General features: G+C 28.3%; 2 protein-coding genes across 3 annotated transcripts; one reads left to right on the top strand and one right to left on the bottom strand.

Moving 5' to 3' along the window:
- The first annotated feature begins 431 nt into the window (after positions 1-431).
- On the top strand, positions 432-24,487 carry Cog3 (conserved oligomeric Golgi complex subunit 3). 2 transcript variants are annotated; one of them, XM_043051620.3, is made up of 20 exons: positions 432-750; positions 2,554-2,682; positions 5,030-5,091; positions 5,363-5,528; positions 6,105-6,179; positions 6,258-6,350; positions 7,646-7,893; positions 9,432-9,650; positions 10,346-10,451; positions 11,855-11,888; positions 11,984-12,144; positions 12,934-13,123; positions 13,221-13,306; positions 13,961-14,050; positions 14,150-14,270; positions 16,926-17,008; positions 17,648-17,782; positions 19,517-19,723; positions 20,916-21,014; positions 22,728-24,487. In XM_043051620.3, exons 1-20 carry the CDS (start codon positions 610-612, stop codon positions 22,761-22,763), a joined length of 2,481 nt encoding a protein of 826 aa, XP_042907554.2. In that variant the 5' UTR covers positions 432-609; the 3' UTR covers positions 22,764-24,487. The 2 variants fall into 2 exon arrangements, with proteins under 2 accessions (XP_042907554.2, XP_087023627.1); XM_087167501.1 differs by having other exon boundaries at positions 435-1,723.
- Positions 24,488-24,725: 238 nt separating this feature from the next.
- Positions 24,726-94,162, bottom strand: LOC107441188 (uncharacterized). The gene is made up of 41 exons (XM_043051616.3): positions 93,899-94,162; positions 68,745-68,801; positions 67,039-67,173; positions 66,710-66,754; positions 66,504-66,566; positions 66,305-66,385; positions 65,325-65,402; positions 65,180-65,242; positions 64,976-65,053; positions 64,750-64,851; positions 64,616-64,669; positions 63,486-63,548; positions 62,189-62,287; positions 60,455-60,508; positions 59,974-60,070; positions 58,997-59,119; positions 58,026-58,202; positions 56,498-56,707; positions 54,389-54,486; positions 53,070-53,270; positions 52,507-52,675; positions 50,114-50,224; positions 49,734-49,936; positions 49,452-49,605; positions 49,259-49,372; positions 48,932-49,102; positions 48,737-48,826; positions 48,149-48,310; positions 46,333-46,518; positions 43,879-44,012; positions 42,288-42,414; positions 41,464-41,643; positions 38,239-38,292; positions 37,713-37,898; positions 36,088-36,218; positions 34,592-34,736; positions 32,497-32,733; positions 31,300-31,512; positions 28,775-28,980; positions 26,558-26,644; positions 24,726-25,652 (listed from the first exon to the last, which is right to left on the bottom strand). The coding sequence occupies exons 1-41, from the start codon at positions 93,965-93,967 to the stop codon at positions 25,383-25,385; spliced, it is 5,277 nt and encodes a 1,758-aa protein (XP_042907550.2). The 5' UTR covers positions 93,968-94,162; the 3' UTR covers positions 24,726-25,382.
- Between the last annotated feature and the right edge of the window lie 8,320 nt (positions 94,163-102,482).

Raw genomic sequence — 102,482 nt, 5'->3', positions numbered from 1 at the left:
AATCCAAGTGGTCACCCACCCGCACACTGATCGCAGCCAGTGACGCTTAACTTCGGTTATCTGCTGGGAACCGTGTCTTAACGATGATTCCACTGAGGGACTTGTAGTAAAGTATAAAGATAAAATAAAAATCTTTCCCTCAAGGGCCATTCACACTGCATATGAGTTCGGAGATACGAGTTTGGAGAGTTTTCGCGAGTAAATATATTTCAGCAATCAGATTCTCGCTTGTATCTCCGAATTCGTGCACGCGAATTTTCAGTATGCAGCGGAATAGTTCTTTAAACCTGTAGACGAGTTTATCGTGTTTAAATATTTTTCCCCAATCAGGTTTTCATTCGCATGAGAAAAAATCGCGAGAGTAAGAATGGTTCCCAAAAGGTTTTAAAGAGAGATTAGAGGCCAACAAAGTTTTAAGCAACTCAACTCGCGATGTGAAAGAAAAACCCATAACAACTCAGCAGATGACATGTTTGTTTGTTTACCGGAGATTTTGAATTTTCCGCACTATCAAAATAATGATAATTCTAATATAATTAAATTTTTTCTTCTGTTAAATATGATCTGACTTCCATTCCATTTTGCTGTTTTATTCCAGATCTTTTAAATATGGATACGGAAGGTTTAGTTACTGAAAAACTTTTGTGTTGGGAAAATGAAGTGGATCCTTTGGCACCGCTTACAGAAAAACAATTAAAACTTATTCGAGCCATATCTGAAATTTCTAATGATAGAGGGAATTTAATTGAGGTAAACAAGGATTTGAAAAATTTTAACAAATTTGTTTTCTACTACTTCCATTTTGAGTACATAGGTTATAAGATACGTTCATAATTAATATCTTTAAAAGAATACTTTAAAGTTTATAAAACAAGGAAAAAAATAACAAATGCGATCTTTAAGTTTTTGTAGGTAAACTAACCAATTAAAGTTTTGTCTAAACCTAACTTTTATAATTAGATTTTAATAAACAATATTGATCATTATTATATTGTTACATATTATTCATAAGTAAATCATAATGTCTAAAGTTAAAGAAAAGTTAGGCAGTAAATGAAAAGAAATTAGATAAGAAATTACTGAGAATATTTTCTCAGTTATGATGATGTATGCTAATTTGTGCTAGAAACTACTGAAGTTACCACTAACATGTTTCTTTTATCATTATGGGTAATAAGGTGACGCTTTTTAGTTAAAACTGTCAGGATGAGCATGCTGATTTTTTTAGATGACATGTTTATAATATCCCCATATCCTTATTTTTCAAGATGGCTACAAACTCAATCAGACTTGTAGAATATGTGAGGTTAATTGTTTTACAAACTTTACACACTTTACTTATCTTAATATATATAAATTAGCCTGAAAGATTCCCTGATTTGAATCACATAGGAAATCTGTGGGATAAGTTTAAAAGGAAGATTTCCCTATTACGATCTGTGGCAGGATAATTGAGAAGTCTTGTAAACTTCCTAGCATCAGCTTGCAAGAAACTAAAGAAGAAAAAAAAAACATTACAGAGAGATCCAACTCAAAGGGCTAACTCATAGCTAACCCTAGGCAAACATCTACATGTTTTTTTTTTTAAATTCCAAGTTAAAATCCATTTAACACATTGGCTATTTTTAAAATTCTTTATAACGGTCGCTGAACAGTCGACCCAATTATGGGTTTACAACTACTAATGTTCAACTCGACCAATTGTCGATTATTCAGAAAGTTGGTAAGTTTTATTTGGTAATTGGAAAAATATTGCAATATATTTCTAAATAAGAATATTTTTTTGACAATGCCTCAGAATATTAAAATTTTGTACTTTTCAGTTATAAGGACTGATGTTTGAATAACAGCAGCTCAGAAAAGCAGTTGCTAACATATGGTTCTTATTTCCAATCAGCCCACGATTTTCTTGAGAGCGGCTTATTATTTTTGTTTTGAGAACTCATCTTTAATTAATTCTTGAATATAGAATTCTACTTAATAATTTTTTATATTTAACATACTTTTGTAAAACAAAACTGTAACTTTTAAATATTGCCCACTGTTTTGTAATTTTTATTTTACCTGATTGCCACTGATATCTGGCAATACTGCTAAAAAGCAATGAAATCAAATAATACTTATGTCTTGTAGATATTTTAGTAATTACTTTTAAAATTTTCTTATGGCAGTTACATTAAAAAGGAAAGTTGAGCATTTTTCTTTACAAAAAATTTATTGATGTTGGTAATTTTTTATGCATTTGAAACTAAATAAATAAGTAGTGATTACAAACGTTTTTGATTTATTTCACAGTCTAATATTTTGAGCATTGCTGAAAATTTTTTTCTTTTCATTACAGTTGTTTTGATTTGTTTTGTCTATTTCTAAATTTATATGTGTACTTCATTTGAAATTTTAAATGTTCTAGAAGTAATTATTATGTTTCACAAATAAGAAAAAAAAAAGTAAAGTTGAAAGCTGATTATATTTTTTGTAACATTTATAGCTAAATATATTTATTTTGCATTTTTGAAAATAATTAATAATCATATTTTTACAAACTATTTGCAGCATTCACCCAAAGATGAAATGGTATTGCTTCCTAAGATCACTTCTGTACATAATGAAGAAAAGTTAAACTTCATAAAGTTTTCCGCTGATGATGTTGTAAAGTACTCTAAAGTTGAAAATGCTCAACAGGTAATTTTTTTAAAATTATGTATAATTTCCTATTCAAAATTTTTGTCTCAAATTAACTTCTTACAAATATATTCTTCATAAATATGTATCTTAGTAATTACTGTTATGATATAATTTCTAAATTGTATTTAGAAAGATGAAAAATAAATTATTTCAATTAGAAAGTTCAGGCTAACCTCCTCAGAACTGAGTCGATCTTAAGATTTGTAATTAAGAGCTCTAGGGGGTCTGAAATTTTTTTTTTTCACCATTCAATCTGGGATATTTCTATATTAGTGTCTGTGCGAGTCAACTGGAGTCACCAAATTGCAGTTGCTCGGTTTTTGTATTTGCAATAAGTTTTTGAAAAAATGAGTGGTTTGCCCAGAAGCCTCTACAGATTATGCTCATCAATTTTTTTTCTTTGGTTGATGATTTTTTTAATTTTCCATTGCGTTTCGTTTTTAAAATGTGCTTAAAAGTGCTTATTTTTGATTTACATTTTTAAAATGCCCTGAAAGGTGCTTTTTTTTTATCTGGGGTTTTTACAAACCTATGAGTGCTTGATTTTCTATCGTTTAAAAAGAAATTTTTTGTGATTGTCGTTTTAAATTGCAAGAGCACGATTTTCGTAGTTTTCGCTGTAATATTTATCAGAAACTAGCTGTGTGAAGTTTTTGAAAACGATTTTAAATTTCATTCATTTTATGTTTATAAATTAAAAATTTTAAACGATTGAAAATTTTTTTTTTATTACTGCACAGATCCAAATTATGAAATTTTTTTTTTTTGGAGTGAAATACTTTTTGAGTGCTTAAAAAGTACTTAAAAGGTGCTTATTTTTTGTTGAAAAATCTGGCAATGCACCCTGTTTTAGTAACCATTTACACATAGGTATTGATACTAGAGGACCCCATACCGGGGAAGAAAATTCTCATTGCAAATTATCTTTCTCCTTCATTACTAATTTAAAGTGTAGAAAAAGTAAGTTGAACCTAGTGTAAGTCATGAAGTTTCAATTGTTGAAAAAAATACTTCAAAATATTAAAATGCAAACTACTTATTAGAAGAGAACTTCTCTATTGCGTAATCTTAATTTATCATCTCATAATTTATTTTCATTTGTATATTTTAGAATTCTCTTTTCAGTATTTGAAACTTCATCACTTACTCTAGGTTTGTCTGAACTCACTTTTTCTACACTTTAAATTTTAAATTAGTAATGAAGAGTAAAGAGAACTTCAAATACTGAATACTGTCTGAACTCAGGTTTGTCTGAACTCACTTTTGTCTGAACTCACTTTTTCTACACTTTAAATTTTAAATTAATAATGAAGAGTAAAGAGAACTTCAAATACTGAATACTGTCTGAACTCACTTTTGTCTGAACTCACTTTTTCTACACTTTAAATTTTAAATTAGTAATGAAGAGTAAAGAGAATTTGCGGCGAAAATTTTCTTCCACGGTATGACTTCCTCTTAAATCTTCTTACTCTGTCTTTGTTGAGTAGAAATAATGAATTAAAAATGTCTCTCATCACTTCAAAAAACTTAAGAAAGTTAACACTTCAAAGTTGAAAACTGAATATCTACTAAGCCTTTTTATCTTCTGATGTCTGTTGGAATTTTTCTTGCAAAGTCCATCTCAATAATTTAAGTAGCAAAACTTAATGCTAAATTTCCGGGGGTTCTTGTATACATTGTGTGTATTTCTTTTTTTTAAAAAGTAGCTGAGCATAATTGGTTTCCTCTTTGGGCAGCAAAGAACATCGTTAACTTCTGTTCTTACTTATGGATGCCAACTTTTGTGTATATTTTGATCCGAAAGTTTCAACTTTAACTGCTTGTTGATCCAAAAATAGGTATTACCAAAATAAATAAGACATGTTAACTAATAACTGTTCATAAAGTTTTATTGCAATTTTCTTCCTTCATTATATTTACTTTTTTAAAATTCAGCTAGGCATGATGATAAATATTATGTATGCTTTTAATATTTATTGTTCAAGTATTACTATTTGAAGAAATTTGAAATGTTGACTTAATTAATATTAAAAATTGTAATATTGAAATTAGAAACTTTTTTATTACTTGTTTACTAAACAGTTTTGAATATATAATCATGTTTGTGAAAATTACAACACCATGAAAGAATTATGCAAATTGAACTGAAATTACATGAAACGGAAAGTGAGATAAGACATGTAAATGATTAAAAATAAGAAGCTTGTATCACTGTTGTGCATCTTTATTGCACCAAAATGTGGAATAAATTTTTATTTCCAATATTACCTTCTTGGTGTTGTAATTTTCATAAACATTATTATATTATTACCTACCAATACATTAACTTATAATTTTTGTTTAGTTTCTGTCATGGTTTACTTCCGTTGAAGAGCAGTTAGTTGATGATGAAGATGTTTTATTTAAGTAAGTTTCAGCAAATTGCTTTGAATCTATTAAAAATTAAATATCATCTTAAATCATTGATTAGATGAGTCAGATATTAAATGTCTTATTTAATTAAGTTTCCTCAAATTGCTCTTAGTTTATCAAAGTGCCATATAAAATCATTTTATTATATGAATTAGAAATCCTACATACCTTAATCTAATTACTTACATAAACAAAATGTAAATTATGTTAATTGTTAAAGAAAGTGTGACTTTTTAAAAAATAATTAATGCTTAATTTGTTATAGATTTTATCTGGAGGAATTAACTTCTCATTGTGGGCAATATAACATGCTTTTTGATGAGTTATGTCAAGTTCTTGAGTCTTTAGAAAATCTGAGGGAAAAATATACTTTTGTGTCAAATAAGACGAATTCCTTGCATGAAGCTTGTGAACACCTTTTAACGCAACAGGTTTGCTAATTTTAATTTTTTGTATTAGGCATTTATGTCAATAATTTTATTTTTTTTATGATTTTTGGAATTAAAGGAAAAGTATATAGAGTAAAAATGTCACTGAAATAAAATCTTGTGCTCCAAAATATACTAACTGGCAATTTTTTTTTTTTTTAAACTTGTGCTGTTGATTTGAGTTTTAGGTTAATTTTATTGGTTAGGCTAATTCTTAAAATTAGATTGCAATTTTTCCTACTTTTTTAGTTAATACAGTTATGGGTGGTAATTGCAATAAAAATGGAAATGTAAACAAATAGCTGAAATTTAATCTTGTCAATTTCCAGTTAAAAGTTTTTAGTTGTTTGAACCATTGACTATGTTTTTATTAAAACAGATATATAAGCAAAGGAAAAAACTTAAAAATTCCAATGATTAAGATGTTTATTCCTTTATCAACTCGACTGAAATCTAAATGCTTACAAATTTAGGACTTTTGTAGATTACATCCCTATAATTTGAATTTTTGTTGATTTTTTTTTTTTTTTTAATATCTTAGATGTAAAGGTAAATATTTCAAAATTTTTTTTATTTCAGACAAAGTTGGTGAGCTCTGCTGAAACAATTTCTGAAAAATTAAGCTACTTTAATGAATTAGAATCACTGTCTCAGGTAATTTTCATAATACTTCAGTTATTTTTATTGCCTTACATCAGTGTAAATGTACTTATATATTATTTTATCTTTCAGAAAATCTCATCTCCAACTCTATCTGTTGTAAATGAATCATTCATGCCTTTATTGTCACGTCTGGATGAATGCATTGTTTATGTTGAAGAAAATGTAATTATAATATTTTTATGAATTATTACATTGTTTATAAATTATTTTTATGAATTATTTACATTTTTAATATTTTTATGAATTATAAATTAATTCTCCAGTTTCTTCATCAATTGTTATAATTATATCTATTTCATATGTTATATTTATTTTGCTGTTTGTCTTGTATTGATTATTTATTTTTATTTTGTTTAATTAATATTGTTACTTATTGTAATTGATCTTAACTTATTTAGAAATAATCTTAATTTTTAACAAGTAATGTTAGGTAATAAATATATGTAAAAAAATAAATCTGTGAGAAAAAAAATACTAAAATAATATTGAATATTTAAAAAAAAAATACATTTTAGCATTTTTAATTTAGCAATTAAAAATTAAAATAATTTAATAAAAGTGATATGCCAGTATAATGTTGTGCTGATCAAATTTTAGATCCCATATTCAAAGCTATGTCAGTTTTATTCATTATAATTTTTCATTAAATACTATGCCTATTAGTTAAAGATGTTTTCTATAATTTTCTTGAAGATTTAAAGATTACATTTACCCAAATTTCAGAATATATGTTTTCAAAAATTGTACTTGCATTATTTCTAAAAAATTGATTTGCAAAAATGCTCATTTAGTATTGCTCAAAAGATTTTTTTTTTTGTTGAAGCATCAATTATTTTGGATGTAGTAGCTCTAAATTTATCTATATATATATATATAATTTTTTTTTGGCCTTTGAAAATATATGTATAAAACTTTTTGGTCAAAACTCCTAGTACATATTACTCAAGTTATCAAAAATGTCGTAACTTTTATTCATTGCAAAATTTTTTTTATTACTTACAATCATCATAAGGTGAAAATGTTTAAATTTGGGCTTCATTTTGGAAAACAGTTTGAAATAAGATAAAATGTCATAATCTAACTAGAAATTTATTTGACTTTATAACTAATAGTCCCTTTAAAATTGTTAGAACTATTAATTTAAATATGATATCTAATGTAAAAAAATATTTTTGATTACAAAACTAATATTTGAAGATTTATTAAATTTTGTTAGTTTTGGTTAAATCCACTAACAACAGAAAGGCTCCTGTGTGTTTACAGGCAGTGTGCCCCCTGACGAAGTACTGTTCTACAAACACATTTATATATTTTATTTTTAATTATTAAGAATTTATATCTTATTTCTAGTTTGTATGATACTTTTTAACACTATGATTTCTATTTTTTTTTTGTTGAAAATTTACTTTTATTATTTATATATTTTTTTATTCTTTTCAACTTTTTACCTTTTTCAGATAAATTACAAAGAATCACCTGTGTATTTGGCCAGATTTAGGCACCTTCAAAGCCAAGCTTTGGGTATGATTCGTTCCTATGTAGTTGCAACATTACAACAAGCAACGCAACAAGTTTTGCCCCGCAGAGACAGCTTATCACCATCTGAAAATGCCTTTACACTCTATTATGGGAAATTTCGATCTCACGCGCCTAGAATCCAAGCTTTAATGAAACAAATTGAGGAAAGAGTTGAAAAAAATCCTGAGTATGTTGTATTCTTTTCTGTTATAAACACATTGATTCAGATTTAGATTTTCATGAGGATACAATGTATTTTTGTAATGCATGGTGCGTAGTGTTTTTGAAAAGTGCTTAAAGGTGCTTATTTTTGATTTTCGTTTATTAAAAGCCCTTAAAGGTGATTTTTTTCATAGGGTGTTTTTAAAAAGTGCTTACTTTTCCTTTTTCAAAAATGAGGTTTTTTTCTTCACCGCGTCGATTTTTGCTGTGTATTACGCAGAAGTGTGGTTTTCACTTTGTTTAATTCAATGTTTCCACAAATCATTCAACCACAATCCATTTCGGCAGACCGTCGACCCGCGACATAGGATAGCACCCCAATCATGTTACATGTTTGATGAAATGCTTCGGAGTCCGCATGTTTATCTACTGCGCTGGATTCGGTGAGATTCTTGCTCTCTCATGTGCAACTCTGCTGCATTTTGCAAGATATTCTCAATTTCAGACTTTATCTTCTGCCCTCTGATATCGAACCGAATAATCTCTTGATCATTTTATAATGGGTAATATAATCAGGAAAAGAGTTCTTTTTCAGAAACTAGTTATTTTATCATGATCATTTAAAGTCTTAGTATTTTGTTAATGTATATAGTGCTTAAAAAATACTTAAATGGTGCTTATTTTTTGTTGAAAGATTTGGCTACGCACCCTGTTATAGAATTCAAACCATTCAAGAAACCATTAAAAATTTCGGGTTTTTTGCCAGTTTAGTGCTTAAAATATGTTGACTTCATTTAATTTACCTCAACAGTTGTGCATAATGGATTATTTTATTATTTGTATTGTCATTACAAAAATTCAAATAAGTATTTTTTTTTAAAATAAAAATATAACTGAAACTTTTCTTGGATTGAAAATGCAAATTTTGAAACTTCTTTTGCATTTATTAAAAGTAAAGCATGTCTGCAATTGACCATTGTGTGCCTGGTGTCTGATGAAGATTACGACTCCACAATTTCGTGACCAATGGTGAGAATGTGGTCAGAATTGCACACAAGCTGTCTTTACTGCCCAGACAATTACCCACTGATCTGAAGCTGGCTGGGCTTTAAGTCGCCACTGGGGCCACTTACAATGACAGATCAGTACTTTAATCACTAAGCTATGACAGCTCTTGGTTCATATTGACGTGTCAGCGTGGCCGAGAGATTGGAGTCAGCGTCCTGGAAAGACAGGGATTCAGTGTTCGATCCTCAGAAGTCTAAGGAATATAAAACTCTAAAACAAGCTTTTATTTATTATTTATGTTTATTACAATTGATTCAAATGAGTAGAGAGGATTTATAAGTCATTTATCAGATTTTTTACCATAAATAGAAGATGCTATTAACTTCGTTATTTGCACATGTTTTCAATTTTTGAACTATTTTGTATGAATTTTAGAATTGATAAAATTGAAATAGTAGTGCTTAAAAATCAAACAAAATTTGATTTTATTTGTGCTTAAATTTTTACTAGTTGTTTTTTCTAGTGTTGTTCTAGTTCTTTTTTTTTCTAATTTAGTTATACTCAGCTTTTATATGACTGCCACCAGTGCTATTTTCAACAGAGAGAGCTACTCTTAGGCCCAAGTGTGTCTGCAGCTATCAATGACCTAGCTGAAAAACATCAGAAAGATCACTGTTCCCTAGTGAGGAGTGGCTGTGCATTTTTGTTACATATTTGTGAGGATGAACACCAATTATTTCATCAGTTTTTTTCACATAATACCCAATTTTTAGAGTAAGGGATATTTTTTTATGATATTGTATGCAAAAGGGAAATTTTTTTGTTAGCTGTGAATGTTCAGAGAGATTTCCTTTTTATCTTTATTTTTTATCTTTTTGTCTTTAATCCTTGAAAAACTATAATTTAGTGTTAAACCATTTTTTTTAAGAAATTGTTTTAAAAAATGTTTTGGGGATAAACATCATAAATTCAAGTAAGTTTTTTTTGTGCATTATGTCAGGGTTGATAAGTTGAATAAATAAGTTGGCCTTTCCTGAAAAAGTTATGACAGTCTAGTTTCTTTTAAACAAAAGGAAACCGGTTTTTATTTAAAAAATCCGGCCAAAGTGAAATTAATCATACCCTTTTCAGAAAAGACATTTAATGCTGTGACACATTTGATTATATCGTAGATAAATGGCATTAAGAAAAATAAGAAGTGTTTTACTACATTATTTTTTCAATACTGTTTTTGCATTTATTATTTCCTATCATAATTCATTTTTATTCATTTATTCTTGCTTAAACTCCTTCGCATAATTAGTAACAATTTTGATGCATAGTTGATTTATCATTGTTAGTAGTTTTAGTTTTAAGGAGCTATTTTCTGTTTTAATAGTATTCATAATTTAATAAAATTATGTAGTTTTTTTATTTTTTTAAAAAAATGCTATATTTATACTTTTATTGTTATTCAATATTTTTATCAGGCAATTTCTGGAAGGTTTGTGCATACGATTGTATGATGTGCTTCGGCCAATAATTATTCATATAAATCATTTAGAAACACTAGCTGAGCTTTGTGGAATTCTCAAAGTAAGTTTTACAGACACTACTTTTAAATAAATTCAAATTCTAACAGGTTATTATTTTCTGATTATTACCTAATCATAATTATTATTTTTCTTATCATCTTGACTCTATAATATAATAATATAAGATGATTGCTATTTTTCTTGATAAAATAAACTGTAAATTAAAAAAATAAAATAAAAATGCTTGAGTAAATATTATATAAAATATCATTTAAGCAATAGCATGAAGCAGTGCAATATAGGGGAACACAGTTCATATTGAAATAATCTTGATTCAGTCAAATCTCAACAACAACCGAAACTTGAAAAGATAGATAAATAAATTCAAAGTATTGAAATTCAGTTATTAAAAATTACATACTATTAACTTTAGAATGAAAAGAAAAGTTTTTTTCTTCATTATTTTCATGCCTTTTTAAAAAGTTATTAATCTTTTAAAAATTCACGGGAAAATATTATGATAAAAGATGTCCTTTATCTAAAAGATATTCCTTATTTATTTATATATTATGAAGAAAAGATATTCCATTGTTAGTTGCTTATGAAACAACTATTATAGTTAATACTGCTTCTGAATGGAATGTGTCCTTTGATATATTTGACTAACTTTCAACTTAAGGAAATATCTGTCCTTTCAAAATTTCTGTTTTCTGTAATTTTATCTGGAAAATCTTTCTCTTGTATTTGTAGAAAAATGTTCAAACTATCTAGGAAGAAGCAAAAAAGAGAAAAAAATTTAAAACCAGCAAATTTCTTTTTAGTTTAAGTGCATTAGAAATTTGGAGGGAAATCTTTTCTTCTTCAAGGTAACGAAAATTCTCCAAATCTAGGTTTGAGACAGTGAGGTTTTTCTTTGTTGTATTCTCTCATCATGGGAAATTGTTTTAATATTTCGTGTATAACTTTGCCTTAAAAGTTAATCAAAACATGAACCATACAAAGTATTTCTTTATATATTGTATGATTTTTTACAGTAAATCCAGTTCATGAATTTTTTTCTGAATATAAACTTAAAGTGATTTGAGATAGCGTTCAATTGCTAAAATCAATAGTATATGTGAAAATTTAGTTTACAGTTGAAAATTCAACACCATGTACTAATAGTCCACCAATAATAATACATAAAATAATGCTTTTTTTTTAAATATCTTTACGTCCTCTTTGTATGGCTGGTCTTGCACTTAATACATTGCAATTTTGAATATAATAAGAATATTTTACAATCCTTAGAAAAAATTTTTGACCAACATGTTTATTAGTAAACTTTAATTGCTTTCATGGGGCATTGCAAATACTTTGCAGGTAGTGATTGCTTTGTAGTTGTTTTGTAATGTTTTTTTAGTAGATAAAAAAATTTTTTGTGGTGTATTTTTTATTAACCCTTTATTTTTATTACTTTTACAGGTTGAAATGTTGGAAGAACACATACAGTATGGTGGTAAATGTTTAAATTTTAAATACTTTATCATTGTTTTACTACTACCTATTATTATTTACTTAAATTTCTACATTATAATAAATTTTTTATTTTAGCAAATGAACTTGAGGCAGTAAAGACAGCTGTTCATCAAATGTTAGAAGATGTGCAAGAAAGATTAGTATATAGGACGCACATATATATAAAAACAGATATCTTGAATTATAATCCGGGTCCGGGAGACCTTGCGTATCCTGATAAATTGGAAATGATGGAAGTATGCATTGCAATTCTTATTTTCTTTAGATTCAACTTAGTATCAAAATCCAATTATTTAAAAATAGACTTAATAGTACTCATTTTTTTGTATTTTTAAATATGTTTATGTGGAATATGTGTTATGTTTCAATCCTGTAATATATATGGTAACATAGTTAGTTATAAATATGTTTTAGTAAAATTTTAATTCATGTTATTGTTGCAAAATGATTTTTTTGAGTTTTCCATTTTTATTCATGTAAAAAGTCTTTTTTTTTGTGCAAAATCAGTGCCCCTATGAATTGCTTTCTTTAACTGCTTAATGATTGTATTATTTAAAAGTGTCTATTTTTGAATCAAGGAAATCATGCAAAACTAAGTGTATGTACAATATATGTATTCATTTTTAATTTTTGTGTTAATCTCAACTTCTTTTCAGTTTACTTTTTTTGAAGAAAATTTATTCATAGAGATTGTCTTTTAGCGTGCCTTTAATTATTTTTATAAACTGCAAATTTTTCTCTTATTTTGATTATGAGAGAGAATTAGTTTTTTAAATGTGCACTTAAAATAGTATAAGAGGGTCATTTAAGAATTATTGAGAATAAGATTCATTTGCATAATAATACACATTTTCATAAATTTTTACTGTATTAAGTCTTTTCAAAATTTTTGCCATTTTCTGAAGGAAAGCGCTCTGCTCTTTTTCATTCCTAGGGGGAACTCTGATTGAATATTTGTATACTGTAGGTTTACATCATTGCCTTCATTCTTAAACATTTCTTATGTATCTTTATAAATCTTTCAGAGTATAGCTGAAAGCTTATCTTTAGGAGGACTAAGTCGGGCTAGCTCCCGAGCTTCCTTAACGTCTCTGAATTCTATCAGCAATGCAGTTTTAACCGAAGCATCAAATTCATCTTCTGCTGATAAAGGAGAAGACACAAATTCAGTGAAGGATTTTGAACCATATGAGCCGCTCAAGAGAACAATAACTTGTAGGAAGAAATTTTTATTTCTTTAATTTTGTTGCTAAAATCTTTTGCTGTACTCATAATTTACACACTGATTTATCTAATTTTAAACTGCTTTTAGATTCTCCTGCTGATTTGCATGGTATGTGGTATCCGACTGTGAGGCGTACTTTAGTGTGTCTTTCAAAATTGTATAGGTGTTTAGATGTAAGTTTGTTTGGCTAAATTACAATTTGTATAGTGTTTAAATTAGTATAAATAAACTAGATAATTGAATGTATAATGCCACTGTGAGAAATAGTACAACTTTTAAATAATGTTTGTAAGGATGATTAATTTTTGTGAATTGATTAATCAAGGATATTAAAATCTGCAAACTAAAAAAATAAATTATTATATAACTCAGTTTCAAAGTGTTACGTTTTAGTTATTAAAAAATTATGTTTTATATGTTATAATTTCTTTAAACTTAATATTAGGTTTAAACTTAATGGATGCAATTAAAAAAATTTTGTTTTTAATAATTTGGCTTATGAATGTAAAAAATGATTTACTATTAATTAATTTTCTTCTTAAGTTTTATTTTGTATTTTTTTCAGTTTATTCATTTTAAAAAAAGTTTTTTTTTTTGGATAAAAAAGGAATTTAAGGGTTAAATTATAATTGCAGCCAGTTTTTATTCTTCCATTTTATGATTTGGTTTCAAAATCTCCATAAATTTCATTATTTTTTGTATTTTTTTAGAAAAAGGTATGTATTTTTGTTTTTGTATTAGGTTTAGGTTTGTATTTTTTTTTATTTTATTCATGTAATTGTTAATTTTGAATTTTTAACATAACTCAATTTTCTTTTATTTTTCAGAAAACTATATTTCAGGGTTTGTCTCAGGAAGTTTTAACAATGTGTATTCAATCATTGATTTCTGCCAGTGCGACTATCAGCAAAAATAAGGTAACACACTTTTAAATAAAAAATTTTTTGGCATTTTTATATTATAAATTAAAAATGAAAAATATTTCATTCACTTTTTTTTTTGTTAATCTTTTTCAGACATTGTTAGATGGGCAGCTTTTTGAAATCAAGCATCTCTTGATTTTAAGAGAGCAGATAGCACCTTTTCAGATTGATTTTGCTATAAAAGAAACGACATTGGATTTTAGTAATGTTAAGAGTAAATATCAATTATTCATTACATTCTGTAAAATTAAAATTTTAACACATTAAGTATTCACTTGATTACTTCATGGTTCAGAAAGAAAAATATTTCTATGAAAAAATTTTTTTATCTTCAAAATAATCATTAAAATATTTGTTAGCTTATAATTCATAGTTATAAATCGAACTTTCTAATGGTATCAGTAATGTCTTGATCCATTTAATTTTTTGTATCATTTATATACTTCCCTTACTTATAAATTTACAAATCTATAAACTCATTTATAAATGCTGCAGCAGTTTCCAAACTTTGTCTAATTTAAGTTGATTTTCAAAGCTTTAAGTGAGCGTTCACCCCAGAGAAATATTATTTAATACCATGTAACTCTCCCTGTGGACTTAGTAACTCTCTTTTTCTCTAATTATGGATTGGATCAACACTCTGGCATTGACCACTAACATAAATCAGCATGTTTATTTTGACGAACTGGATGACCATATATCCTCTTTTAGTCACCATCTTATTGCTGTTGAGTAAGCTGTTGTAATCCCTATTTTTTCAAGATGATAATGCAAGAGGTTATTGGGCTGTAAGAACATGTGACTGATTTTATGAGCATTCAAAAACCTGATTGTATATTGACTGGCATACAAAATCACCTGACTTGAACCCTGTAGAAAATTTATGGAATATGATAAAACAGAGGGGGGTGGGAGTGAAGCATCAAAAAAAAAAAAAGAAACATCTCCCAAATTTGGGGGATTTGAATGATCAAATTTTCAGTTATTGGTTTAAAGAGGATGAAACATCTGTAAGACCTTGTAGACTCACTTTCAAAATTTAATCAAATCCAGGAAATTATCAAGTTCAAATATGGAGTTACATGGTGTTAAATTGTTCTCTTCATGATTTGTCTTTGTATTGCTTTATTGTTTGGTGAGCTTATGTATATTAATAATTTTTAAGCTTTTGATCCTGGCTTGAATCTGGTTTTGTAATTTAAAATATCATTTGCACCAAGTAACTAATATAGTTAAGGTTATCTCTCTAAATCAATAAGATTATGTATATTAATAATTTTTAAGCTTTTGATCCTGGCTTGAATCTGGTTTTGTAATTTTAAATATCATTTGCACCAAGTAACTAATATAGTTAAGGTTATCTCTTTAAATCAATAAGATTATGTATATTAATAATTTTTAAGCTTTTGATCCTGGCTTGAATCTGGTTTTGTAATTTTAAATATCATTTGCACCAAGTAACTAATATAGTTAAGGTTATCTCTTTAAATCAGTAAGATTATGTATATTAATAATTTTTAAGCTTTTGATCCTGGCTTGAATCTGGTTTTGTAATTTAAAATATCATTTGCACCAAGTAACTAATATAGTTAAGGTTATCTCTTTAAATCAATAAGATTATGTATATTAATAATTTTTAAGCTTTTGATCCTGGCTTGAATCTGGTTTTGTAATTTTAAATATCATTTGCACCAAGTAACTAATATAGTTAAGGTTATCTCTTTAAATCAATAAGATTATGTATATTAATAATTTTTAAGCTTTTGATCCTGGCTTGAATCTGGTTTTGTAATTTTAAATATCATTTGCACCAAGTAACTAATATAGTTAAGGTTATCTCTTTAAATCAATAAGATTATGTATATTAATAATTTTTAAGCTTTTGATCCTGGCTTGAATCTGGTTTTGTAATTTTAAATATCATTTGCACCAAGTAACTAATATAGTTAAGGTTATCTCTTTAAATCAATAAGATTTCATGTTAGTAGGAACATGATTTGTTCATCAGATTAAAAGTTATGAAGGTGTTCTATTCTTTATTTTGCATACTAGATGTATCAGCAACTGTAATTCTGATTAATTTGATAATGGGATTCTGGAAATTTACACTAAGAGTAAATAAGGGAAAAAATTTTGTTTTATTTTCCTGAAAATATTGTTTTATTTGAGTATTTTTTATTCTTTTCATTTTAAATCAAACCATTGAATTAAAACTTAATAATAATTAAAGATAATATATTTTTATCTTAATTTCTATAATGATTTAGGATGAAGTTACTATTTCATGCTTACAATTGTTTTTCTATTCAATATTATTTATCAGAATTAAACTTTTTATTAAGTGTGAAAAAGAGATTTAATGTCTCAAATTTAATGTTGTCAAAGAAAGTAAGAAATAATGAAAATGTCCTAGGTGCTTAATTTCACTAAAAGAAATTGAAAAAGTTATTTATTTATAAAGTTGTTTGAAATTCATTAAAAGACTAAAAGTTATTGTGGAAGCACATATTTAGAAAAAAATTTGAAAGGTTAAAACTATCAATTGTATTCACCAAAATTTAATATAATGTTGCCAAGATAAATGATTAAGAGTTATTAAGAAATATAGTATAGATTAAGGAATAAAATAAATTAATTCTCATTTTATTAATTATTTAACTATTTCTTTCTGTAATATGAACTGTATATAATTCTCTAATTAATCGTACTGTATATAATTCTTTTATAATATAATTATATCTTACGATTTCATCTCAGATTTATATTTTTAGCATCCTTTCTGAAAAATCTGTTGCAGTCAATTTTAATTTTATTGTAATGATTTTTAAATATCATTCATTAAATATCATTTGAATTTTATTAATTTCAGTGGCTGCTTATAGTTTACTCCAGAATCGAACTCATTTATTGTCAATGAACTCAAGTAATGCCATTTTGGAATTCTTACTTCAGGTAAGAGGCATGGTATAATTTTTAATCTGTCAATTTCTTTAATTTTTTCATGTCATATTTTTCATGTCATTTTATTTACTTTTAGTAGTGAATTTTAGGCATTATTTATAATACCGATAATATATTTTAGCATAAAATATTATTTTCATTGATGTAAATAGAGTAATATTCAAAATTTTATGTGAAATATTATGTCGTTTCAGAGTATAATTCTCTGACACTGGGGGGATACTCTGTAGTATTATTCTTAATCGATAATGAATCGATTAAGTAAGATGATTATAAATTATTTATTATATGTTGGATGGCAACAGTCTGGATGTAAAATAGAACAGCTATGGTGAATAAATATTTGCTAACCTTCTGAATAAGTCTATCTTGTATTAAAGTGATAAAACAACACTTAATTAAGAATAATACTACAGAATTATTAGTAATATATTATAGATATTATTACTTTAGGTTTTTTTAAATTTGTTTTGGCATTGTAAAATTTTTTGATGAAATCTTTCTATTAACATCATGATGAATTGTCTTTTATATGAAAAGTAATGTTGACTGAAATAAAGTGATTTTTAACACTTAGTTTTTTATTGTTCACCAAAAACTTCTCGTTTTGCATTAAAATTCACATTTTAGGGTACACCACATGTTATAGAGCATCTTATTGATTCCAAAAAGGCTGTTGACAAACAATTGAAAGTTGTCTGTGAAGAATTCATTTCCCATACTGTTACATTTCTTATTGGATCTCTTCAGGAATTTCTTTCAAAGGTAAATATATGACGAAATGTTTCAGAAATTTTTTTTGAAAATTTTTCAATTCTCGTACTATTGTGATATTACTTTTAATTTAAAATAATAAATATTTTCTTTTGATTTTTAATAAGCATAAAAAAATGTTCTTTTTTATTCTTTTTCATACAAAATGAAATGAAATAGTTTGTTCTACAGAAAAGTGTGTAAATAACACAGAATTTTTTTTTATTAGCTTATCACCTGAATTTTCTTTTCTTTTTTTGATATTATTTATTATCTTTCTTTTGATTAGCTCATTTTCTTTGTATAGTTTCTAATTTCATCATAAATGGTACTTGAATAATTTAATATATGTTTTCTTTATTTTCGTTTTTAAATTGTTTAATTATGCTAAAACTCATAAATGGAAGCTTCATGATATTTTAATATTTTTATTAATACATTATTTAAAGATTCACATAAACTAAAGATTCATATTAATTAAATATTTTCATAAATTATTCATTAAAGATTAAACATATAGGATTCTAATTTTGTTCTTGTACCTTTGTATGAATCACTGAATAATATTTCCCAAGCATATCTCAAAATTATTATTTCTCTCTTGTTATTTTAAAATCTTTTTCAGTGTTTGTTTTTTTGTATTATATACCCAGGTACTATTCCTATCTACTATCTCACCTACTTTGGTACTTGTTTTGATTTGCCTTTTAAATGTGCTTTTTTATGATACATAGTGTTTTATTAAAGTGCCAAAGTGGTCATATGCTTTTTGAACTTGTTTCTTTGAGATTTTTACATTATTTTAATAACTTTTGATCACATCAAAATAAAATTTAAAGTATTCAATTTGTTTTAAGAATAAAGAGTGTTATGTTTCATCCATTGAATTTATAATGGGTTTCTTTTCTATATTCTGATTGGAATTTTTATTTTGTTTGGGATTGATTAAAAATCATTGCTAGTATCTTAAATATTAGATATGAGGGTTCTATTAATACATAATATTTGTACACTTTTAAGTTTTATAAATTGTAATGCTCTACCTAACTAGATGGCATTGCATAAAAAAATCAAAGTTTTCTGATAAAATATTACATGGTATAAATAAAATAAAATATAATCTGGATTTTCATTGAAAGTTACCTGATATATTTGTAAAAGTCAGATATTTTTTTTCTGAAATTGAGAGGGAACCCTGTTTAAATTTAGCTAAGTCAAAAACAAGCTAGTAATTAAAAGAAGTAATAAATTTATAGCTATGTTAAAGATGGAAAAAATGTTTTTAAAATTTTTTAATGGCTTGAAGTTTTCAAAATTATTGTAACCAAAACTATTGTAAACTATTATACTGCAGTTTTGCTACTGCCAAATATTGAATATTTCTGACATCCATGGTACAAGTACATTGAATGCTTACTGCTATACTTTAAACTATTTTAAAATCTAGCTATTGTAAAAATTTGAATGAGATGCTAAATTGCAATTATTTTAGACTGCAATTAAAAAATTATGTGGCACATCTTAAAATGGCTAAAAAATTATTTGTCTCTTTTTTTTCATTCTGTGTCTCAATAATGAACTCCTTTTGCCTTAACTGCAAACATTTATAAAAGATTGCAAATATAGATTGTGTGTTAATTATTTCAAGATATAACTTTAGCATTTATTAAGTAGTTAAAACAGCTTCATATTTTTCAATCTGTTGAAAAATGTCAAAATTTTAATGCAATATTATGGTTATTTTAGGCAAAAGTTGTTTCTGAACTCCAAGCTTCATCATCCAATCAAAATATTAGTCTTAGTCAGCAACCTTTTGCTAATGCTGATGCTCTATCTCAACTTATATCTGATAATATTCGGGGATTGAAATCTAAATTGCCTACTTTACACAGATGCATGTCTTTATATTTAGCTAATCCAGATACGGAATATATTTTATTACGTCCTGTAAAGGTAAGTTTTAAATAATACTAGTTATTTTAGAGAACATAACCATTTGTCATTGCGTAAATTTTTTCCAGCTTTTTTCTCCTTTTTTTTGTGCATTTTCTGTACTACTTGTTTGTTTTTTATTTCAGAAAAGTTTATAATACTTTTGTTTAGCATAAAATGGGAAAAACTTCCATTTATTTCGGAAAATAGTTTTTGGGTATAGGCAGGGGGTAATTAGCCAAGTTTTCTATTGTGTTCAAAATATCTTCTCATTATAATTTTTTTTAAATGGTTTTTAAATGTTTGAATCTAAGTACTATATTTTATAAATAATGTAATATTGAAACTAAAAGACATATTTGTGAGTTTTATGTAACTTTTTGAAATTAAAATATTTTAATAGTTTGGAAAAATTATTAAGTTTCACTAAATTCGTTTCACAGCATTCTGTTTCTATAATATTGCAGTAATAAACTTTTAGTCAAGCATCACACATAAGTCAAGCATCTCTGGCTGCGGTCAGTAAGCGGGTGGGTGACCACTTTGCTCAACCTACGTAGGGACCAAAGGTGCGCGGTATTGGTCTTCGTTAAACTGTTCTACCGTAAAGTATTGAACTTCGCCCGCAGGTCGTCGGGTTACCAAAGGGGAGGAGCCATCCCCTCTGCAGAGGATCAAAATTGTGATGGCATGTCTTTGGATCATCCTCGGTCACGTTTCCCAGACTGTCGCCAATAGCCCATTGTGTAGGACTAGTGCGACTTAAATAAAATACCAACTTATATACCTACCTATTAGTTTTTGTTATTAGATTATTTATCTGACATTGCCAATAAATATCTACCTTAACCTTATTAACTGCCTTAACCTTAATGTCGTTAACCTTAAATGTTAACCTTACTAAACTGCCTTAAACAGTATTAGAGCTGTCCTATATGGTAATAAATAAATCCATATATTTATAGAAATATGGGGCATATAAATGCAAAAAAAGGTTATATATATTACCTATATTGAACTGAAATATATATTTAAGACACTAGAATTGATTTTTAAATTGTTAACTGAGATGCTTGTAGTTTTTTTAAATTTATATTTGTAAGTATTAATGATAAAATTTTGTTTTATTCGAAAAATTTACTTTTCATGCATTTAAGTGTATTTCATTCAGGCTGATAAATGTTAAAATAATCTGAGTTTTGTTGTTGTTTAGATTCAAATTCAAAGCTGTTTCGAACAACTGTTGCAGTTAATCCGAGTTAACTATTCGGAAGAAGAACAAGTAATTATTGCTTGCCCTTCCTCTGAGCAAGTAAGTGTTTTATTGCACCATAAGACTTTAACAATTTAATTTTTAGGGGTTCTACTATTAAAAAAATTATCTCACTCTTAATTGATCTTTCTACTTATTTTAGATGTTTTTAATTAATTTTTAAAAACTCTGACACATGAGCTGAACTGTTTATATTCAAAACACTTTCATCTCTATATGGATTTTATACCACTTTTTACAGATGTAGCAAAACACAATAATTTGCTATTTGACGTTATTTCAGAAAATTTGACTATGTCTTAAATGTTGCTTCTGAAGGCTATGTTATTTTGCTCTTTATTTTATTTTAGACCAAGCTAATCTTAAGTGGATAATTTATATTATACCAATAATAAGATTATATTCACTACTTTTATAAAGTGTGACATTTGCTTGTTCCGTATAGCCATTTTTGGTTCTTGTGCCAATAAATTTCACCCAGCTAATTGTGTTATTCTCAAACTTTTGAACTCAATGAAACTTTTATTTTAAATTTATCATAAACTAAATGTGCAAATTTAAGTTTCGTAAAAATGTTTCAACTTGTAATTTTTTTTGTATATTGAAACTCATATGTTAAAAAATAGTTAATTTTACTTAACCACACAATTTATTTTATAAAATACGAGTTAAGGTCTTTACATTAGCTAGAATACTACATTTTCATCATTCATTTAAATTTATCTTAAACTAAATGTGCAAATTTAAATTTCCGTAAAATTTTTTCCACTTGCAATGTCCTTTTTTTTGTATATCGAAACTCATATTTTCAAAAATAGTTAATTTTACTTAACCGCACAATTTATTTTATAAAATTTATAAAATACGAGTTAAGGTCTTCACATTAGCTAGAATACTACATTTTCATTATTCACGAGTTAGATTTTTTTCTGCTTTGCAGAAACATAAGTAATAAAGTTCATATTATTTAAATATTTTTCTTTGCTTTTAAATTATTTGTTAACAGTTCTCTTGCTGTATCTGTATGTAATAAAAACAAAACCGTTTGTTTGTTTTCGTAATTTTTCTGAATTCTATTTGCCAATTTTTTTTATAAAAGTGAATTATCAAAGAAAATGACAAATTCTACTGAAAACTACCAATTTAAATAAAAGCTTTTCACATACATTTATAATAAATATCTCTAAAGCATCTTTTCCTTGTACTTCACATATTTTAAACATATTTAGCATGTAAAATTTTCCACCAAATAAAAAACAAACAAACATTGTTCTTTTATTTATTTTTAACGAACAATTTATGTTCTAAAAAACATTCAAATTATTTTAATGTAAAAAAAATGTGTTATGATTAATGTACTAAGTTACAAGTTTATATTTTATAAATTTTGCTGATTGCTCTTTATCTGATTTGCTCCTTGAGTTTAATTGCTTAAAATTTTTCTACCCAGCACAAAATCTCTTTTGAATAGCATGTGCAAAAATTAGCATTGCATGAAAGAAAGCAAGTATCTTGAACCATGAACCAAGTTTAGGGTTGAGATTTAAAGAGTTAATTTTAAGTTAAATAAATTTTAATGCAGATGAAATGATCTGAATGCATAGTATAAATACATACCTAATAGCCTAAATGTTTTGACTGAAGCTATAGAATTAATTTTGAATGCTTCTCTTTTTACATTATTTATTTACTTCATTTATTATTTTGTAGTATAAATAAGTTACTGAATTATTTAAATCTTTTTTTTTTCAGCTAACAATTTTGTTATCTCCCAGTATTACGAAATGAGAGATCAACAGAATTCATTTCACATCACCGTGTCCAATATTTATTTCCAAATTTAGTTCATTATTCAATTGCTACTTCCTGGAAAATAACACCTAGTCATTCTTTTCAATCAAGTATTCATCTTTGCTATAGAGCTTTCAAGTTAAGGACTTTTTGAAACTACAGAGTTATTGGATTCATCATTGTATTCTAGTGAGATTTTTTTTTTACCTGATTTGTTTTTGAAAAATATAATGAAACCAAAATTTCATAATAATTGATTCTTTTTATAAATTTCAATTCTTTTTAACATCTTATAGATCATTATAATTTATAAGAAATAGTTTTGCTATGATTATTATTGTAGCTGTGTGGATTTAATTATACTTTTTACATAAATTATTTCTAATTATATATCTTTATAAATAACTTACAATAATTTCATCATGTGTGCAATGTAATAAATCATTTTTGTTGTTTAAAGGCATTAGTTCCAATTTTGTGTTTTCACTAGTTAATGTAAACAAGTTGCATTTTTGAGTTACTCTATATTTTGCATAATTTATGTAAGAGAAAAGATAATGTTTAAACTCACATATATTATATTATTGCAGTTAAAAAAAGCATGCAGGTTTCAATGCGGTTGTGGACACTAATTTTCATTGCACAATAAAGTGAAGAAAAGAATGGTGATGAAAAGCAACACAATTATATGAAATAAATAACCAATAAGAAAATGAGGATCGAAACACATAAAATGCACCAGTAGTTCCATTTGTTGAACAATGGAACAACCAAAAAAATGGAAGGGGAAAAAAAGTATCCAAAAAAGGTTTCCATATATTTGAAAATAAAGCTTCACAGAAGAGCAATTTTTTAAAAATTTATTATTTTTGATAATATGCTATCGAGTTACATCAGATACCGATATTATACAGATACTTTATTATATTATGTTATTTTAATAATATAATATAATATTGGGTTATCTTTGAAATGAAAGTCTAGCATATTAGTTAACTGAGTAGATTTTACTTACTATCTGTCTATTCTGCAGAGCAGTTAATGACAAATTCACTTACATAAGTATATTAAACTTTAAAGTATAGGAAAAGTGAGTTCTTGTAAATGTAGAGTAAACCATGTAGTTTCCAATACTGAAATTGTGTTTTCAATTGTGATCAAACTTCATAAATTGAGGGAAGTGTTTATGGTTATTTATGAAAGGGATGCAAGCGGTTTGTTAGTTTTGTGTTGTTCTTTGTTGAAGCTTCTTTAATCTTTGAAATAAAGCACTGGGATGCTATTATATTTTGTGTTTGTTAGATGAGAATATTTATTTTTTAAAGTTTTTGAAACAGTTTTTACTGTTATAAAATTGTTTGTATTAAATTTTTATTTAGATAATTTTTTTTTACAAATTTACAGATTATTTTTTATTTAATGAGATTAAAACTTATCATATTTATTTTATTGTTGAAACCTTTTAGTTTTTTTAAAGTTAATTTTGACTCTATTATTCTATTTGCATCTAGAATTAATTTTCTTTCTTCTTAATTTTTCCTCTTTCAAGAAATATAATACTTTTGATTATGCATCAACATAAAATGTGTAAAAAACAACTACCTTCTGCGACTTGTATATGTGTAAAACATAAGAGCACAGACATAAATTTCAATGGTTTGTATACTTTAGAGAATCTTTTATATGTATATATTTTTGAATAAATATTCTTAAAAATATAATTTGTTCTATATTTCATACGAAATTTGCACTGTTTTGTCAATACTTATGGTACTTTTTTCTGTAAGAAATTACACTTTAAACTATTGTTTGAACACAAAAAATATTGTTTCAAATATATATATTTGAAACAATATACATATATATGTATTTGAAATATATATATATAAACAACTTTTTATTCCATTAAAGTTTTGTTGGCTGTAGTATGTGAATTGTAGAAAAATCAAAACATAAACATAACACAGTAATTACAACTTTAATATTTCTTTAAATGCGCCGCAAAGTTTCACACATTAAAATTAGAACATAGTAAATTGCGGAAGTCTTTGATCGTGGAAATCGATCATCGATATGAAAACTAAAAGTTACTCACTTTCTGCAGTGTAAAAACCAAAAACAACATTAAAAGCAACGATAAATGTATCGTTTTATTTGGCAGTGAATTTTATGGCAGTATAGCGCTATATTTTATGTATAATATCACTCTCTGCATTCTTTTTCCTAAGAAATAGCTATATTTTCTCTCTAGTGTTCCAAATAATATTTTCAAAATGAGTATCTTTTAAAATAAATCAACAACATTGAATTTGCACTTTAGATTTCGTGTTTCCAGTAATTGCACTTTATATTATTATAATATGCGTTGAAAAAGCGAAAATAAACGAAAAGATTAGTTGATGTTTTCATAAAAAAAATAAATAACAATGATCCTTACTGGGCTTCTTTTTCACTTGTTGCAATCCATATAGAATTGCTTAGCAATGTGATAAAAAAATTCTCATTTTCTTACAATGTCTTTGTAAAGAATTTGAGTAGTTTAATTGCAAAAGCTTTGAGAATGCTATTTCTGATATGACAAAAAAAAGTATTTTTTCCTATATTTTTTAAAAGTACTTATAAAGTACCATGGAAGGGTATTCGTCTACAGACTCTGCACCTTGAAATACTAGTCAATAAATCACCAGCCTTCAGTGTTTTAGGTTCAGGAATGTTAAATTGCCTGTGTTGATGAACAACTGCTAACCAGAAGCTGTAAGCAGTGGTGTAATAGTTGCATCTACCCAATCCTTGGCATTCAATGAAGGGATTAGGTCGGAATTCTTCCAAGCAAGATCCTGGAGAAGACAAGGGTTGTCCACTACCTTCTGCTCCTGAGTCGGTGTTCTATTAAATAAAATAATTTTTACTATTTGGTTATGAACTGTTGGTTTTTTTTATGGCGAGTTTCTTATTTGTTTTTAATTTATTAGTTTCCACTTTTTTTGTATCAATATTTTAACTACTTTCAAGAAGCCATAAAACATTCGAGTTAGGTGCAATTTTGAAGAACCTAGGTTCTGTTCAAGGTGGCGTCATGGAGCGAAACCAGTTTCAGATCAATTTTACTTCTCTGGGAAGTAAAGGCGGCTACACTCGATGCCATCATGCTGTTCTGTTGGTCTCAAAATTGTAGAGCCTAATATCTATGACCCTCTGACTGGCTGTCGCAGGAATGCCTTTAGCAATAATGCATAAAATTGCTATTTTGCCGGTAGATAAAAAAGTTGGTAGATTTCCTCATAAAATTAAATAATTAATTTTATATGTATTATAAATGAATTCGAAAACAAATCGAAAAATGAATCAGTGAATAATACACAAATCATTTGTAATAAAATTGAACGTTTAAAAATATGCCTTTTGATTTTTTTTTTCTAGTTCCATTGTTGTTTAATTTTTCATCCTATTCAATTTATTTTGATTTAAACGTTACATTTCTGTCAAACAAATACTGGATATGAATACCTATGTTGATTTCTAAAAGTGCACTTAATTAAACAATTGTAATCTGTTTCCTAGTCTTGTATAATTAAACGGTTTTGTTTTAGAAACAAATTTAGCAGTTTTCTTTTAGCAGTTAACGATTTCTGATTTTAATATTAAAAAATAAGAATTATTGGGGAATAAAAACTGTACAATATTTTTACAGATTGAAGCAAAAGTTAAGTAGGATATTTCTGTTTATGAAAAAAGTTTATAATCTCATTAACTATTTATGATTTTTTATCATAATTTAAACCTATGCTTACCATGAAAAAGCTGTAACCTTCCCAAAGTCCGTCCCATCCATATGGGCAATCTGGGATTTCAATACTTTGACTATGGACGGCTATTACCTGACAAAAAAATAAATATATTTCAAACCATATATTTTTTATTTTTTAAAATCATTTTTAAGTAACAGGTTTATTAATAAAAATTTAGTAAAAATTAGTAAGTTTAATATTAAGCTTTTCCTTCAATGTGCAATAGCTGCTTTTTATTTTAATTTACATGTGTTGGGCAATGTAAAATTAATTAAGGAATTGAAATGATAAAAAAAAGAAAAAGAACATGCTGCTGTTTATAAACATCATTGCAAAGATAGCAAAATTGTTCTATTTTGTCTATGGAGATGATTCTTAATGTATTCTTTAATTATTTTTAATAGTTTTTTATTACTTTTCAATAATTTTTTATTATTTTTAATAATTTTTTATTACTTTTGTATTACTAATTATTATACTTACCACCAATTTTTAAAGTACATGTTAACTTTTCTACCACTTTTGATTTAGGTTTCCATTTGTTAATAACTTCAGCTTTCTTGAAGTGCGTTCGAAAATAATTGGCAACCATTTTTTTGTATAAGAAAACTTATAAAAGTTATAAAATGCATAATTCCTCCTAAAGTTTGTAGCATTTATAATATTTATTTCATAAATAAAGAAAAATAAAAGCCTATAAGTTCCTAATAGGTCGTGGTAAATATACTTACCACAAGAAAAAAGAAATGGCATTAAAATTTAAATTAATTTTCTTTAAGCTAAATTATTTCTTTTCTTATATCAATTACTATTCTTATATGAATTTCAATTCCAAAAATTCTTTAATTTACCTTTTCTAGAAATAAATGGCCCACTAATGGGTTAATGTGTAATAATTTTAGCTGACTTTGTTATTAGTTTTACTTAACTATACGTAAAGCAATCTTTTAATCTTGACAGTTCCTTTCTATTGACAGTTTTGAAAAATTATTTATTAACTGTTAGTTTAAGTCACTTGTGAATCATGTTATAAATGAAAAACACAATTTGGAAAACTATTGTTATTTTTCTCTCCAGACAATTGCAAATATATTCTGTCTTTATTTGCTAAATGGTAAGAATGTAAATGCTTCTCTATAAAAATAAATTACGCTCGTACTATTTTTCATTAATGCATCTGAAATTTCTTCCCCTTAAGTTAAAAGTTTGAACAAAGAAAGTTGTGCTATGGTGGAAAAAAGTTTGAGGCCCTCTTGTTAATTTTTAAAATAGATTTTATTTAAATCAATTGAAACTATCGTTACATCAGAAATTGAACTATAAGACCTCGTGTCTTTAATATAAATTATGCTTTAATTCTACTTCTCAAGCATGGACTAAGAAAAATGCTTAAAAAAATTTGTGGAACATTAAAAATGTTTATGAAATGCTTTTTAATCAGTTTTAATGATATGTCATTTTGTTTGTTAAAACCGAGTAACTTCCAAAAGAAAACTTGGAGAAATTTTTTTCCCAATTTGTTTGTTTGTTTGCATTCTTAATCGAAGCTCTAAAAGCTTTCTTAAATTTTTAAATCAAGATATTGTTGACTGACAGCCTTTGCTGTGAACAGAAATTTATAGATTGAAGTTTTACCTTTATTAAAATTTAGTTAATAATTAAATTAAGATAATAACAAAAATTTAAAATTCGATGTTTGACTAGTAGTTTATTTTTTTTTAACGGGATGAAGTTGTTGGCGTGAACCTTAGTGAAGACTATATTAATAATACATTTTGAAACATGCTCATATCTTAACTAACTACACCTCTTTGAATACGTTTCGTGAATTTTGGTAGCAATTTGCATTCAAATCATACTCAGAAAAAGCAACAATTTAAAATTTTTTCTTTATTCGTCATTATTTTAAGTTTTTGAAGGCAGGAGCACATTTGTTAGTTTGTTCCCTAGGTTTTTCCAAGTTTTATAAAAGTGGCCTCAAACTTTTTTTTAAGTTTTTAATTCTTAGCATCATCAGATTTTGTTTGAATTTTATTAAAAAAAATTTAAATTCTTTTAAATGTATTCTTAAATAACTAACTAATCCAAAGCTCAAAATTTTGCAAAAATCGTTTTACGAAAGAGAAAAAAAATTGCGGTGATTTTAAACTTTTTTCAATTATAGTGGAAGTGTAAAATAGAACAATACTGTATTGAATAAATATTTTTTCTAAAACTTACTTGAGTGGAAGATTCACACACAGAGCATCTACTGACATATCTCTTTATGTTTCTACCTGTTATGGGTGCCATATCCATTGGCATACTTTCCGAAGTGCTTAACCAATAGCTGAAGTCACTGCGTGAAGCCATGTGGCATACATTGTTTATATTGCAGAACATGTATGGCATTGTACTGAACTTCCTCAAACAACTACCAGGGCTTCCTGTAAATTGCGATATCAGTATATTTATTCTCATGGTATTCAAAATGAAGCATAATCTCAGTTTTGATTTCAGTAGAAGAAAAAAATTTTCAGAAACAAAATGTTTTCTTTAAAGTTAGTAAATCTATGTAAGTCTGGGGAAATAAAATAGGAACGTAGCCTTTTATCTTATATATTTGTAATCTAACCGTGGGAGGTTTTCGTGGTTTTCTTTTGAATTCGAATTTTGTTCACGTCTCGCACCGATCACAGTGCTGATGTAGAAAATACCTTGTGTTAAACGGATCATGAGTTAGCCGTCGGGCTAATGTTGCGTGGTTTTTCTTTTCATGCAATGAAAATACGGGTTAGTTTCATTGAAAAGTCCTCCATGAAGACTTGTTTGTCCAAATGTTTGATCCAGGAGTTTCTTTGTCTTCTGGGGTTGCCTACGGAGGTGAACTTTGGTACTGTAAATTCAAAAATGGGTCGGCCGTAATAAAATAATTTATCAACATCTAACGGTTATAGTTGTGAGCTAATCCCTTTAACTGTTTCGTTTTCTCTGTAAATATTTGCCTCAAGTTTTGTTGTTATTCGAAGCCAGAAATAAGGTTCACCCGGCTCTGTTACGGAACAAGCTTTGCTTGGAGAGGAACAAGCCTGGGCTAAAGAGAATAGAAGGGCTGGTTCATTCCTTTGAAGTAGCTCTCGCTGCGCCAATCCTCCGATTTTCTATAGTGACGTCACTTTGGCGCAAAGCTCGCACTTTTACTTCAGGAACGGAGCGTTCGGCCTTACTAGCTCTAACTAATATTGGAGCATTTATTTTTGCGAGATATTCTAAGACATTTGTTATTTTCTATAATGACTTTCCTCAGTTTTTGCAGTGAATTTACAAGAATTTAAAACTATTATCGAAATGCCCGTTTGCGCGATTGCAACTTGAAAAAATTTTGATAGAAAAACAAAAGGAAAAAATATAATTTTCCGCGTGTTCCCTAAAGTAAATGAACAAGTAAAGAATGGATTCCGAAATGACACAGTAAATATAAAACAGCAATACGTTTATTCTGTCGTTAAGAACTTTTATAAAAATTCATCATCTAAATAGAAACCGCCTCGTTACTTCAAAAAGAAAGGCAGGTGTAAAAAATTGATAAAGTCAAAGAAAATTAAAATGTAAATAAAAAGTATAAATAAAATATATAGTATATAGTTGGAATTCTCCTAATTTCATAACATATTTTTTAATGTAGTTGTTCTAAATATTTATGATTTTTTAAAAAATTAAATTCTGTTATATTAAAATATCTATAAATTATATCATCGTAAATTTAAATATCTATAAGCAATTGTAAAATTTCTATTGTCATTATGAACCTAAATTATTATTTTGTTTTAGTCATTAGCGTTTAAGGTTGATGTTTCCTAATGATTAAGTATGAACAAATTGCTATTAACGGCATATTTTAAAATCAGAGATTCTAAATTTAACTCAACTTATTGTTATAAAAGAATATGAAGATAAAAAAAAAGTGTCGATATCTGCTTTCATTTTTCTTAATAATTAAAGTTAAAACTGAACTTTTTAAAATAAAGTATTTATAATGTCATTTTCGTCAACTAGTAAAACATTTTTATAAGTTTAAAATGGTATTTTTTTTAATATAATGGCCAAGAAAGTTTTTTTGAACTATGTTTATAAACGGAAATAATGTGTTAATTACGTAAAGTTTGAAAGCTAATAACCAGAAAAATTCTAACTTATTTTTACAAAGAGAAATATGCAAATTTATCATAATATCTTTGCTTGCGATCTCCGAGATCTGTGGACACAGTGACGTCATGAGGAGGGAAATCGTAGCTTCAGCTCTAAGAGCGGAGTGAACTAGCCCTTCTATTCTCCTTAGCCCTGGGAACAAGCACTCTTTAAAATCGGTATTTGTTTAGATTTTAAACAAAGTGGAGATAAATATTTATATTTTGGCTGTAAGCTCAGTTAACTGAGCTACGTTATAAAATAAAAGGTTGACTAGTTGTTCATTTTTTATCTGTTATAAAGGCAATAGTTTTTCATGGTTTTCTTAAAACTGGTTATGTTGGTGTGAACTGCTGTTTTGGCAGTTGGATAAGCAAAAGATCTTTCTTTAATTTAGAATGTTTTAAAAAAACGATGCACTGTGTGCAATCATCAATTGTATAAAAGAAAGATTTAATGCACATTTTTTAATTCATCGTTGTTTTAAATTTTGATTTTTCAATTGATGTTTTAGCAGTTGATGTTTTTATTTATTTATTTTTTGAAATGTATAAGTTATTTGAATTAAATGTATTTACCCAAATCTTGTCCGTGAGCTTTTTCGTTTCCTTGAATGTAAAGTAAGGAATATCCATCCCACATCACAGAAGTACCACCTGGGCAATCTGGTACTTGAGTTGTTTGACTATGTCGTGTGTAGAAGAATCCTCTAGATGGAGCTGGTGTGCCTGGGTATCCTGGTTCCCCTTGATTTCCTATTAAGCCTGTAGTACCGGGGAAACCACTAAAACCTGAGGATAATAAAATAAAATTAGAAAAAGGAAAATATTTGTCAACACAAGAGCTTGGTTACAAGAAGGGAAGCAATAAAGGCACTTTTTTGAAGTTTAAGCTAACTTAAAATAAGCACGAAATGAAAGAAAATTTGGAAAAATTTCCTATATTTAGAATCGACAATTTTGAAGAATTTTTATCGTTACCTTTTTTAGCCTAGAAAACTATTTAATATTTCTTTCAAAAACAGAGATCTCTGATTCTAAAATTGAGTATTTCATACGCTAATATTCTTCTTAAATCAAAACTGCGATAAATATTGATTGAATCCGAAATCATTTGTTATATTTCTTGAATTGAAATGATTGAAACAAACTTCACCAGTTCATTATTAAAAAAAACTGCTAGGCGAAAATTATGAACTCTTTTTAATCTTCTAATTTCAGCAAAAAGGAAAAAAAAAAATCCTTTTGCTCATTTACCAGGAAAAAAAAAAGTTGAAAATATATTGTATGCTGAGTGTTTCTCTTGATATATATATTTTACATATCCGGAATACTTTTCAAAAATAAAGTTAAAATATACTCACATTTAGGGGTTGCATGTTTCGTCGATCCCTTATGTGTGTATATTTTAATGCATAAGCAAGAAAAAAGCCGTAAGGCTAAAATCCGAGGAATTCTTAAGAATGAAGGTGGGATTGAAAGCGTCAAAACCTGTTTGATTACTTGATGAAATTAGGATGTGCTATTAAAAATCACCTTTCAATTTCTTCCTAACATTTAGGCAATCAAACAGGCTTTAATTTTTCAGTCCCGTTTATATCTCTATTAATTCGTTAGATTATGATTACGTTTTATTATTTTCTTCTTTAAATATCAATTAGTAACTTCTGATGCGTATGATTTTTTACCTTCCTTTATGGCAACAATTTTAAAAATATATAATAAAGGTGATCATTTTGGAACAACCTCTGTAGTAATTTTCTAGAATGTACTTACCATCAAGACCTCTGTCTCCAATTGTTCCTTTAAAACCCTGTGGTCCCGGATATCCATTTACTCCAGGATATCCAGGACTTCCTTTGGGTCCGGATAATCCATCTCTACCAGGATCACCCATCGCACCTCTTTCACCAGAAAGGCCTGGAAGACCAGCTAAACCATTATCTCCAGGGAATCCTGGGATAGGGAAAATTTCATTCTCTGGTACTGCATCTCCACGTGGACCCGGATTACCTTGAAAAGTCATTGTACGTTTATAGTTACTCATTTTGAGATGACGGTAAACTAATTTATCAATCACAATAAATTACAAATTATCCCTTTTCTTTAAAACCCATTAAATTTATTCATCTGATTTTTATTTTGTTTTGATGAGATTCTAGATAGTACCTCTCTATTTCAGAATTTTTTATGAGCTTAAGAGGTTTCAAATTTTTTTCTTTTATTTTGGGTTAAAAAGAAACTGACTCTACGTTTGAGTTTTAGCAACAGTCGGGTATTTTCTTCAAAGAGTAAAAAAATAGAGGTGTTCGCTTTAAAAAAAAAAAAAAAAAAAAAAAAAAAAAAAAAAAAAAAAAAAAAAAAAAGAAGGAAAAATTTAAAATGAAGAGAAAAATGACCGGAAAAAAACATCACGTGATAGTTAACATTCTAAGAATAGTTTAGTTTAGTCTAGCACAGGGTTTTCCAAGTGAGACTAGTGCTAACGGACGTGTCTATAATTTCAAGTCTAATAAATATTAATCCTTTAATAGCTGTCGCTATTCAAAAAAAAAAAAAATTTTTTTTCCCATGTAAAATTGACAGAGTTGTGGATTCAGTATTCTGTCCCAAGTGAAAAAGTTATGCGAGTTCTTGCTCAGTAGCAAGCTCATTAGCACACTCAACGAATTCGGCAAAACTCGATTAAGTAAGTCGCATTTCAAATCGTACGTGTAGAGCATACAATTCTTTAAATAATAAGTTAATTATAAAAATATATCCCTATAAATATAGAATACAAAAATATGCTATGCCGCGAAGAGTTATGAAAACTTTTCGAACAATGAACTGCATGCAATATGCTCACGAGTTTCTTTTGGAAAACAATTCATTTGGTTCAACATAGCAAAGTTAGCATGCACCGTTGGGAACTAGATCTATGCCTGCTGTTTTTACAACTTGAGTGAAAGGCAAATTTAAAAGAAAAAGAATGTCGGCATACAGCGATTACTGCTGTTGACTTTGCAAAAGATACACAAATTTTACATTCCTTCTAACGGTAGTACTTTTCATATGCCTTCCTAAGATTATCAAACGTATACAGACAGTGATTATTCTCATCGGTCCAATTAACAGCTTGTCGAAGGGCATGCGAACTTTTTTGAAATTTAAACTCTCACGGGGTAAACAACACGGAAAGGTACAGAAAGTAGTTTATATATTCCGTAGTGAGATGATGTAAGAAGCAACTGCCAAGGCAGTAGAGAGCATTCACTGTCGATGCTCTGTTTTTGCTTAGCTTATATTAAACAATGTTATTTTCGAAAATATTAATTTCAGACGAACAGTTTATTATTAGGGTTAATTATATAAAATAAATGGAACACTATTATAATGAGATAAATGAAGGATTTTTTTAAACGTAATTTTCAGCTACTACTTTCTTAATATTAGGTTGAAAACATTATTATTAATATTAGTTAATTAAATATTAGGTTATTAAGTTAAAAATACTTAGATTGAGCCATTATAATTTTCCAAAAATATTAGTTTCAGTTGAACTATTTGTTATTAGGGCTAAAATCAATCTAAGACTGTAATTGGTTATAATGGGATAAAATTTTTTTTTTCAGTAATAAGTTGTAAATAACATTATTATTAATATTAGTTTATTAAATATTAGTTTATTAAGTTCAGTTTTATTAAATTTCCGAAAAGATGAGCTATTTATTATTAGAGCTAATTGGACGAAAAAAAAATTGAAGACGATTATAATGGGATTATTAGAGTATTTTTTAAAAAATAATTTTCAGCTATTATTTTCTCAAATTGAAGCATTAAATCTTATAGAAAAATTAACCGATTAATTGCTTAATTTTTGAAAATTTACCAGGAAATCCTTTTGGTCCAGTTGGACCGATTGCTCCACGGAAGCCCACATCTCCTTGAATTCCTTTAGGGCCTGAAAATCCGGGGCGTCCGGGAAATCCTGTGTTGCCTTTTGCACCAGCTAATCCAGGAAAGCCATCTCTACCCTAACAAAATAAAATATTTACTCAACGTTTCATTTTACAGAAACAACACAGAGAGTTCTCAAATTATTTATCTTGATGTGTAGGGTAAACTAACCAGTGAAGGAACACTTAATCTTCGCTTGCCTTTTAAAAAATCATATTAATTTCAAAATTTGTAGAGGACTTACATAATATCGTTTTAAAGTTTTGGAGGTTCAAATAACAAGTAGTAAGAAGACCAACTGAAGAAACAGCTCTTACCAGTAAATGAACACCCAGTAAAGGAATACTTAATTTTGGTTATTTTTTATTGCTCTTTATGAATTTATAAGCCATACAAGTATTTAAAAACAAGCTTATTCTTGAAATTATAACATATAAATACTTGGAAAAAGTTAACTTTTTTTTGTAATCATGAATGGAAAATTAAAGTGTTAACATATTAACACATACTGTTCATTCACTGGGAAATCTATACCCAGTAAAGAAACATGTCTGTTCCCTCTCTGGTTCGATTTTGTTTTTCGTATTTTTAACATACTTTTGATGCGGAAAATCACTAAAGGTACAATAAAATTAAAGTTTATCTTTTATTTTCATTAACTTAGAAAAAAAACTTAGTAAAGGAACACTTGCTCCTTCACTGGTTTTTCATCGCTTGGTGATCCAGTGAATAAACACCCCCTTATCTCAGTACTTTATTATGCTATGATGCTTACAAAAAAATAAAACGTAAATTCAATAACAATATTTTGAATTCTCTTTTTCACAGTGAGAAAAATACAACTATTACATGCAATTAATTCCACTTCAAACACGTAAATACAAACACTCACCATATAATTTTTTCAAAGAAACAAGGTGTTGCAGAGATAATAACAAAGTCATAAATTTTTCCAGAGAAGTCTATTTGACCAGTTAATCCAAAACATTGCTAGATGACTTCCTATTGTTTGGCAGTAAGGTATTGTTACTAATCAATCTAAAGAAAAACTTTCAAATTCTTATTTTTAATCAATATATATGAAATGTTCCTTCACTGGATAGTCTTCCTTCACTGGTTGGTTTACCCTACCTATTTTCAGATACTTTTTCTTTTATTTTGCACATTTAAATATTCATAATATGGATAGTTTGTAAAATCTGCTTTGGAAATGTGGTCATAGTCTTATTTTGAGAAAAAAATTCAACTTAATCAATACAATGGATTTAAAATAAGTTTGACAATTTTGCGAACCTTCAAAGAAAGTTTTACAACAACGAATACAATAATAATAATTACCAGTTAGCTCTTATCTTCGAGAAAATAAGGCTAATTGAAGAAATTGTATCACTAGAAATAAAGATCAATCGTTTTAAAATATTCATTTACCTGTAAACCAGGTGGTCCCGAAGGTCCAGGTTGAGCTCTACCTGGTAAACCTCTATCTCCTTGCATACCAGGATTTCCAGGGTAACCAGGTTCTCCTCTATCTCCTCTGGCACCTTGCAATCCACCCAATCCTGCCAAGTTAAAGCAAATAAAAAACTGAATTTATATTCAATTACAGATATTATTTGAAAGCATTTAAAATTATGCTTGATTTTGAAATATAGATATTATTTTATAACATTTTAAATTATGTTATAGTTAATTTTAATCAAAAACTAGTATTTATTATTTTTTTTAAAGTGATTTGCCCCTTTTGATGATGGATTTTGTTTAACTTCTTAGATATGAGAATTTAAAATGATAAAACAGTTGCAAGTGTATGAAAGAAATAGATTCTATAAATTGATTGCATTTTGTAATAAAATAAAAAGAAGAATTTATTAGATAAGTTTGAACATAGTATTGAGGGGCGAATAAAATGAAGTAAATTAATTTTCAGAACAGGCCGATAAAAATCAGTCATTATTGAATAGAGGAGAATGCAGAATCAAGCTCTGAGAAATGTAACTATAAAGATTATTGTTTATATGCTAGTCAATATTTTTTGTTAATGATCCAAACAGTTTAGAATCCAATATTAGAAATGCAATGTTAAAATTTTTCGAATCGCAAAAATCATTTACCATTGCAAAATTGCAATCGTGATGAAAGTTGTGACAGAATGTATTTCTAAGCATTTTTTTTTCAAGTACAGCTGAATTAGTACAGTATTCTTAAGTACAGTATTTTTTTTTCAAGTACATTTTTTTTTGAAAATCCATGCAATCGTTCATTTTGTAACGATAAACATATTAACAAAATGTTCTTCCACAAAACTATAATTATTTTATATTTTATAAATAAATAATCCTTTTTAGAAAAACAAAACAAAACAATATTGGCTTTTAAGCATAATAAAAAACAGAGATGATCGAAAAGAAATCACGGGGGTTGGTGGTGGTGCCTCCTAGTAAATTAAATAGATACACAAACTTTTTTACAGTAGTATAAAGTTTTAATAAAGAAACGTTACAACAAAAAAATTATGTTGTGCATAAACTAAAATTGCCGTTAACTACAATTATAATCTGAAAGAATATTATTTAAATTATGTTCCATTGAAAAGTTATTTAATTGTTCTTAAATTTTGTTTCATTGAGTTCGAAATGTAACAACTATAAAGAAAAATCTTTAACTAGTTTTAATAAATTTATTTCATTAAATCATAAATAAACTATCAAAATATTTGATTTTTTAAGGCTTAATTAAAAATATAGCTGTTGGGCGTTTGGAGATTTAAAAAAAGTAGTAACCTTAAAAAAATTCTAAAGTTTAGGAAATTAGATATTATTTTCTTTCTTGGGGCCCTCCGATGTTATGCCTAACTCTTGGTTTTTGAGGTCTAACAGAGGTTAACATAGCAGAAACGGTTAGAGGTTCTATTATTAAATCATCAAACACTTTCGCGCCGACTGTCACAAATGCATGCCAGCATGAAAGTTGCCAATAGCCCATTGTGCAGCTCTAGTGCGACGTTAATATACCTACCAACCTACCTATTTAAAGAATATGATTTTATATTGTACCTGGAGGTCCTGGAAGTCCATCTAGGCCTTTTTCGCCTTTTCTTCCTGGAAATGAATAACCTGCTTCACCTTTGCGTCCAGGATTGCCCATTCTTCCCGGAGTTCCAGGTTCTCCTTTTCTTCCCGAGAATCCAGGTGTTCCTGGAAAACCTGGTATTCCACCATCGCCTTCTTCACCCTTTGAACCTAGAGAGAATGAAATATACTAATCTTAAAATCTTGAAATTAGCCATAAGAAAGCTACTTATATTTTTCTATTATATAGCCATTTAAAATATTTAATTAAATCTGGACTTTGTTTTTTTGGTTTTTTCTTTTTAGAGAAAAGGGTTTTCTTATTTTTCCGAACTTGACTCATGGTTACTTTTATTCCTTTATTCGAAAGTAAAATAAATTGAAAAAAAATTACGCCTGTTTTTCTGAACACTTTAGTAGTAATTTAAAATATTGTTGTGAAATTAATCATTGTAAGATTAGTTTAAGAACAAGTTATTAAGAAACTGTTGAATGTATAAATTTTGTTTACCTGGGAATCCTGGTGTTCCACCATCTCCAGTTTCTCCAATTCTGCCCGGCTCACCTATATTTACAGTAAAACATAATTATTGCGCTTTTAAGGATTAAGTATTATGTAAGTTCAAAGATTTAAAAAACTGTGGGCATAACGATTTCACAAGGGAAAAGTTAACATTATCCCCTTTTTCCTTTTAAACGTAATCTTTTCTATTTCAATATTTTCTTTGGCATTGTGGAAATAATTAATGCCTATATATTATATATATATATATATATATATATATATATATATATATATATATATATATATATATATATATATATATATATATATATATATATATATATATATATATATATATATATATAAGCATTAATTATTATTATTATTATTATATATATATATATATATTTGTACCCTATATTACCACTGTGTACCCCCTAATGAGTCTATAATTATTTCCTCTGGTGGAGTACACTGGTACATGGCAACATAATACGTTGTGTAATTTGAATATTATAGGTCAATATTAGAGGGAGATATAGGACCATATTTCTATACAGAATAATGACTTCGAATTTTCTCATCTTAATGCTATACAACACACTATTATTTATGTACATACATCGTAACCGACAGGACTACATTATGTACTCCCTAATAAGCCTATAATTATTTTCTCTTATGGGGTACACAAGTACCCGGCAATATAATACATATATCGTAACCTATAGGACTACATTGTGTACCCCCTAATAAGCCTATAATTATTTTCTCTTATGGGGTACACAAGTACCCGGTAATATAATACCACAGGACTTTTGAGAATGATCGCATATCTTTTCACAAAAGATTTATAGAGACCAGTGTTTCTCAGTCCGATATTACTCAAAATAGAGAGAGTGGCTACAATTTGGAAAATATGGTCCTAATAGTTTGGAACTACTAAGCAAATCCAAAATATTTGGCACTACTAAACACTTAAATAGGAATTGGTTTATTCAAACAGACGCAAAATTAAAATAAGTGTATTTTTTATATTTATTTATTATTTTTTATCATTTAATGTAGACATTTACATGATAAGTTTAATCTCATATTACACTATGCAGTTATAAATGATAAAATGCAAATTTTGAATGCAATCGGTCTATTAATTTCATAATAATAAATTTACAAAAAAATCATGTTTTTAAACTTAATGTTTTAAAATGTTTTACTTAATGCTTTATGTTTACTTAATGCTTTATAAACTGCTGTTTGTAGAAAATGCAACACCATGAAGGAATCATCAGAATCAAATGAAATTCGCAGCAAATGTCAATTATAGGATATTATGCAAATTAATAAAGTTTCAGAGCCATCGCGCGTGCGTGGCGCGCGCAGCGCCCTCTGAATTGATGCTGAAAGCGTATAAATAAAGTGCTGTAGCGGGACGTTGAAAATAGTCTATGATTATTTGTTAGTGGCAAACGTTTAGTGAGACCTGAGTATGCCTCCACGACGGAAGAATAAGAAATTCAAGCAACTTACGGAGTTTGAACGAGGGAGGATAATCGGCCTTCGAGAAGGAGGATTTTCCTATCGCGCAATAGCAGCTCGTATGCAGCGGAACAGTTCCACAGTGATGCGAGTTTGGAAGCAGTGGACCGACGAGCACCGAACAACTCGAAAAACAGGCACTGGACGACAGAAGGTGACGTCAGAGCGCGATGATCGACACCTGCTCCGCATGGCGGTGAATGATCGCACAGCTTCCTCCAGGCAGCTGGCAGCACATTGGTCTACTGCTACAGGTGTACAATTGTCGGCTTCGTCAATTCGTCGTCGTCTGCTGCGCCGTGGATTGCGTGCAAGGGTGCCATTATACAGGATTCCCCTCACGGCGGATCATCGACGGCTGCGTCGGCAGTGGGCTCTTGAGCACAGAGACTGGCGAGCTGATTGGCACCAAGTTGTCTTTTCAGATGAATCACGCTTCAATTTGTGGACCCATGATGGCCGTGTTCGTGTTAGACGTTATGCCGGTCAACGCTGCCTTCCTGAGTGTATTATTGAACGACATAGTGGTCGAACACCCGGAGTTATGGTCTGGGGTGCGATTTCGTATCATGGACGATCCAATTTGATACGAATTGAGGGTAATCTCAATAGCAACAGATACGTCCGTGAAGTGCTACAGCCCGAAGTCGTTCCTTTCCTTCAAGGCATCCCTGGAGCTATCTTTCAGCAGGATAATGCACGCCCACATGTTGCGCGGACTGTTAGAGACTTCTGTTCAGCACAACGCATGCAACTTCTTCCTTGGCCTGCTTATTCGCCGGATATGTCGCCTATTGAGCACGTGTGGGATATGGTTGGTCGGCGTCTCACTCGTGATCCGCGTCCTGCAATTTCCAAAGACGAACTTTGGTTGCGCATACAAGCGATATGGAATTCTCTTCCTCAAGCAGATATTCAACATCTGTTTGACTCCATGCCACGTCGTATAGCAGCACTTATTGCAGCGCGTGGTGGCTGCACCAAATACTGATTTCGGACGCTTAATTTGTTTCTTTTGTTTTGAAAATTTCATCATTTATTTGTATCAGTACAAGTCGTTTCTGCATTAAATTTCATTTGATTCTGATGATTCTTTCATGGTGTTGCATTTTCTACAAACAGCAGTTTATTTTAAAAGTCTAACGAACTTTTCAATCGATTCCGTTTATATTTTGGGTTTTATCGTTTAAAATTTAAATGGCTCGAAATAAGTATATATCTTTAGTTAAAAATATTTGAACCATTATTAAATTAAGTAATAAAAAAATAATTTTAAAAATTAATCTTTAAAAAATTTCCTTTTGCATGAAATTATTTTTTTTGGATTTTTTGTCCCAAGAATGATTTTATGAAACTATTTTTCTCGTAACTATAAAATAAGTTTTATTAAAAACTTTCAGATTCTCTAAAATAGTTCCTGCGTGATAGTTAAAAGCACAAAAAATTAATTAAACATTTAAAATCCGATTAATACAATTAAAGTGTCCTGTTTCTTTTCTTCTTTTTTTTTTGCATTTTGTGGGTCACTTTCGTGTAGCTGAGACTACTAAATTCAAAGTTTTACTCTTAAAAGAAAATATTTTACTTTAAAATATATTAAAATTAACAATTAAGTTAAATTAGAAGTAAACAATTGATATTTATTCTGCCATTATAAACAGTTACGAGGGAAAAAATAGCTAACAAATTTGCCTTTTAATCCAATAACTCCAGGAATGCCATCTCGTCCAGGAAATCCTTGATCTCCTCTTTCGCCTTTTATTCCAGGATATCCAGACAAGCCACTTTCACCTTTCTGTCCTGGAATACCTGGTATACCAGGGATTCCAGAATCACCTTTTGCACCTTTATTTAGTTCATACGAAGGAATACCTATAAAATATTTTGATCGTTACATAATGCATTCTCAAAAGTAAATAATTGATGATTATTATTTTTTAAAATAATTTTTTGAATGAGCATGCTCTGTGATGCTCCAGTTTTATAATTTGTGTCTTTCTGAATGTAAAAAATATTCTAAGAAATAAAAGACTCATTTTTGCATAAAAGAGAGTGGATAAAGAATATCAGAACTATGTACAAAAAATTATTCTTAAACTTTAACTATTATTTTTTAGTAATTAATTTATTTAATATTAGAATTTTTAATCATTATTGTAGAGTACAACATTCACTTTTTTATTTGCAATTATTAACAAACTGATTCAGTATTACTGAGTCTGGAAAACTAAACACTTAAGATAGTAACACTTTATACAATTTCTTACATTTATGCAATTATAAAATTAATAAAAATGTTGTATCCCTTTTTACAATTTTTGTTACTTTTTTATTTTAATGATAGTGCTAAAAGGACTGAATATTATATAAAATTAATTTTTTTGCTTTAAAATTTTATGAAGTTATCAACATCTAATTAAATATCTTGAATTAAACTATCAGACTCGGAAAATAAGTTCAAAAGTTAACCAGAATGCTTCATTTTTAGCGGAATTACTATCAACATATTCAAGTACCTTTCGGACCAGGGTTGCCTCTTAGCCCTTTTGGTCCTGGCAGACCAGAAATTCCTGGAAGCCCAGGATATCCAAACCCTCCTTTTGATCCAGGAAGTCCAGGCAAGCCTTCCAATCCTCTGTCACCCTATTAAGTAAAATATATAACCAGCTTTTAGTACCAATGGCAATTATTTTAATATAATTTAAGTAATATATTTTTTAAATTGGTCAATTAGTATTGAAAAATGCTTCTCAAATAACGTTTGCAGAAATAATGAATGTGAGCATAAGAAATAGAAAATCAGAAAAACAACTTAAAAAAATTAAATATCTTACTATGTCTTACCGAATTTACTAATAGGCTGTGCAAACTTCACGTTATAGCTATACGCGATACTTTTTTAACACAAATTTCTTCAATGACGAAGGGTTGGACCTGGATAGCGTGGTTGGTAGGGCACTAGGCCCCGTCCAAGAGTTCGTGGGTTCGATCCCAGCCAGCCGAAGACTCTCCGTGTAATGGTGACTGATGTACGTTAAATCCGTTGAGTCGTCAAGTCCTCCATGTTCCCATAGCAAATTAATACCTCTGGGGGTGCTGATTCAAGAGTTTCCTTGTGTTCTGGATTGGTTCAGAAGTTACAAGGCTATGGAGTTGAGCATTAGTAGTCGTAAACCCAAAATTGGATCTGCTGTTCATCATCGGGTATAAAATTAAAAAAATGACGAAGGGTTGAGCCTTGGTGGCTCAGGGGATATAGCAATTGCCTTCCAATGAGATGAACCGGGTTCGAATCTCAGTGATGGCTGGTCGATTCGAAGTCCGCACCCGGCTCGCACAGAGTTGACGTAAAATAGCCTTAGTGGTGGAGTTCCCTTGCCGTCAGGCTAACCGTGGGAGGTTTTCGTGGTTTTCCTTTCCATGTAGCGCAAATACGGGCTAGTTCCATCAAAAAGTCCTTCACAAAGGCAAATTTCTCCCAATACTTGATCCAGGAGTTCCCTTGTCTATTGGATTTGGTTCAAAATTACAAGGCTACGGAGTTGAACATTAGTAATCGCACATCCAAAATTGGGTCGGCTGTTCAACGACGGATATAAAAATGACGAAGGGTTGTTTAGAGCCGAATAACTTGTCCTATTCAAAAGATGCACTTATGGATCAATTGAATCAAAATTAAAATATTTAACCTACAAAAGAAATTCAACCAGCAATCATTTTCCTTAGAAATAAGTAAAATAGAACTTAAATGGGTAATTACAATAAGTTGATTTTTAACGTTGTTTTAGGATGCATTATACAAAACCGTAATTAAACTAGATATAAAGTCTCCTATAAGAAATAATGCATTTTTGCTCCAGCTTTTTATTAATTTTTATTTTTTTGATTTATGTACTTAATAAAACCGATCATATCGATCTTGTCTGTATGATACAAATTGAGCGAACCATCAGAGTAATGTATACCATGCGCTACTTTACATTATATGAAAAATGTTACATAATTTCTACCGAAAATGTACTTGTGTAAATCTTCCAGACATATTTAATTTAGATCTATGCTATAATATTAAAACATTTCACCCATCGCATTAATGTGTGTAAATACCTTTATTCCGGGTGGCCCGTATCTACCTAAATCACCAGCTTCACCTTTAAATCCCGGAAGTCCCGTGAGTCCAGGGGGTCCTTGCAGACCAGAAAGACCGGGTATTCCAAAATCCCCTTTCATTCCAGGTGGACCTGAAAGTAATGTTAAGTGGATAAAAGAAGATAAAACCCCATAAAATAAGTGGATAAAACCTCCATAAAATATAAATGTGCTTTTTCATTTTTAATAATGATATCATAAATGAAGAAAAAAATGAAACTTTCATAGATCGCATTTCTTCTTTAAATTATGATACTATGGATCCATAAAAAAACCGACAATGAAAGAAAAATATAAGGAAGATAGAAAGATTCGGTTTGCTACGTTTTGTATCTGGGTTATCATTACTATATTAGTTAAAAAAGTTTTTCAGACAGATTACATCGTGAACTGAGAGTTTGGTTCAGTTTTTAACGTCACACAAAAGCCTCACCAATGAGCCATAGGCGACAGTCTGGTATTCATTCTTAATGGTGATCCAAAGACCATACTGGAAAAGGAGTTACCACAATTTAATATTAAATGATGCATGGGTAGTAGTAATCATCCGGCCTTTGTTTTTAATTTCGTCACTGATACCTCCGACGTCGTTACATTAGAAACGTCATTTCAATAAAATGGTGGCGTTGTTACATTAAAATGGGCATTTTTTCCGTTATAGGTAAAGATATTGTCCTTTTTTATAAAAAAAAATAATTAACATTCGGAAAAAGCATTCAGCAGCTTGAGTGATAAAAGATGTGATATTTTTTAAAAAATAATATTTTTTTAGGTTAAGGTGCACTGTATAGTTTAACATAGTCAAAATGTTTCATGGGGTGAGTTTCAGAGAAAAAGAATTTTTAAAAACTACTTTTTTTGATATTTTTACAAATTAAAAAAGCTTATTTTTTCACAAATTCATTAAGATATCAATGGGATACCTGGAAGTGACGTAGTGTGGGTATCTCGATCCTGATTGGTTGTTGAAACGGTGCATTTGTTTGCGTTAGCAACTGTTCTTTCAGTTCTATTTCGAGTAAGCCAAGTCCGTCAAGTATCAATTCTCTTAAGTGACACACTCTATATTTTTTCACAAAGATTTCAATTCTTTCACTATATATTTATTACTTAACACAAAGACAGGTATGAAGCCACGTAGAACATAAACAAACTAATTATGCATCGAAGTTGCCAGATACACAAAACAAAAACATATTACGGTTACAATAAAAAAACTAAGTTAAATAAATGGTGTAGACGAGAAAGGATTATATTTCAACAAATTCGATGTGAGATACGGCCCTGTATTCAATTAACTTTAAGTTAATTAACGTTCTAATTTATGTGGAGAAACTTAGCTGAACTTCAACACGCCATTTTGCTTATAAGGGATTAGCTGGAGCTGACATCATAGGTCACATGTGTTGGTATCTGTGATCTTCTTCTTCTTCTTGAAGCGTAAGTACCCAATTAAAATATTCTTCTACTGTTATTAACTTCAAATAGAATGGGTTCCGCAGTGGACTGATCGTTAAGACACGGTTCCCAGCAGATCACCGAAGTCAAGCATCACTGGCTGCGGTTAGTGTGCGGGTGGGTGACCACTTGGATCAGCCTGCGTAGGGACCGAGGGTGTGCGGTATTGGGCCTCGTTAAACTATTCTACCTTAAAGTGCTCGACTTCGCGTGCAGGTCGTCGGACTACCAAACCGGGGTTGCCATCCCCTCCGCAGAGGATCAAAATTGTGATGGCATGTCTTCGGATCATCCTCAGGGATGTTTCCCAGACCGTCGCCAATAGCCCATTGTGCAGCTCTAGTGCGACGTAAATGAACAACAACAACAACAATAAAATAGAATGGTTTGAAAAAAAATACAATAAATTCAGCTTTTTTGGAGGTAAGCATCTAAATTTTAGAAGTCAATTCGTTTTTTTTTGTTGTTGTATTATATTAGAAAAATATTTTTTTTTTAATAATATATGTCTGTTTTCGCAAATTTTTGCAAAAACTATATAAAAAAGAATACAATGGTACAACTTACAAAATAATTTTAGTTATTGTCTTTAAACTCAAGCAGAATTTAAACTAAATTTAATGAACAAAATATTATTTACGATATGCAATCATTGTTAATAATGAGAAACTTTCATAATTGCAGGAAATCAAGACTGTTTGAGGTTATTTGACTATTCTCACGTTAGGCAAAGCTTCAAACATCTTTAGTAAAAAAAAGCATCATTTTATGTCTAGTACTTGTTTAACAAAAAGTGCAAAAATTAAAGATGAATGATCAAAAAATGATACTTTTAGAAAATCCATTTTAAAATGAAAAATAAAAATATTTATTGAGAGGAAAATGATTGAGTCTGTTTTAAATCTGATTTTTAAAATTCAGGGAATAAAATTCATTGTCCTCTCCCATAATTACCTGGCCTTCCAGGGAGTCCCGCTATTCCTTTAGGTCCTAGAAATCCTGGTGGACCAGGGTAACCCTTAGGTCCTTGGGTTCCCTTAGCAGCTTCTGCTCCTGGATATACAAAGCCAGGACGTCCTTGCTCCCCTTTACGTCCTTGCAACCCTGAGAGTCCGGCATATCCTTTAGAACCTTTTGCGCCTGAAATGAAAAAAAATATCAGAGTTAAAATGAGTTTAGGATAATTCAATTTAAAAACAAAATTCAACTTTTAACTGACACGTGTTTTTTTCGAAGCTGGTCTTAAAGTTCTAAGAGGGCCCAGACATTTCAGATTTTTCTGATTTTTACTAATAAGCCCTTGGAAAAAAAAGAAATCTTATGAAAATATTTTTATTTTTTAACAGGAAGTATTTGGAGTCAATAGTGTTTTCTGTGGTTCTTTTCTGAGTATATTAAGTAGAATGGCTTAAAATATAGGCTGTCGCAAAGAGGGATTAAGTTGCGAGTTTTGTTATGGCGACAAATAATGAACATAATTTATGCAAAGTTATTTTTTGACTTTACAGAAAAGTCTTTCGTTTATAAATTTAAAAAAAAAAATGTAAATTAAAACTTGGATAAAAATTTTTCGTTATTCTATTCCTATCCGGATTAACTTACATGTATTTTAATCATCCTCTCCTTAATCTTTGATCCTCTCTCTTTAATGCTCATGCAGTGATTACAAACTTTCATACTCAGAAAATTCATTTACAAGATTTTAATTAATTAATTAATACAAAATGATAGTCAAGTAACAAAATCAAATGTAAAATAACAAATGCGAGAAATAGCAGTCGGACTTCTATTGAACGAACTTCCATTTTGCGAATTTCTCTATTTTGCGAATTTTTTCGAGGAACCAAGAACATTTTGGAAATTTCTTCGTACAGTAACTTCCAAGTAACGAAGTGAATTTTCTATTTAACGAACTTTTCTTTGAGATTCACTTTCCCTACTTTCCAAAATATTTCAGAATAGTTCAAACTTGTTAACGCATTTTATGGGGGAAATGAATTTGAATTAATTTTCGAAGCCACTGCTTTAATGTAATGTTTTACTGCTTTCTCTAAAAGCTATTTTAGAGAAAGTAGTAAAATCCCTTTCCCTTTTCGTTTACATTTCAAATGAAAAACTCAGTCAAAATAATGGATTTTATCAGTAGCAATTAAACTTAAGAACGCATGTGGTAATGTATGTTTGAAATTACTTTTGTAATAAATGCAGCTATAATTTTATACATAAATTTATGTTCTTTTTTTAGTTGAAAATGTATGTAGCATGATAGTGTAACACTGGATAATGCTTTGCTCTATTCTTGTCTTCCATGCAGATTCCTTTTATGGTTAATATTTATAAAATAAATAGTTGATACTAGGTCTAGTGTTTATGAATTTAAAACCTGTTTTCTGTTGTTCAAGTATTTTAAAAGGTGATTTTCTATTTAACGAATCTTCCATATAACGAACTTATTATCGGAATTTAGTGACTTCGTTAAATAGAGGTCAGACTGCACTTTGTAAAATAAGGAACAGCTAATGAAACAAGACAACGCTTGTGTCTTCGTAATGATAATTTTCTTATTTGTATCTTGACCAGTGTTGATAATTTTACTATTAGCATTTTGACCAGTGTTGATATTTTCACTATTAGCAGCAAAACCAACTGACTACTTTAATAGATAGAATGGGATTGCTTATTTTTTGGGGATGTGAGCTGCCTATGAAAACCAGCAATGTACTTGAATAGTTAATTGACAGAAAATATGCATGGGGGTTTAATATTATACCTGGTATTCCAGTTTCTCCTGGTTCTCCTTTTTGACTATATGTTGAGGGCTCTCCTTTAGGTCCTGGGTTTCCAGGATATCCAGGATCTCCTATTTCCCCACGAAGTCCAAATGATCCAGGCCGCCCTGGCAAGCCCTGTTCACCAACGTCACCAATCAGACCTATATACATAGTTTAAAAACAAAACTGGAATAAGTAAATTACATACGTCATCGGTAAATGATAAAATTTAAGGAATTATGATAAAATGTTTCTCTTACTATTAGAAAAATAAGGTATAAAATATGAACTGAATTTAAATACAGAAAGTGTTACACGCCAACTTACAAAGAAAAAAGTTACAAAAGTATTTTATGCAGTAGTTTTGAGCGAAATTCATTAGCTTTCACTTAAATTTTATGGTTTAAAACGAATTACTTATTTTTTATTCAGACACAATTCTATTAAATTAGTTTAAATAATTTAAGCTTTGTGCACTTTCAATCAAGTTGCTTTATTAACAATAGTCAAATAATTGAAAATTAATTTAGATGATAAATAGGTTTGGTTGATTTAATTAAGGATTCCTTCACTAAGGGATTTTTCACCTTTTAAACCCGAAAATCCTCTTCTTCCCGATGGTCCTGCTGGTCCACCATTACCCGGAATTCCAGGCTCACCCTTTTCTCCCGGAAAACCTAAAATTATAAATTTTGATAAATAATAATTTTTAAAGAATCATTGTTTTGAATTTAGATAACTATCATGTTATAAAATTATATATAAATATTTAAAATATATACCTGGTCTACCATCGAATCCTCTTTTCCCTGGCCTACCATCTGGTCCAGGCAATCCTTCAATTCCTTGAGGTCCCCTTTCGCCATCAAAACCCGCCTCACCTCTTTCTCCTTTGAATCCTCTACTACCCGGTTGACCTACTAAACCTCTATCTCCTTTGCCTCCTGGTAATCCTGAATTGAAATAACAGTTTTGAGTTTAAAAATTTTTTTGAGATGAAATGAAGCAGTTTAATAAATTTTATAATGGTATTAAATTAGGTAAGAATATAACAACACATACTTTCTAGCTAAACTGATCTTATGCTCATTTAAATATTGAAAAATTACCAGTAAGTCCGGGTAAACCTGGAAAGCCTCGGTCCCCTTTAGTTCCTGGCCCTGAATCTCCTGGTTCACCTTTTGCACCATCTGCACCATATAATCCAGGAATGCCAGGAAGACCTAAAAACAGCGTATTTATCAATTTCAAATAACAACGCATTTTATTCCATTAATTGTTTTCTTTTCAAACGTCTTTTACCTTTTAGCCCTTGAGGTCCTGGTGATCCAACTGGACCAGGTAGTCCGATACGTCCTACATAACCCGGGTCACCAATTTCGCCTTTTCGACCAGGAAAACCAGGGCTTCCCGGAAACCCTTGGAACCCGTCTTCACCTGGCTCACCTTGATCTCCCTGAAATAAGATTGTAAAATGTATTATAAAAAAGACAATTTACGTATTTTTTTTACCGTTGTGCACTATAAATTAAAACAAAACAACTATCTAAATTTTATTTTTCAAAATAGCACTTCAATTCTCACTTTTGTACCAGGTAATCCATACTGCCCTCCTGGTCCTGGTGATCCTTTAGGTCCTGGAGGTCCATCTAATCCCGCATTTCCTGGAACACCTGGATAGCCTTTGTTACCTGTTTCACCTCTGAGATTTGGGCCAGGGAAACCAGCGTCGCCTTTAAAACCCCTCTGTCCGGGATAACCAGGGGTTCCATCTTTACCTGATGGACCTATACGGATAACAGATTCATGAAATTTTTCCGGAAAAGTATAAAAATATGTAGAAAATTATTGCATCCGTATAGAAAATTGTATAGAGAAGCATTATTGTATTGTACAGAAAATTACTTTATTGTATTTGTACTATTGAAAATTATTGCAGTATATTTAAACAAAGGAATACTCGCCTTCTTTTCCGGGTCTTCCAGGGGGTCCAGGAGATCCTCTTTCTCCGGGAGGTCCAACGTATCCTTTTGCCCAAGTTATGTTTCTGACATCAAATGAATCACCCTGGTCACCTAACATCAGAAGCATTTTTATTACTATATACATGCTATCGAGTTCATGTCGTTGTAGATTGTTTTAATTGGATAAAATTACAAATATTGTAACGATACTAATATAATACAAATTGTATACTATTATTAAACAAATTATAACTAATATTAATGTAAAACAAAGAAATGCAAAATTTGAGCATCAGGGATCTGAGAAAATACAGGTATATGCATCATCTCATATGTGAACTGTACAAAATGGTTTTGGGAGAACATTGCAAAAATAATAAATGAATACCTGAATAATAGCTATTAATTTATTGTATAGGTTTCACATACAGTAGGAGTAAAATAATAGTGCAATTTAATTTTTTAACCAACATTAATAGGATGTTTAGTGTCAGGACAAGTTAACCAATGGATGGAGTTTAAAATTGCTTCCCCATTTAAAAATACGATTTTGATCCTTCTAGTTTGGTTCAGAAACATCCACTCCTTCAAAATTTGGCAAATTTTTCCTTTGGGGAATAATACTCCTGATAAATTGTATGCGAAATCAGTAATAAGTTTTTGTTTAGCATTATACATTGTAAAAAATTCCGATTTAGATTACGATAAAAAATGTTGGCACCCTGAGTGCCGGTCTACCTTAAAATATTGCGGAATAAAACAATCTGATAATGTAATAATGTAACAATCTGAAAATTTATACAGTAATATTTATTGTGAAATCACTTAACCACTCTAGTTAAATAAATATTACTGTAAAAATTACAGTATAAAATTTTACAGTCAAATGGATTTTACTAAATTTGATCCGGAATTTCTAGGGCGCATAAAACAGGATGAAAGGAAAAAAACTCACATTTAGAATTTTTGATCTAATGTAAAAAGTGTTTTTTCTTCTCAATTAATTTTTAGATTTATTACGGGATTAGGAAAAAATATTATTCCTTATCAATTAAGGAATTACAGTTAAACATTAATATTCTTTTTCTAATCACAATGCCTCAATTGTGGTTGTTTAACCTCTGCTAAGAGAATTTTTTAAATTAACCATTTTATTGTTGTGGTCGATTGTTGGTGGAGTTTTTTGCAGTAATGAATACAATTCTTTCAATAATAATCTATTCCACCATAACAATATTTGTTAGTGGAACTTGTTGACAAAGAGGTGTGAATATTGTTTTTTTTTCACTGTATGAGAATTTGTATTTTTGTACTGATTAGATTGAATTTACTTATTTTTAAAGTGTAATATAACAGAAGATATCATTTACTATTATTGACTACATGAAGCGCATTTTATTGCAAACAAGTTTAAAAATTAACGAATTAAGTGAAACTTTACTTAACTAAGATATTTCATTTCTTTGAAATACCATCGTTTTCATTAAGACATTTCTCTATCTTGTACATCACAACATCAGAGAAGTTAACATTTAACCGCATTTGCAAATAATTATATTGGTGTTTGATATTTATTTCAGTTATATACTTTTTCATATATATAAAGATAACGATTAAATTTTTAAAGGAATATATCAGATTTATTGACTCTTTTAAAGGAGAAGTCTAAGTCAATATAGTGATAGGATATAGTGTTTTAAAAGAGGACATTTTAACATCAAACTCTTCATTAGTATTGTTTCGAGAAAGGTACTTTACAAGTTTCCGGAATTTCCAGGACAGCTAACTGGGCAGCAAGCTGAAAATATTATTGCCTTCATAAAAATTAGGATTTTCCGGGACAATTTGAAACTGTGGCTCATAATTATATTTCCACAAACTATTTAATTTTATTCGAGACTTATTTTACACGTCAAAAAAAAAGGAGATTAATTTGAAATGATTCAGGTGAAAAAAGAAATAAAAATTAGTCTGGAAAACAATTCAAGAAGTGCCAAAATAAGTGTCTACTTTTTTATTTCTTCTTTGTTGTGCTGCTTTTTCATTAATACTTAATTACTTCTAGCCTGATTTTCTATCAATCTTATTGCTCTTTATTTGTGATTATGATGTTGAAATTGATCCAGTTGCCCTATTTTCTCATTGGGAAAATATCGAGTTTGAGGAAAGTTCATGTCAAGTGCAAACTTCGATTTTTATATTATCCTTACTGTATTTTCGCTTTATTTGCTGCGTTAATTTTTATCTGGTAGGTGTCTTCTCATTTTTCCTCCTACCTCATTTGCTAGACGCCATTTATGTATCTAACAGGCTTCCATTAACTGTTATAATTTCCTGATAATTTTAAAAAATTATAGCTGGTATATATTTTGATAAAAAATAAGAATTTCAACCTTTTTTCCCTTTCGATCCCAGAAAACCAGTAAGTCCCTCATAGCCTTGTTCCCCTTTTCTTCCTGCAAGCCCGTATGAGAAATCTCCAGATTCCCCCTTTGGTCCTGATGGCCCAACTAATCCTGGTGGTCCATCTCTGCCTTGAAATCCAGGATCTCCATCGTCACCCTAAAATAGGAGTTGTCAAAAAATATGAATTTATCATTTTAAGGAGCAAGTGGATGAAGAAGTCAATCAGTAGTTAATAATATAGCTTACAATTTAAAATATAATTTAAATTATATTTTAAACTGAGTAATTATTACTGTTTTTTTAAATGTTTTGGCTTTTGATGTTATTATAAACAGCATCAAAGTATAAGCTTGATTCAAACTTGAGTCATTGGTGTCATGAAAAATGAATGGGAAAAATATGAAATGCTTTAAATAGTTTTCTAGTAAAGTACAGCTTTCATGTACTAACACTTAAACTTCTAATTTAAATTACTTTCTAACATATTCTATTACATACAAATGTACCAAAAAATATTTAAGAGCAATAAAAAAAGTGAACGATACTTAACTGGTTCTCCTTTCCTTCCAGGAAATCCCGGAAATCCTCTAAGTCCAGGTGATCCCGAAATACCATCTGATCCGGGAAAACCACGATCACCATCATCTCCTGTCAGTCCTTTCTTCCCTTTGGTTCCAGGAGGCAATATCAGATCACCTGGATCACCGGTTTCTCCAGGAAAACCTTCAGAGCCATCGATACCTCCTAAGCCCTAATGAAATTTAGGAAAATAATAATAATAATAATAATCTAGTCTTATCGTTACAAAATGTAAAAATCGGGGATAATTAACTGTTATAGCTAGTTAAGTTGAGCGTCAAACAAATTTTTTATACGCGTTGTCAGCGAAACGAAAATAATGTGAGAGTGAAGAATAACTTTAAATAGTTTACGTCGAAAATTAATTTTTGGGATCTTAACCTTAAAAACTGCCTTTAAAAAAGGGACACGTTGGCACTGAAAGTTAATATAATATTAATAATAATACCTTTTTTGTAAAACATTGAATTACTAAGAAATTTTTGTTTAAAAAATTATTGATAACATACTTGCTATTAGTAATTTTGAAAGAGTAATCAAAGTCATGAAGTTTCCAGATGCCCGAAAATTATTAACTAAGCTCATCAAAAATTCATAAAAAAAAAAAAAAAATTCAACGTTGTTAAGAATATATAATTTTAATAACTAAACCCATTAATTAGCAATTTTCGTTGATTTATACAAGGTGTTCCTTAAAGTTTCTTATCAAAATCTGACAAATCACAATTAGAGAAGGTGGCTGAACAGAACATCAAAACCTATTTGATTGTATGTTAAAACTTGGAGGTTTTTCTAAGAATCGTTTTTCAAGTTCTCGCTGTTTTCTCCCGCAATCAAATTGATGTTTTGTAAACAGACTTTCCTCAATTATTTATCAGATTTCTCTCTGTTTTCACCCGCTATCAAATTGATGTTTTCTATGTTTTGTAAACCGACTTTCCTCAATTATTTATCAGATTTCCCTCTGATTTCTCCCACAATCAAATTGATGTTTTCGATGTTTTATAAACCGACTTTCCTCAATTATTTATCAGATTTCCCTCTGATTTCTCCCACAATCAAATTGATGTTTTCGATGTTTTGTAAACCGACTTTCCTCAATTATTTATCAGATTTAAATAGCGTTTTTTTAATTAAATATTTATCTGCAAACTCCACTGTGTATACTGTTTTGTTTTCATTTTCCAGCTATTCTAAAAAACATATATTAAGTGCAGTCTTTGCGGAAAATCCTGTTTAACACATTTTGTATAATGCAAGAGGAAAAACTAAACATAGAGTATAGCTTACCCTGGCACCTTTGAAACCAGGAGCACCAGGATATCCTGGTGTACCCTTTTCACCTGGCAAGCCACGATAACCAGGATAACCATGTGGTCCCACTTGACCTATAATCAATATTGATTAGTTATTTTTTTATATATTAGTAAAGATATTCGAAACTTCAAGGAAATGGAATTTTTTTTTATTTACATTAATTTATGTATTTCATTGAATTGAATTTTATTAATTCTTCATGTGCAGCTTTTATTTAAATTCAATTAACTCCATTTTGGAACATAAATAACTATATCATATATGATGCACTGGAAAATATCAGTAAATTTTGAAAATTTTTGTGTTTAATGTAATTAATAAATATAAATGATTAATATAGTTATTTTAACCTATTCAATGTTTATTAATATATTAATTGCCAATTGTTATATCATTGTACAAAGTTTGAGAAAAGTTTGGAAATATAAAATTAACTTGTTTTGCTGTAACTAGTTTTTTTTTGTTTCTTTTTAAGATAGTTTCATCGCGTCACAATGCAGAAAATTACGAACAAAGATGAATTTTAAACATTCCTTTATTCACAATAATGTCCACAAGCTGCCTTACTCGAACTAAATGAAGAATGCTCTGAACTTTGTTTTTCACTTTTTCCATATTTAGAACAGTTTTTCACGGTTAGTGCTGTAAATGATCTATATTTACTCCTGTCTACACCTAGATACCGCTTTTGTAATTGTAGCTGCAGCTTACCAAAATCAATGTTTTATTCTTATTTTTGGTATATTTTCATGAGCCCAGATTATACAGCATTCGAGTAAGTTTCTAAATCATAAAAAATTAGACCACAAAGGCTTTTTATTTTTTCAAAACTATGGCTTTTCCCCACATTGACGTTTTGTGCCAGTTTCAGAATAAACATAGAGCTAAAGATTGGCTGAATGTGACTTAACGGTGATGATTAACTCGTGAAAACTCTGATCAGTTAAGAAAATAGCATATTATTCTCAAAAAAGCATCATTTTATGCGACTACAGAGTCTTCGAAAAACAGCTTTAAGGTTAAAAAAGTAGTTAATCGAATTTAGAGGGTCAGGCATACTATAGTGTATTATATTTGTTCCAGAACTTCTTCAGGATTTAATTTATACTTAAACATAAAATTATATGTAATGTTGAAACGAGATAAGAATTATTTAAATAGTGAAAAATTAAAGAACCGCAACTAATATCAAATTTTTTTTTGCATTCTTTGCTCTGCTGACGAAAAAACAGTAAACTTTTTATATTTATTCATAAATACAGACCCTGAATTTTGTTTTTTGATAACTGTTTAACCCTTTAGTAGTTATAAGAAATAAATCTGATTTTTATAGTTTACTTAAATCTTTGAATAGGATACATTCCTATTTTATGATACCTTGCAGTTAAAAATTAAATTAAACTATTAATTAAAAAAATTGCTTAGTTTGGTGTAAATTAATTAACGTATTTTTTTTAATTTGGTGACCTGACTAGTCAAGCCGATTGAATAACGTTGCTGTTTAAGTCAACTAAATATTTTGTTTTGATTTAAATGATTTATAAAGTTCAAATGATGTGTTTTCAAAGTCTGCATGTTATTCGCATTTTAATCAATACTATTATATTTTATTTTCAAGCAGAGACTCAAACTTTTTACTACTGACTGTCTCATTTATATTCCATCAACTGCTGAATAAACATTTTTACCATATTTCAGATATTTTTTATCTATACAAATAATAAATTTTCTTAAAAAAGTGTTTTCGATTTTCACAATCCTCAAATGAGTTTTCTTTCTACTTTCTGCATATTATGTAATATAATGTAGGAAATTATAGAGACATATATTGTTAAATTCTGAAGAATTCTATGATAAATGTAGTTAGGCAATTATATTGTATCAGTAACATATATTACAAATGGGCTTTATTTATAGCAAAATCATTTTTCATACATATTATTGCGTAATATATCTATTGTGACAGAGTTGTTATTTATAAATCAAACTGGATATTTATATCAGAATAGAATCATTTCAAGCAACATAACTTTTTTTATTCGATTGAGAAAAAAATTGAACATTAAATAGTTAAAGTTTTACCTGGTCTTCCATCAGCACCTCTGTCTCCTTTAACACCAGGGTATCCAGCCGAGCATCTGCCACAGTCATCACCCTTCTCCCCTACAGCCCCAGGAAACCCATCTCGACCAGGTAGTCCCACGTCTCCTGATGGCCCTGGCAATCCTGAAGGACCAGGAGGACCAGGTGGGCCCACTATATTCCGACCATAACCGGGATACCCTTTATCTCCTGGAATATAAAATTACAATGAAAATAACATTCGAAACAAACGGTCACTTTGATAGATGGGAAATAAAGGTGGGTGATTCATGCTTATGCCCGCATTACCGCTATCATGCCATTGGTCTCAAAATTGCAACTCCCTTGACTTTAAGGTCACACAATAAAATAATGTACGTTATGATTATAAATTTGGTATACAATAAAATTAAAAATAAAACTTAAACTTATGCTTATTTTATAACAAATTATTAGTAAACTTTTTATTATTACTTGCTATTAAATGCATTATTATTATTTGTTATTAAACTTTTACTTATTATTATTGTTACCTGAATTTTTACTGCAAGTCCCCACTTACAGTAAAAATTTTACGTTATTAATTGTGTATTAGCTAGAATAAAGGATAATCATCTTTCACATCTTATTTTTCACGTTTGTTGATTTGTTTCAGTTTAATTTAGTTTAAGTTATTTTCATTCGAACTTCTAAAAGATATGAATTAGAGTAACGGAATTGTAAAACTATCTCAAGCCTTTTGTTAAACTACAGAGATGTATTTTATGCTATTGAGACAAGCTTAACATTATAACTTAATACATATGCATCATCACAAATAATGTGTAGTGTGCGCGCAAGAAAAAGAAGAAAAAAAGTCTAAATAACTTTTAATCTCATATTAGATTTATCAGGTACCTATATAAAATCTTAATAGCTAAAGAGGTTTACTTTAAATTTGCTAATTTACTTGAGCATATCATATTAAACAAAATAATAATAATTCAATTAAATAATGCCAAAGATACTTAAAAAAATAGAATTAAGGAGTCAACAATGAGAGTACGTTTTTCAGGAGACAGCTACCGTTTTAAAAGTCAAAAATCGAAATTCGCCGAAATGTTTTTTTTTATTCAGAAACATTGCGTTTTGTATATGATTTTGTAGCTTTATTTGTCGTCTGTACAAATTAATCCACATGCTAGCCTCTCAAATTATTGAGATTGCATTGTTAGTGAGTGAAAATCTGATCACTAGATCAAAAGTTATTAAGGAATTTTTATTTTTTATTTTTTGCAATTTATACTGTTTAGTGTAGTAAGTTAAACAAATTATGCACTTATGTAAACAATTCAGAAACACTTATAATAGTCGTAGAAAAATGTAGTGAATTGCTTCAGAAGTTCAGTTTAAAATTGATATGATCTTTATACAATCATAATATAATAAATAACAGACATATATAATCGTAAACATATATAATCATATACATCAATTTGAGACATATATAATCGTAAATTTCCAAGTATAAGTGAACTAAGAAAATAACCTTTTGGTCCAGAGTCTCCAACAGGACCTGGTAAACCAGAATTTCCATCAAAACCCGGACGTCCTCTCTGCCCTGCTGGTCCCCTAACTGTGATTCCAGGCTCTCCTTTTGATCCTAGCGGTCCTTGTAAACCTGGGAAACCTGGTGAACCAGACATTCCAGGGAGACCATTTATTCCTATTGCAAAAGAGCATATTGTTATTTTAATCTATTATAATTCATAAATCATAAGAATTATAGTAATATTGAAAGCAAATTCTTACAAAGTGATTGAATATCATTAAGATATTTTACATTAAATAGGAAATTTTTTTAAAATTTTTAAAAATTTGGTAATATATTCTGCCATTACTGAGAATAGAAAAGAAAAGAAAAGAAAAATATGCGATAAATATATATTTAACAACAAGAAAAATCATGTATAGTGCGGCTTTCAAGAGAACTCCTCCAGACACTCGTCTCGCGTCGTGGCTGGTACTATGGTTACAAGGAAAGGTCACTTCGAATAGGGGTGTGGGGTGAATAGTTTTGTCCTAGCGTAGGTCGTCGTGAGTAAACCAATCGACACCTTTTTTTCTCCATTTCACCCTCATTAGAAATGTGCTCTCGCTTGTTACCATAGCAGCAGACAGACCCAGATTTTCAGTCTGGAGGAGTTCTCCTCAAAGCCACATTATATGCCTTTACAAATCCAACTTCTAAATTATGTGAGATATGATAAGAAAGGTAAAGTTTAGTTCTGGTAAAATGTTCAGGCTTTATATTTTTTATTTTATGTTTTGTTTTTCAATGTTTTAAATTAATGAATAATAAATGTTTTGCGTTTAAACTATATATTTCGATAATTATTTATTCATTTTTTACCTACTATAAAAATATTACAAGAAAATGTTTTTTATCTGAAAAAAAATATTATCTTCTAAGTTTTACTGTCAGAATTAAGTCAGTAAAAAGAAATATGCGATACTTACCATCTTCTCCTGGTTCTCCTTTAAAACTCATGCCATGTGGTCCGGTTTCGCCGAGTTGACCAGCTTCTCCTGGTGGTCCTGGTTGTCCTCTAAATCCTACTGGTCCTTGTCTTCCAGGTGCACCTTTGAAGAAATCATCGAAATTTTTTTTATTGTATAAAAGCAGAGTTTAAGTCAAGAAACAGTTTTAAAAAGATAAACGGTGTTATGAAATGCTGTTTTTTTATGTCTGTAAATATCTCAACTCTTTCATGCTGTTGGGACACCATTCCTTATATATATATTTTTTCAGATCCGTGAATTACAAGCAAAATTATATTTTTGTGCATTTTTAATTATAAGAAACAGTCTAATAGTTACTAATAATTAGATTATCAGAATTATATTAGCACTAAAATATAAAATTTAAGAAAATAGCTTGAAATTATTTTCGTTCATATTCAAAAATTTATCAATTGTTAATTTTGTAGATAAAAGTAATTTCAATGATGGATAACTTTTTAAAAAAAATATAAATAACACCTAATAAGAGCGAAATTGAAAAAAATATTGTTCGGAAATGAGTGGTGTTTGGAGGATATTTCCTTTAACCCAGAAAAAAACTCCGATGTTTCATGCTGTATTTCATAAATTATTAAAAGACTAAATATAATATTTTTCATTTATTTTGACCTAAATTAACACGAAATAATGAAAAAAAGTATGAAAATAAGTTTAAAAAATTCTGCTTTAAGAAGTTAACAGCTTACTAGGTATATTTTCCTAACCTATGTAGCATTATTTATATTTCATGAAATGAAATAATAAGACACATGAGCGAGTTTAAAATTGGGATTATAAAATAATAACTAATATTTTTAGGCAAATCTTTAGATCTTTGATTTGTCATTTAATTATTAGGACAATAATGTATGTTTCGTGTCAAAAAAGTAGTTTGTGAATCACAGAGATAAATTTATATTGATTATTGTGTTTACCTTGAACACCTGGATAACCAGGATCCCCTGGTTCTCCTTGGCTTCCTGGTGGTCCCGGAAGTGGTTTACCAAATTCAATGAATTCTCCAGGGGGCCCCTATATAGCAAAATCAGGCAATTGAATATTTTTGAAATGAGATATATAGTCCATTTTAAACTAGATACTTGACTTTGAGTATATATAATAGTCCATTTTACATTAGTTAACACAACATTCATTTAATGAAGCATATTATATAATCTCAAGATGAAAAAAAAATTATACAAAATATTTTAGAAAAACAAACAAACCATATAAAATAGTTTTTACTGACATCATGCGAAACACTTTGCCAGTGAATACACTTGTACAGTTACAAACTTAATCTTTAGACTTCTTTAAAGTATTTCTTATTGGTATTGAAATGTTATTATTATTATTATTATTATAATAATAATAATAATAATAATAATAATAATATTAATAATAATAATAACTTACTTCGTAACCTTGAGGACCTGGGGGTCCAGCTGTGCCTAGTTGTCCTTGCATTCCCTAAAAAAAGAATAGAGTTTTTCTTTGTAAAATTTTCTTCGAATTTTTTATCCAATAAATAATAAAATTCTACTATGAACATCCCATTTACTCTTAGCATTCAAAGGCTCTGGCGAAAGCCATTTTAAATTTGGCTTTACACTCGCAGGCTCCGTAATGGAAACTTATTTCTAAGCAATTACTGCATATTTTACAGTATTGTGGATATTGCTCTCTAACTAGATATAATTCAATATTTTTCGATTTCGAATTAGACATACATTTTTCATTATCAGGTTCTCTAGTTAAAGCTTTGAAATTGTACTGGATGATTTAAAATAACAAGCTGAAATGAAAGAGCGAAGCAGAAGAAAATACATGGAAGCATAGGATCACAAACGCTATCCGCAACCGCTAGAGAGCTTTTCAATTAAAAAAAAAACGAGGAATAATGACATGGCCAGCAAGATCACCAGATTTGTCTCAATATTTTTTCTTGTAAGAATTCTTAAAGTACTTATTGACAAAGCAACCGTTTCATCATAGAAAGATTTAAGAAGAGTTGTTGTGGCAGCAGGATACGTTCGAGATACACCGGGTATGTTTGAGAAATGTGCACCATTAACGTGCCAGGGGTCAGACAAAGTTTTGAACATCCCTTATTGGTCGCACCTTTGCAGTGTGCCGAAATAAAGTATAAGTAAAAGGGTGTACAATGGTTTTTGTTAATTTGAATATTACTTATGATTTGCTCCCACTTTCAGCGGCCTTTGACCCTATGTCCCTACGCGATTTTTGAATCTTATTGCAGATCTGTTATTGCTTGTTTTAACTTTGTCCAGGTTATTTAAAATGACACTGCATATCCACTCCAACTAATCGTTTATACATTGGTCGGTATAAAACTGGACAACGTTTGAAATAGGACAAAACATTACCCTTTTTTTTTAAAAAAAAATGGATGTCTAAGAATTATTTAGTCATATAACTGTACCCACGACATGTTTTAAATCCCAGGTAATATGAATTAAAATAAAGCTTTTACTCTAAAAGAATTGAATTTCCAATTATTTATGGGCTGAAAATGAAGCAGTGGTCACAGTAGTCAGTGAGAAATTTTTTTACTTTATTTATTTTCTAATTTTATTTATTTATTTATTTTTTTTAAATTTATTTATTTTTGCATGTTTAAAATCTATTTCATTCGCTTTTCAAAAAAAATAAAATTAAATAAAATAAAATTGGAACTAATGATTTTTACGACGTGGAATAATCTAGAACACTAGTAATGGTTTTTCGTGTCTTAAAATTAATTTACATAATAAGTTATAAAAAATATAAAACTAATAAAATTTCAGAAGGGAGCCCTTCCGTAACAGATGAGTGTTTAGTTAAGCATTGCAGCTTTCGCAACCTAACAGTTCGTGAGTACGTATTGACGCCCACTATTGTTTATATCTGTTAAAAGAATCTAAATAGAATGCGTAGTCAACGTAAAAGATTAATTGTAAATCGAAAATGGTTAAATTAATGTTAATAATCAGCTGGTCATTAGTAGAACATTAAATTTTCCAATTTCGTTTTTAGTAATATTTAAATATTTTAATTGCCTTAATGCTAAAACTCTTACTCATCTTACATGGAGTAAAGATAAACATGGAGTATCAAGAGTTTTTGAAATCTTAAAATTTATTAGATTACCTTGAATCCTGGTTTTCCTTCTCTGCCTGTCAAACCTGGATTACCTTTTTGTCCCCTTTCACCAGAAGGTCCAGGGAATCCAGTTCTACCCCTCTTTCCCTATTTGGAACAGAAGTAAATTCCAATTGTATTTGAATTATATAACTTTGAAATGATCACAAAAATTAAAATAAATGAAATCAAGTGTTATTTAACGTAGAAAAATAATATTATTGGCATAAAATAAAGGTCCAGTTTATCAAGAAAACCTCTTCAAATTTAAACATTCGAATAAACTTAATGAACTATTCTTTGAATTTATTTTGTTGAAAAAAATAAACTTTTCTCAGTTTTTACATTGTTATATTATTATAAAAGCATAAAAAACTATTCCTCAATAACATTTTGAATTAATTTCATTTTCTGCTATACCATGGAAATTTGCGCACACAGCAGTGTATAGATGTTGTTAAAATTTATTAAAACTACATTTAAACTATTTTAATTATTATGTTAAAAAAAATCAAATCTATTTTTCTATAAAGAATATATATGTTATTACTTCGAGTATAGTGAAACAGTTTATATAATTTTGCCACATGATTGGTCAAATAAAAAAATGTGGATAAATATGCGAGTTTCAACAAGTTTTAGAATTTGATAAAATGAAAAACACTATTTTAGAGAATTCATACTTTAACAGTCTTACTCTAATGTATTTGTATATTATTAAAGAATTCGTAACTTAACAGTTTTACATTAATATATTTGTATATTAGTGTAAATTCATCGTTTGAATATTGAACGTGTTCAGATAAATATTTAATTATAAAATATTTTTGTGAAGGTAACTTTAATACCTTTCAAAACTAATATAAGTAATGAAATACCCTTCTACTACTTCAAATTTCTGTAGTTCAGGAAAAATATTTGTCTTAGTGGTAGCCAAAAAAAGGTAAAGTTAAATTTTTTAATTAATTAGAATTAAAAGAATTTTGTACTACACAGAAATATTTTAAGCAGATATCTAAGACACCGAACGGGCATATGATTATGTTCTTTAAATTCTGATAAAAGGTTTAAAGAAATTCTTTTTGTTTGCAAAAAATTAAGTTGATATGCTCTCTACCACTGCGAATAATATTTTGCAAACACCTCAAATGTTGGAGGGTATGAGTAGTGATAAATATATTTTTTGAAATTTTAAAACAATTAAAATTTTAATTCTTGTTTGAGTAATATTTATAGCTTATAGCATATATGTTTAAATGGTCATAAAAATAGTTCAGAAATTGAATTAAATTAAAAAATATATTACCCTTGGTCCCAATTCTCCTCTTTCACCCTTGTCTCCATCAGGGCCTTTCTGTCCCTTCGGACCCTATAGAAATATAAAAAGTATTGTTAATTAAAAAATATGTTTATGTGTAGTTTCATCATAATGTTTAATTACAATACTAACACATTTCTTTCCATCTTTTTTTATTTTAATCAATACCTTTTATACGTTTTTTTAATGCATTTTTTGTTCTCCCATTATTGTATCCTTTTACGATTTTTATAGAATGAGAATTACAATTTACTAGCAATGACATGTCAAATTTTAACGATAAATTCATGTCATAAGGGTCGAATCGTCATGGATTGGTTCGAGGAACATTCCAGTAACTTTCAAGTCATGTCTTGGTCCCCAAATTCACCTGACCTTAGTCCAATAGAGCATTTGTGATCTTACTTGGAAAACCAAATTCGTGCTGCCACACTATCCCCTCGCAATGTGAGGGAATTTCAGGACCAGTTGGTGAGCGCTTGGTACCAGATACCTCAGACTACCTATCAGCACCTTGTGGAATCAATGCCACGGCGGTTGCAAGCAGTTTTGAGGACTATAGGTGGTCCTACATGTTATTAGCAGGGTGGTCATAATGTAATGGCTGTTCGGTGTATATTCAGTAGCTTTCTAAATTCCTTTGAATTGCGAATTAGTATTATGCGGAAAATAAATTTTTTATTCACTATATACTTTAAATGCATTTTCAGAAGAACGTAGGTTTTGAAAATAATCTTTTTATGTTAACACACATTACAAAAAAAGTCTGTTATAGAATTCCTTGAAACTTCGTTCTCAGATTTTGTATGATAGTAACAATGTTTCGAACTAAAAGCAAAATATTTTGATATTTTTTATGTTACGATTTGTTGCATAGCTGTAAAAGTGGTATAAAATTTTTTTTGTAGCTTTTGTATTCAAATATGCCTTTAGTTTGAAAAGAAAAAAAACGTTTAATAAATTTTGCATTAGATTACATTAGATTCATAATTTTAGGACCTCTGATGATAAAAAAAATTAATTAAAGTAGTTTTCAAAAAAGAAAAAAAATTGCGACGAACGCAATCGAATAATTTTGTGATAAATATAACAACTGAAAAAATCCTACTATTTTGTACCTGATTGCCAGGCCTGCCATCATAGCCACGAACACCATCATCACCTTTATCTCCCTAAAAATGCGATTTGCAAAAAATAGTAAAGCATAGTTTAGAAGTTAATCAAATAATAGTACAAAGAATTTTTTTGTTACTCGGTCTCCGGATTCACCGGGTGATCCTGTAAGTTCATCTTCAGGTTTTACAGCTTCTGGAATTCCTGGTTTGCCAATATCTCCTGTTTGACCTGTTTCACCCTAAGAATTAGTTAAGAAAGATATTTTTTTTAATAAAAATAATCCTGAACATGCATGATCCATTTTTACAAATTGTAAAAAAAAAAGGATGACGTTTTTTTAAAATCAAAATTAGCATTCCTACTTTCTGTCCTTTTTGACCCCGTACACCCTCTCCTGTTGGACCACGTCCACCTTTGTCTCCAGGATAACCTTGGACACCCTATACAAATTAAACAATTATTCAGAAAATTACAAAATTTAATAACATTTAATTCATGAATAGCTTAAAATGTAAAAGAAACAGTCATCTAAAGTATTTTTCTTATATAAGTTATTTTTGGCTTACAGGGGGTCCTGAATCTCCTGTTATTCCATTAGCACCGCGTGATCCTGGATATCCAATAGGTCCCTAAGAGGAATATTTCAATGATTCATTAAAACGTCACTTTAAAAATATTTATATCAACATCAACTATGACAAAAAATGATACCGGAAATCCTGGTCTTCCTGGTTCTCCTGGTTCGCCTCTAATGCCTAGAGAGTTTATTCCTCCTTCTCCAGGATCTCCCTTTTAAAGAAAATTTTTAAAATTAATTATTTTTATAAATTGGGAAACTTTGTCATTTTAAGCAATTTTTATAGGATTTTAAAATTAGAAACTTGGAGATTTGATAACCTCCATTTTTTATTTTCTCGATGTTGAAGACAGTTGTCTCTAGAAGACATTTCTGCCCTTTATGTTTCAGAAACTTTTCAAGGCATTAGAAATAACTTTATAAAAAATCTAGTTAAGAGTTTGGTTTTATAACCAATTTAGTAATTAGTTTAGTTGATTTTCACGATATTTTAAATATGCAGCCTGGCCTCCAAGTTTTTTAAAATATGTTTCTTAGTGCTTTGATAAGGTCCGATAAAAGTGAAGACAACTATCTGATGAAAAAAACATTACGACTTGCATTGTTTTTTTTTCTGGTCCTCATCAAAGTGGCAGAAATCATTTTATAGAAATCTGGTTTAAGTAATCCGTCAGTAAAATTTAAATAATTGTTGAAGAGCCGTGGTGATTCAGAGTATAGAGTGATAGCCTCCCAATGAGGAGATCGGGTTCCAATCCCAGCAATGGCTGGTTGATAGGAATTCCGTACCTGGGTCGTACCGACCGCAGTGATGGCGTAAAATATCCTCAGTGGTAGACAGATCCTAGGTTAGAACCTTGCTGTTGGTCCAACCTCTCTCTCTTTTCCTCTCTATGTAACGCAAATGTATGTTAATGCCATCAGAAAGTTCTCCACAAAGGCAGATTTCTCCAGATAATTGATCCTTGAGTTCTCTTGTCTTCTGGATTGGGTTCAACATTACAAAACTACAGAGTTGAATATTGGTAGTCGTAAACTCAAAATTAGGTCGGCTGTTCATCGACGGTGATAAAATAAAAAATAAAATAAATATAATTGTTGAATGCATAGATACTTTTTGTCCCCAGTATCCAGGATTTCCATCTCGACCCTTGGGACCTAGTCTGCCTGGTATACCTGGTGGCCCTGGGCGACCCTAAGAAAAAAGAGTAAACTTTCTAAATAATAAATCTGCAGAAATAATCGATTAAATGACAGTTGACATAAAGTTGCAGAATACAAGGAATTTATTAAAATAAAGGCCATTAACTTACATCAGTTCCATTACAACCTGGAAAACCACGTTCTCCGGGTGGTCCATCACTTCCAGGTAAGCCCTGTAAAGCAAAATTTATGTTCAATAATGGTTGCAACCTATGTCTGATAAAAGAATATACCATAAATTCACTGTATCGAGTTGATCTCAAAAATATTGTGTACTTGGATGTTTTGTACCTATGATGAGAAATATTTTACTCACAGGTACTCCTGGTGTACCTTCAAAGCCTGGCATGCCATCTTCTCCCTGAAAAAAGGAAAACAAAAGTTATAGCTAGAGTACTATTTGTAATATTTTACATTTATTTGCCAATAAAGAACTTAAATCAAAATTTAAATTGTATGGTATATACTTATTTACTATGTAAAACTAAATTAAACTAAAATTAAGACATTATATGCTTTTATTTCTCAATAGTTAATTTATCTCATAAGTTAATTAAAAATAATATTAATAAATTAATAAAACTTATCAAAATTTTAAAAGCTGTTGAGAAATTAAGATAAGAAACTGAATTATTTTTATCTTACTCTAATGCCTTTGGGACCATCAGCTCCTGGATATCCAATGTCTCCTTTATTTCCTCTTTTACCAGGAGGTCCTTCTGGCCCTATGGAACCAGGATGACCTGGTGGACCTTGCAGTCCTGGTATCCCTGGTGAACCCTGATGAAAATTAGGAAAAATTATGAGCTTCATAAATTGTTTTTAGAACTTCCAACTTTTATATCTTAGATATTGGAGTATGTAACAAAGGAATTTTAATATCTGCTATTTTTGGTACAAATAAACTGAAAAAAATATTTGGTAACGATCAATTTTGAATTATACTTCGCGTATATTTTACTTGGTAGTGTTTTCGAAGATAAAACATATAATGACGGGTAAAGAGTTCTTTTACATTTAACAATTCTAATTTGAAAATATCAATTAGAGGAAATTTCATATAAAATTTGGAATTAGTAAGCTTCTTGAGCTTTTATTAAATTATACTTAGTTAGTATTTTGCTTTCGTATAGTGACATGCTCAACTTGGTAGTTAGGTATTTCGTTTACGTCGCACTAGAGCTGCACTCTGGGCTATTGGCGACAGTCGGAGAAACAGACCTGAGGATGATCCGAAGACATCCATCTGAAGAGGAAAGAAATTTCCTCCAGATCCCAGTACCCATGGTACTGGTAAGTGATCGACCACAGGACTTTTGATTCCACAGATTTTACGAGTAAGTATACCGCCTTTACTCGGTGGGTCTTAGCGGAGTCGAGGATTGAACTCCGGCCCCTCCGGACCGGAGTCCTATTTTTTAACTACTCAGGTACCATGTGGCATTCTCAAAGTAGACTTTTTGAGCAAAATGCATAGTCTCAAAAAGAACACATCGTGCACTCATTTTGTTGTTTAAGTGAGAGTACGCATAGTCTCAAAAATGAGTTCATGGGGCTTTGAAATCCGACTTTATTTGTTTCTGAGCTTCGACACAGTTTTTGCTTAATTTTGGAAACCTTCTTTTGCAGAAGTTAACATACTGAAAGTCTCAAAAGCTATGTAATAATTTTCATAAAAACAATTCTAAAAGCAAAATCGGAAGGAAGAAAGGGGGTCATATTTAGATTAAGGAGGTTATTTTTGCGTCAAAAAATCAACTGGAATGTTTTTAAGGTTCAATATTTTTTCCTCCTTTTTTTGGTTAATACTTTATTTTATTTTGGTGATGCAAAAATATTCAATTTTATTTTTTTCCCTTTATGCTTATACATAAAACTTATATTTGTACAATAAAGTTATTTTTTTTCTTAAAAATATGAAATTAACACTATTATGAAGACGGTAAAAGAGTTATTTTGTTTATTTTAAGTGAAAAAAATTTGAAAATGAATCCATATTGTAAAATGCTACAACTATTTTTTTTCTTTCTTGCTAAACAATATTTCTGCCCAGAAAGTTCGGTAAAAATAAACCAATTGATAAAAGAAAACAATTTCCTTTTTTTAAATTTTTTTTTTAAATCTTAGTTTCGTTTTTAACCATTTCCCACTAAATTAAATTTTCGGAAAATAAAAGCAATTCTTCTCGTGAAGTGATTCAATGTCAACTCATGAAAATCTTACATATGTAAAGAATAAATAACAAGCAATGAATATCAGAGTTAAAATTCCATAATAATTTTATTTTAAGAAATAGCAGAAAAGTTGTTTAGGTATTAAATTAAACGTTAAGAAAAACATGTAAAGCTTACGAATGGGCCTTTGTCTCCTGTGCAAATACATGGCTGCGTTACGCATCCTTTACATGCCTAAAAAAATGAAAAATACAAATGTACAAAATACTAAATAAGTTATTATAAAAATTTAAGTTACATAAATTTATAAACATAATATGTGAGATATATAAATATTGAAATAATAACCAATTATAACCAAATGAATAATTGTTTATATTTAATATCTTGACCTCTGGAATTGAATGACTTAATAATTTTGTTGCTTCATGAACTGTAACATTGTTTATTCTTTCTCTAAATTACTAATAGTATAAACAATTTGCAGCAAATCATTTGACGTGCATTTTAATGAAGTTAACCACAGTACATTTTATTGTTTTCTATACAATTGTTATTAAAGTAATTGTTTCAAATAGAGCATTCAATTTAAGTTTAAAAAATGCCTTTAATATTAATAAGTGATTGGAAAATTTTATTGGACAGTTTAATACCTTGCTCATGAAATTGTTTTTAGTAAATTTATATTTAAATAGGTCGGTATGCGTACGAGTAATTTGAATGCATACCGACCTTTTAACAATTAGATGCTATATTTGGAATAACACAGTAAATCAAATTATGAAGTTTTACTCAATGAAGTAAATTATTCGAAGGGCTAGTGAAACTTTACAAATTTTTAAACTAAAGAAATTGACACATTAACAAATTGTAAAAAGTAATTTTCTATTAAAATTTTGATCTATATATTTGTGGGTCTTAATTATTAGTAAATTGCCAAACATTATAAAAGCCAAAATGGATTATTAATAAATTATTAATAAATAGCCAAAGGGGAGCAATATGAAAAATATTAATTTATATCAATAGTATGGAATTATATGTTCCTAAATTGATAGGAAAGCGATTTTTTAATGATTTGACAATCGGTTAAAAAAAGTTATTCAAACAAGTGCCCTCTTATAAAAATCTAGAACTAATTTTTGTTTTCCTATAGCATCTGCATAGTGTCTACCAAAAGTTTGATCTTCGAAGGTGGGTCCTTAAAATCTTACACATAAATAAAAACTGAATTTTATTATTTTTAAACCAGAAATCTCTTTGAGGATTTACACATTCAACAAAGCAGCTTATAAAATTAGATTAAAAACTATTACTTAGTTTATCATTTTTAATTATAATTAAATTTTCCAATCCCATTATAAATTATATCTATTAATATTTATTTAATTTTTTTAACCGATAACTCATCTTCTTTAATGAACAGTTACCAAAGGTCAAATTCAAAAGAGAACATTAGGTCGCGTGATTGTTATGGCCGCTGATTTTGGATCGCTGCTTAATAATCATTGGATTTCATTTCATTTGGAACCCTCTGGGACAGGGATAGCGAACCAATGGCACCCGATGCAATATTTTGGGCATGCCACCGATCACATTTGTTATTACACTATGAATTGTTATTACACAAATGTTATTACACTATGAAGCATATGTAACAATTAAATTGAAATTCACAAAAGACACAAAATAATAAACAATTATTAGTAAAAAAATTAACAATTAATGCTAAAAAAACAATTAATAACCATAAAAAACAAGCTAACCATAAATGACTAGCAAAAAAAATTAACAGTCCTGCTTAAACTAACATCTTACAACCTAATATAAATTATCTGTCATCTAATCTGCAACAACAGAAGTCACACTGATGTTACTTTAATTTGTATTACGCGTATAACTGAGACATTGCAAAATGTTTTTTTTCAAAGCAAATAAAGAGTTTTGAGTTGATAGTATTTAGTATTATTATTTTCTCAATAACTAGGTAGTCAAAATTATTTGACGGCATGTCTATGACCTCATTAAACAACGTTTCAGAAAAAAATGGCTCGTTGGTGTATAAAGGTTCACCATCCCTGCTCTAGGAGAAAGAATAATTTAAAAATTAATATTTTTAGGTAATTTATTCTTTTTAAAAATAATTGAAAACAGCCTCTATAGTAATTGTTTGAAATATCAAAAGTTTGTTAGTTTTTATTTAATATTTCTTTTAACAATACGGCATTGATGATTAAAAGAAAAAAAAGAAAGAATGACTAAGAATTTAATTCCTGAGAATGTGGAGGCGAAAGAAAGCAATGCAAACGGAAACAGAACGCAGCTGGGATTTTGAAAAAAGCTATTTCATGCATCATTTACGTAGCTGAGACTAAACATTTATAATTCTTTTGACCTTTTTATTTTCTTCTTCTTTTTTAATTAACACGAACTGATGAATGAGTTCTTTACCAAATTTATTTACTAATTTATTAACTGGAAATCATTTTAATATTTTTTAACTGATAAAGATGTTCTTGCTTTCATGCAATGCAACTAAATAAATTTGTTTGGATTGTAAAACTTGATATTTGACGCATAGCTTTTCACTGAAATTACCAAGCATTATACTTCAAATAAAACACACAAAACCTTTGTACTGCTTCCTTCATATGTGTTCATGAGTCATAAGTAGCTAATTAGAATAATTTCTTCGGAATTCCGGAAGCAAATAAACTATTTCCTTAATAAGTCAAGTGGAAACAAACATACCTTCATAAATATTTAAAATTTAATGCAATGCAACTAAATAAATTTGTTTGGATTGTAAAAGTTGATATTAGACACATAGCTTTTCGATGAAAATACCAAGCATTTTACTTTAAATAAAGCACACAAAACCTTTGTACTGCTACCTTCATATGTGTTCATAAGTTATTAGTAGCTGATTAGAATTATTTCTTCGGAATTCTGAAAGCAAATAAACTATTTTCTTAATAAGTCAAGTGGAAACAAACATACCTTCATAAATATTTAAAATAATTTTTTAAATTAAGAATGACAGTAGTAATATAATATGACAGTATGTAAGTGCAATAATTTTTTTTTATAAGTTCATTCTCATTTGGAAAATAGTAGCACACGTCATTTAATTTGACATCTTTCTGTAAAATTAAAAGAAACATTTTTTATCGGTAAAAGTCTGACTGCAGTGGCGATTTAATTAATTCAACCTTTTAATGTATTTATGCGCGAAACTAACTTTTCAACCTAGATACCTTTTATAAGTTCGGTTGTTCTTTTCTGATACTGTAACTTAATTCACTCCATTTGCAGCTTTTCAGGAACTCTAACAAAGTCATTATGAAATTTGCATGTAAATATATGAAACATTTTTATCATTTTTTCAAAATTCCAGAAACGATTATCAAATGTTTCTTTAATAAGCATCTTCATATTATTAATATGTTTCGAGAAATTCTTAGGTTTGATTATTGTAAAATTATTTAGCAGCGAAAATTTTATTATTGCAAAGTTGCAATCCTTGTTAAAACATTTATGGAATTAAAAACATCGATTTTTAAATATCTTGTCCTTGTAAGTTTTTACTTTGCTGATTAAGTTTTTTTGATAAATCCACTAAAAAACTAGATCTAGCAACGCATCATCATTACTTAATTTATGAACATATTCTTGTTTCTCTTTCAAATATATAACCATTTTATAACAATAATTAAAAATTTTATAAATCATTTTTAACTTTTTAAACACATTGTAAATTGAAATGTTCATTTTTTTGTTCTCAGGCAACTGGAAATAAAAGTTTCAATAAAGCCATTGGACAGGTTTCACTATTTAACGTGACGGGTGGATGTTGGTCAGGTCTGGTTTAGTTCGGATTGGAGATTTTGTTCTTAAATTCAATTATTTATCTTTTAATAACTGAAAATCAAATTTCGATCTGGATTCTCTATAAAGATTTTGTGTTTATTTATAAAATTTCATTTTCTTATCCAATATTGATTTCAAATTGTGATATATTTCAAGAATTTATTTATATATTAAAAAGGCATATAGAAGAATATATATCGAAGTAGATATATGGAACAGAATAAGTTATATAGAATAGAAAAATTTCAGAGATCTTATTAATGATAAATGATGATAATAATGAAGATAAATGATAATAATGATTATAAATTATGATAATAATGATGATAAATAATGATAATAATGATGATAAATTATGATAATAATGATGATAAATAATGATAATAATGATGATAAATGATAATAAATTTTGATAATGATAAATTATGGATAAATTTTGGAATCGCATTTGGATGGCATTTTGGAATATCGCATTGAACATAGTGATCTATTTTTCAAATTTAAAAAGTTTTACTAATTAGTTATCTGAAATAAATTTTTTAAAATTTAATATATCTGAAAAAAATGCTAATTAATTCATTTTATTTGAGTCAAAAAGTTTTTTTTAGCTGAAAAATTACAATGTTTTTTTTCTACTACTTATAAAGTGAAATTTATTAAAATATGAAAAAGATTAGAATTATGAAATGTTATAAAGTACAAATTTCGTTTGAAATGAACGATAAAATATAAGAAAAGTTGAAGAAAAGGAAATTCTGTTTTGCATTAGTAACATAAGTATGCAAATATTTCAGGGTAAATAACTATTCTCAGAAAAACGAAATCGATTCCATGCTATAAGTTAGAAACTTTTGTCAATCGTATATTAGAATTTTTAATCTTTACGTCAAGATACTTGAGAAAAAAATATGAATCAATCTTCTCAACAAGATCCTGGAATATATTTTACATTCGTCATAATTTATTCATGAGCTAAAAATGTGAAAATGCATGCGTCATTCTTAGCTCTAATAGGAGGGAAAAAGAGAAGTGTTCAAGTTGATAACAATAACATTGCATTTGTAGAAAATAACTTTACTTAAAATGGCAAACGAAGAATATAAAAAAGTATAAGCGACGCTCCCATCTGACAAAATCGTATTTTGAAGGTAAAAAAGTATAATTTAAACGCATTTATATTTTTCTAAACTTATATTTTTTCACATGCATAGCATTTCTCTTAAGATAAAAAAAAAATGCTCTATTATAAAATAATATTTTTTAAATTGTTTTCTAAAAATATTTTTAACAATGTATAGAAACATCCAAAAATGTCTTAAAAATGTTTTTATCATTGCTAATAACGTGATCGCAGGTCACATGAATTTTCCATAAGTATTTTCACATTGTACAATAGCTCTACAGAGAATTAGAAATAAATCAGACAATTTAAATTAGTTTTTTTGTCATATTGCTTTTGTAAAAAGACTAAAATAATAGGTCATATTAGTTTCACGCAGTTCTGATTAGGTATAAGTTGAGGTTTCATAAAATTATATGAAAATTTCCACGCCATATTTTCTCACGTGACTCTTAAGAGAAGTATGAAAAAGAAACTACTGATTAAATTGTTTGTAAGTGGTAGAATAAGAGGAGACATTATTGAGGAGTCAGGACATAGGAAACTCTTCATGTGTTGAAGAGAATGGAGGAAATATTGGGGTGTCAACGATAGGACACGAACCCCCGTTCTGTCGGTCATGAGAATGACATATTAGCCCTCTCGGCTGTAATAGGTACCCATCTGCAAGGAACTAAGTGGCTTCATTTAGGTGGGTCTGGTTGGTGCTATGAAATTCTGGTTGTTTAACTCCTTAACGCACAGATTTTTTTGAAAAAAACCGGCCAAACAGAAAATAAAAAAAATTTTATGCATTAAAAAAATTTGATTCCTCTCCTGGTTCAACTTTTCTTTTGGTGAACAATTTTGATATACTGCTCTTTTGTTCCATGGAAAAAGGCTATATTTTATTCTTGAATAAATAAGTGTAATAGCTTACAATCCCATGCAAATGATAAATATCAATAAAATGATTTTTTTCGTAGTTTTCACATTGTTATTTTCAATTCTCGATTATATTCGAGTGTGAAAAATTATAGCAGCATAAAACATAGCGCCGCTCGAATTATCTCGATTGTGTACAGTTTGGCCTGTTCAGTGCGCTCGAATTAACACGAGAGCACAAGTTAAGGGGTTAACCGTATTAGGTGAAAGCAGTTAATAAACGGTTTTTCTTACAGTAAACTGTTTGAATGCCATCTTATTTAGAGTCACTTGACTGTTTTGTTTGAATGTGGTAAAATAACAATTAAATAAATTGTTATTTAACCCTTAACCATTTTAGCCATTTTTTTCAGGCAAATTTCTAACAGCTTACTACTGTTAGCATTTTTCTGTTTAACTTTCCCTTCTTTCACGTCATGCATTTTTAAATAATACCGAAAACCAGGGGATCCCAAAGTGGGATCCTTGGAGTGCCGTGAACCAAGACAAGGGGTTGTACGAGATGCCCATGGAAATCTTTTAATTGTAATCTGTTGCTACGCTTCCACATGGAGTTGATAGAGTTATGGAAATATGTTATGATTGAAATGTCTATAAGTCTCTCATTACCAGTGCATACCTGAGAAAACCTGTGTTTTTAAGCAGATGCTGTTCTAAAGAGCAAACATCGCTCGAATAGGAACATCGAGAAAAGAAATGCTAGTAATGATGAAGCTTTATCTTATGATTCGAAATGTTACGTAAGGAAAAGTTTTTTTTTTAATTTCCAATGAGCTGCACAAGTGCGCACACATAAGCAGACCTAGTGCGTTCTAAGTGGTATCCACTCCTTCAGGACCACCACAATGGGTTAGATACCGTTGGCCATGTTAATTTGGACGTCTAGTTTCTGCCACACTAGATGGCAGCACCGAGACTCTTATTTGGATGGTAAAGTGCACCAGGAATTTAATTTTGGTGGAAATGCCAAGAACCAAGAGCCAATTACATAATCATACGACATGGCCGCTGAGGACCTTCTGCATCCCGAAAATCTGGTGTCTGAGCGGGGGATCGAACCCGCAGACTTGGGCTCAGACAAACCAACGGACCCACCCAGCTACACGTAAGGAAAAGTAAGTTCATCCACTCATCCATCACACTAAACGAATTCACAATACCTTTGAGTGAAGACGGTTATTTCCTTTATAATTATAACTTATGATATATAACATTATTATAAATAGCTTTTTATTAGTCACAATTAAAGTACTTCAATAGACTTTTATATGAGTTATGTTAAATACACAGAGAGAAAAGTTTTTTTTGATAAAAATAACGCTACAAATCATTAGATTTTAATGATGCTGTACTCAGGGTACTAATACTTTTTACCATAATTTGATCCGGAATTTTTTGCAGTGTATTTGTGGAGCAATTATAGGAGCTATTCTCTCCCAGGATTGCTTTCAAAGCTATTTATAATTTTGAAAGGTTATGACGGTTTATCGATACGGACAATTAAGCATGTTTTTAAAATAATAAAAAAAAAAACAGATAATTAAGTGTGCATTTTAATCCTGACTTTTCGGACGTAATTAATTGCATAATCTCAAAACTTATTTCAGAGATTTTACTGTAAGTTAGCATAGTAGGTAGAAGAGATGAAGAAGCATCATCTGGTGAGGTAAAAGAGCAGGAAGAGCTGTAACATAAACACTGGGATCATTTCGTCGATAGACAGACACCACACTGTGCCGATGATACAAAGAACTTCCTTCATCTTTTTTTCCTTGCCAATGACGTTGCAAATCATTTGGTTCAGGCCATAGTTCAGACTTTCAGTTATGACTTGGTATCCAAATATAGGTATTCAGTTGAGAGTAAAACAAGAGAAGCGAGCTCTAAAAATAATGGATTTGCTTATGGATTGAGCCAGAAGGTAATGAAGGGAACGAATTTTTATACCATCCTTCCTACCTTCCATGGTTTGTAACATTTATTCAGGTCCTCCATGTTAAACTACGGGAAATTATATGAAAGCTTTTTATTTATTTATTGAGTATTTTTGAAAATCTTTTTTATTTTTTGGAAATGCATCCGCTGGGACTCAGTCACCAAATTTTTAAATTTAAGGTTGTGAGCATTTTTAAAAAATAAATATTTATTTTAAACTGAAAGTTTGAAAATTAGATACAAACTTAGTAAGTGAGTTTTCTGAAGCTCATTCACGTGAATAAAATGGAAAAAATTATTTAAAAATAACTATTAGTTATTTCGTAAAAAGAAATTAGCTTCATGTAGTTCTCTGTAGAGTTGATATGAAGGAAGTAGAGCGCCTTTTTCTTCTAAAGAGGACGTTTTAAGTTTGAAGCTGTATAATTTGTAAAAGGAAAATAATATAATCAATAGGAAATAGGTGAAAAAGGATATTAATGTCAATACTCTACGTTATATAATTAAATCACATTAACTAATCATTATTGAAAGGTTTAAAGAATATATTTCATAATTATACCTACCAGACCAAAATTGCAAATTCATGCAAAAATATTTCTCAAGTTTATTTTGCCTTTTTTTAAGAAAACACGTTTTTGATAAAGTTTTCTTTAATAAAAAATCAATACCTTATAAAAAATTAAAGAAATTCTTAACGTAAGTACTATTGAAAATATATTAGCTACAATATCTTTCAACTTTCACTGTAAGTTATATCGAAAAGATAAGTTTATCGATAGTCTTCCTTTTTACCCAATATAACAAACTGGTTTTCTACGGATTTAGATCTATTTTTTTAATAATTTCAACAGCGTGACGGGATGGACAAGGGGATATATTAATCGCTTCTTCAATAGGGGTCCCAGGTTTGAATTTGGGGGATGACTGATTGCACACTTACTTCGTCATTTCATACAACATCTGTTACATTTTCTATTAAAATACTTTAAGTTATATATTACAGAAAAATTACTTGATTGTAGCATGAGCACTCCAGTTGGTTAAGGTGTCGCTCAGACCGCTAGGAGTCTTGAGTTCGACCATAAAATAAACAACCTATGTTTATTCGCAGCAAGGTGCACGTTAAAGCTGTCGGGGCCAAGAGTCTTCTCGTTGGGTGAGGTGTGGAAGTTTGGAGAGAGAGATACCAGCTCAGGCGCTGCTCGCGTCGTCTGATCAGGGTTAAAATTTCGTTGTAATAGTACTGTGGGCGTTAAGAGATAGAGGTTTGAAAAATGCGGCTAGGTGCTTGGTCATGGTTGGGTGACATAATTGTAACATATTTCAACCTGAATTTTTAGTTTTTTTTCTTTGTCTTTTTTTTTTTTTACAGTGTGACACATTCTATATATACTCCAGTAAAAAATGTGTTTTTTGAAAAAAATTATGAGTTAAAACTGGTAACACAATTTACAATTTCATGATCAAAGATTTTACAAGCGCAATTTTAATTTATACAAAATGTGTACCAGTTATTGTACTAGGAATTTGAAGTTTCCGAATAACAAAAATTTTGAAAGTATTTGAGGTTAAACAAAAATAGTCATCAGTTATCACTGATCTTTATCAGCCACAAAATTAGAACATTAACAAAATTACGGTTTTTCAGTAAGGGATGAAGCTTTAAACTTTTCTTACTTGCTACAGTTAAAATATGTTTTTATAGATACAAGTCGTACCATTTCGGAAAACTTCGATTTCTAAATTTTAAATGTACTATCAAATTTTCTACGGCAGCTGTATGGAGTTTTTATTTGCATTGAGATAATTTAATAAGGTGTCCCTTATCAAGATTGAATTAAGCTTATCTAAGCTCCAGGATCATACATTATTTCATCCAAGAATTGCCTGCTTAACGTATTTCAAACTTAAATTCCGATATCGAAAATTATTTTTAAAACTGTTATTAATAGAATCACGAAAATCTATGGCCATCAAGGGTTTTTGATAGTTGTCATCCATAAAAATTAATAGAAGAGAGATTAAGATGACATTATACAAATCGATAAAAAAAAATTTTATGTCTGCCATTCTACTAAGTTCTATATTAAAAACGCAATTTTCATAAAACGCTTAAAAAATCATTCAAATTTTTTTTCTAATTTATAAGGAATTCATACTAATTTAATTTAATTTATTAGAAACTCATACTTATTCAAAATAACGAAAAATATTATTTATGATAAACATCGAAGAATAACTTAACTCCCATAGGAAACTCCTACTAATTCAAAATAACGAAAAAAAATATTTTTCACATACGTAGAAAAATTATTTAACTCTTTACATTCTGAAAAAGATAAAACTACGGATGGAGTTTTACGTATTTATAATGTAGCAACAAAGCCTGATTATCGTTAATAAAGTATTAACTAATTAATATAGAATTTAGTAGTATCTTTAATAAAATAATACTAAATTCTATATTACAAGCACCATTTTCATAAGATGAGTAAAAAAACTCACTCTAATTTTTTCTTCTAATTTATAAGAACACAGGAATAAAAGGACACAAAGAATCGTTTGCACTGTCACCTTAGTTTATTTTTTAGAATATCAAAATGTCTAAGGTATAGCAGTTAGGTTTTATTCTGTATTGATAAAAGAAAGATTATAAAATTAATATCAGTTTATTACCTATTTTGAATTACGTAAGTTTAAAGAGTAAGAAATTAATAGTACACACCATAGACAGAAGAGAATGAATTTTATAGTAATTACACCAGGACTAGTTTATATTAGGAATTTTAATTTGTATCGAAAATATAGATTCTTCCTTAAAAATACACAAGAATTATGTGATTCTTGTATATTATGTATTAAACTATACTTAACATAAATAATAATTAATTAATTCTTTTATATTTTAATTATACTACAGTGTAGCATAGTTTCTGCAATGGTTTCATCTAATTTCTGAGCTGCGGCAGCTATTAATTTAGGAAAAATGTAAACAAAATTAGAAATAATGTTAGAGTGAGCTCGTTATAATTATCTATTGCGAAAGAAAATATTTTTTACTTTCATACATTTTAACACTTTCACCCGTACGCTTACTATTATTTTTAACTAATTATAGAATAACTAATAGCTAATAATAATTAATTAAAATAGAATTTAGTTGTATCTTTAAACAATACTAAATTATATATTAAAAGCTCCATTTTCAAGAGATGGATCAAAAAATTCATTATCATTTTTTTTCTTCTAATTTATAAGAAATTCATACTAATTTAATCTAATTTATTGGAAGCTCAGACTAATTCAAAACACAGAAAAAAATATTACATACATAGAAAAATAACTTAACTCGTTACATTTTGGAAAAGATAATTAATATAGAATTTAGTTGTATCTTTAAATAATACTAAATTATATATTAAAAGCTCCATTTTCAAAAGATGGATCAAAAAATTCATTATCATTTTTTCCCGCTAATTTATAAGAAATTCATGCTAATTCTAAACACCGAAAAAAGTATCACATACATAGAGGAAGGAATAACTTAACTCGTTGCATTTGAAAAAGATAAAACTACTTATGGATTTTTACGTATTTGTAATATAACAGCAAAGACGGATTGTCTTAAATAAAATATTTCTTACTTTATCAATGCAGACAGTAAGTAAAATAAACCTCTTAATTCATAAAAATAAAGAAACAAAAACACCCTCCCTTGTTTAGTGCTCTCTTCCCATTTGTCGGCATTATCCAATACCTTCTTTTACACTAAATTTGTCTGGGAAAATAGCTTTTTTTCTGTATAGAACGGCCACAGACCTCCATTTGTAAAAGCGATGAAATTACAAGAGCCACTTAAAAATGATCCCTTGACCTCAGAGCGCTTTTATTTCGTTTGCAAGTTCAGGACAGAAAAAAAACACCCTATAGAATAGATATTTTATTTAATTTTTTCGTGTAATTTAGTTTGATTTTAAGCTCGAAGTAGAAGCTTGATATTCGCATAGACCGAATGATTAATGATGTACTGCTAGATTATACCAATTTATGATAGTTCCACTAAATGAAATCCCCCAAAAATGAAATTGTTAGACACCAGGTTTTATTTTGAAATAAGCTTTATATTGATTTATTGATTCAAACTCTCATGTATTTCTAAACAAATTATGTATAATACAAAAGCAATAATTTATATTTTATGCTAATAGTTATATTTAGGATGAATACAGCATTCGTCAGCTAATCGCATTGTTTTATATTTATATTAATTTTTAAATTAAGATATTGATATTCTAATAGTTTCCATATCATTGCATTGCAGGTCACTACATATATAAAATCTCATTATTATTCGCTGCATAAAAAAAGTCTAAAACTGAAAACATTTCAAATTTTCCAAAATCAAATAGCAATGTCACGAAATACCCCTTTAAATATTACTTGCTTGAAAACTTTATTTGCTTCAAAAATATTCAAATTGAAAGTAACACTTAACATGTTTCAAGCTCTAACAAACAGGCATAGATTTTCAAGACTTGCCATACGTTAATGAGAAGAAACAAAAGCGATTTAAAATATAAAACGTAAAGTTGCCAACAAAAAATGGAAAATAAAAGTAAGAAACAAAACTAGAAAAACCACAGTAGCCGAGAGTGAAAAAAATTGAAAAACAGAACAAGAATAATTAAAGTTGCCGAGAGGGAAAAATGTATTTCCACTTGCTATGGAGAGGTTGCGAAGAACTAATGTCATTAAAAATTGAGTCAGCATTCATATGAATGAAACACGATCCCTGGGCATCAAGATTAGCTGATGTGATTGGGGTGGAAATTATTTTGACATTGTCGAAATTGAATTCATGATCAAGATTCCAACAATGGGCAGCAATTGATGAGATTTCTCGTATTCTTGATAACGAACAAATTTATCGTGTTCCTTATGTCTAAATTTTAAAACACAAGAATGGTCGCTTTTTTTTAAGCGCATGTTACATGTCGACTGTATTAACCATTTGCTTATGGCTGGTACACCGTCTAAACCACATGTGATTTTAAAAATGATATACAGTAAGCAAAGGGCTAATTTCAAGTTTTAAAGGACATTTGCTAGGAACCAATGCTTTCAGAAGTCATGAATTATTTTGAAAGGATTTAAGTACATGTTAAGAGAATATATCATTTTTATCTCCATTTTTAAGCGAATGAAGTTTTTAATCAATATATTACTGCTTAATTTTTTTGGAACTGTCCATTTAATACCTCTTTCAATACTTCATTATTTTCTATAAATGTACAATTTCAATGCTTATAATCAGGGCTTCTCTTTCGCATTTGATTTTGCAGTAATTTAAAACCCTAGAATTGAGTCAAGACCCACCAGTAAACAAACAGAATTTGAAAAATAAATAGATATCTTGATATTTCTTATTTTTTGTAATGATGATTTGGAGAATGTATTGAACAATTAACATTTAAAAAAATATGGAATTTATGTAAGCTCAAAGAAAACGTAGATACATAAATTTTCATTAGTGTAATTTTCTAAACATAAATTATCTTTTGTTTTGCACAAATCAAAATAATTTTTTAAACTATAAACAAATTTAAACTATATATGTAATTTTACATAGAATATGAAATTACCATCCGCAATAAATGAACCAGAACGGTTACATTATACGATTACATTAACGTATTGGGTAATTACACTTTTATGAGCGGGATGATCAGACAGGCTAATAACTAAATATAAATGTATGCATCGCAGAGAGGTTTTACCAAATTCCTAAGGGAGATGATCAATTCTCGGAAGATGTTGAAATAATAACTCTGCTTGGGTAATTCCCCTAAAGAAAGTGACTTGATGAAATCCCCAAATCGTTTCAATAAGGCGATAAAATAATATTGCTTAGATGTTACTGCTAATGCAACTAATCGGTTAAGATTAATAATTGCAGGTTGTTATTAATAAAAGCCATTGAAATCAGTTAAAATGAATAATCTAACAGAATTTATCACATTAAACGGTCATTATTAATAATTACTAATGAAGTTTGGTCAATTTTCAATTCATTTGACTCAAGGATTTCCAATGCATATGAGTAATGGTAACTTCTCGCTCAAACACCCTACTAGACAATACCAGTTGTTTGATAACTTAGGATGCAGAAGCCCGCACTCAGTCATTTGTCGTGCGAATACTTTTTGCTAGAAAGTTTTGATTCTTTTAACGTTTTTTAAGGTACTTTATACTGATGTGTGATTTAATTTACACTTTATAAAACACTGATGTGTGTTTTTTAAAGGTAAAGTGCCCCAGGCAAATGTATACCAATCAGTAGCACTTAATCTTAAAAAAAAAAAAAAAAACACCAGTGTAGGGTATAATAGAAAACTGTGAACAGGGCAGTGGCATTTAATCTAAAGAAACATCAGTGTTGGGTATACCGGGCGTTGGCATTCGCTTTCCTTGATTTATCTGATTATTAAAAGAAATAAACAGCTATTATAATCAATAGCCACATTCTGTACACTAAAATTTTCCTTCATCTTGTGTAACGATATTAAAGTTTATTTACTCAAGATTTCAAAAATTATCCTTCATCAATCTATATAGTAATTTACAAAAAATAAATAAAGTCTTAAAGCTATTATTTTATATTGAAACCTAAGTAAAAATCAGTATGCTTATTTAATCTTTTATTTATTTCATCTTTTGTTTATTTCATCTTTTGTATATTTCATCTCTTCACTAAAACTGTCTTGGGATTTGATAAAATAATTTACTTTCTTTAGGGAAATCACCCAACAGTGTTGATATTTTATTATTGATCCTTAAGGATTTGATTAAATTTTTGTTTTCCTCATTTTTCTGTGATATATTCAACTCAAGTTTAATTTCGTAAATGTGATTAAACCTATTTCTTTTTTGCATTCATAGTTGGTATAATGATATTTCAAGCCAAAACAGATTTCATTACTAAATGTTCTTTTAATTAAATTATAAATTAATTTCAATATATGGGATATCTAAAGTATTCCTTTTATGAAATTGATAACGCGCCTTCTTAGTTAAAATTGCTACTGAAAAACCAACAAAAAAAGTCGTGATATCAAGCTAAATTAAACACTGTTTATTATGAAAAAATAAGTGTTAGAAATATTAAACGTCGAATGCAATTTCCGGGACGAATTCGTAACAAATCGGACATTTTAGTAGTTTAATTGAATCACACATTATCAGAAAGTAAAGAAGTGCATAAGAAATAAACAAAGGTATGTTTTATAACGTAATTTTTTATTCTTTACTCAGTTCTTAGCAAAAAAAAATGTAATTAAAAATGAAAAAAATGTTCTGCGAATGGTTTTAAACACGAAATTAGAAAGTGAATACACACCAATAACAACGAAAAATTTTCCATAAATATAAGGCAACTTCTTTCATAAAATTTAGTTAAAGATTAATTTTTTATGCATAATTATTTAAGAGCTGGGGTGACTTACAAAAAGCACTACTTTTTACCAATTCATATGTATTGTAGATATTGATGTTAGTAATTGATTGATATTAATAGTTTTACGTGGATAAGTTTCATCATTTATAAGATATCGTGACTTAAAAATAAAGAGTTCATTTTTGCAATGTATTAAAACTGGCTTAATATTTTTCTGACGTGTATAGAAATATAACAGTAATTTTACACGAGAGTTATAAATAAGTAAGAGATAGTTTTTTTAAAAAATATTATTAAGCTTGATATTATTTTTATGATTATATAATTGATGCAATTTTGAGATAATAGCATAAAATATTTAACGGATTATTATATATTTCCGTTAATATCCCACGTAGAGTTTATGTAAAGAACAATTGATTTTAATAGTATGGCGTCGATCAAGAAAAATTAAGAATTTATAGAATACGTACAAATTTTAAAGTGATAGATATGGCATTCATATGCACAAGAGTGTTTCTAATCTTGCTTTTTAAGGTGCTACGATGAATTGATAAACATATTTTTTTTTACAAAAAATTCTCACAAACAATGAAAGAAAACGTTTTTTTTTTTCCTACAAGAAACGCAGTGTAGTAATAAATAAATCGGCCAGTGAGGATTGTTTTAGAACATTCATAACTTTCTCAGAAAATGTATACGTCCTGCCTTAAATTTAAAAAGAAAGAAAATTATTTTCAGCGTTTAGTCACATTAATTAATGATCATTTCTATCTACGCTAATCATAGATTTCTAAAATTATGACCCTCAACAATGTTGACAACTTCCTGAGAGGCTCTTATGATCGCTTTGCAATCTATAAGTAAAAGTGTAAGTTACAGGATGAGTTTCGCAAACTTGAAAGATAGTAACAGATATAATTTTATCGTTACGTCAAATTTATAACAAATATAATTATTCCTTTCAAAATGTATATAATTCATTTCCTATCCCGCAGAATGTATTAATAAAGCTTTGGTGATTGGAGAGAGTTGATATTAAGTAAAACTTATTTTATTTAAAAAGCTTTATATTTACTTCAAATTAATTTGAATTAGGTCTGAGAGGCAGCATAAATATTTAATTTTATAAAATTAGTTAATCTAACCTTTAAGCTAGCATTTATGAACTTAGTGTATGTTCTAGTGTGGTAAAGATGGCTATCAATAAATGTTTCACATATCATGAGGTTTATTCTAGTTTTTAATAATTTATTAATTAAGCATATAAAATATGAGCTAAAAAATACAATAACACAAAACTTACATTATTGACAGCATATAATTGCGAAAAAAAATGTCTGTTCCTCTGTGCAAATATTCCCTAACAGTAAAACCTCATAAAACTCATCACCCACATTTTGTTGGGCCAATTTTAAATAATTTTATACATAATTATAATTTTATACAAATAGTAGAATTAATAGATCAATGATTCAAATAGTTCTTCTATTATATTATCAAATTAATTAATGCATAAGTTTATCTAAATTAATCAATGACTACACTGATAAAAAAAATAGGGTTAAAACTATCAGAATATGGTAAATTTTGTGTTTTTGGCTCGATAGGAACACTGAAGAGCTCAGTAATTTTTACCAAAGCCAATTTTTGCGAAAATTAACATTAAAACGGGTTTTACAATATAAGATAAAATTTGGTAAATGTGGTGAAATTTTGTTATTATTTTCCAATGATACTTTAGAGCATGGCATAAAAACCATCTCTTCTGTTAAATTTACTTTTAAGTTTTGTATTTATTATAAAATTTGTGGTATAAATAACTATAATTGTGATAACCATAATTTCCGGTAAACCGTTACACGGAGCTGAAAAATGAGCGAAAAAATTATTAAATTAATGATTTAAATACAGTTTGGTTTTTATTAATCAGAATTATGTTTTATTTCATACCAGAAATGTCAAAGCCATACAGTACGACAATTTGCATCAAATTTTTTTTCTCCGTGTACTAAAATAGTTAATGTATTATATTATATTGTATTATATTATATTATATTTTATTATATTATATTATATTATATTATATTATATTATATTATATTATATTATATTATATTATATTATATTATATTATATTGTATTATATTATATTATATTATATTATATTATATTATATTATATTATATGAGTCAGTCATTAGTTTTATAATAATTTATGACAGTTTACTGTACTTAATCAAAGATAGATTGCTTTGATGTAAAGAAAGAAAGAAAAAGAAAACTTCAATAGTAAAAGTTGGTGATTCTCTTTGCCACGTTTGTTTTACAATATTCAAACAATTATGAGAAAAATATTAAAACTAATTAATTTTCAAACTAGGATTTTTAAAAAAATACATCTGATTGAGCAGAATTTAAAAGTCAAGTTAAATTTCTTCCTCAGTGGAAAAAAAATTAAAAGTTAATTATAGGTTTAAAAGAAACGACGAACTTTAAGACAGAAATTTGTATTTATTAACTAGCCTTAAATGCTTTATAAGTAGATTTTTTTCCAAGACATTATAAATATGCACTATATCTGACAAACACAGATGTGCTGAATATTTTTAATTAATCAAAAAAAATTCTGACAAAAATCATTTTAGGTCAGTTTTTAAAGCATTTTTTCTCTTATTTTTGAACACTCTTATAATAAATTAAAATACTAATTTAACTAAAAGTGGGTTTTGAAGTGTAATTTTACATGTTCTGAAAGAATATCATGTGAAAACTTAAACCAAAGTTCTGAAAATTTCAGACTATTTCTTGTAGTTATAATATGGCAAGGTAAAGAAAATGTTTTATGATCATTTTACACTATATCTGACTTTATATACTGATTGATTAAACTACGTTATTATACTTACTTATTATGCATTATTAAGGATATATACATTACTATACCTTTAAATTCTGGATCTTACATAGTGTCAAGAAGACTAGGTCAAAGTTAAAAATGCAGTCTTTTTATCTCATGGAATCGTTAATTCCTTTTTGAAAATCACATGCTTTCTTGGTCTTAAAAGTTTTTAATAAACGAAAAAAGAACTTTCAAACATTATTCGGCACTAAGAAACAAAGTTAAAGCATTATTGAATGCTACAAGGCATACTTTTCTGACTTTTCGCTCCACAAGAATAGCCACCTTATTCACCATACTTGAATACAATCAACTTTCCCACTTGATCCTTCTTGGAGGAGCAAGTTTATGCTAAGCCTCATTAGAGTTTCGTTTCTTAAGAAATTTCGCTTCTTGCTCGAGGAATAGGACAGAATATCAGTAGGTGATCGACGATGCATAGCAGAACATTTTGCGGCACTGTTACAGCTGTGCGTTGCGGGAAAGCATGATTGCTTTGAATATTTGTAAATATGATATTAATATTTTTATGTTTATTTGAAAGTTTGCAGACGATATTTTAATAAGCTAAAATTATAATCTATATGTGTTCAAACGATTTTTTTCAACACTGTATCAGATGGGCCATTTTGAATGTTGTGAAAATTCCATTGCGTGGGTGCGCAATTTAATAAACATTATGTAATGGTAAGTTTTTATATTAATTTAAAAAAAACAAATTCAACCGATTTAACTACGTTCCATCTAAAATTTCACTTCCTTGAAGATATGTATCTTTCAACAACAAAGTAATTGAATTTGCATATGAGACATTCAAACATTATCAAATCCTTCATTCTAGATCAACTTTCTCCCACGAAAAATAATCACATTTTATCACTATTTATCGGAAGGATTTACGATTTAAAAACTAGGTGAAATGTATTGAATTTCAAAATGGAAACATCATATCAGATGAAGAAGTTATTGAATTTTTTAAAATATTTTTTTATTGGCCTTACCATGATACAAATTAAAACATATTTTTACATAAAAACGTATATTTTTAAACTATTTACAAACATTTAGAAAAAATACAACTGTCCAATTTTCTATTGCCCTAAAAGAGCAAAGTTATTTTCTTTAGCAATTTATTTTTAATAAAGTATTATTCTTTATGCATTAATTTTAATACATTTCTGTATTTATTTAAATTTTACATAAAAATAAAAATTATCTACATGAAATTATTGAAAAGGCTGTATCATTAAGTGATTTAATTATAAATGGAATTTAATTAAGAAATATGAAACTAAAAATTTTAATTAATTTTTAAAACTTTCACTTCATAAAATAAAAATACTGACAATCAAGAATTCGTGAACTTGCTTTTTAAATGGTGATTATTTTCTAAACATCGTTGTCTTATTTACTTAAACTATTTTTTTAAAAAAAATCTTTTTTTTATTAGAGCAAATTATAATAAAAATTATTTCAATTTCAAAAATTTTCAATGGTTTTTTAAATGCTAGTGAAATTTTTAAGAAGAAGAAATGTTTTAGCCTTTTTCTGCACGGAAAATAAACAGTTGAACATCTCATGATTTAGAATCTGTTTTTCGTCTAATGTAATTTTTAAAAGATAAGGAAACATAAAATTTCAATGTCAAAGTTCTTTTTACGATTTTTTTTTCTATTTTAAGCTTAGAAACATGCATTTTATTGTGTCACATGAAATCTTTGCTTTAGGACAAACTGTAAGAATAGTTATATCCGTGGGTAAAAAAATACGTATTTTATGAACGTATTAAACTACGGGATATTTTCTCCTTCTCTTTAATAAATTATTTTAACATTAGTATGACAACATTCTACGTTTCTTCTAAAAACACTTCTAGAACAATTGTATAACTAGTAATACAAAAGAAAATAATTTTAAAGAATGCTAAAGTAAATTAAAATTATTTTTGCCTTAAATTAAATTATTTCTAAGAGAATTTTTTCCCCTTATTTCTTTAAATACAACAAGCAACAAATTTCTGAAATAAAATTTATATTTACACATTTATAGAAGAAAATCGTTTTACAAAGTTAAGTTTGCAGAGGAATTTCTAATTAACCCGTTCTTTCGTAATTAAATAATATAAAACATTGCATTACTTATCCCATAACTAATGCTAATTAATATGCCATAATTAAGAGTTTTTAAAAAAATGAGTTGACATTTTGCTAGACTATTAAAGTATAATAATAGTTCTGATAACACTATACTTTTAAATCTACACTACCAAAAAATATGGTCAAAACTACCAGAATATGATAACAGTTACCATGTTTACCTCTCTGAAAACACTAAAATATTCGATAATTTTGGTAAATTTGATTATTTTATCATAATACCTTATATCATGGTACAAAAACCATTCATTCGGTAAAATTTTTCTTTTTTATTATTGTATTCTTTACTAAATGAGTGGTAATAAAGACTATAATTTTGAAAGCCAGAATTTTCGGTTGACCGTTACCATAAGAACGGAAAAATTAACAATAAAATAGTTTAAATAGTGCACATTTTGGTTTTATTAATTAGATTTAAGTTTCTTTTAAACTAGAATTATTATTATCATGCAGTGCGGTTATTTTACCAGAATTTTTTCTCCATGTATGATTAAAATGTTGTAAATCAATCTTTTTAGTGTTTCATTAGTTTTTTTATGTATTGAATATTGTTTTAGCATCTAAGGACTTTCATGCCATAAAATAAAACCGTAATTAAATTACATAAAAGAGAATTTGACAGCCGTGCATTTTGGAATAAATTAAACATTGTAAGGCAGAAAGGCTAATGAACAACAAATTTATATTCAATAAATCATTTGACTTGTATGTTATTTATTCAGTTTTCGTTAAATTATTTGTTATTATTAATTTCTTACACTTATTCATTTGTAGTTCATAGGATAGTTGGTTTATGGTTTTTCATAAGATAATAAAACGTCAGTTATAAGAAATAATACACAACGTGTTAATAGAAAAATTAAATCAGTTCAAGTAGTGGTAATGGTATGATCGATATTTTTTCAAAAAGAGCATTTTTTTCTTTGATAACTTTTATAAGTTAATTTTACTTATCAATCTAACTTAATTTTGCTATTCTGCAATAAAGTTCATCACAATCTAAAGTCACATTATTATTTTTACTTTGCCAGTATTACTTTGTTGCAATACTGGTCTTTTGCCAAAATGCAAGTCGAAGCCAAAATACAAAATATTTAGCGTTTTATTTGTTTCAAAGTTGTACAAAGAGTTGTAAAATAAATAACCTCCATATTTAAATTACATATAAATATGTAAACAAGTAAACCCAATGTCATAATAACAATGATTCAGAGTTAACAGTAAAATAGTTAAAAATTTACGTAATTTACATTTATTTATAAATACAAAATTACTTCAAAGATGCAAATCCCTAACATTTACAAATTTTTTTAAATTGAAAACATTAACTCAGGCTTTTTAAAACATTTTATGACTTTATGTGAATGAAAGATAAAATGAAGACAATTTGAAAGTGTTTTGACCTTAAAAACAATGTAATCAACAAAAGAAACAGTTGCAACATTTGTCAGATACAAAAAAAGACGTCTAAAATTCCGAACTGTCAACTTGGAATCAGGGGAAGAATAGTAATTACATTTTAACTTTGTCCTTTGATTAGCGGTATACAAGGAGAATTTCATTTCACTTACTTCTTGAAAGATAGAATGTCTTTTCTTACTCATTATTCAGCCGTTCGCGCAATAAACGGAAGAAATTGTTTTATGCAAATTAACATTCATCACAAAATAAATCATATGATAAATGAAAAGTTATTCAAAAAATAAGAGACGTTCGAAAATATGCGGAGATTATACACTGAAAAAAAAACTGTAGTCAAAACTACCAGAATATGGTAAAATTCATCATATTTCTGGCTTTATGGAAGCGTTTTATCGAAGCGTTTTGGTAAAATTAATTATAAAATATTGTTTTATGATTTGTTAATCGAGACAAAATGTGGCCATTTTATTATACTTTAGAGCAGGACATAAAAACCATTTATTCTGTTAATTATACTCTTCTATTTTGTATTTTTTACTTGTGGGGCAAGAACTATAATTTTAAAAATCATAATTTCCAGTTAACTGTTACCATATGAGCGGAAAAATTACCAAATGAATGACTTTTTTTTAATCAAAAATTTCTTTTCCATGCAGTGAGGTAATTTTAACTGAATTTTTTCTCCTTGTAGTTTCCATCAGTTAAAGAGATTCAAAAATATAGAATAATATCTGATTCTGCAATATTTTTTTTAAACAGTTTTACATTCCTTAAAAATCCTAACATTTCGGAACTCCAAATTTTCTATTACATTTTTCTTCTTCTATATTTCTCTGAGCAATTTAGTATTAACAGAATGCTTAATTTATTGTTAATATAAATTGTATGATAGTTTTCTCTAAACAATTTAGTATTAACAAAATGCTAAATTTATTGTTAATATAAATTATACGATAGTTCTAAATTGTTTGCTTATGTGGGACTAAATATAATACTAACATGATACAGAATTATTTATTAAAATAGTTCTATTCTAGATTAATTAATTGTTTCAATACCATGAAATTGGTACATGAAAAATTGGTTAATCTAAGGCAAAACCTTTTAAAATAGTTTTCTATTTAAATATTTTTTGTTAACTGCACCGCAGCTTTATGAAAATTTAGATAGAGTTTCGCGATATTAACTCTTATATAGTTACGCTGTTTGAAACAATTGGAGTGCTTTGATACATCTTAATTTTAAAATTAAAATTAGTACGTTTTAGGAGGAACTACATTGTAGTACTTTTTAGATCATATTACATGATACTCTGGTGCAACTTGAATTGAAACATGGTGTAACTTATTACTGTATTGAAATTAAAAAAAACTTGTTTAATTTTCTGATTGAAGGTACTGACATTGTTTCACGGGCAAATTGTTTTAAGTGACTGAATCTTTTGTGATGAAACAATGTAATAAAGAAATATAGAATACTCTAGAACACTAATTTTAGTAAATAGAAAAACATCTCTTGCCAAAAAGAAAGAATGTTATTATTTGATCCTACTTTGACCTTACACTTGGCCTTACACTGACTGTAGATAATAAGCATTCTTATCCCTTTACAAATTCAATTTTGTTACTTGAAAAATTAAACTGCAAAGAATAAAAAAGAGCAACAAGAACAGAATCTTAGTTTACAAGCTTTCGAAGACAAATTCATTTTTTAATCAATCTCCTTATAATATTGTATAGGACATAAAAATAAACTTTTCGGGTTTATTTTAAGTTTTATTTCATGTGAGAACTAAAATTCAACCGCACTTGGTATTTTTTTAAAATTTTACACTGAATTAGATTCTGTAATTTTAAATAATGATTTTTAAAACAACATAACTCGATAACTTCAAAAAGTTTCAATTGGTTCAGTTTAAAATTTAACATTGTATGTTACTAACGCAGCTTTTATTACACTTACATGTTTTTGACTGAGTTTATTCTTTTTTTATATTAAATGATAAGCTGCTTTTCTAAGGACTTTTTCATTCAATATATATCTCCAATTTATTAAAATAATAAAAAAGAATTCTGCGTGCAAAACAAACTAAATTATTAATAGGCATCCTGTTCGATTTTCAGCTAAAATATAAATCAAATTATAGGTTTTATAAAAAATTGCAGAAGTTCGCAAATGATACTTGGGATATTTAAAAGAAAAAAGAATTTTATCCCGGATTTATTTTTGAACTAATTTTGATGCATTTGGTGCTGTTCTAAGATTGCGTTCGGGGACAAATGCTCTCCTTCTGGCTACGCCACTGATGAAAAATAGTCACAACGAGAAAAATGCAGCATGGTAAAAAATATTGGAATTGTCAAGTGCATAACAATGTAAGGGTGATGAAGAAAGTAAATAATAAACCGAAAAGTTATAACAGAAAAAACTCGCTGCATAATGAATATCATTTAGATACAAAGCTCATCAGCATAAACCTGTCATAATGATACAAATCACTTTCACGTAGGTATCTTTTATTTTTAGAATGAGAATACACCTCGAAAAGACATGGAACAATATACTTTTGTTATCAATTTGTCACTCCAAATAGTCCCGTTGAAATGGGGAATAGGAAGTGTTGCTAGAAAAATATCACTCAAACAACACTAGGAAAGGAAAAAAAAATAGCTTCAAGCGTTAAAAAATACAAATTATAATTAAAAACTAAATTTACGCTTCATGATACGATATGATTTGGGAGAAATATAATTATTTTATTTTTACATGCTTTTTGAAATTTTTAAAAATGCAGATTTCGTATAAATTATTAACAAGATCTATTATACAAGTATCAGGAAAGGAAAAATAAGAGATTTTATTATTCCCTTCATTTAATCATATGAAGTTTCAAGCGTTTAATAAAGAATTACATAACACAAATATTAACCATTTTATGGATAGCAGTTAAATGACTACTGTTAAAAATGAAAATCGTCATTTGCAATAAATTCCATGGGAAGGTTTAAAAAAAAGTATTTAATTATTTTTCGTAAAATTTCGAAATAAATATACGGAAAATAAAATATTTTGAAATATAATAAAAATACTGCCTTCATATAAGCAAGCAATTCTTATTTTTACACTTTTTCCTCAATAATGGAATGCCAACATCTTAAAAATTTATAAATTTGTTTTTAGTGTTTTTATGTATTACTGTTTTAATTTGTGTATCAGTACAACATTTATATTTTAGCTTATTTTTGCTATTGAAAAATTGTTTTAGAACTGAGAATTTTTTTGCTGAAATAGTATTTATTTAAAAATTTCTTTTCTAAATCTTTTGAATGCTTATAGTAAAAAAAACAACATAGTTGTAAATAATAAAATACATTTTTATACTTTTTTGATAAAATATTTTTACAATTATGCTAAATATCTAAAAGTTTTTTGAATCTAAATATTTTTATGAAGTAACACAAGATTACCATAAAATTTTAGAAAAAAGTGAATTTTGAGTGGAAAACATTATAATTATTTTAAAAATAATGTAATAATTTTTACTTACTGCTGATTCTGACGATCTTAAAAAGAATAGGTGCACTAAACAAAAAGTAATTATCCATCTAGAAATCATATTCTCCCCCCTTGCTTAAGGGGACGGATACTTCACCTTTTCCCCCGCGCGTGTTTACTTTTTTGATGTTATCCTCTCAATATTATCCTTATTACTCCTCACGCTCTTGTTGACCCTCAGGAAATCGAATCAGCGCGCCGTTTCAAGACTTCGTTTCACATTTACTTCCGCTGAAAGAAAAGAGTGCCGCGCAGTAACACCTCTTCAATTCGTAGTTTATCCCAGTAATTATTTTTTCACTCAATAACTACCATATTTTTGATACGATTTTTTTTTTTTAAGATTCGAAGATGATTGGAAAATAATTGTTCCCTTTTTAGGAGTGATTCCTTCTCCTTTTTTTTTTTTTTTTAGTTCCGATTTTGAAAGATGGTAGTCACCGCGCCTTGTTACCCTTGACAATTATCAGCAAAAAAAAAAAAAAAATCATAACAGAAATGTAACTTTTATCGTTTTCTTTTTTCAAAATGAGAATATAAATTTTTTTCCAAAGAATAAAGAAAATATTCGAACTTAAATTATACGTAAGGAGATGAATCAAACACAACTTAAATAATATTTATAAAATATAAAGAGAAATATCACGAATTATAAATGTAAAAATCATTTGGTTTTCACATAAACATTTGTTTTTGAAATACTTGTTATATGACAATAAAAAAAACATAAATTTTATATTGTGTGACAAATTATGTTGGCACAATAATTATGATTACAAACTTGACAATTTTCCTTATGAACAAAGCGTTCAGAGTAAAAGGATTAGTGAAGCTTTTATCTATGCATTAGTTTTTGCATAATTCAGAAATTTGCATATATTATGAAATGTTAAAAAGAAAAAAATATTAAAATGCTATTAGCTTTTTGTCAAATATTTTTACATAAGTTTTGTACAGTTTCGAGGCAAAGCAGAAAGTAGAAGTACGTCAATTGAGTTTCGTATTGAGTGCTGCTATCAAGATTACATACCTGCTATCCCCGTATTAACAACTATTAAAAGTAAATTTCATAAATTGAGTTACAAATTTCAGAAAAATTAAGAAAAATGAGATTATTAGAAAAATGAGAGAAAGTATAAATTATTCTACGAATTTAATGATTTTAAATGCATAAATTTCTAAACTGAAGGCAACCTACATTAAATTTTGAAAACCTTTTAGTAGTGTTTAAATTACAATTTTAACACTAGTGAAAAAAAATTTAATCTAAAAAACTTTCTTCAAAATACTAATCGCTAAAGCAGAAAAATGATGGTCTCACGTACTATTGGAACCCTCCAGATGATTTCAAAAGTACATGAAACCACCATTTTTTAAAACCATCTAATTTCTATAAAAAAATTTGACTTATAGTTAATATATTTTTTTTGTACATGCTATACACTTAGTATATTTTATGATTTGTTAAACTATAAAACCAGCTCAAAACATTTTTAACTTTTTGAATCTACTTAGTGCATTAAACTGGCAGGAGATTTGCAAAAAATGACAGTTTTGTTTCTGTGTATTAGCTCGCTAGGATAGCCAATAGGTGCACCTGTGCTCCTTTCATAACATTATTCCTTGTTATGAAAATAACATATTTTATTCCATTTATTGTTTATATTTACCATATTTCTTAGAATTAAAAAAAGTTTAAAGTAGTTACCTCTCTTTCAATAAATCTAGTATTATCAATTGAATACTTTCTGGTATCCTCACGCAGACTATTAAAGATATTAGGTGAGAAATTTTTATGTGGAAAAGAATTTAATGAGATTGTTTATTTTGTTTTGCTAGTTTTCATAAACGGAGAAAACCTAAATGTTTTGAGGGAGTACGAGAATTGTACTTTCATATGTAATATTAATCATACAGTTTAATAACTTTGCTCGTGTTTTGTGTAAATATGAAGGATTGTTAACTTATTCGAAGAAAAGGACATAATATCCATTTACATACTGTTCTAAGTTTCATAAATTTTCTAATGTTTAGATACATTTTTATTTACATTAGAAAAAAATTTGATTACAAATTTCGTGCAGCTTTTTTTTAAAATTTCATAAATTATTGAGAAATATAGAAATAATAATTACTGTGAAATATAATTTGATTTATAAAATTGAAAAAAGCTATGCACAATCTATTCAAATATTACGATATTTGAATAAAAATTGGTCTTAAGGTTAGTTTGAAAGATACGAAATTTGAAATCTTTAAAACTGAATTTGTTTGAGATAGAAATTTGAAAATAATTAAGCATATAATAATTCTGATTTAAAAATCATTGAAGCGATCTATTTAATTAATTTCAAACAACGAAATGGCATTATATTTCTTGTCTATCAGGCATTTTTTTCAAAGTACATATTATGCATTTACGACAATGTTCAATGTTTAGTCATTCAAATATTAAAACTTCCAGTCTAGACATCTAGTAGTCATTGCCGTGAGTACAAATCCAGACAGTGCTAATACATATAATTTATCTATTGTAATTATCTTAAATTCTTTAATAAATTAACTATAAATTAATGCATTCATAAAAATTAATATTTTTCCTGAGAAAAAATAAAACAATGGAAGAGTTTCATTCTTATAAAAGTTAATGATATTTTTATGATTAATAGTTTGCAGTTATCAAACAGTCTGCAGTTATTATAGCAGTTATGATCGATAGTTGCAGCATGAAATTTTTTTTTGTTGAAGAAATGAATATTTAATTAAAAAATATTAATATCAGAAAGGAAAGTATTTCCGATACTGTAGATATTAGTTTAGATATTCGGATAAAGGGAAACTCATAACTCTTCAACATTAAATGAAAAGTGATAAAATTTTATAAGCATTGATATGGAATAGTGCATTATAAATTGAACACTCAACAATATGACAAACACATGGCAAATTATAATTATAAATCAGGAAATAAAATTCAAACTTCAGAAGACTTTAGAATGAGTTAGATTAGTTCAAATGAGATAAAATTTGAACTCCAGCTATTAGAAACGATGCACTTGACATTTACTAAATAAAAAAAATTAAGTACAAAAACTTACCGATAGAGGGCGTTATAAATGAAATTAATGTAAATGGAATTAATATGCGTATATTACAAGCCTATTGCGTCATTTGCGCTACTGCACTTTTCAACCAGCCATTTTCTATGGATGTAAGCCTATTAGCATGAGTATGCTACTCTTATACACTTAATCTTTGAAGTAAAATCACTACTACTAAAATTGTTCCATTAGAACCAACAGTACTCCTGCGCCACAGTGGAAAATAAGGTTCTGTGATTAAATATTGTTGAATGTGGAGGGATCATATCGAACAATTTTGGTACTACTTTTTTCAATAATAATATTTAGAGCCGCGATGACTCAGGGGATAGAGCGTTCGTCTTCCAATGAGGCGAACCGGGTTCGAATCCCAGTCGATACGAATTCCGCATCTGGCTTGCACTTACCACAGTGCTGCCGTGAAACATCCTCAGTGCTAGACGGATCATGGGTTAGAGTCCCCTTGCCATCTGGCTAACCGTGGGATGTTCTCGCGGTCTTTCTTTCCGTGCAACGCAAATGCTGGTTACCTCTGTCAAAAAATCCTCCACGAAGGCAAATTTCTCCCAATACTCGATCCAGGAGTTCCCTTGTCTTCTGGATTGGGTTCAAAATTACAAGGCTACGGAGTTGGACATTAGTAGTCGTATACCCATAAAATTAGGTCGGCTGTTCAACGACGGTTATAAAAAAATAATATTTAGCATTTAAAAAGCATTTTAAATGTGTTCATAAATATTACAGCGTCAATAATCAGCATATTTTTTAAACTGAACTTTTTTTTTATTTTAGAAGACTCGATTGCATCATTGGAATTATCTGTAGTTAAAATTTTGTCTCCTCTTGACTTATAGAACACCTTTTTGAGACTTTTGAATTGTAAAACCATTTCCAGTTTACCCTGTTTGTTGCGCATCAATCAATATTTTCACAAAGTGGTCGTAACGGCAGCTTTTGAATCTTAATTTTTATAATTTTGTTGATACAGGCAGATAGTGTTACTATATAGATTATTAGGTTCTATCACTATCAGTGGTATAAAATTTTAAATGGTGATAGTACATGATGATGCACATGATTTTTTAATAGAACATGGGGTAACAAACTTGTGAATTAAGCACTAGTAAATTAGATTACTAGTAAATTAGATCGGACAAATTGTACAGATTTTTTACTGAAAAGGCAAATTTCAAAATTTTGAATAAACAATACTTCGAATAATTACCATGAGATAACAATATAAGAAACAAAGATAATAATATAAGAAGCAAACAAACTAACTTATAAATAAAATATGAAATTTTAATTTGCTATATTATAAGAACGTTTTAAGGGAGTTATTTCAAATTTCGTTTTTAAGCACATTTTTTTTATATTGCAATTACATAATTTTAATTTACATAACTTGTAATTTATTAATTTTGAGCAGTACATTTCACCCCATGTTTGTGTGTGCAGTTTTTTTTAATTTGCCCTGAATATATTTAGATACTTTATAACCATCACATACATTCTCTGAATATTTTTCATTGCCCAAAAGAACCGTTGGAATTTATATAAGATCTCTAACGATTATATTAAATTAAATAGAAGCGAAGAAAACATTATTGAAACTTTACAGTGGATAGTTACTATAGATTCCACTCACAGAAAAAAGGGGAAGGAAAAACCAAACAAATTCTGAAATCAGAAGGCAGTTATATTAATTTTTATATGTTGCAGTATTTTGGTAGGGGGGAAGCATTAATTATCCCAAGTCATTATGAACTTTATTGATTAGGAATTAAAAAAATTGAAATAATCTGTTTGCTGATGTAAAAATAAATGTGGTTTCCCTCTGCGTAACAGGCGCAACTACCAGATAACCTTTAAATACAAGATGACCAAAATGATACTTCCCTCTAAATAAAAATCCCACCATTTATTCTTTTTGAGATCAAAGGAGAAGATATTTTGAGGGTATGTCACCTGATGTTATTGAGAAAGGGAGAAAAACGAATTGATTTGGTATTATGTTATAAACCTGACAATGGTGCGAAATATTTTGTGATTTTTATCAGAAATAAATCTCTTCTTTTCGAATATGTATAATCTATCTTTTTTTATTCATGTTAAGGGTTTCCCTCTCTGCTAAAAGTATTAGGAGAAAAGTCATTTATCAAGAATTGTGTACAAATATTTTAGAGAAAAGTTCAACTAACAACGAGCTGTTTTTGAGGGATTGCATTTAATTTATTTTGGATATAATTCGCGTAATTATACGTAACATATCATAAATTGTTTTGCATTTTAAGGCAAATGAAGTATCTTACAAAAATATTGATTGGAAAAAAATTGCTTTTAAGAAGTATTTACAAATGTTTATGAACATACCAAGTATACTTTTTATTATATTATGCATGATTTAATAACAATACAACAATAAATTAGTTATTACGGCAATTAATAAAATTTTTGTAAATTAAATTATCATAATTTTTATAGATATAATTATTATAATAATTAAATTATTATAATTTTTACCATTGATTTCGTATTTCATACTTGATATATGACTAAATATTTTTCACCTATTATCTAATAAATAATATGTTACTTTGATAAGAATTCGAAACATAAGAATTTGTCTCGACTATACTGGGCTTAGATTGCGAATTTAATTTGCAGATATTACTCATCACTTTTTTAAATGTAATTTTAGGAAACTGCAAAGGCATTATACAACTATTTTGCAACATTTAATCAACCGACTAATAGTCTAGTTTTGTAAATTAGCATTTTTATAGGTTGATAAAGAAAATTTTAATCAGTATACTGTGTTCATAGATATCAGTATTTTAATTGCAAATAATTATTTTCTAACTCTTTAAAATTAAAAAATAATTTCCGAAGCAGAACATGCAAATTATTTTAAACGTAAACATACTATCACTATTTCCTGAAAGTAGTTTTCACATTAATGCATTGAAACTGATTCAACAGTTAAAAAGTAAAATGCACTTTTTTACATTCTTTTTGTTGTGAAAAAATTGATTTATACTTTTTCTTTTATTGGATGAGCTGAAACATAATATCAAAGACTATATTACTAAATTTCTAAAGAGATAAACTTCTCCAGCATGAATCATTCATTCAAACCTTCTTTCGATGAATTTACCTTCCATTATTTTACACTTATTTAATTAAAAGTTATTTTCTGAAAGTATTCTGTTTTCTAAATCTCAATTAACTCTGTTCATTTTCAAAGATAAAAATTGCAATTTTCTGTACAGATTCAAGAACTTGAAGTGAATTACCTTCCAATACTTTACACGTATTTAATTAAACGTAATTTTCTGAAAATATTTTATGTTTTCCAAATCCCAATTAACTCTGTTCATTTTTGAAGATAAAAGTTGTAATTTTCTGTACTGATTCAAGAATTTGAAGTGAATTACCTTCCAATACTTTACACTTATTTAATTAAACGTTATTTTCTGAAAATATTTTATATTTTTTAAATCTCAATGAACTCTGTTCATTTTCGAAGATAAAAATTGTAATTTTCTGTACAGATTCAAGAATTTGAAGTGAATTACCTTCCAATACTTTACACTTATTTAATTAAACGTTATTTTCTGAAAATATTTTATATTTTTTAAATCTCAATGAACTCTGTTCATTTTCGAAGATAAAAATTGTAATTTTCTGTACAGATTCAAGAATTTAGAGTGAATTACCTTCCATTACTTTACACTTATTTAATTGAACATAATTTTTTGAAAATATTCCATGTTTTCTGAATCCCAATTAACTCTGTTCATTTTCGAGGATAGAAATTGTAATTTTCTGTGCAGATTCAAGAATTTGAAGTGAATAATTACCGTTCAGTTTGAATTATTTTTCTTTTAATTTTAAAACCAAGTTAGAGAAAAAAAAAGTTTTTTTCTTCATTTGTTGTATGAAAAATAGTAATTGTCATCTTTTATTATAACGTACTGCCTGGTCACGAAACAAAAATACTTATTGCTTAATTCAATAATAAAAGAAATATTTGAAATGTTTTAAACTATTTTTTATTGAAAGTATTTGCAGGAAATGTTTTTTATTAATTTAATAAAATATTTCAATAATAATTATTTAATTTTAATAATAACTAGGAAAAAGAAGAGCGAAATAAACATAAAATATTAAAAACCGTGAGGACATTGATTAATGTTAAATTAAACATAGTTTTAAATACTAGTAATATCATCATATCATATATATCATAATAGATTGCATTCATTATAATTTTAGTTAAATATTTTATAAGTAATTTGATCCATAAGCATGAGGAAAAAAACGAACATTTAAACATAGTTTTAAATATTTGTAAAATATATTGCAGTTTCTATAATTTTACTAGATTCCTTTGTAAGTTATTTGAGCCATAAACATGTGAACAAAAAAATTATAATTATTTCAATGAGCATCATGAAATAAAAAAGTTGTGAAGATATGCACAAATATTAATTTAAACATATTTTCAAATATTTATTACATATAATGCAGTTTTTACAGTTTCACTAGATTAGTTTTGTAAATAATTTGAACTATAAACAGGAGAGCAAAAAATAACAGTTAATTTAATGAATATCATGAAATGAGCAAGCCCTAAAGGTATTTATAAATGTTAATTTAAACATGATTTTAAATATTTATTCCATGGATTTCAGAACTTAAAATTTTACTAGATTATTTTTATAAGTAATTTAAACCAGGAACATGTGAAAAAATAGGTTATTTATTTTTAAGTTCATAGTTTTCATTAGTCTGTAAATTTTTTTTAAAATCAAATATATCATAAGGACATTTTTTTTGTTCCCACTCAATTTTGAATCCTTCGCATAAAGTGTTAATACGAAAACAATCAATAAAAGTCAGAAAATGGCCAAAATGGTATATTTTTAAGCTATAAATGTAAGCTATGAATAAAAATAAGACTAAGATTTATCTTTTCAGGGGAGAAATCGGTAAATGATATTCTTACATTTTACATTTAACGTTCTTACACTTTAACACCTCATGTTTTTAAATTAGGACATTTTCATTCTCATTCCTAATAAAAAATGCATTTGTGTTTTAATAGTTGACTTCGATTCAATATAATTCACAAGCTGATATAAAATAACTGTGAAACATAGTTCCCCATAATTACAGCGATTGTAATAACGTTAACAATTATTTTTATAACATAAAGGAAATGATCAAAAGAATACACAAAATCAATGTACTATTTTTGAAATAAGTAGGAAATCTACTCATAAGAATTATTTCGAATAAAATATAATCTAAATAAAATAATAAAAATAGAGCTTTAAAATACCGAGGTAAACTTTATCATCCCATCTGACAATTAAGAAAAAGAATTCTTTTGACTTTATTAATAATTTATGTTTTATGTGTATTTAATTTGTAAGGGCCTGGATCTCTTAATTATATCAAAAATCTATG

The sequence above is a fragment of the Parasteatoda tepidariorum genome, chromosome 1, assembly GCF_982258835.1.
Source record: "Parasteatoda tepidariorum strain Cologne lab strain chromosome 1, Ptep-v5.0, whole genome shotgun sequence".
Taxonomy (NCBI): domain Eukaryota; kingdom Metazoa; phylum Arthropoda; class Arachnida; order Araneae; family Theridiidae; genus Parasteatoda; species Parasteatoda tepidariorum.
Note: the sequence above shows the minus strand (reverse complement) of the source record. Positions and strands in the feature narration are given on the sequence as shown.

What these genes read in the sequence shown, in the direction of transcription:
- Cog3 (XM_043051620.3), top strand. Translation starts at nt 610, where the DNA reads ATGGATACGGAAGGTTTAGTTACTGAAAAACTTTTGTGTTGGGAAAAT. An exon ending in CATAATACCCAATTTTTAGA is followed by an intron (nt 9,651 to 10,345) that starts GTAAGGGATATT and finishes TATTTTTATCAG; the next exon opens with GCAATTTCTGGAAGGTTTGT. An exon ending in TTTTATTACGTCCTGTAAAG is followed by an intron (nt 19,724 to 20,915) that starts GTAAGTTTTAAA and finishes GTTGTTGTTTAG; the next exon opens with ATTCAAATTCAAAGCTGTTT.
- LOC107441188 (XM_043051616.3), bottom strand. Translation starts at nt 93,967, where the DNA reads ATGATTTCTAGATGGATAATTACTTTTTGTTTAGTGCACCTATTCTTT. An exon ending in AGGACCTCAAGGGCTAAAAG is followed by an intron (nt 49,373 to 49,451) that starts GTAAAAGACGTT and finishes CGCTGTTTTTAG; the next exon opens with GTCTTCCTGGCATTCCTGGA. An exon ending in TGGACCAAAAGGATTTCCTG is followed by an intron (nt 32,734 to 34,591) that starts GTAAATTTTCAA and finishes TGACTTTTCAAG; the next exon opens with GTAATCCGGGTCCACGTGGA.